The sequence below is a fragment of the Cyprinodon tularosa genome, unplaced genomic scaffold (assembly GCF_016077235.1).
Source record: "Cyprinodon tularosa strain WSP-4 unplaced genomic scaffold, ASM1607723v1 ctg198, whole genome shotgun sequence".
NCBI classification, from domain to species: domain Eukaryota; kingdom Metazoa; phylum Chordata; class Actinopteri; order Cyprinodontiformes; family Cyprinodontidae; genus Cyprinodon; species Cyprinodon tularosa.
In genome coordinates, this window is record NW_024038724.1 from 299,901 (window position 1) to 444,079 (window position 144,179).

Below are 144,179 nucleotides of genomic sequence, written 5' to 3' on the forward strand. Positions count from 1 at the left end.
GTTTCTGACAGTAATGTTACTGCCAGATCATCTTTCCCACCCTGGATGCGCAACTATTTTATTCATTTTTCTTTCTATTCCTTGAACAAAGATGGTGCTACATACAAGAGGTTTGCCAGCAGAAGTTCTCCAAAAACCAGTAATACGTCAAAACAAAAGACAAATCTTTTTATTTTATTTACAAATGTATTCTATTTATCAATAATCATTCCTAGGGTATATATAAAATAAGACACATGTCAAACAACATCAAGCAGAGTGTGCTTTGTCTGGCTCAGATGCAGGGACTTGAATATATGGTGTCGGAGAGTATATTTATTTGATGATAAAATATATTAATGCATTTTTACCACTGTTTAACTGATAGATATTTCCACTCCTCTGATGAAAAGAAACCTGTGGACATTCATCAGCACCTCAGTATGTTGCAGAATTAATTTCATTTTTTAAAAGAGACTTAGACAAGTCTCTTTAAAAAACAAACTTGCTGTGAGCCACTGTTTCACTTAAACGGACATACATGATTAAAGACATTAAAGGACAAGTGTGAAGTTGATCTAAATCTAAAGCCTCCATGGTCCCCAACTATAATTCTGTGCTGTTAGATGGCATGCCAGACAAGCAACTCTGAGAAATGCTTTTAGCATCATTTCAGTGTTGCAAGAGGTTTTCCCCAAAATGATCATTACCTACTAGACAGTATGTCTAGTGTTGCATTTCTGACTGTCCAATTTTTGATGACATGCTCAGAGTATTTTTTCTCTTTCCTGTCTGTCATTGACTATGAGTCCCTCTCACCAGAATGACTGCAGATATTTTTGCAAGAAACTTTCAAAGATAGACAAAAACCTCACAAAAAAAATCATTTTTTGCTTTGATAAATTGTGGATGGTTAGTGATTAAGTTCACATATCATCCTCCAATTATTTTGCATGTTTTGGTGAGCACCAGATGTTCTGCATACTCAGAAAAGGCAATCATGCTAAACAGCCTCTATTTCACTGATGTCACAGATGCAATTCTGAAGCAGATCAACTGACCTGCCAGCTGCAAAAGGTTAGTATATCACCTTTTAGCAAGTCAAAAAGTTCGCACACATATTTAAAAGCGCAAATATTCAGTAGATCAGGGCCTCAGTGTCTTTTCCTGCAGCAGCTTTAGAGATGTATTTTCGCTGCTTGTCTGCAGTTGCTGTAGCAGAATTCATACATGCGCCCAGATTGTGTGCTTAGACTAGAGACGTTCATTTCAAGCGGCTAAAATATTTAAGAGCTGCACCTTCACCGTCATCTCACATCCATGTAAAAATGTCAAAGCTCAATTTAGAACACGGTTTGTGTTTTAAAAGCACTTTCTGGAAGAGATAGCAGCCATGACGTGAAGGCCCTCTGTAACAAACCTTTCATTATACCCAATCATTTATCTTTTAGTCTGTGTCAAAAAAATTAGATGGAATAGATGAAGTTTATTAACCTTAATTCATCCCCTTTAGCTGACTTGGTTGAACCGATTTCATTTGGATTCCTGTCAACTTCCACCCTGCAGCGACGTGAAAAAAAATGTTTCTCACACAGCTGCCATGCTCTCAGGCTCCTCTGTGTCAGCGATTACTCCTGTAAGTCATTAATGAAATTAGGTTACCTCCGCCTGCAGACATTCTCTTTTCATTTAAAATGCACCAGTTCAGATCTTTATAAGACATCGTTATTGAAACTAGGGGACCTGAAATCAGATAATGCAAAAAACAATCTGAATGAAAATCAGAATTACTTTATTAATCCCTTTTGGGAATAATTTTCTTTCAGGGCACCAATTTACAAAATTTGGATATTACTGTTTTTGTTTAATTTAGTCATTAAATTGGTGTTTAAAAAATATATACTTTTGCAGTTTTTTCCTATAGATCTTGCATGTCACGTTACAGCCTGTCTTATATGGGCTTTTTCAAATGGATTATGTCTCCCAGGGATTCCATACCTAGTACTGAAATGTTGTACATTCCTCCTGGCAATCCAACTCACATTCTGTTGGATAATTTCCGAGGACATTAAGCCCTTTCCAAGTTTCTCAATTAGATTCAGGTTAGGGCATCTTACTTTCGAAGACAAATATATAGTTTGATCTGGACTATATAGGTGTAGCTCTCTGTGGCTGTTTTTTTGGGGTTGTTTTTATCTAGAATCTGAAGAACTGATGGTCTTTTGGCCTAAAAGTAGCAGAACCACTGCAAACAAATGCTGTGACAGAACTAAAGCTTCAAACTTCAAATCCATTTAGATGCAGGAATAACAAAGAGGATTGATTTTGCCTTAGAAAAAAATACCTAACCACTAATGATACAATATTTATGGTTATGTAGAGCTAATTCAATAAACAGCAAGTCACAGAGCAAAATAAATAAACCAGAAACTTCAGTAGCACAACATCAGGAAAGGTAGAGTTTTTTTTTTAAATGTTTTTCTTTTTAGTGTTTATATCAGCAATTAAGTACGCACCCTAGATTCTATCGCTGGAAACCAAGTAATGTAACAATATAATGAAGGTTTGCATCATAGTTTTATAGTCAAACAGGTTTAGCAAGGTCAATTACCATGGTTTCTTACTAGTATCCAGTCTCAGTACTTTTATCTTTAGTATGCATGTTCAAAAACATCACAGCTTTAGTAGTAAATTCATATTCAGGTACCCTGGGTCGCAGGGACAGAGATTCCCAGACTTCACTCTCCCCAGAAACCTCCTCCAGCTCTGAGACTGAGGCCAGCTGAGATAGTCCGCCACCATATTCCCTCCAGTGTGTCCTTGGTCGTCCCCTGGGCCTCCTCCCGGTGAAGACGTGCCTGGAACATTGCCAGGAGGCATCCGACAAAGATGTCCAAGCCACTAAAGCTGCCTCTTTTTAACGTGGAGGAAAAGCAGTTTCACTCCGAGCCTCTCCCGAATAACCGAGCTCATCACCTTATCTCTCAAGCTTATTTCAGCCCTATGTATCAGGATGTTGTTCTTTTGGTTATGATCCAGATTTCATGACTGATTTCATTGGTAAAGGTAGAAACATAGACCAACCTGTTAATTGAGAGCTTTGCCTTTTGGCTCAGCTCACTCTTCACTACAACAGCAGCATCTTTATTCTAGCAGCAGCACCGATCCGTCTATCTGTCTCCTGCTCCATTCTCCACTCACCTGTGAACAGGATTCCAAGATACTTAAACTACTCAACATGAGGCAGTGACTCGCATCCAACCTGAAGGGAACAAGCCACCTTGTTCCAGTCAAGAACCAGGGGCCTTGGAGGAGCTGATTCTTTTCATTCTCAATAGTAGTAAATTATCTTGTCAAATTGCAGCTGTTTGTTAAAGCTAAAATATGTATGTAAGACATATTATTAAAACATTGTTACTTTTTAGTTTTAGCCAATCAAACTCCTTTATTCCCGAACTGAAGAGTAATGGGGCCTCATTTGACAGATAGGTTATGTTACATTAAAAACATTTTTTTTGTAGAATCTGAAGCTTTACTGATCTTTACAAACTGTTAAAAAATGGCATTAAATAGTTTATAGGATTAAAAGGTCCCATATTATGTTACATTTAGTGAACAAGTGGATTTTGCATCTGGATGCATAGAAATTAATTTCAGATCTCTATATTCCTAATATTACAGGTCAGCATTTGTATATTTTTAACTATGAAAAAATGTTTTTCAGTTATAAATTTTCAGTTGAGCTGATAAATGTCAGAACGGCCACTTAAAATGTGTGAACATTTCTAGATATATAAAACTTAACTCTTACTAGTATAATTTCGTTAGTTTTTTACTTTATAAAATTCAGTTTCTGCTAAAAAAAATGCAAGTTAGAAAATATATTATTACAGTTAGTCTTGGATGGTGATTTTGATGAGGAACAATATTATTTTAGTGATCTACAAATGGAACAACAGAGAGGAATGATTTTAATAAATTTAAAAACGGCCTGCCATAACCCACTTCATATAAACTTATGCATTAACTCGAGCAACAATCCTCTCCTTCACCACCTTCCTCTCCTTTGTAGCTGTAGTGCTGTTTCTCTGTCTTTTAAACAAATTCGACTTTTATTTTTTGCATTTCTGCATTAAAATCTCTAGTTCCATTGGGGTGAAATAGACACTTCCTGTTGCCTGTTTTCATGGTGACTCGTTGAATCGGTGCTCCACTGATAATGGCTTTTCTTACTTGTTGTGCAACTAAAATTGGTTGAACTAACTGATAGCAACCGTTGTGAAACCAAACAATCGGAGTCCTCGACTTTAGATCAATTTAGAGTTGCAGATTTGAACCTGAATTTGTTACACCTTTCATACACATCAGCTTAATAGCAGGAAATTTCCATTACAGAATTGTCTTTGTTCCTCCATCATGTAAACAGATGATCCACCAGCAGCCCCATTTCTTTGCGGCGAACAGCTTACTTCCCCGGATGACATCACAAGGGGGAGGGTTTTCAAATAGAGCATTTTGAGCAAACATTAGCAAGAGTTGGATAAAGACAGTGATTTATTTTTTTCTCCACTTGTGAACCTCATACACAGGCTGAAGGACACACGAGTGTTACAAAATCTTTATAATGTTAATTTTGAATAATATTGTACATTTAATGAAACCAAGTTTACATACATTTTCAGACATCCTTAGGGCTCAGCAAACAAAGCATGAAATTTTCTCAGGCGACTGAGTTTTTTTTTGTATTAAATTAAAATTTTACAATCTAAGCAGATATGTGAGTTTAACTAAGCTACGTTGTCGCCTAAAAAGACATCTTAAAAGTTTAGATCATTTTAAATTACAGTTTTTGCCACAGTCTTCTGCAATCAGTGTTCAATTCATAAATCTTAAGAAATGGTGGGCCATGACGTATACATACTACATCCTTCAAATCTGGGGAAAAAAGGACAAATTCACTGAGCTCAGATGAAAAAGGCTTAGAAGAAATTGGGAAAGGGAAAACAAAAAAAGTTGGAAACTGGGGACAACTTTAGATACATAATGGTTATGTATTCAATCTACAAAACCAAACTAAACATTTAAGGTGTATTAGGAAAGAACGCAGTTTTGATAGACTCAAAAAAACTTCTTGGTTGGTCAAGAATTCACTTGTTTTGAAAAAAAAAAAAAAAAAGTTGTACGCTCTTTACCTGCAAACTAAAATTTAAGACCTGGTAATTTTTTTCCTGATACCTGAGAAATTCTAAAATATGAACTATGCTGCTGTCTAATGACTGTTTGATACATACCAAGGACATTACCAGTAATAGTTGCCCCCCACCTATTGTATGGAGAGCGAGTGACAGGTATGGAAAAGAGAGTAAACCCCAAATTTTCTGCAGTCATTGAGGTGAGTGCGAGTCCTAGACAATGACTGATAAACTGAAAAAAATCCAGTTTAAGGGAACCATCATTGTGTTACTGTGCAAAATTTTTGTCTAAATCCTAAATATACTAAGATATTTGGCACCATGTTATGCTGCCCTCTATGGGTTGAAAGGTTGCCACTGCAGCTGAATTCCTCTATTGTTTCTGACTGTACAGCTTGCTACATGTTTACATCACAGCCCAATTGTTCAGGTATGATGGTGATTTGATTTACATCATAAGTTTGAACTCCAAGATGATTGGGGAGTCTTGTACTCTCTAATGCTGCTCCATTACAGCCAGTTGCAGCAATAACACTAACAAATTACTGGACTAGGTGGTATTCTGAATTCTAAAGTACCAATGGTTTGCAGCATAAAACAATCTCACTCAGATCCTCCTCCACCCGATGAGTCAAGAGTTAGAACTGCGAGCATTGATATAAGAACCGAGATTATTTAGTCATCCTAAATTCACCTTCCCTCATTCTAATCATACCTCTACACGCGACCCCGTCTGCCGTGCCCCCAGCATTGTCCAGTTGGATGGCATTTTTCAACATTTCTTCAGGGGTAATGGAGCTAATGATCCATAATAGATTGTAGAGAAAAAGTTATGAAAAAAAATTTGAAATAAAAAACATGTTGGCAACGTTAGCATCAACATTAAATGAGCTACATTGCACAAATCCCTAAAGTCTAATATCAATACTCTGAATACTTGTACCAATATATACTTATATATACTAAATGTACTACATTCAAATTAACAAACTTAATTTACCATCTGCTTCTGAAAAAACAAACAAAAAACAAATGTATAATTGTGAATAAATTGACGCAGGAAATGAAGAGCCTATGCCAACTTTGTAGAGCTAGTCTGTCTTCTAGTTAAGAGGGCAGCACAGTTCCAGATGTGCAAAAGACACATTTAAATGGAGAGCAGTCCACCAAGTCTTCTTTCAGCCATAGCTATAGCAAAAGATGCTTTTTCTTAACACATCCAATTAATGCACATCATTGTGCTGTTCTATTAATACTACGGCAATAAAAACATGTTGTGGTTTAAGATAAAACCATGACAAAATGTTTTTTTTTTTTAAAGGCGCTGTTCTTTCTATAAAAGATCAAAACTTAAAATTCAGTCACACTCTAGTGCATGTCAGTAAGCACATTATGTGACCTTGTGCCCCTGTTCCTGGTTAAATTACACTACCACACACTGCCTTAAAAAAAAGTGAAATGTGTAAGAAATGAAAAGCTACTAGCGTCACACATTTTAAAACTCAAACTGATATGAATAATTTATTAATTCACATTTTACAGTTTACAATGAATTATCTCTCAAATCATTAAAAATAATCAAGATAAAAATCCTTCAGCCACCTTTTTAAACAACACAGTTTTAGCCTCTTTGCTCTTGGAAAAAAAGAACAGTTTGTTCTCAAACAAAACAAAAAGGGTCTAACTTGTAATTTTGGTCTCCGTTTCTCCGTGAGCAGAAAGAAAAGAACTGATCATCAGCCCAAAATCAGTCTCACTTTTAAAAGCAGGCTCAGTGGGAACTTGTTGGCAGCTAAAAGTCTCTCTGCTCCGGACCCTCAGGGATCCTCCGATCATGGAGCGTGGTCTCTGGGGGAGGAGGTGGGGGTTCATATGCTACAAGGAGCAGAAGAATCCTGCCTTGATGGAAGTCATCTGCCTGTAGGGTTAGTGGAAGGCATAAAGCAGGAGGAGAATGGTGCAGACGCCTATCACAGAGCCAAGGACCAGGGAGTCCCTTCTCTTCCGCAGATTGATTCGCTGGATGAGATTGTTGATAGTTGGGAAACGATCTGAGATTCAGAATGTTAAGGAAGATCAGTGATGAATACCCGCTTTATCACAAATGCATAATTAAAACTTCTGCCCTCCCTTCAAAACACTGGTTGTTAAAATGCAAGAGTAATTTTAGATGTAAAAATATTCTGCTTTGAAAAGTTACACTGAGTTGTTGTCCTGCACACACAGGGAAAGCAGGGAGGAGTTTAAAGGATACTGGCCAGGGTGTTCACCCTGCTGTGGATGGATTTCAGCATGCCCCTCTGTGAGGTCATGTTCTCCTTGGTCGACATTGCAATGCTAAAGAAAGAGACAAAGATAAGTGAGCAAGAGCCAATACTGCAACCTCTTACTAAAGTGTCTTTTTACTGCATGCAAGTAGAAATATGAGTGGAAATTCAATACCAATCTCAAAACTGTGGATGTGGAAAACATTTTTGTTAGAAAAAAAGGTAATGAAGAGTTTTTATGATCTCCATTTTTTTGGGCATCTTATACTTGCCAGATGGTACATCATCCTGATTTTCCATTTAGAACTACCATATCAAATATAACACCATTCAAAATATTTTCCTCATTCTTTCTCTATGAGGAGTCTGTTTACTCAGGGGGAGGTCAGCACATTACCCTCACTGGATAAGATCCAAATCTAGATAAGTCATTTTTTTTCTTAAGTGCATTTTTTCCTAGATTGAGGATGTAAAAGAGACATTCTGCCAATGGGACAAGACAATTTACATTTAAAATAAGAAAACACAATTGCATTGTCTTCTTTCAAGTGCATATTATCCCATATTATCTCATTTACCTACTCAAATTAAGAGTAAGTGCACCTAATTTAAGAACCGTTTTCTTATTTCTAGATAGTTAATTCAGTGCTGCACTTGAGTCATGAGGCAAAAATTTCAGCCATAAACAAAGTGTCTGTACAAGTTACCAAAAAAAGAGAAAAAAAAACATCTTAATTTTTGGTTTACTATTTCCATCAAAAATAAACCTTATTAGGCATTTATCAGTGGTTTAGGAAGCATCATTAGACTGGGATAAAGTTAAAATCATGTTTCTAAATCAATAATAAAACCTATTATAAATAGGTTTTAATATGATTATAAATGATTATTTTAAAAGGTAAACATTATTGAAGTTAAAGATATGCAAATATAAGAAAGTTTCTATAGTCTAGATGAATATAGTACAAATGTGGTTTCTTATATAATTATTTCTGATTAAAAAAAAATGCGTTTGATAATATCCTCTACATTTTAGCCTAATAAATGAAATAAATATTTTATTCCTGTTTTGAATACTGACTGTACAGCAGCCATTGCATCTCAATTTTATGCTCTGTGATATCCTCAGCTCAATTTTTATTGAGTATTGCTGTATCAAAATTAAATCCAACTTCCAGCAATTTATCATTTCACTGCACACCTAAAAAAAAAAGAAAAAAAAAACGTTTTGGCCTCGAAGAATGCCAAACATTTAGCTCTGGCTTTTAACTCCATAATAACATAAATATAGGTAGGCTATCAGCTAAACACACGCCTGACGCCTTGATGTGGGCTTAGTGACACCACTTCCTTCGTGAAGCTTTTCAAACATTCAGGACCTAATATCAGCTTTGTCCATCTACTCTGTGTGTAGATCCTAAAGAATCGAAATGCTCAAGAAAAACGTCCAAAGTCCAAAAAGCTATCAACGCAATCAATCAATTTTCTGTTATCTGCTTCCCTTCACTTAATAACACAATACTTTAAGTTTACTATGTGACAGAGCTTTTGTACAGTGCTTTAGGTTGACATAGTGGGAAGGATCCAGATTTTGATTTTCCACCTGACCAGTCACTGGTGAGGACTGAAGAAGCAGGAACTCCTCTGATTTTGGTTTCCATAGTGGACATGTTCTAGTACTAGTATGTTGCTCTGGCTCTTAAATCTCAAACATCAGCAAGTTTCAAAAGGACGAAAGTGCAACTGAGCAATTGGCAGGAAAAGTTTCTGCCAGTGTCTTTGGCATCTGTTACACACAGCAATCAATAAAAGACACCAAGCCCATCTCTGAATCGTTAACTAATGCTTTGGTGTTCAGGGAATTAGCTTCCACAAACAATATTTACAGTTTTATCCATCACCAACTGGTAATTAATTCAGATTAATATTGACCTGTCATGTAAATATTTTCAGAACAATTTGGAAATGAGACTTTAATCATGATAAAAAAAAAAACTGTAGAAGATTAAAATTCCTTCACACATAAGAAAATGGCTCCACAGAGGACGAGCCCAAACAATGAAATCACTGCAGTTGTTTATATGAATCATTGTTGTGAAGAAAAAAGAAACAGTCTGCAGAAATGATTTAGTGTGTAGAAGGTGATACGTGTATGAGTACGGGTGGGCGAGGTCCTGGCCCCCCTCCTGTGACTGCAGAGTGCTGAGGGTACAGTCTGCAGCATTGGCCTAGAGATGTGTTTTAGGGATCATGTTCCCCTCAGTCAGAGGGAAACGCTTTGCTGACTCCAGCAACCTCCACCCAGCCCTAATCACTGTGCAAACCAGCGCCTGAGAGTCAGAGGCTGGGGAGAAGGAGACACTGCACACAATCTGTTAGGAGAGCAGATCTCTGCCTCAGTTTTCCTTCAGGCCAAAGAAAAGGAAGAAAACAGCTTTTTGTTTAACCACGGTCATAGATAGACATCTTTCTAGCTGTACATTTTTATCTGCTATAAAGGTGTTTAAGCACTACTTCCAATAAAGAGGCCACATCTTACAAAAATTACATTTTTCTTCTTATTGGAAAAATTAATAAGGTACTAGTGGTGGACATTTATAGTATCTTTTATCTTTGTCATGATAAGTTTCTAGTCATGAAAAGAAATTTGACATATCTAAATGACACATTAAAAACAATGATTAAAAAATCCAGAAATTGAGTAAAACTTTTTACAGTTTTTGTTCTTTTTTTTTTTTTTAAGAAAATAATCAAACGCTATTACTACAAGCTGTTTAATAATATATTTCTTGATGTAAGTGGTGTCGATAAGAACCTACATTTTAATGTGTTCAATGTGAGAGAATTATTTGTGATCATGGGGGTATGATGGAAGTGGTAAGCAGTCACAGGTATAGATTTACCTGAGAAAAACCGCAAAGAATTAATCTTTTTTTTAATCATTACCTTTATCATTAATTAGACTCAAAAATGTGATAAGTTTGTATGTCCATATTGGCTATCTCTAAAATTGATCTAGTCTATTGCAGCTTTCAAACTGATCCTTTTAGCCGATGAGAGTTTGGTCGAGTCCTCGTTTGTTACCCTATTTGTGACGAGCTTAATAGTTTATTGTTGCAGAGTACGCTGACATCCAGGATGCTTTAGTTTGGTTTATTAATTAGCACTAGCACAAGTTATGACAGCACAGCAGGGATTAATATAGCCTACGACGAGAGATCAGTAGAATAAAATAGGAAACGAATGAATACTGAAAAAAAAAAAAAACGTGAAATGAAGCATGGAATCATGGGGGTCATGGGATTGAGTAGATGTCATGGTAAAACTTTTGATATGAGCGGGGACCAGTTAATGCCAAAAATAAATAAATATAGCTCATTTTATGGACTCCCTGTAGCCTGTTGTCTGTGTCCCTTCGTTAAAGTAGCCCTACTGTGTTGCTGTTACAACAAAATGAAAAAACTCCGGTACAGTATGTTGGATTGATCTACAGGAAAGGATCCAGCCTTTGAGTCTCTATCTAAACCGTCACAGTCAATCCATAACCCAACATAAATATCAGAAGTATCTAAAGTTTTACTTATTTACTCAAGTGTATTTCAAGAAAAGTGACAATGTGAAAATACTGGCTGATATCAGTATCTGATTATTTTGCAGTTATGGACGATAACAGATATTTATAGACATGGCATCCTAAATCTTTTTGACACCAGGAAGATAACAACCGCTTCTCTGCTTTACATACACGCCCACAATCCTTTGCTACATCACTATCACTGTCACATGACCAAAACGAAGACCACATGACCAATCTACATTATGTTCCACCATATAAATGAGACTTTCTGCACACTAAATCCCAGAAACAACATATGTTAACCAAGTATAATTAGTATACAAAGCTAAGACGGTAAGGCTTACCTTATTGTGTCATCCATCAGCCGGTCAGAGCTAAAGTTGGGAAGTAGAGCAAAGAACGTCACTTATTAGCAATAAATGAAACAATTTTAAAGCAAATAAAACTCAATAGTATAACAGCATAAACTGAAAACTCTCAGTTTATTTCTCACCACTTCACTCTGTATGAAAAATCTGAGTTAATATAAAGAGAAGGTGAAGTACTTAGTGGTGATATGACCCACAACTGATGAAGCTTTTCCCTGCAGATACAGAACAGGTGAAAAATTCTATGTTTTCTTCCCTTAACCATCCTTTTAGCCATTGTACTTTAGACTTTCTGTGGTTTTAGCTTTAAGTGATCTTCTTCCATTTTACCTCCCTAGTTGAGTTTTGCTGCAGTCATTAAAACTGCTCATTAGCTTCAAGCTAATTGCCTTTCCCAGCATGATGAACGAACCCACGCCAACCACATGCTTCCTTGTCTTTTTCTACACAAAAGCAAATGAGCCCAGAATTTAAAAAATAAAAGTCTGTTTCATGTTAGGCAAAGATTTTATTTTACAGGATTTTTTTTTATATAATAATATTAGAAGGGAAACTAATCAATAGAGACTTTACATTTAAATTTCTTAGAACAAGTTCTTTATACTTCCCTATCTAATAAACAGGGCATGGAAAGCAGCAACTCTCTAAAAACGGTGATCCACAGTCAATGTAAGTACTTGTATGTTGTATATCAACCAAGCTTTGTTGTTAGACAAAGCTCACATGAATTAACATATAACGGGCATTATCAAATAAAAATTCTATCTTCGGGACACTGACCCATCTGTAAAAACGCAATTTTACTTCTTTTAAAATCAATAATAAAGTGAAAAAAAAAACATTTTCTTGTTCAACTTTACAAGCTAAACCATGACCTGATTACTGCCTGGCCTGTAAAATAAAATAAAAAAACATGTACACATCTATGAGCTTTGAGATTCCAGCAAAAATGTGTCTCTTTAAGGACAAAAAAAGAAAACAATTGATCCTTGGTGAATTTCAAAAGAAGAGTTTATCAAATTGACTTCAAGAATGTAGAAAACAGGCATTGCTTATCACCAGGCCAATACCATCCCTACAGTGAAGCATGGTGGTGGCAGCATCATGCTCTGTGGATGTTTTTTTTTCAGCAACAGGAGATACAACAGACATGCAACAGCAACAGACTTGTCAGGATAAAGGGAATGATGAATACACCAATGAAAAGATATCATGGAGGAAAACCTGCTCCAGGCCTCAAAGGAGGGGGAATAGGACCACTGTCACTATGAATGTTGTGGAGAAAGAATCCAGACTTTATTGATATCCCATCAATCAAGCAGAGTTTCTCCCATTCAATCTAATGGAGCTTGAGAAGTTTTGCAAAGAGGAAAGAGCCCCACTGGCTAAAGATAGTTTTGTTATGCCTGTGGCATCTTATTCAAAACTTGAATAACTTGAGGCTGGAATTACTGCCAAATGTGGATCAACCAAGTGTTAACCAAAGGTTGTCAAACATTTTTGTCAATAGTTTCTTATATCTATGTATTTTAATACATTTGCAATTATTTTTGCCTTGTCATAATTCAGCATTGTGTGGAAATAAATTTATCCAAAATGATATTAAAAAAAGGTTTTACCATAAATAAAGTAGGAAAAAGTGCGCTGGTATGAATCCTTTCCAGATGTACTGTAATCTTGCCACCCAAATGATTTCTTGTTCCCCCATTTAATGTAATTTTTAGCTATAATAAAGTGAAAAGACACGGTCTGGTTAAAAAAATGGTTTCTGGAAAATTGAATGGGAGATAGGTTTAGAAAAAAACACTACAACTCATAGTTGGAACTGTAAAAATGTGCCATGGTTAGCACTACAAAACATAGTTTATGCTACAGAACAAATATCTTAAATATCCAAAATTTGATCAAATCTAGATAACCTGAGAGAAAGCAGTCATACTAACAATGACACAGCTTTATGTTGAAAACAAACAACAAACACTGAATTTGGGGTTTTCCACAGCTTCCAAATTGAAAGGATTTCAGTATTTCACTCTATGTGCAATAGGGATGGGACGATTTATGAAAACCGTCCGAACCGTTCGGTTCGACTGTCTCGGTTCGATTCGCGCGTGTTTCGTTCGGTTCATGCGCTGCTCCTTTTTCTCATAGGCAAAGCGTGTACACGTGGCAGTACTGCGACCAAAGCCAACCACCAGTAGTAAAAAAGAAGAAGCGAAGCAGCGTAGCAGAAAAAAAATCAGTTGTGGAGAATTGTGTGGGTTTGGCGAGTGGGAAAGAACAGGAGTTGGAAGACGCGCCAGCAGCACTTTATAGGTCTGCTGTATGGGACCACTTTGCATCTAGAGTGACCTACGATGACGGCGGAAAGAAAGTTGTGGATAAAAACAGTGTGCAAGCATTGTGCAACACGTTTTGTTTATGCCAACAGCAACACGACCAACATGTCAGGCTAACAATCAACATATACCGAACCGAACCCGAAAACCGTGACCACGAAACTGTGAACCGAACCAAACCGTGGATTTTGTGAACCGTTCCACCCCTAGTGCATTGATGACTGAAACACATCTTCTGCCTCCATTTATCTGTTTATTACAGTGTGTTGATTTTGTGTTAGGTTGTATTTAAAGACATTTCAATTATTGGAAAAAATTGCAGCAGGAAATATAAAATAAAAGTCTAATCAACCAAAATTTTCGCGACCCTCATGCAGTACCTCCAAGGACCCCCTAGGAGTCGCGGAAACCCTGTTGAAGACCTCTGGTCTAGAGTGTTTACTTAAATTGAAATACTGTTAGTTTTACACCGCATCCCATTCTTCACAGCATAGAATACTTTTTAGAAAGTCATAGGGTCTTCAACGTTTTTTTTTTTTTAAGTATTTGAGACAAGCCTTTGTGTTCAGCAGTGGTTTAGGCCTTAGGATACAACTTCTAACCAGTCTCTTATTTGATGTAAAAACGATGACAAAGGAAAGTCTACAGTACATATAGATAATGACATGATGTTCTAGCTTTTGTTCTTTTTAGTGGTTCAGAGTCCTGAAACTTTAACAATGGCTTAATAACCCTTTTAAAGATTTTGAGCTTCTTATCTGATCTTGAATGTTTTAAGAGCAGGTTTGTTAAATCTGAAGTTTTTTTTGTTTGTTTTTTTAATCCTACTTTATATCGTAAGTCTAGTTTTACTTTATTGATTTCTTGTTTACAGGTCAGGCAGTAATCGGGCCTGGGTGTGGCTTATAAAACGGAACTTCACTTTTTTCATGTTAACTCACAGGTAATTCATGATTTAACGAGTAAAAACATCAAGAAAATTCAAAAGATTGACAACTAATGGCATAATCTTCACCATCTTTTAATGTTTGATCTTCTGCCATGAAATGAAGGACAAAACAGTAACTTTCATGTTAATTACACTCAGTGTTCACTGGAAAGCTACTGAAACCCAAACAAACTCTGTAAGTCTAATTCTGCTAAGCTTTATACTGCTGAGAAATAAATGGGGGAGAAATAATCCATTTCAAAGGAAGTTCCTCTGATTGACTATGACCATTAGGGAGGTGCTGTCATAAGAACTTTTAATGGACCGATGTCTTCTGCCATCTGGTTTATTCATAAAGACTAACCACACACACATGGAGAAAAAGAGAACACTAAAGAAAAACACAGAGGAAAAATATGAGAAGCCATTTACATTACCCCTAATAACTAAGAGAGCAAGAGGCATTTAATAGCTCTACTGCATTATTTCCATCAGGAATTAGCAATTTTACAAAAGATTGGAGAGGACGTCCTCATACTAGTCATTCAATTTTACCTCCCTTGTTTCCATCCAAAATAAATACTATAAAATAATTTACAGGGATATAGACTAATGTTTAGTCCTGGTTGCACAATCCTGTTTTCCCTTGGTGGAATAACATAGTTGCAACGTAATCACACCTACTGCTGTTTCACAAGATCTAATAACAATCTGGTGAACATTAAACTCTTTAATTGAACCACAATTCTTCAAGAAGTTTGTGATAAACAGTTGGTGCTAAATCTGATTTATTGAGCTGAAATCTAAACTTAAAGCATCTCCAAATAAATATTAAAAAAAGATTAACAGACAAAATGAACACAAAATTAAAAGTAGAATGCTATAAGGGTGTCTAACTGATCAAACTAAACATTTGAGGATTCAGTGTCTTTCGGACTATCCTCCATCACAGTCATATGACCCTCAGATGCTCGATTCCAGCAGTTTGGCCTTCTTGCTCTAGCCTTTATTGAACTGGCTTGGCACACACCGTCTAGAATTAAAGTCTTAGTCGATTTCAACTGATTTTTTTATGTCCGAATGATTAATGCTCTAGTATTTGATTTGGTCTTCTAGTGTACAGAGATACAAAATATTCACATATGTTAATGTAATATATCTTTATCTCTAAACTGGACTAACAACAACATTCTGCTAAGTTCTCTTTATTCCTCCCCATACACACACATATACATATATATATATATATATATATATATATATATATATATATATATATATATATATATATATATATATGCATACACCAAACCTAAGGCTTAGAGGATTCGTGATTTAGTCATTTTTATAATACTTGACTGTAGACTACAATAGCTCAGCTGCCTCGGTCTATTAATAATCTGTACTCTGCCTTTGTAAACTCCTAATACTTAATCTAAGTTTTTTTTTTTTTCTCCAGTTGAATGTTTTCCTCCCATACAACATCCATAGAGGCTTAAATGTAAAACTTCACAATCAATATCTTAATGAGTCTGATGGGTTAACAAGAAAGGCTAAGTGCTGAGAATATGGAATGTGTTTAGAACTAAACAGGCTTAATGTCATAATGCATTACGATTTTCTCACTGCTAAATATAGCAATATTCCATTTTGGGTTTTAGATATCCATTTAACTTATATTGAATATTCTTAGGTAATTATACTCATTATAATTTATATAAACAACTTAAACGTGTTAATTATTATAGCATCAACATACAACAGTTAATACAGATTATTAAAAAGTAGAGAGGGGGGGGGGGGGGGGGGGGCAGTGGGATCATGAATAATTAGAATATTGGAATTTATTATTATTCCACCTATTGAAGAGGAACCAGTACACAATACAGATTAATTACATGGAAAATGATCAAATATTTTAGGCATGCTTTCCTGTACCAATAACATGGGAATTTAAAGAAATATAATTTTTTTTTAAAACAGGAAGTGAAACTTATATTTATTCATTTTTATCAGCTATGTTGTGAAAAGTAGTGGGTCGCTTCCATGGGTTAAAGGGTTGGTCCATCAACAGATTGGAGCCAATATATTAAGAAAAGGATTTTTATTTTAGGTCTGTCATTCAGTGTCTCAGAAAATTTTAAGGTCACATAAGATCAGCTGGGGGGGGGGGGAAAGGGAATTTAACAGCATAATCCAGATTCTGAATAGAATGTTCATTTGAACTTAATACGTGGTTGGGTCTCATTTTGCATCAGTCTGTGGCTGATGGTTGTAATGGAAAAACAGGTTATTTTAATAAAGGATATGGGTTAACCGCTTTGCTGTAATAATATTCCATAGATTATGTGTAGGGTTCAGGTCAGGCCAGTTTGCTGGCCAATCAGGAACAGTAACACCATTTTCAATTAGCATTAGAGTAATGCTGGTACAAGTTGGTTTTTGTTTATATGCTTTTGGTTGAACCCATGAGCACTGCAACATGCGCCCTGCTGATATTCAATTTTCCTTTCCACACAGGACACCTCTCACACCTCTCAAACTCAGAGACAGATTTCACAAAGCACATGCTGTCGACAGTTCTATGTAGTCTGCCAAATATTAGTAGGCAAACAGCAGTTTAAGATGTTATTTCACCTTCACCAGATCATGAAATATTATTAAGTATGATCTTAGCTGTCGTCCCAGTAAACCACTTGCTAGTCATACTGTAAAACCACCCCCACTTCCCCCCATTATTCAAATCAAATATCTGTAAACTCGCATCTCTAATCCAGTTGAACTCCAATTCTCCTATGATAGTAAGGCGACTCATTTTCACTGCGAATTTTGCATGTTTTATATTTTAGATTTTTGTCAAATATAACTTTACAAACTTTACAGTTCTTTTTAGGGCAGGTTTGCCTCTTATAAACTGGACTGAGCAGAGAAAAATGAGATTGTGGTCCAGTTTCCACAGGGCAAAGTCTTACTTAATAGACAGACGAGTCCTTTGCATAAACAACTTCTAATTTTTGTTTTCTTTGGTACAGCAGTCGACAAAAAGTTGGAACGTTAGCTATGTACCAGATAGTGGGCCCTGATTAAAATTACCAGCCATTGCCACAAATGCATTGGGCTGATGAGTCTATTACATGTGCCCGATGATACCATCAGCTGTTTGCATGCACCCCCCAACCCACCTTCCTTGAGTTTTCCAGTCTTGTTTAGATCTCTGTCTGCTCGTATGGTCAGAAAGTCTGCAAGATGGACAATGGACTCTGGTACAGGATCCCAGACTCTCAGGGGAGTGGAAGCCTAGCTGCTTGGGCATAGAGTTTGGAATCCTGAGGTTGCAAGTTTGAGTCCCACTCTGGGTCTGTAATCAAGACCCTTAACCCCTGATTGCTCTCCAGGTGCCCCACAATGGCAGCCCACTGCTCCCCAAGGGGATGGGTTAAATGCAGAGGTAAATTTCTCCAACGTAGGATCAATAAAAAAAGTTCAATCCTGCAGCTAAGTTTCAATAAAATTAAATATAAAATAAAAATAAATAAAACTGCATCACAGGTTTTATGGCTGGGTCCACACTCGGGCTTGGAATTCTAACTCACATTGCCCATATTGCGTGATGGAAGAGACGGCTTGAATTTCCTGCTCCTCTCTCTTCTACTAGCTCAATCACTGAATTCTCAGCACATACTTTCTACTCAGCTGGTACTGGTGATAGCAGAGGATTATTTGAGATAATATAAAAAACCAACAAAAAAAACTCGCTATGATAACACCTTATACAATTGTCCAAAAAGAAAAAAATACAATAAAAATACTTCCAGTTAAAAAGCATCCAAAACCAAAGGCAAAACACATTGGCCAAACAGGAAGGGTAAAAGGCTTCTCAAAAAATAAACCCTGGAGAAAATCTGAGAAGAACCGCTAAACGAGAAAAAAAAAAAAGATCCTTTAGGAAAGAGACTTAGGAAAATATTGAGGAGTATAGAGAAGCAACTTAAGGTCAAGATAAGAGAAGGCATGGAGGCATAGAAGACGACAGTGGAAAATAAGCTCTGGTGACAGAGGAACAGAAGTTCCTTAAAAAAACAACATTAGTATGAAGATAGCAAAACTACTCCAAGGTGCAGAAGCGCTATTCTATTATGAATATGGATAAGTAGTTTGAAATGCTTCTGTATCGCCTGAAACTGACTTCTCTTGTTTTCTTTGCATTCAAGACAATATGGTTATTTCTACATTATACAACAAAGGGCTTCATCAGCTCTTTGTGTTCAACTTGTTAGTCTTTGATACAAAAGCAGCTGCAAGAGTTTCTGGTGCATTTAATATCAGCAGCATCAGCAGAGATGAACATTGAGATTAAATGTTGAAGCAACATATCAAGATGACAGCTACAAAGTTCAAACTTGGGCACAAAATGTCTCGATGACAACAAGGTATTTTTTTTATTTTTTTTGATCAGCCATAAAAAATCTGTGTTTTTCATCCATCAAATTTTTTGTGGGAAGCTCTGTTAAGGTGTAGAACGGGCTGCTGCAAAAACAGACATAATTATAGCAGTTTTGTCTAGAGAAATGGGTAAAGTAAACCAGGGAGAAAAAGAAGGTTTTGTGTGGTTATGGTCAGTTTTATATTTGTTCTAAACTTCCCAAGATCAGTTTAAATATTACTGAGATGCACTTACTTTCTGAGATGCTCATGCTCCTTTAGAAACAGCTCTGTTCTTCTGTTGTTGACTCCTGAACCACTCTTATATGTTCTAAAATGACACAAGAAGAAATAAAAAACATTGATTGGAGCAATTTTTTTATTTACACATTGTGCCATGATATTTATATATAGTGCACTTGTGCAAGTAATATTTAAGTGTCTAAGATTCCAAAAAAAATCCAAAATAAAGATTTAACTTCCCATTCAGATAAGTAAATCCCTCAGTAAAGCTTTAATAGGTAAAGTATATGAAATATACATCATGCAATGACGTGAAACTGGAGAATTTGAGGCTCAGACAATTGAAGGTTTTTATTATTAAAAAAAATAAGACATCCTGATATAATATCCTCTGTCAGAAACTATGAGCTTGCAAAATGTCATAAAAAACTGAAGGCAGTAATAAGGAAGCAGAAACAATAAACTGTCCCTAAGTATTAAGCTTTACGTGACCAAACCAGGTGCATAAATGCATTAAACCCATTCTCTTGAGCCTGAAGTAGCTCTAGCTTACAGCGTCTCTAAACAGTTGAATACCCCACACTCTCTGTGTTTCTGTCCATTTAACACAGCCCCACCTCCCTGTTGGGAGAGAATAAGAGAAAGTGCACAAAGGGATGGAGGGAGACACATACCATCAACATCCTACCCCACCCATATAACAGAGAGAAGACCAAGAATAAATTAGCTTTCTTTATTACAAGCACATTTTTTAAAAGCCAGTGGCAAAGAAAAAAACATATTCATAGTGTCTTAAGTGTTGCCTTGAGATACGCTATCAGTAGGGCTTATGATTTTGCAGGGTCAGAACTGCCTGCACTGACAGGTTCCTTCATCTCTCTGGCAAGGCTTTTTAAAAGGCCAGCGATGTAAATCACAGATGAGTTGTCATTTTCCGCCGATGACATTTCGACTCAGAGCAGCAGCAGAGGAAATGTTACGACACTCAGCTCACACAACTGCTGCCGCTATTTTCAACACATAGCGGTGCAATGTGAGATTTAGTCTGTGAATTTAACGAGGACAATTGTTGGGCAAACACTGTTATATGGCCAAATGTGATTTTCTGGAAAGAATTGCACTATAATCATTTTTTATTGATGAATTGCACAATATAATTTTTTTCTATTTGCATAAATTCCATATTCAGTCATTATTCTTATGTTTCTGCAGCATAAACAATTCTGATCAAACCTAATACAACACCAAGATCTTTACTGCCCCCTACAGACAAGTTCAAACACTGTAGATTTTCTTTCTTAATAAAAAACGAACTATGCCTTTGGTCTGACTTATATACCAAACTCACAGTTAAAATATTTACACTATAGATAATGTAGTATCAATAAGTTTAGTTTGCTAAAAAGCCTTTTAAAAAGGAATCTAATTTTCTAACACCCTAAAAACATGTTTTTAAGTTGTTGTTATAGTGTAACATATGATTTATAGTATTTTTTTTTTATTATTTCCTGCATAACTTTATTAGCCCTAAACTAAATGGAAAAAAAAAACAGCGCTTGCTTTTTTTGTCCATTTATGTTTTTTTACATAAATAAACATACACAATTACTTGATTTGAAATATCACAATGAAATAAGCATCTCATTTCTGAAGTTTTTAGCTTCTTTTAAGGCTTACCAGCTAGTTGAGGTGGAACATAATTTTTCTTAATTACTGAACAGATAAAAAAAAAAAACATAAAAAAAAGAAATGTGTCAAAACAAAACACTATACTCTTTATTCCAGAGTCCTATGTTGTGGGACTTCTCGTATGTAAAGGTGCTTTTACTTTTTTTTTAAGTTAATAAGACTTAAAAAAAAGTTCTGTTACAGCTGTTTACCATTTCATGTTTTTTATTAAGATGAGATTAAAATGAAAAGATATTTTCAGAGAGCCAACTGCCCAAGCATTTAACTAAGAGACTCTATAGCAGCTGTCAACACTACTGGAAATCTAATGTTTGCAATTTATGTTGTACAAAAAGGCTAATCTAGCTAGAAAGAAAAAATTTACAACCAGCAAAATCAATTATTCTTAAATAAGTGAATTTCAAGAATAGATCATGGCAAGCATTTGCATACCCCAATCTGTTTCAACCACTTTAAATATAACAGTTGGTGTCCTAATGGTTTATCGTAGATGAGTGCCTGTATAAAACCTCCCAGATGTCTTGATCTTAAATGGAGTGGGATAATTAAAAATCCTGCAGTGCTCACTTTGACTTTAATGCTGCATCTCACAAATCAATATACCATTACCAAAAAAAAAAAAGCAGTAAGATTTACAGCCTGTAGGTTATTGTTTTAGTGTTCTCTCCCAGAAATTAGCCAATATGAAGAAAGGGAACACAATCTAAACGCAATGCTGAGGAGGCTATGAATCTTAAAGGCATCGATGCTAAACTAAAGAGTCTGGGTTTATCTTCCTATACGTTAAATAAACAAAAATATTGGACAAATTTTTCTCTCCATCGTTCACCCAGGTACAAACACAAGCACATTAAAGCACGTGATGAAAGAGACCCCAGGCAGAATAGCTCCTGTATCCAATCAGGAACTAATGAGGCTCTCAATGATATAGAATCAAATCTTATCACTTATAATTGCACCTACCATGGCTGCTTGGCCAAATTTAAGCAAAACTAAAAACAAAGATTGTGTTCTTACTCAATGTCTTTCCTGACAGATCCTAAAAGGTCCTCTCTTTCCCGGATGGCCAGAAAGTTGCCTTTGGTTTTGTGGAATTCATGTGTGTAATCCTAAACAACAAAAAGGAAAAAACAAAGTAAAAAAAAAACATAGCAAGAATTAAACACACACTCATACAGTGGGGTAAAAAAGTATTTAGTCAGCCACCAATAGTTCAAGTTCTCCCACTTAAAAAGATCAGAGAGGCCAGTAATTTTCATCATAGATATACCTCAACTATGAGAGACAAAATGAGAAAAAAAAAAATCCAGAAAATCACATTGTCTGATTTTTAAAGAATTTATTTGCAAAATATGGTGGAAAATAAGTATTTGGTCAATAACAAAAGTTCATCTCAATACTTTGTTATATACCCTTTGTTGGCAATGACAGAGATCAAACGTTTTCTGTAAGTCTTCACAAGGTTTTCACACACTGTTGCTGGTATTTTGGCCCATTCCTCCATGCAGATCTCCTCTAGAGCAGTGATGTTCTGGGGCTGTCGCTGGGCAACACGGACTTTCAACTCCCTCCAAAGATTTTCTATGGGGTTGAGATCTGGAGACTGGCTAGGCCACTCCAGGACCTGTAAATGCTTCTTACGAAGCCACTCCTTCGTTACCCGGGCGGTGTGTTTGGGATCATTGTCATGCTGAAAGACCCAGCCATGTTTCATCTTCAATGCCCTTGCTGATGGAAGGAGGTTTTCACTCAAAATTTGACGATACATGGCCCCATTCATTCTTTCCTTCACATGGATCAGTCGTCCTGGTCCCTTAGCAGAAAAACAGCCCCAAAGCATGATGTTTCCACCCCCATGCTTCACTGTAGGTATGGTGTTCTTTGGATGCAACTTGGCATTCTCTCTCCTCCAAACACAACGAGTAGAGTTTTTACCAAAAAGTTCTATTTTGGTTTCATCTGAACATATGATATTCTCCCAGTCATCGTCTGGATCATCCAAATGCTCTCTAGCAAATTTGAGACGGGCCTTGACATGTACTGGCTTAAGCAGGGGGACACGTCTGGCACTGCAGGATTTGAGTCCCTGGCGGCATAGTGTGTTACTGATGGTAGCCTTTGTTACTTTGGTCCCAGCTCTCTGCAGGTCATTCACTAGGTCCCCCCGTGTGGTTCTGGGATTTTTACTCACTGTTCTTGTGATCATTTTGACCCCACAGGGTGAGATCTTGCATGGAGCCCCATATCGAGGAAGATTATCAGTGGTCTTGTATGTTTTCCATTTTCTAATAATTGATCCCACAGTTGATTTCTTCACACCAAGCTGTTTACCTATTGCAGATTCAGACTTCCCAGCCTGGTGCAGGTCTATAATTTTGTTTCGGGTGTCCTTTGACAACTCTCTAGCTTTGGCCATGGTGGAGTCTAGAGTGTGACTGTTTGAGGTTGTGGACAGGTGTCTTTTATACTGATAACTGGTTCAAACAGGTGCCATTAATGAAGGTAACGAGTGGAGGACAGAGGAGCCTCTTACAGAAGAAGTTACAGGTCTGTGAGAGCCAGAAATCTTGCTTGTTTGTAACTGACCAAATACTTATTTTCCACCATATTTTGCAAATAAATTCTTTAAAAATCAGACAATGTGATTTTCTGGATTTTTTTTTCTCATTTTGTCTCTCATAGTTGAGGTATATCTATGATGAAAATTACCGGCCTCTCTCATCTTTTTAAGTGGGAGAACTTGCACTATTGGTGGCTGACTAAATACTTTTTTGCCCCACTGTATTTGTACAGCATAAAAATAACCTATAAGGGTACCTTTCAACTACTGAACTGAAATTCAGTTTTAATTTTTCTGGCTTTTTATATATATATATATATATATATATATATATATATATATATATATATTTCTCGCTACGGCAAGGAAAGCGCTCCCAAGGTGGACAAAAGAAGCGTTTCAAGGACATGCTCAAAGCCTCGTTGAAGGCCTTCAACATCGACCACAACACATGGGAGCAGGCAGCGCATGACAGAGGAATGTGGCGATCCGCTGTCCAAAAAAGTGCCAAAGCTTGCGAGGCAAACCGGATGTACGCTCTACAGCCGGATGTGGCTACAGCCAGGAAGATCAGAGCTGCCAATCCTGCACCAGATGCCAATATTCCCTGTCCGCATTGCCCAAGACTTTTCCGTGTACAGATTGGCCTGACCAGCCACCTGCGTACTCATAGACTAACTTCCCCAACCATAGGATGAATAGATGGTCCTCGTCATATCGACGGACGAACAGGAGTATATGTATATATATATATATATATATATATATATATATATATATATATATACATACAGCTGTTTGCAGTAAACAAATGCTAACATCTGTTCAGATCTGAATAGCTCCACATATACCAGGGTGGAACCACTTTGCCAAAATTCAAAATGACAGTTTTTCTTTTGGTTGTTCTTTTCCTACCAATATTGCTTTTGCGTAATATTCCTCAGCACTAACACAAGCTTATAGAGGTTCCACTGCAGGGTTTAATCATTATATGACCTTGAAAGCTTTACTATCCCATGTAATGACAACTTTAATCTTACCATTACATGGGAAAGTGCTCCCTTCCTTTCACATGCATGGATCTCCATGCTAGCTATTTATTTTCCCTTCTGTGTGGTGGCAAACTCACTTTGACCAAATAACACCTCAAGGGTTTGAGTGAGAAATTTAGTGTCTGACTTTATTAAATATGTGACCAAAATTCAGTACCTGTGCAATTTGCTCTGATAATTTGAATTGAAAATATAATTAATTTCCGAGCTATGAATGATACCATATTTATTTTCATACATCTCAGATTTTTTTTTCTCCAAAAATAGAAAACAACAGTTAACCAAAGCTTGAGATTAAGGTGGGGATATTGTCCTCTTAGAAGGATCACATTTCTCCTAGAATATCCTGGTAAAACTTAAATGTTTTTGTCACTCGTTTTAGAAAGTACATTTATCAGTCTGTAAATGTACCAAAGTCTTTATTTAATGTAATATTTGATGATTATGGCTAAGATGGTGTTTCTCATTAAGTTAGAATTTTGCATATCCATCACAAAGAATATTAAAAAAAGAAATGTTAGTTTTCTGAAAAGCAGACCGGTGAATGAACCCCAGGAGATCTGTCCTGGATTTGATCCAAGGCAGAGATGAGTTTGCGTTAGACAGGATGTGGATTGGCTGGTCCACTCCACCTGTCAGAACCACTTGGATTTATTTTAAACCACTCAGTACAAAGGAAATGATGGAGGACTTCCAGGGGGGCGTATTTCAGCTCTGCTGATCTGACCATCCTCAACAGAACTGCTCTGAATAACATAGATGTCTCCCTAATCAACACTGAAGACATTCCCTAGACCGATACAATGCACATGTGCACCATTTCAACCTATCCTTATTTGACTTCTTATACATTGGAAAATCTTCATTTAGAGTTAAGACAAAGTAAAGTCAAAAGCCTTTATGCAAAAACTTTGCAAACTTCTCTAGTTTTGAAGTTGGATCAGATCTGTAAAAAAAAATACTTGGCTTCTACTTGCATTAAAGCTGCAGTCTGTAACATTGAGAAGAGAGCAGACTTCGACTGAAAATTTGAAGAAAAACAGGTTTCACTCCACTCCCCCACCCTCTCTGCTTCACTCATGCCCCACCTCCAAGCTACACCCCTCTCACAGCATCTGCACGGCTACCGCATGCGACCAGAAGGGGGGGGGGGGGGGGCGGGATTCAGCGTGTGTGAGCTGTGATTGACACTCCATCAGACGCTCCTCTGGCTGTGATTGGTTGTTTTGACTCGTCCCGAATTATTCTTTCCAGATTGAAATACAGGCAGTATGCGGGACCAATTGAAGCAGTTTTTTTCACAGGTTACATATCACATGTACTGCTGTCTGGGCATAGGGACAGTTTTAGCCAATATGACAAAAAAGTGATTTTTAAAAACTTACAGACTTCAGCTTTAACCCCTAGAACCCTACGGACCCACCGGTGGGTCCAGCTGCTACGTGACCTCGTAATCTTAACAAACCCCCCAGTATTGATGTAAAAAACACATTTGGCACAGTTTGGTGACATTTTTGGATAAATGTGCCAAAATGGCCCCTCCGCCTAAGAAATTTCTCACTAATACCATTCTAAAATAAATATGATTCATCTGCTTGAGTCCTAATTTGGTATATTTTTACACAACATTTAGATTTAAAAGTCTGTACTACTTTTTTGTGCTATAAATAATATTTTGGTAGTGTTTTGCAATGTTTATTTCAAAGAAAATTTTGGCGAGGTTCAAAAAATGCAAAATATTTTGTATTTTGTCCCTAATATTTCAGGCAGGGTCAAAGCTACAATGGTGCGGACACCAGAAAACCATTCTATGACATCTTACCTTTACAGACGTACCAAAAGTTTCTTCTTAAATCTAATAGCTGTGAGGCTATAAGTGATTTACTTTTGTGTGTTTTTGTCAGGCAGAAATTTATTTATACCCCCTTAGGGTGTAAGAGGTTAAATTCACCAGGACACCATCAGCCTGTGGCTATGCTAATGTCTAACTAAAGTACAGGTTGTTTTGAAGCCGACCTTCAGGTCATCTGCGTTGTTGGATCTTATGTCTCTCATCTTCCTCTCTATAATAATTCATAGAGCTAAGGTCAAGTCAGTTTCCTGGCCAAGCCGCCATAGTAACACAATGGTTGTTTAACCAGCTTTTGGTGCCTTTGGCCATGTTACAGGCACATAGTTCTGTAAGAAAATGCATGTAGTATCTCCATAAAGCTTGGCAGCTAGTGTATCCATAAAGCTTGCCAGTAGAAGGAAACAAAGTGCTCTAGATTTATGAGTTTATGTTAGACATCAAAAACCTAATGGGCCGACATCAACCGAAGAAATGGCAGCAATCATAACTGACAGGAAGGTTCATAGAGGCTTTCTTTCTTTTCATTCCACTCTTTCTACAGAGCCTTATGGTGCATTCAGTCCTAACGTGGTAAACGCTGTGATTTCCGCGAGCCCCCTGGGAGTTGACTACTCTGCATTTCAGATGCAGTGTTTACACCCAGGACGGCGTAATCAAATAGGAGGAGCTTCAACTGCACAAAGCTGAGACCCCACCAACGTGGGGAAAAAACTCAGCAAATAGACTGAATGGTTATTGCTTCTTTAGTGCAGGTCTGTGCATTTAAAATGGTCATTTGTAAAATTGAAAACATAAATAAAACATAGTTTTTTGTGTATCATGTTTCAGAGATATTAAAGATTATTATTTTAGGTTCGATCCGGTCTGAACGAACCATTAAACATTCATGAAAACTTTACTTTTATCTGAAAAGAGAACTAATTAGTTTTTTTTTTTTTTTACTGAGCTCAGGAAACACAAATATATAACTCTATATGTTATGAAACTTTATATCAGTTTTAATTTCTAAAATGAGTGATGGGAAACTTAATAACCTGATTGAAATGTTTTAGATGTACCTCCTCATGCAGCAGGATTTTGTCAGGGGAAGCAATGCATGCATCACTGTCAACAGGCTCTCTTTTCCAGCATACAATTTGTTCCTCCTCCTACAGAAATACTGCTGCTGAATTGATCCAAACGTCTCCAGTTGTGATTTACTTCCCCAAAGAAAGGAATGCCAAAACCCATTGGCCTTACTCGTACAGTTTGGAGTAAACTAAAGCTGTCTTCTTTTCTGCCATCACCAAGTCTTACTGTGCATCTTTATAACTGAGAAGATGGATTTTGACCCCCTATCTGATAGTATTATGACTGCAGCCTTTGATAGTATCTTTATATTCAGGTGTCGACTCTATTTCTTTAACTTTAAGCTATTATTAGAAAGATTTAGGGCCTGTGAGATCATTATGTATTCTTTGCCTTGTAATTTTTACTTTACTTTGTGTCTAAAATAAAATAAAAGGTCACCATCAATAGTCCATTTTTTTAAGTTGTTAGATCTAAACCACACCTGTTGTATTTATTAAAGGCCTTGATTGGTTGAATAGTGCCAGATCCTGTTTGATTTAAAAATCTGTTCCTTTAAATAGACTTCTACTCAAAGGGTGAAAGACTTTGAGATCGTAGCATTTACAGTATTATACGTAGGACTATGTGTTACATTTAAAAAAAATCCTTTAGATATCAGTGTAAGTGTTCAAATACTTTATGTTTAATGCAAACAGCTTGACAAAGGTCTAAATTTGCAGTAAGGGTTAAATTCATCTGCAACTGTACCGCTTTGAAAGAAGAAAATAATCAAGAGAGAAACTTAGAACATAGAAAAAAACAAGGAGGGAAAAATAGACTGAAGTTAACCTGTAGAATATCTCTGTGTCTCTGGAGGGTGTGCATTAGTGCAGCATTAAGAGAAGCTGATCCGGGGGTGTTGGTGTATTCTGCCATTTTGTCGTTCACTCCCGTTAGCTGTAAAAAAAAAAAAAAAAAAAGGATGAAGTGAGTGGGGATAACTACGAGGCAAATTTAAAATTTTAGGACAGAAAACAGGGTATAACCAAAGCTGAACTTGTTATGTTTTGCTCTTTAAAGAGGGCTGACTTACTTTGGCCAGCAGCTGTTCAATCTCAACTGACATGGTGTCAAACATCCTGTCCTGGGTGGAGTTATTTAGCAATGGTGTGGTGTCCGAACTTCAGGGAAATAAGACATTGGGAGCAGTTAGAAAATCTTCTTATGGCATTTGTGCTTATAGTACATATTTTTAAATGTTAATTGTACTATATCGAACCTAAAATTTTCAGGTTTTCTCTAAAGGGATTTTCCTTCCCAACACTGATTTAAACTGTGGAAAAAACATACATCAAGAATGGATTGATGGAAATGAAACACTTACTGCCTGCATACACAAAACTAGAAGTCAACAATATCATTTTTAAACATTTAACTAATTAAAATACATCTCCAAACAAAACAAATCTAGATCATCCCACATCTACCAATGTGCTAAAGAGTTCCTATTAAGAAGTTGTGGTGATAGGCGGTAGCATCTTTATTTTAGGTGAGATCTGTCTAATGGACATAAATGTGTTTGACATGTATATGTGCCGTTATGTACTTTCATCACCGGAATGCTCTCTGATTAACCTTTTCGAGCAGGCCATGCAATTTAAGGCCTGATGCAAAGAAAGCCAACTGGCCTTGAAAGTTTTTGTGCCATTTCAGTACATATGTGTAATATGTGCACATGCACACACACATGCAACTATGTATAGTAAAAAAATAAATACAATAAAAATAAATTATATATATATATATATATATATATATATATATATATATATATATACACACACATTTATTTATATTAAGTTTCAAATAAACTTTTGGAATAGTTAAGAAAAAAATCTAACACTTTAGCAACATGAAACAAAATAAAACTGGACTGTGTAGATGTGAGGGGCACTGGGCTTACGTTTCTCCTCGGCGTCCATCTCTAGAGCTGCTGTAGCTGGTGCACAATTTACTAAAGGAGACCAACTTCAGGTCAAGTTCATTCTCCAACTGCCTGGCTTGCTTTCTCAGATCTGTAACACAATCAGCCAATCCAGTAAAGCATTCAATAAACCAATGTTTCATAGCAGCTGTTTACATTCGCTGCAGCAAGAAAAAAATAATTCAAATAATTCAAAGCCTTCCTTCATCATAGGTATCAACACTATCAGGTCAAGCATAACTAGATCATTTATATCAGCCGTGATAAGAATTATTATGGGCGATTGTCTTTTCATTATAGCCCCTTTAATGTCAACAGCTCGTTTTTTTTTTTTAAGAAACCCCATTCTTCCAGCTGGGTTTAGGTTTTCTTCTTCAAATGACCACATCAGACAACACGTGTCTTTGTGTCCACTTGATAAGCCGTTTTAAGCACCGTCCCAGTTTTAACAGCTTAGTAAGAGACATTAAGTTCAGTTACACGGAGCTGTGGGTTAGCTTGTTGAGGGCTAACTATTTGTTGAATGACACGGACACGTTTCAAAGTCAGAAATATTGGGCAGCAAAGCGGACACACTAACTCCTGACATTATGTGAACAGCTGCAGGGTTTGCAAGGTGTTACATTGGTTTTAAACTGGGTGAAAAACGCTGGTTTCTTACCCTCCCAGTAGTTGCTGCTTCCTATCCCAGCCATCTTTGTTTTCCTGTGACGTCACCAACTTCAAGTCAGCAGAGACGATGGGAGCGTGGGATTTTATCGCCCTCATTACGGACTGACAGGATCACTTTCTCCTTAAAGCTAAAAGCCGACAAAACGTCATTGCTAATCGCATTACACTTCTTTCAAATTGTTTTATTTGATGTATATTGTGATATATGTATCCTTGTCTTATATTATGATAATTTATTCCTATTATGACTGTGTGTTTTGGCTTCTTTTATAGCTGTCGAAACATGGACTGTTAGTAAACCCTTTTAATGCATTGCCATTATTTATAGCCACCTTAAGATTAAATAGGTTATAGTTTTAATGCTTAATAGTTCTTCTCCAAGGTACTGTAATAAAACTACTGGCTACTTGGTCTAACAGATTCTAAATAAAGCATTAGCTACAAAGAAGGTCTAAAGTAAACAAGATAAACAACATAAATCTGAACTCTTTTATACAGAAAATGGCCTTAAATTTCCCCCCCATTTTATTCAATTAGTGTTTGAGCTAGGAATTAATGTCAACATGTAAACCTGCTCTGAGGATATGAACAGGTTTTGTATGTGTCCAAAAAAAAAAATTATAACTAGGGTTCAATATAAAAGACAATTAGAAAAAAAAAATAGACCAACAAACCAGAACCCATTTAACTGAGTCTTATTATATATTGCTAGTGACCAAATATTTTATGCTGGCATACTTTTTTTCACACAAAAAACAAAACAAGCAGCCATCTCTGCTTGTGGTGTGCAGTCATTTAAATAGTTCTTAAAGTTATGTCCTGTCTTTTAATTACCTGCCTGACTATTCCTGCAATTTTCAAAATCAAGAGATTACTTAATCAAGACAAGGCAGGAAATAAGGATTTCGAATAGCCACAAAGGAGCACAAGGGAGCCTTCTTCCCAGCAGCTGTAAGACTTTGTACCCATCACTGTTCCCAATAATCTATACAAGCTGTTACATTCATGATGATTTTGCATTTTCTACCTTAGTTAGTTAAATTACATGCTGCTGTAATTTTGCACATCTCTGATGTTGCTATTTTTGAAATATCCATTACTGTAAAAATATCCATAACCATCGGCGTCGCCAGACCCCATTTACTGGGGCACGTGCCCCAGTATAAATGAGCTGTGCCCCAGTATAAATCTCATGAATATTTGCAACAGTGATACATTTTTTTAATGCATCAATTTAGATAATTCCAATGGAAGGAGACGTATATTTCTACTCAAATGCGCAGCAAGTGTGTTGGTAACTCCAAATTGAGGATGTAATAGCGCCCCCACGTCAGCGCATGTCACTGCATGAACTGCAGGAAAATTAACACGCTGCTCTCAACTGAGTTGGATGGGACACTGTGCGGCCGCGACGCATTTTTAGTTCTGGTAACGTTTCTTACCCGTCAATTTTATTATTTTCCCAGTGAAACCACATGATTATAGGCTACTAACTGAAAATTACTGCATTGGTTTGTAGATGGATATCAGGAAATTCCTCACATGAAGCAGAGACAGGGAAGCAGTAGAACAAAATGAGAGAGAGGGAGGTAAGGTCCCGTAATGAATTAGTGATTTAAGCTAAGCAGTTACATTAGGAACGTTATAAGCAATATGATAGATATTTACATAATTGTAAATTTACGTTTTTTAATGTTTGCTGTAGAGAATGAGAATGCAGGTGCTGGAGTAGGAAAGGGAGGAGGAGGCGAGACTGACAGGCAAGAGACAGATGAAGGACAGGAGAGACAGGACCATGAAGGTGATGAGGGAGCAACAACCAGCGTCCACAAACAAGAAGGGGACATTAGGGACTTAGGGGGAAAGCATGGTGGTCCTAAACAAGTGAAGTTGTCCCACTATCCCCAGGACAAATTTGGAGTAAAAAAACGTTCATTTAATTCAAAATGGTTTGAGCTTTTCCTGGTTAAAAAAGAAAGACTTGTCATCAAGGATATACAGTGTGTTTTTAACTTGCTTGATAACATCATGTTCCCAACACTAACGCAGGTCATCCAGATCTCCCTCACAATCCCAGTCTACAGATGGAGTTGTGAAAGATCATTCAGTGTGTTGAGAAAGATCCACACTTGGCTGAGGTGCACAATGGGAAAAGACAGGCTCCATCATCCTGCTATTTTATCAGTTGAAAAGGAAGAACTTTCTAAGCTGAGTCACAAGTGATTCACCACTTTGCAAAAATGCTAAATAGGAGGTACACTAAAATGCTCAAAAAATAAAAGGAAAACTTAGCTCAGGATGAGTTAAACTTTCCCCCGAACTAAAACTCTGAAACCTAGGAATTAATGATTACTTCAGAATGTGTATAAGGAAACTTTTTATTTGTCAAAGTTGTTGATGTCTTATTTTTTTTAGCTGCCATGTTGAAAATGTTCATGTTTGTTTAAACAAATATGCTCTTATTCTCATTAATATCTCAACCGGTAATTTTGGTAGGAATGTATCAGGGTTGGGCAGTGTGCTTGTCTGTATTTATGTATGGAAGGAGGGGCATATGCGGTAGGGGGCCAGTGCCCCAGTAAAGCTTTGTGCCTAGCAACGCCCCTGTCCATAACTGTATATATTTTTCTCTAGATACACAGTTTTTATATTATATTAGAATATTACAGTAGAGTATTTTATTTATTTTTAACTTTTCACTATTGTGTTATAGGGTCTACATTTGTGTGACAATTTTTTCTATAATCTTTTTGCTGCTGTAAATACCAGAATTTCCCAATTTTCCATTGTATTCTAAATCATAACCCAATGTAAATATAAAGAACAGATAAATATCTGTTTATTAGATAAGGGGCTAAATGACATGGCACCATGTGGCTTTTACCCCCCTATAAAAAACTTCTTAAATTGAGTTTTCAGCTTTTCCTCTCCTTCTAGGCCTAATAGTCTTCGGTAGCATTCTGCAGGAAAGGCATCTTTGAAAAAACAAAATAAAAATACAGCACCAAAGCATTTTGTAGACAGAACTTTTATTGTGTAGTTTTGTGAAGTTCTAGTGCACATTAGGGTAGTATGATCAGAGTTTCTGTTGAAATGTTCTGCTGCGTGTGAATTCACAGTAAACATGCATGGACCATTGGCAACCATTTACAGTTCCAGTTGTTTGTACAAATCTTCACACCAACACTGTGTGACACTTTCAAAAGATCACACATGAGGGGGCTTTACAGACATAGCGTAGGAGAAATAATTGACAAAACTGCATCTCCACACAGACGTAAAGAAATAATCTCTTGTGAAAATAGATGATCAGGATAGACTTTAAAGAGAACAAGTATGTGTTTTGTTTTGAAACAATGCACCCCCCCCCCCGTTCTGATGCGCCTTTAGTGATTTCATTACAATCCACAGTAGTTAGACCAAATGTGAGCAAATCAAGAACATTTTTGTGTGATTTATCATTTTGATTTGTAATTATTTTGGATTACATTTCTGAGATCAAAAAGTATACCAGGAAAAATAAATATATTACTATTTTAAAGCTTTCCATTTGACTCACCTTTGTTTAGAGAAACTTCCATTGCACACACACTCACCAAACCACTTTTAATTGCCTAAATGGAAAACTCTCCCTTGTGTGTTTCAATTAAATGGCAAACCAATCAAAACCAAAACATTTAGTCATTAAAAAGAACATTACTAAACAGAAGAAAATTTTGCTTTGTAAAGGAAAAATGGAGATGGTTACAATCAAAACAAAGACACAGCTCAAGGCCACCCGTAACTAACTAGAGAATGAAATTAAACATAAAGGCCGATCAATAAAAAAAGGGCATAATAAATACAATCATTACATATTCATAGCGTCTTAATCTAGCAGTCATATGCGATGGTTCCTTCTCTTGGAGTTTGTCCAACGTGGATCCAGTGGCTCAACAGAAGGACCGGTCGTGTTTTCCATTGCCACAGATCCAGCTTGCAACATAACTTAAACAGCAAATGCTTGATCTTGCTTTTTTATTTCAGACTCAAGTGAAAGATTGCAGAACAGGGAGATAGCTCAACTATACACATCCCATTAATAGAAAACGGATGCCCTGATATCTGGCAGCTTTTGTCCTCGATCCATTTAAAATGGAAATTAGGAAAACAAAGCAAGCTTGTCTTAATCCGCCGTTTTGAATTATTGGGTTATGTTTTATTCAATGTTTTTATCTTTTTTTTAATTAGTTAAAAATAAACTTATTTTTTTAAACATAGATATTACCACAGTTTGGTTGCTGTGTCCCAAGAACTGGGAGTTGGTGCCGAGTCAATGCTGGCTTATTGCTGCCAGAGACAATGTCTCAGGTGCTGGATACTACGAATTAGTGCCAAGCAAACAAGGTGAAACCAGTTTAGTGCTGAAATCGCTCAAGTTGGATTAAACCCCCTGTGTGCATTTTCCAGTCCAGGTTTTATTTAAGCTTGGCTTTGAAAAAACACAAAATGAAAAAAATCTGGTAAATCGTCTTAATCTTGCACAACTTATGAACAAAATTTTTCATCTGACCTGATCAGCTGACTAATGATAGCTCGATTCCCATCATAAATTTATGTTCTCATCTATTACAGCCTAGTTGGACTGGAAAATCTGGAGAAGCCAAGGCACAGATTTGTAAATGTCCCAAAGGTTCAGAAAGTTCAGTGCCACCACGCCACATTGGACCACATAAAAAATATATAATTTGATTTCCTACTTTGAGGCATTTTTACATTAATGCTCAGAAAAGAGACATTTCTAAAGGTAAACATGGGGTGATAAAGCACTTCCAACTAGATTCATTTGATAAGAGTTTGTTTGGACTTGGCGGCTTGAACTGTAAACTGGGCAGGACGGGATAGGCATCCTGGAATGGCCGAGAACTTTAGAAATCAAGGACAGGAAACAAGAACTTCTTCATTCACCCCTCTACCTCCAGCTCTCTCCCTCAATCATTCATGAAGATGAGCATGTGTCCAGCAGGATACCAGAGCGCTTAGACCTTAATGATGTAACAGAGAAAATGTTTACAGCACTCATTCACAGAAGAAAAGATGAAGCTGCGATGTCAAGAGTTCATTCAGCTCCTTGGACGTCAAGAATTTGACTCTGGAGGGATTTAAAATAAAAGCGAAAAAATACTTTAACGCAAGATTGATCAGATTTTGTTAGCATAAAGTGTCTCTTCATCACTTTCGCTTTCATCCTGAAACTCGTGGGCAAGCAGGGATTTCTTGGAACCCATGGAGTTAAGATGGACCTCGTCGTCATAGTCGTCACGGTGCTGCCGCAGCCGGTGGAATCCATCTTTCTGATGATCCGACTTTACTGAGCACACGCACCAAATGATGCAGGCTGTCAACACCAGCGCTGTCATGGAGGCAGCTGCAGATCAGGTAGAGTAAAGCACAATTAAACATTTCAATTAGGATTCACATGGAACCAAACTACCTTTTGTTTCAAGCCCAAAATTAACACTTCAATACAGTTGGTCGGAAATTTAAATACAATATTCTTTGCAAGAGAATCAGCTTAATTATGGTCTTTTAATGCCCATTTCTTCTTGTGTAATATTCATTTTCACTATTAGAATGTGCTGCAGACAAAGCATACAGTAAACCTTGGACAGGCTAATCTTTAACCTGAACATCATCATCTGAAATCCTCACCACTGCACAGGTAAATAACTGGTTTTGATGGGATGGAGCAGCCAGTGAAGTAAAACCAATCTAGAGACCGTCAAATTGCAGGAAGTCTCGGACTTAGTGACAGCAGCATAACTAATGCCAAAGATCTGCTGATGGATATAGGAAGACTGGTTTCTTTCCGACTTGCTATAGTTCGGTTGCAATTATGATTATAAATATAATTCAACATTCTGAACCCAGTTTTGTTTTTAAAATTCACAGGTTTATTATCAAAAACTGAACTAAAAAAAATGTTTTTCAACATGTTTGTTAAATTAAGGTAATCTCATGATTGCTAATGCCAGTCCTTTTTGTAAAGACACACACACACACATTCCTTTCTGGTTCCTACCTGCACAGGCAACAACAAACTCCCTTTGCAGTCCAAATATGCTTTTATCTAGTTCCAATACTATGAAGATGGTTGGAGCAGCTTCCTGAGGTTTCACTGTTACCTGGAAAACAACAATGAAATAAAAGTTAATTGGATCTTTTAATATCACTAAATCTTTCAATTATCACATATGATTCGAACTGGAGACAGATTTAAGGAAAAAACTATTGTTACATTGTTGAAACAGCTTTTTCTGATTTGGAACTCAAAGTTTAAATGGTAGATGAGTTAGTGTATTTGCAACTACTCAAGGGCTGAAGAATTCAGGTTAAATTAAAAGTAATCCCCCTTAGTAGTTTGGGGAGTTTTTTACATTCCTTTGCATCCTAACAGGATGCTTTTCTAATTAAGGTTTAAAAAAAGGCCCTTCTCTGTCTTTCAGAGCTCTGCTGAGAAAGCTGGTTAATTATCTAATCAGCATGTCTCTTTTACAGGTGTGTCTGTTTAGTCTAATCTGCAGCCCGTTATCTTGCAAATCCTGGCAAAAAAAAAAAAATCCTGGAGAGTTTAATAAATCCTACTATCTTCAGCTGAGAGGTAAATAACAAAATTCAAATCGAGAAGTTATTAGTTTTTGTGTTTTTAACAATACGGTAGATAAGTTTTAGTGAAGTGGTCTAAATCCAGACTGAGATGAGTTGCAAAGTTGTAGTTCTCCGTTTTTTCTTCTAGTAAACAGTCATTTTTGTACAACAAAGGAAGTCCAAATGAGTTCTCCAAAAAATTTTTTTCTTTTTTCCTTTTCAGGTGAATGAGATGCGCCCATATGAGTTGAGGCAGAGCATTAGATGCCCTAAAAAGTATGGGGAGACCATCAAGGAGAGGAACTTCTTGTTGGCTCCTTCGTGTGATTTGGAGCTAATGTTTGAGGATCGGAGTCCCCAGAAACCCCTGGATGAGCAGTACATCAGAAATGCTGCGGTTCTTCCAGATCTCTCAGATCCACCGCACAGCCCCAAAGCTATTCAGACAGAGGAGAGGACCTCCAGCAGTGCTCTAATGATCCATGGTTATTCAGTAGAAGACTTCCAGCAGACGTATCACTCTGTGGTGGATCCACTGCTCTACAGACCTAATGGGAAGCTCAGGCCTTACAGCCTTGAGTTGGGGTTCACCATCAAGGAACATCTGTTGGAAGAGCTGGCCTATCCGACGCTGCACATTTCAGAGGGTCCAGATGGAAAGGTGGAGGTGAAGGAGAGGTTCTGCGTGCTGCGCCCAACACCTTACATAGACATAGACTGTAAAAGGGATCCGTGGTAACATCCCTCCAAAGACTTTCTATGATAAATGTGGATTTTCTGTCTGTTTAACCTCTTTTTCTTAACACAGACTTTTCTTGTTGTATGAGGTAGACAAATATTTCATTTTTCAATCGAATCTGTACAATTTAAAGCATAGGAAAATAATCTCTAGATAAACGGAACAACGTGAATCTGTGCAATAGCTACAGCCCTTACTATGAACTTTTACTAGTCGGGAGCTCCTGAAGCTTCAGGTCTCAACTCTTAATTGTTCCTAAGCACAAATTCCTGAAATGGTGTTCTATGCTAAGATATTAATGAACATATTAAATGATGTAAAAACAACATCCAAACAATTCATTTTTAAAACAAATTGAGAGAGAATGTTTTCATGTTTCAGCTTTTTTTTTCCTAAAACATCTGGTGAGAAGGCATGTTAAGAAAATATAACCTTCAAAACTTCCTTCATAAAAGTCAATCTGGATCTAAATGTCAAAACTCATTTTAGATTCCTTTCATTCTTTATTTCTGTAACATGGAGGCTGGTTAAATCATGATTGTGCTAAGAAAACACTGTAATAAAAAATCCTAATTACTTTACAAGATTTAATTTTCAGAGAAACTGATTATATTAATTAGCTCTCAATAGCTGCAAGCCATAATCTTAAAATTCAAATGAACAATTAGAGAAACCACTGAAAAGCATCTTCTGTGTGTAATTAATACAAATGATTATAGCTTTTTAAACTTAACAAAATAAAGCTAATGTGCAATGATACTTTAATTTATGAGGATGCAGCTTAAATTGAAAAGCTAATACAGGTAGCCACCCGATGCTCATATTAGTGTTGTAGTGAACCAATTAGTATCAAGACAAGACCAAAACCTTACTGGGTCTTGGTCTTGTCTCGGTACTCCTTGGTCTCGGTTGGCGGGGTGTTGACTACAACACCAGCTCACATGCAAATAACTCTCAGTTTTCCTCATAGAAAACTAGAACAGTTCTATATATACTTCACAACAGCATGTAAAACACTGCGTACCACTTTATGTTGACTTTGATAGCCTTCAGCTATGATGTCAATACCAAAGCTGCCCGGTTTGACCAGGATGTGGAAGTAGCCGCCCTCAGAAGTGGAGACCTTTGGTGTTGTGTCCAGAAAAATGGTTGCTCCAACAATCGGTTTCCCACTTTTGTCCTTCACTACTCCTCGGACTCCTTTATGGACCTTAAAATTAGCAAAACACTCAAACTCAAAGCCTGTCTAACCATTAGTACTTCATTATAATCTATTAAACTGTGTGATTAAAACATCAACAATATTACAAGTCAAATGAATTTAAATTGATTTTATTATATCATGAATATTAAACATTTTAATACTGAGAAAAAATATTTACGTAAATTGCAAAAATCCTAAATACTGATAGTAAAGTCCTACCTCCACCAACATACTGAAGAGAGCCTTCTTGTTTTCCGCCCAGAGCGCGCTCAGCTGGTTAGCAGCCGGGAACAAACAGCAGCCAGTATACACAGTGATTTCAGGGCAGTGTCCAAAGTCCATACTGAAGTCCTGGAGGAACATGTGGAAGGAATGAGACATGACATGATGGCAAATAAAGGTTGGTTAATGAGTTCATTTCTCAGGTTAATAATTTTAAGGCTATGAAATGCGTAAAAGTCAAAAACATTCTGCTAAACTCTGAGCATTGCTCAGTGTGAAATGATACCAAGTGTTCAACCAGTTCACACATTAACTTTTTAAGGACTGTTATATTACCCTCAGGACTCGAATTAAATGAGTTTGGTGAAGGTAAATACATTTCGGGTTCATTCATCCAGAAGACCCTGGTATTCTCCATGGTTATCATGGCCACTGTTACAACCATAAAGACAAAAATATTGTTATACGCCGTATTTTGTGCATATATAGAGCACAAGTGGTTAAACTGGGAACATTTAACTACTGAGTAAAATCATGCAATCCTATGACCCTGACCTTCAGTTTATAGTGCTCTGAGTCTTAGTGCCATCTCCTTCTAGAGAAATGGTCAAAAGAAAGTCCCTAAATTACATTTTTGAACCCAACAGAAAACATTTCTAGGTAAGTAGAAACCATTAAACCTACAAAAGGCAAAATCATATTAAACCCACAACAAGCGCAATTCTAGCGATGTCACCGCAATTGGGTGCTGTCACTCACTTGACATGATGCCATTAATTCACGACAATCACCACTCCTGTATCTACACAGCAAAATCAAATAGGAGGAATCTCTGTCTCTTTCTTGATGGATTTAATTCAGGAAAAGCAGAACAGTGGTCCCGACTGCCTAGGTCCACCTGATCCACCAGAGATGCTCCAAGTTTGAGGAGCCCAGCAGCTACTGCTGGATCACAGTCGTACTTCTTTTTGACCAGGAAACAAAACTATCCTGCTTTGGGGAGGATTGAAGTTCTCAAACTCAGGTCTGAGCTGTAGGAGAACAGAGCAAGAGCTCGAATAGAGTGTGGCCCCCGCTCTGGAGGTAAGAAGGGACAGCAGGAGATCTAAGCAAGATGATGAGCAGAGGCAGCAGATGGCCTGGACCAGCAAATGATGAATGAATGTTTTAAAAGCCACCCACAAACCTCTTAAGAGCATCCTTTACATCGTCATATGAGAGCATTATTTTTTTTTTCATCCATTTTGACTGATAAAAGCTTAGTCTCTGCTGTGGTCCTTAAACCTACATAACAGAATAGAAATTTGCTACATTTTAAGAACTTATCGGTACTTGTATGGACTGATGGCTGGTTCCCCCAATGAGTAGAAGTTCTCTTCTTTAAGTGGGGTTAAGGCTGATTTATACATAAAAACTAGTTTGTCTGTGTAGGTGTCGCGGTGAAAACAGAGACGTCCCCGCCCCCTTTGCAGACGCTCTGCTGCACCTCTCCCAAATTGTAGTTGACCGCAGACAGTGCGGCAAACAGGAGGCCTCTGATTGGTCAAATCTACATCCGCTCTACACATGCACATTTCCTGTATGGTACCTTATTGAAGTGTTTTGTTTGTATGACCGCCCTTGCGGAATGACTGGTAAAGTTGGACCAGTTAGAAGAGCAAGGTGCGCAAGAACCCTTATTCCACCTGGATCCCCGCTCTTTTTAGCCCTCATGTCCCTCCGTTTTCACACAAACCTGGCCCCACTTCCTCACCGCCTCGGCCGTATCTAGACCCACAGCTAGTTCGTGATAGTCCCTCTTGCGGTGTGGCATGAAATAACATAACGCAGACCACGCTTCAAAATTCAGTATAATATAGGACTCAGGTGTGAACTGAGTACAGGTTAGATTTATGGTTAGGTATATGTTGTTATTGGTTAGAGTAAGGGTTTAGGTTAAGCTGCAGAAATGAATGCAATTTCAATGGAGGTCCCCACAAAGATAGTGTGGCATAATATGTATGTGTATGTGTGTGTAAGTAACTCATTACCTTTAAGTAATTTTTTTGTATGTCTTTTTTTTTTTCTAAAGAGCCTAGCTACTTTAAAAACTTGTACTGGCTTAATCAATATAACTAACTTGTCCACATTTTTCTGCAGTTGACTTGGCGCCTTTAAGATAAGGAAATACTTACCATCATGCTCCCCATGTGACTATGTAGCTCTGCTGCTTTCATCACTCCATCAGGGACGTTTCCCACTGAGTAAAATGAAAGTTGGTAGTTAACAAACAAAGTTACCTTCTATTACCATCTATTTATGCAGATGATTACAAGACGTACTTTGCCCATTGTTGTAACACAAAGTATCTCCAGGATGCATCCGTGGATGATTCTTAGCATACACCATTGCCAAGTACTTCAAATTGGCCTCATTATTCACTACAAAAACAAAGCCAACAATCACATCTAGTTTCCGATTTGCAAGCATGAAGAGGAAAAGCTTCTCAGTGCAGTGGGGATGTTTTCCTCTTAAAGTAATAAGTTCTAAAGGCATAATGAAATACAGAAGAGCTAGACTATGCAAAGTGGTATTACCGGTTTGAACAGGTTTGTTATAAGGGTAGGTGACAACCAGAGCGCCTCCATCCAAGGCGACAGACAGACTGAAGTCATTGCTTTGAATGAAATTCATCATCGCTACGGTTTCAGGCTGTGGCTCAGACAACTGCTGCGATGAGTTGCCTGTTCAAGTGGGAAAACAAAGACAAAAGAGATTCCAAATCAAGTCTATGGTAAATCAGCTGCACCGTCTCATTCCTAATCAGACGTTGACAGAAAAGTAGCTAAAGAATGCGTGTCATTAAAGCAGACCAAAAAAAGTTGTGTCAAGATCTTTGTGCTTAGAATTGGTGTGGCCCCGGTCAGATGAGCAGTCATTCTCAGTGGCCTCTTCACGTCCGTCGGGGTTGATGGAGGGCACAATGAAAATGTTGGTCTCGTTGATGAGCTGGAGAAAAGAAAACGTAGAGAGGCCATATTATACAACCATGTCAGCTTTTTTCTTTATTCAGAGCGTAACTGATATACCTTCACTAAGACTTGCAAAAATACAACATGGGGAAAAAATGTGAACATGATTTGGAGCAAAAGGAGTAATTCTGAAGCGTGATAGAGATTTATATTCTGCTCCCCTGAATCAACACCAACTTTCAGGATTGTCTCTATCAGATTGAAAGCAAACTTTTGCAGGCTACTGTATATTTAGGCTGATGCACACCTTGGTGATGGCGGGGTTCTTGCCGTAGTTGATGCAGAGGCAGGTAGCAAACTCCATGAGCAGCTCTGTTCCCACAGGAGCGTTGCCGTGGATCCCTGCCACAAAGCGGATCTTTGGTTTGGACGGCTCGGCCTCTTTCGGATTATTGGAGATTTTCAGAGCCAAAATGTTTCTGAAATCTACACTACGGCCAAGCCTAAACAAGAAAAACATGGTACCACATTATTTTAATGCCTCACTACACACAGCAGCTAACACTACGGTGATATCAACAACATTAAAGGGCTGACTATACTCCCCGCAGCAGTGTGTCGCAGTGAGCTTGACGCAGACATTTTTGATTTATGCTCAATTTTGAGTGTGGTCTGTGCTATACGTTGTTGGTCTAAATGCGGCCGAGGCGATGAGGAAGTGGGGGCAAGTTTGTCTGAAAACGGAGGGACATGGGCGAAAAAAGAGTGGGGATCCAGGTGGAAAAAGGGTCCCAGTATTCTCGCGCACCTCGCTCTTTAGCTGGTCAAACTTCACCAATTGTTTTCCGCAATTGCGGTCATAAAAACAAAACAAGTCGGGCTCCTGTCTGCGACACCGTCTGTGGTCACCTACAATTTGGGAGAGGTGCAGCAGAGTGTCTGCAGAGGGGGCAGGGACGTCTTTTTGTTCACTGTGACACCTACGCAGACAACCTAGTTTAGAAGTATAAATCAGCTTAACAGCTGCTATGTCAATAGTAGTCTTGGTAGTCAAAGGAATACCCACATCTGTAAATGTGTAATATGGGGGAAGTTAAGTTGGAGGCCTCTCAAGGAATCCTCCAGGTTTTTGGGACGTCGGTAGTGGAAGCTATTCACTGTGGCTGAGCTCTTGACCAGCTGCTCCAGGCCATGGTCCTCAGAAAGCTCCTTTATCAGGCTGTTGAGCTCCCGGTCAGATGGGCTCTGGACCAGCTGGGGAGTGGTGGCTGCGTGGTTGTTACTCTCCGAGTATAAACGGTTAAGTCTGAAGTCCACCAACTCTGGTCGATCCTTTGAGACTGTAGCGTAGATGGTCACGGGTTTATACCTTTAGAGATAAAAAACGAAAGTATTCTTAAGTTAGTGGCATTTTTTTAAAAATGAAGAGAATAAGGATTCTGGTGAAGTGCACTTTCTGAAACAATAATGTTACCCATCAGCAGAGGCGGTGACTGCATAAGTCCCAGGGACCAACAGTCTCCAGTAGTCTCCAGTATGAGCTGTTGTGACGTTGTGGTCTATTCCTTCCACGCTGATGGTGGCATTGGGAATTCCCATCTTATCTCTGTCATCGGAAACTGTGCCTTTTATTCCGGTGTGAACCTACGATGACAAGCAACCAAATGATCAGAAGGAAATGGTAATCAGTGACTGTGTGGCACAAGCTACCCTCAACAACTGTTCTTATTACCTGGTGTATGAACTGTATCAAAGCTCTCCAGTTTTGCTCCCAGTATTTTGGCAGCTCCTTAGCCAGAGGGTACTTGAAGCAGCCCAGCTCGATGGTCACCTCAAAGCAGTTTGTGTTCATGTAATTCCAGTCCTGCATTCCTCCTGCGCAAAAAAAAAAAAAATATTTGCTTAATATATTGTTTATTTATTCACTATATAATTTAATCAAAAGTTGGGATGTGGCTGATATCATGAGGAGTAAAAAGTATTTTCTCTATTGCAGACCAATCCTTGCCTTTTTGAGATATTGTACTTAAATTGGCTTGGTTATCAAAAAATATACATATTTTAGACAAATATAGATTCAGTTTAAGGGGAGAACATAATTTAAACCAACCGGAATCCCTTTAAGTCGCAGCGGAGGGATTTAGAACATCATATACAAGACCAGAATTTGACTGGCGACACCAGAAAACTTACTGTTGGAACCATTCAGAAGTTCTCATGCTAGTGTGATTTTGCTATGTTGTTCTGCTTATTTAAGTGCATCTGGATCTAAAGTAATAAAATTATGGTCTGGTATTCTACTACAGATATCTTACCCCAGATTGACCAGGTCACATATCTTACACAAAAATATATATATTTTTTTTTCTATCAGTACATAGAATATCTTCCCTTAGTCCTTTAGAACAACAAAAAGTGTTTTTGATGAACATGAGACTGGCCAAACTATGCTGCAGTTTTCATCTAGAAACTTTCACTCTGATACCATTTTTGCAGTTTCTTTATGTTTTTTTTTCTTGTTTTTTCAATGGAAACTGACCTCATCTAAATGGGAATGGCTGCTTCTGGACAGCTTTTTATCTCATTAATGACTAAAATCGACACTTTTAAACTGTATTTTATGTTTACTTATTCTATCATTGTTTGAAATTAAAACTAGTTTAATAATACTAAACATTCAGATGCTAAAAGCAAATATAGAAGGTGCAAATACCTGTGAAATATCTATCAATTATTCTAGTCAATTCTATTCACTGTTTCCCAGAGTGTGCAGAGCAGGTTGACATATTGTAGCTTCTAGACTCTGGTAATCATACATTTTCTATATCATTCCTGTTTATTAATTTTAGGATCTATGTTGAAATGTAAAGCTTCACAAGAGCCAGCTTTGCTCAATAAAAGAAGGTGTGTTTTTGTTTTTTTTTTAGTTGTCAAATTCCACAGTGCATCAGGCACATGATAGTTCAAAACATGGCAGCCATAAGCCACTGCACTGCAAAAACGATCTAGAAATAAGTAAAAAAAAATGTATTAAATTAAGTGTATATACCGTATTTTCACGACTATAAGGCGCACTTAAACGTCTTTTTTTCCCCTCAAAATGTGCGGTGCGCCCTATGGTGCGGTGCGCCTTATGTGTGTTGTAACTGCGACTTTTGAGACCACCTCATTGAGGAGATGATGAAAGAGTGGCTGAATGTAAGGAGACCAGGTGTTTTTTTTCCACCCCTCACCATCGCTGTTAATATGTAACTCCATGCGTGCCCATCTCACAGCTGATGTGAAAAACATGGGGAAACAAATTAACGCTGCTCGACATCGGTGTGAATCGGACCCAGCAGGTGCAGCAGAAGCAGCGAGTTTACATGCAAAGTCAATGGTTGACGCGCATATAGGTGCAGCAAAAGGTCCCGCAGCGCATTTTGGTGCAGCACGTCGGGAGCGTTTAAGCATCTGAAGCGCCGGCTTCTGCTGCTTGAGATGGAAAAATTGAAGTTTTGCTGCTGGACGCGCCGCATCAACCAATCAGAGAAGCTGATCTGGGAGCTGCCAGCGAGACAGACAGCGCTCTGATGACATATGATATTAACGCAAATGGAAAAGGCTGGATGGATGCGTGGCTGAGGCAGGTGTATGTGAGAAGACTAGGTGGTTTTTTCCACGCATCACCATCGATGCGTGCCCATCTCACAGCCGATGTGAAAAAAAGGTGAATCAAATGAACGCTGTGCTCGCCGTTATCCCGGGGGTCTGACAAAGGAGCTTCAACCGCTCGACATCGGTGTGAAGCAGCCGTTCGAAGTAAGGCTGCGAGCGGCGTGGGAGGGATGGATGACCGACGGAGACCACAGTTTCAGGATAAGAAGGCAGCGCCGGGCAGATTACGCCACAGTTTGCGGATGGATTGTAGATGCTTGGACTAAAGTGTCTGTTGGCTCTGTTGTTCAAGCTTTCGCAAAAGCCGGCATTATTTCTGAGGAGCCGCGCTGCACGGAAAGTGACTCTGACAGCGCAGATGGGGAAACTGGCATGTCTGATTTAGCGCAGCTGTTTTATTCAGAAACAGAGGATGATGACTTTGATGGGTTTGATTAATACTTTGTAATAAATACATGAATAAAGCACAGTCATACTCAGTTTTGCTCCCGCTGTATTTTTCTCCCTGAAAACTTAATTCAACAGCAGCCCCGGCGCGTCTCCTCCTCTTCATCGCGGTGGCTGGCAGGTGTTTTTTCATCTAAATAATCTAAATCTTGCAGCTATATTTGCTGTGATCAGTGGGAATAAAGTAGTTTTAATATGTTTTTAAGTGAGAAAGTCCACCTGAAAACGTAATAATTGCAGTCAGTTCATCCAGATTATCTATTTCTGTCGGAGGCGCTCAGACCCCCACATACCAGCGGTGCGCCGACAGGAGAAATCCTTTCGTTCACCGCGGCTGCTTGCAGGTGTTTTTCACCTAAATAATCTAAATCTTGCAGCTATATTTGCTGTGATCAGTGGGAATAAAGTAGTTTTAATATGTTTTTAAGTGAGAAAGTCCACCTGAAAACTTAATAATTGCAGTCAGTTCATCCAGATTATCTATTTCTGTCGGAGGCGCTCAGACCCCCACATACCAGCGGTGCGCTGACAGCAGAAATCTCTTCATCAGCAGCCTGTAGGCTGGGCAGCCTGGTGTTCACCGCGGCTGCTGGCAGGTGTTTTTCATCTAAATAATTTTAGCTGCAGACACCAGGATACCGGCAATAAAAGCGAACATATTCCGTCAGCAGGTTTCAGGATTTTAAGTTAATTTAGGAGTGACCACAGCGCTGTGTCATCTGCGATGTCTCTGTCTCACGGCCAGCTGCCAGGTTTGATTAATACTTTGTAATAAATACATGAATAAAGCACAGTCATACTCAGTTTTGCCCCCGCTATATTTTTAAATACGCAGTAGAGGTATTTAAAGGTAGTAGAGGACTTGTACCTGTATATAAAAAACGCGCCCTATAGTCCGGTGCGCCTTATGTGTGTGTTAAATACAGAAATGGGACACATAACTGAGAGTGCGCCTTTTAGTCCGGTGCGCCTTATGGTCGTGAAAATACGGTACCCTTAATTTGAGAAGATAAATAAGATGATTTGCCAATAGAAGGAGTATTTTTACTCTTAAAATAAGATAACTAGATAATGTGCACTTGAAATAAGACAATGCATTTGTTTTTTCTCATTTTAAATATAATTTGTCTTGTTCCACTGGCAAAGTGTCTCACTTACCTCCTTAATCAAAGAACAAACGCACTGGTTTTAAGAAAAAAAAGTGACCTATTAAGATTTCCATTTTTTGCAGTGTGAGGAAAGGATTAGACAACAAAAAATAGAACTTAAAAAGTGAAATCTAGAATCTTGAGAAGGAAATGCAAATGGTGTCAAACGGAAAGACCTTAAATGAGCTCTTAGACTTGAAGGCCTACCAGAAACAGAGTACCACCTGGCCCCATTAACGATGCCATCCTCAAAATGTTCCTCAGGGTACAGGTCCTCACAGGGATGTCCTTTGTGCATTAGAGCATTCTCCTGTAAGCACATTTAACACAAACAGCAACTAAACAATGGCTTCAATTGTAATTACGTTTTTAAAAAAAATCCCCTACAGATGCAAAAGAAATACATGGCTCTGCTTAAGAAATCATTCTTCCTTTAATGTTTAACATTTTTAGACGGGGTATCATCAAATAACACAGAGCTCTTAGCCAGGAGGGAAGATATGGGTTTTATAGAGTCTTTTCTTTTACATAAAATAAAAAGGTAGGCTTTCATATCTGGTCCCATGTAATATAACAGCCTTAGATATAATCAAACTTATTCTCTTGTAATTATTCTTAAAGAGATCTTGGGAAGCTTACAGATTTGAAGAAGAAAACTGCGATATGAAAACACCCGCAATGATTCTCTACAAGGGGGCTTGCATAGCTCTGACTGAGGTAGACCCCTGGTTAAACAGTCTGGTTTGCCCGACTTGGAATAACACAGAGAGCAGGCAGGACATACTCTTACATACAAACTAAATAAAACATTCCAGTAAACTCAATTACTCCATAACAGGAGTTCAGAAGGACAGAAAACTCATGAAGTACAATAGTCATCCTCCAGAAAAATTATAATTCAGCTCGCTCTCCGAGAATCACCTCTCACTGCCTCAACAGTTCCTGTATAAACCGCCCCACAGTCTTTGTTGGCTTGTTTTTATTATCTTCAAACAGAGTTGCCTTTATATTTTGTATATATTAAAATACTCCATCTGTTCTGGTTATAGAGATCCTGCGCAGGTTGGTCATGAAGTCGGGCTTTGCTTTGTAGCCGTGCCGCCTGTTTTTTTGTTGTTGTTCTTTTCACTTTTCATAACCCGTCCAGGTCAAACGTGGGACATTGTTTCAATTTCAGGGACATAGAGACAAAGGAAAAATCTGCTTCCCTAGGCATTGTAGGAGTCCCACTATATACACTGAAGTCAGTGTGACATGAGGAAAAGAAAATAACTAATCAATCGGATGAATCTTGGATTAAAAAGCCAGATGCTGTGTGAACCAGGCCAATTATCCTCTGACTTGTATCGATCCATCACATACAACCGTAGTTCAGTAGAATTAGTTTCTATTGCACAGGTTTATTCCAGAACAAGAAAATATAAACTTAAATAAAAGTAGAAGATATTATTTTAGCCAGAGATAGATTCAGTTACCTGTGAGTATGCTTTGGCCACCTGCCTGAAAACAGCGTCATCGGGTGACTTGCTATAATGACTCAGACCATCTTTGTCATCATCGAAGGGGTAGTTGACCACCAGGGAGCCTGGACGTCAGAAAAATAAAGTCAAACGAGAACTGTAAATATTTCAACTGTTAGAATAACCAACAATTAAAACTGTAGATCTAAACATTAAAACAAAGATAACAATGGGAAAAAAAAACAAAAAAACAAAAAACAGAAAAGTTGTGACTTAAAGGTTTTTACACCGGGAGACTTATTTACCTCCGTGGAGGTTTGCAGACAAAACAAAGGGGATGCTCTTCAACCAGTTCATGACAGCTATGGTCTCTGGCTGCCTGGGTTCTGTGATGGTGACGAACTGGTCTGGAAAGTTACGGTTCAGATCATAATCGTTGCTGTTGTTGCGGCCTCTGTAGCCCGTCCTGTCACCTGCGGGGAAGCAAACTCAGCTGATAAGTCACTGCAGCTTATCGGTCACAGAAAGCAAGTTCCTTCTTGAATGTACATCCTTCCCTTTTCCTTTCCTTCAGTATTTCTGCAGTAATTATTGAGTAAAGGATGTTGAGAAGCTAAAAAATAAATAAATAAATAAAAATGTGTATTTAAGAAAACATTAAGTCCCATCACCTCTATTAAGTATGGTTGTTGTTTATGGTTAAATTCATGTCATTCAGCATGACATCATAGGTTATGCATTTACTAGCATGCCTCTGTGTAAGAACAGTAGTCATTCTCTCCTCCCTGTCCATCCTTACCGTATTTTCACGACTATAAGGCGCACTTAAACGTCTTTTTTCCCCCTCAAAATGTGCCGTGCGCCCTATGGTGCGGTGCGCCCTATGTGTGTTGTAAATGCGACTTTTGAGACCACCTCATTGAGGAGATGATGAAAGAGTGGCTGAATGTAAGGAGACCAGCTGTTTTTTTTCCACTCATCACCATTAATATGTAACTCCATGCGTGCCCATCTCACAGCTGATGTGAAAAACATGGGGAAACAAATTAACCCTGTGCTCGCTGTTCAACCGCTCGACATCGGTGTGAACCGGACCCAGCAGGTGCAGCAGAAGCAGCGAGGAATAACGTGTCTGCTGGCTCTGTTCTTCAAGCTTTTGCAAAAGCAGGCATTATTTCTGAGGAGCCGCGCTGCACGGAAAGTGACTCTGACAGCGCAGAAGGGGAAACTGGCATGTCTGATTTAGCGCAGCTGTTTAATTCAGAAACAGAGGATGAGGACTTTGAGGGGTTTGATTAATACTTTGTAATAAATACATGAATAAAGCACAATCATACTCAGTTTTGCTCCCGCTCTATTTTTCTACCTGAAAACTTAATTCAACAGCTGCCTGTGGGCCGCGGCGCATCGGGACTCACCTCCGCAGGTGTTTTTTCATCTAAATAATCTAAATCTTTTTAAGTGAGAAAGCCCACCTGAAAATTTAATCATTGCAGTCAGCTCATCCAGATTATTATCCTGCCTATGTTTTAAGTTAATTTATGCGTCAATAAACGAAGAAGAAGGGGAAACCGGCATGTCGGATTTAGCGCAGCTGTTTAATTCAGAAACAGAGGATGAGGACTTTGAGGGGTTTGATTAATACTTTGTAATAAATACATGAATAAAGCACAATCATACTCAGTTTTGCTCCCGCTCTATTTTTCTACCTGAAAACTTAATTCAACAGCAGGCTCTGGTCCACGGCGCATACGGACTCACCTCCGCAGGTGTTTTTTCATCTAAATAATCTAAATCTTTTTAAGTGAGAAAGTCCACCTGAAAATTTAATCATTACAGTCAGTTCATCCAGATTATTATCCTGCCTATGTTTTAAGTTAATTTATGCGTCAATAAACGAAGAAGAAGGGGGAACTGGCATGTCGGATTTAGCGCAGCTGTTTAATTCAGAAACAGAGGATGAGGACTTTGAGGGGTTTGATTAATACTTTGTAATAAATACTTGAATAAAGCACAATCATACTCAGTTTTGCTCCTGCTCTATTTTTCTACCTGAAAACTTAATTCAACAGCTGCCTGTGGGCCGCGCGGCGCATCAGGACTCACCTCCGCAGGTGTTTTTTCATCTAAATAATCTAAATCTTTTTAAGTGAGAAAGCCCACCGGAAAATTTAATCATTGCAGTCAGTTCATCCAGATTATTATCCTGCCTATTTTTTAAGTTAATTTATGCGTCAATAAACTGTATCAGAGGAGTAATCACAGCCCTGTGTCATCAGCGATGTGTCTCTCACGGCAGGTTCCCAGGTTTTAATAATACTTTGTAATAAATACACCTTGCAGCTTTATTTGCTGTGATCAGTGGGAATAAAGTAGTTTTAATATGTTTTTAAGTGAGAAAATCCACCTGAGAGGACATGTACCTGTATATAAAAAACGCGCCCTATAGTCCGGTGCGCCTTATGTGTGTGTTAAATACAGAAATGGGACACATAACTGAGAGTGCGCCTTTTAGTCCGGTGCGCCTTATGGTCGTGAAGATACGGTAAATAACCACCTGACCATCTTGGGCTGAAGGTTTTATACTTCATACACATCATCCCCTGAGTTTCAGCCCTCATGTCACTGAATGTTTAGTTTCATCTTAGCTGGAGATCTAATGTTTGTATGCAACAGTATTGGATGGATCAGATATGTTATAATTGCTACACTTTGATATCTTATTGAAATGCAAGGCTGTAATGCAGTGCAAGTGTTCGAGGAATATTACTTACCTTTGACCATCTGAAAGCGATATATTTATCAAAGATGCATATAAAAAGTTCTTAAGTCACATAAAACATAGAGGTTTGGTCTCCAAAAGGTTTCGATTTTATGCTAGTCTCTACTTCTCTTACCTTCCACAGCGACCTCATAGCCATCAGGGTTCATGGAGGGCATGATGTGAATCCGAGTGTTGTTCACCAGCTGAGTGACCTCAGGGTCGGTACCATAGTTATGACACAGATATTCGATGAGATTGAGCAGCAGCTCTCTTCCCACCACCTCATTTCCATGCATGTTGCCCACATACTTGAACTCTGGTTCCCCTGAAAGAATCCAGGAGATAAAAAAAAAATTCTTGTATTAACAATAGAAATGAACCCTGTGTATCAATTATTGAAAATGAATAACTAAAAGCAGCCGTTCTCTGGACACTGCAGTTTGCCACTCACCATGCTCATGAACTGTCGGGTTGTCAGAGATGACCATCACGTACAGCTCTCGGTCTTGGACGGAGCGGCCGATTGAGTAAAGGTGGGTGATGGGGGAAAACTCGCTGTTGTATTTGCGTAAGAAGAGCTCCATGTCTGCATAGTTGTGGTGACGGAAATACTTAGGATGGATGGGCTCATGACCAGGTGGAAAGAACGGAGGGGTGCTGGCAACAGCCGAAGTCTGGGTGATATTGGAGGCCTTTGTAGCAGGAATGACGAGGTGACTGGTGGATGGAGCCGATGTTGTAGTTGTGGGGGTTCTGCCTGCAGCCTCATTGACAAAAGGCCGTAGTGTAAAGTTAACCTCAGTGGGTTTCCCATCAATGATCTGGACATCGTTGACTGTCATTGATAGGTACCTGCATACAGGGAGAAAGGCACAGGGAAATCATGCATTCATATCGACAGCAATTACAACCAAGTCAGGATAAAAACAGGGTGCTCCCTTTAGATTTACCAGGAAGTTCTGCACTGAATTCACCTACTTAACCAGTTACTCTGTAACTTTTAAAGGAAGTAAGATTTAATATGCTTGCAAAAGCCTTCACAGTAATTAAACCTAAAAAGTTATCCCATTAGAACTACAAAATATCAATATCTTCTCATTACAATCCAGAGGTCATGTAATAAGCTTTATTTAGCTATACATGGTTGACATCCCCTTTGCATTAAAAATTTGAAACAGAGTTTTTGTGTTTTCACTCATTAATGCACTTTTACTGAATAGTCTCAGTCTGCACCAACTGTGGAATGTGGAGAGCCTCACCCTGGAGCCACAGCCGTGATGTTGTACGTTCCCGGGAGCAGAAGGCGGTAGAAGTCTCCAAATTTTCCTGTGGTCAGGTTGTGTCGGATACCAGCGACCACAATGCTGACGTTGCTGAGGGCGCCACCACTGACTGCATCTTTCACAAAGCCACGGGCGCCCATGTGTACCTTTAAGAGAATAGCACAGGGTCTTAAAGATCAGAGATTTAGAAATAAATAAAAAAAGTGCTTTAATGTCCCCGTTTCAGACTAATTCCAGGCATAAACAAATTTTATTTGTGGTCCTAACCTTTTCCATGTAGGCCAGAAGAGACTCCCTGTTCAGATCCCATTCCTTGTGCAGCTCGGAAGCTTTAGGATATTTGCAGCAGCTCAGCTCCATAGTAACTTCCAGGCAGTTCCCATAGAGGTAGTTATAGTCCTGCATTCCTCCTGAACAACAAGACAGCAATGTAAACATAAACATGCTACAGTATAAAAACACTGTTATCACACTCTGAAACTGGGGGATTACAGAAAGTTCTGGTAAGGGCTGTTTTCCCAATGAGAAACCTGCAGTTTGCAGGTCTGGTGAAGTGAACAGCAAGAAACACCAGAGAACCGACTAAGGCCGACTATCTTTGCGGAAAAACCCCGGAGTAACGGAGGTATAGAGGGCGAAAGGTGGCCACAGAAACCGAGTCAAAGAATAACAAACTTATTAAACAATCTCATCAAACGGAGTCAAAGACTGAACATTAAGAAATTACAACTCACTTCTATCGTATGTACTGAGATGCAAACTAAAAGTTAAAGTTAAAACCCTTTTGTTTAGACTTATTACAGGGAAACATAACTTGGGTATCATTAGCTGAATTTCTGTTTCAACTTTTATTTAATTTACTACCTGCTTTATCTTTATGTTCCTTTATTTTCCTTTTATTTTATCGGGCAATTCATTTTTAGCACAATTTAAAGTCAACATATTCCTTTTTTTTATCTTTTTGACGGAAAACATATTTTGACATCATTCTAGTTTTAAAATCGGTGACTGGAAGAACAAAAGAGACCTTTAATTCTCAAAAAGCATAGGTATTATTGGAAAAAAATATCCTAAATTATGTTTAGGAGAATTTACTGTTGTAACAAAGATAATTAAAATAACCTGCTTGCTAACCCATCAGTTAAAGGAACCAGACAACAGCATGAGTAAACACAGCCTGGGTACTTATTTGAAGTAAGGGTGTACTACAGTTAACCTTCAGGACACCTTTGAGACTCTGAGGAAACAGACTGAGCAGGTTGTTACGGTAACCAATCCAAATATGGCATTTTAAATATCTCACCTATAACTGATGGGGTAATAACAGTGGATCTATGTTCAGTACTGACAGCAAAATGCAACTGTTGAACACAAAACTCTGAGCAGGAGACATTAACTTTTGTCTCTGGTTAGATTACACCAACTGCCACTGAAGCAAATCCCTAAAGTAAAAAACCTGCACAAACAAAGTTTAACAAACACAGGCTTAAGAGGCTCAGGTTTAAATATCCTGTTTAAATAGGCCCGCCCCAAACAGAGCAGGAAACTACCGATCAGACAATGAAGCCAAAACCTGAGCGACGCTGGGGTGCCGATTACAGCAGGATGTCGGCGGCGGTTTAGCACAAAAAAAAAATCAAAGCTGGCAGCCATTGACAGAATAAGAAAAACAACACAGATTAGACCAGATTTCCCTTGGGGTTCAAATTCAGTATAAACTATTGAATAAAAATAATTGTAAAGACATTTTACACTTAAAAACGTACGGTTTAAGGAAGTTAAATTAAAATCAACCCTTGCATTTAGTTTTAAATCCATGTACAGGTGAAGGGAATAAAGGTTCTTTGTAATTAGTCAACAGATTATGGGTTATAATAACATGAATCACTGTGAAAAATGGAGGTGGGTTATTCTATGAGGATCTGGCAGCCAAACAAAACCATCTTCTGTTCCTGTCTCTCCCCCAGGCCACTTTGCATGGGCTTCTCATGATCTCACTAGGCGCCGTCTTCACAAAGTTTAACTTACAGCTGCTGGGTCCAGATTTAGCTGGTATTTAGTTTCTAAATGATTGTATCTTTACTATGGTGCAGATGTCACTGAGTCACACTAACAGCAGGATTCCGAAAGTGACCGCAAAACAATCAACTCACTGCATAAATTCTGAATACATAGATATGTGAAAACAATATATATATATATATATATATATATATATAAAAATCTAGAATTTATCAAGAAAAAGTATATATTATCTAAATACATATTATCTTCACCACAGCTTTCATAATTAAGTTTTAAATGAATGGTTTATATACTGAATATTTAACTGTGAATTTAATTTTTTGACAGATTTCTATAATTAGCTGTACATTTTGATATAATTCAGTGTTTTAATTTAGCTTTGATCAAACACCATTCTTGTCTAGGTCTCTCTTGAAATAGATTTTTCATCCCAGTAAGATATACCTGGATAAATAAAGGTTTCATACATTCATACATTTCTATTTGATAAATAATCTGCTGGGTTATGCACCTCTTTCCTCCAGTAAGACACAATATATACAATGTTAAGGTATAATCTGCAAATTTCTTGCAAAGTTTTGTTTACAAAAAATGTAATTGTCAACTTAAGATTGAGATGGTGAAATAGTGTGAAATATAACAATGAAGAGCTGCAACATTGAAATGTGCCTTTTAAGGCAAAGTACATTAGTAAATTAAGTAAAAACAGATTAAATTTACAATTTCCAATCCAAAAATTCCTTGTACGTGAACTATAAAGACTACTTGGGGGAAAACAGGTGTTTATTTTAAATTTTATTTTGATAAATCAGGTATTATAGATGTATATTGATGATAACAAAAGGACAGAATGATTGGACATTAAGTAGTCAGGATTATTGATAAGATTTGGTAAATACAGGTAACCTAGCTAGAAAGGTGAGGGTAATATAGAGGCTGACAGATAAGCTGCTTCCAGAGAGCCATGTTTTTATGAAGGCAATTAAATCAGCTGATGCATAAGGAGTCACCTCCTGAACAGCTGTCGTTCTGAAAACTTATAACACAAGGCATCACAAGAGGAAACTGGAGACGCAACCTGAAACTGCAGACACTTACGACACTGCCCTGCAGAAGCCAACGACACAAAAGAGTAACACATGATTGTTGATCCAGTTTCAGGCCTCAAGCACACAGCTGTAACTGTATCCAAAATGTATGTATGTGTATATATATATATATACACTATATTGCCAAAAGTATTTGCTCACCTGCCTTGACTCACATATGAGCTTAAGTGACATCCCGTTCCTAATCCATAGGGTTCAATATGACGTCGGTCCACCCTTTGCAGCTAGAACAGCTTCAACTCTTCTGGGAAGGCTGTCCACAAGGTTTAGGAGTGTGTTTATGGGAATTTTTGACCATTCTTCCAGAAGCGCATTTGTGAGGTCGCACACTGATGTTGGACGAGAAGGCCTGGCTCTCAGTCTCCGCTCTAATTCATCCCAAAGGTGTTCTATCGGGTTGAGGTCAGGACTCTGTGCAGGCCAGTCAAGTTCATCCACACCAGACTCTGTCATCCATGTCTTTATGGACCTTGCTTTGTGCACTGGTGCACAGTCATGTTGGAAGAGGAAGGGGCCAGCTCCAAACTGTTCCCACAAAGTTGGGAGCATGGAATTGTCCAAAATGTCTTGGTATGCTGAAGCATTCAGAGTTTCTTTCACTGGAACTAAGGGGCCAAGCCCAGCTCCTGAAAAACAACCTCACACCATAATCCCCCCTCCACCAAACTTTACACTTGGCACAATGCAGTCAGACAAGTACCGTTCTCCTGGCAACCGCCAAACCCAGACCCGTCCATCAGATTGCCAGATGGAGAAGCGCGATTCGTCACTCCAGAGAACGCGTCTCCACTGCTCTAGAGTCCAGTGGCGGCGTGCTTTACACCACCGCATCCGACGCTTTGCATTGCACTTGGTGATGTATGGCTTGGATGCAGCTGCTCGACCATGGAAACCCATTCCATGAAGCTCTCTGCGCACTGTTCTTGAGCTAATCTGAAGGCCACATGAAGTTTGGAGGTCTGTAGTGATTGACTCTGCAGAAAGTTGGCGACCTCTTCGCACTATGCGCGTCAGCATCCGCTGACCCCGCTCCGTCAGTTTACGTGGCCTACCACTTCGTGGCTGAGTTGCTGTCGTTCCCAAACACTTCCATTTTCTTATAATACAGCTGACAGTTGACTGTGGAATATTTAGGAGCGAGGAAATTTCACGACTGGATTTGTTGCACAGGTGGCATCCTATCACAGTTCCACGCTGGAATTCACTGAGCTCCTGAGAGCGACCCATTCTTTCACAAATGTTTGTAAAAACAGTCTGCATGCCTAGGTGCTTGAATTTATACACCTGTGGCCATGGAAGTGATTGGAACACCTGATTCCAATAATTTGGATGGGTGAGCAAATACTTTTGGCAATATAGTGTATATATATATATATATATATATATATATATATATATATATATATATATATATATATATATATATATATATATATATATATATATATAAAACTGTCAGAAAAAAGGAAAAAAAGCAGGTTCCGCTGTAAAAGTCAGGTCTTCATATAACGAGTCCTCAACACACAATGAATAAAAGTGTGTGCAATATATCATTATTGCAAATGCAAAACTGGACATTCATTACATCCCAAGTGTTGGAGTGGTGAAGATGTTAAGGATTTATAGCCCCTTCTATAGGCATTACAGAATTCATGATAAAACCGTCTGATTTCCTAAAATCTAGGTTTAGGAAGAGGGATGAAATTTAATGTTAAATTCCTGGCAGTGAACTAGTTGGATTGGCCGGTCAATATTTAATCAGCTCAGAGGAACGCTGCCGTTATCATGTTTAGGAGTTACAAGTATGAAACATAAGAAAATCGGATCATAAATAATTTTTTTGCAGAGAAGATGAGTGTTCTTTAAAATACATATTCCTGTTGCCAAAAGCCGTCCGAGTCATGGCAAATACATCAAGAAGCACTTTTCTATAGCCGTCATCCAAGTGACCGGGCCGCCTTTTACAGCTGCTTTTTGTATCTCTGCTTCTATCTCTGAACCCCAGTCGGCCTCGGCAGATGGCCGCTCACACTGAGCCTGGTTCTGTTGGAGGTTTTTTCCTGTTAAAAGGGAGTTTTTCCTCTCCACTGTCGCTATAAGGATGCTTAGTGTGAGGGATTCCATTTGAGTCAATGAGTCGATGCAATCAACTGGTTTTCCTTAGATAGAAAACTTTGAATCAATTTGACTGTATGATCTGGTGAACTGTAAAGCGCTTTGAGATGACATGTGTTGTGATTTGGCGCTATATAAATAAACTGAATTGAATTTAAATGAGAATTTTAAGCAGGCTCATAAAAATAAAAAAAAAAATAAAATGAGAATTTGCAGCTCTTCCATTTGGTCTGAAGCAAATTAACCAAGTAACGCAGAGCATAATGTCGTAATAGTCGTTGTCCACATTGTATCGTCGAATATGGGTGTAATAAACAGGAAGTAGAGGCTGCAATCTAGCCTGGACAACAGATCAGTAAGGGTGGAACGTTTCAATGAATGAGTTTCTAGCAGGCGAATTGTTCTGACGTTAGTAATGGAGATGTTAGTCTGGCTATGTTTACATACATAATACAAACATCTGGGTAGTCGCAAACAGAGGGAACAGTTGACCAATCATGTGACGTAAAAGCTTGCTACTTCACAGCTGATTTGAAAAAACAGTTTCCATCTTCCATCCATTTTGCAAATATTTTCGCAAAAGCCGAAAACTAACTAAAGCGAGAGCGAAACCGTTCTAGTGAATGAGGGTTTCATTTTTTTAAAGATTTTGCAATATGCAGCAAGGTTTTCTGATGCGATGCTTCAAAATCCGTATAAGAAAAAAGCTAATGGAAAAGCACCTTATATTGCAATTTTCAATTTGCCTTTGTTGTACACTCACTGATTCTAATGGTACAAAGTTAAACAAATAAAAAATATATATATATTAATAACTTATGTTCTTTCTAAAGCTCTGTTTTCATTAAAAAAAATATCTGCTATTGTACTGACTGAGGCTATATTAGTATTTAGACCCAAGATCAATAATGCAAATTAACCACATGACATTGTCTACCTTAATGCACCTAGAATTGAAGCACCTCTGTGGTGAATAAGATGCATACTGGGTTTGTGACACGGTGCTTTTAAAGCCCTGGGAAGAATGTTGTTTTTTTTTAGGTTTGGAAGCTACTGCAATTAAAAATCATCGTCTTAAACATCACAACTTTAAACAAATAAATTATAACTTAACAAACCGGGATTCAAGCAGGAGAAATTGTTACTAATTCCGTCTTAACTAGCCTTCTATTATATGTCCCTATGCATTCTGGACTGCGTTTTGCTTCCTCCTTTTATTTTATGTTTCTTTATGCATTCCTTAAAACAGAATATGAGAATTAAAGTAAGTTGAGTTTGAAAATAAATAAGATGGAATATATAATACATTTGTCCTTTAAATATATAATAATACTGAGCATGACGGTATTTCAGAACCAAAACTGCTTAATACTAACTTTGACTCCTACAGATTAAAGCAGTGGGGTAAAACCTCCTGTCCTGTAATTTAGGAAATAACACGAAAGAAAGAAACCTACGAGACAAGACAAAATACTGTCTATATTGTAAGATATAACAACAAAAATCCTGAAAAAAACAAAAACTGAGTAGTACCTACAATGAAATAAAATGAACTAACGTTTGTCTAATTCATCCACAACATGTCACTGCTTGTGCAAACTGATGCAAACCTGAACATGCTGCAAACAGTCAAGATTAAGTGTAGTTTGCTGTCCACAAGAACAGGCTTACACAATCATCATCATCATCATCATCAACAGCAGGCTATCTGTGCTTGAAAAGTATGTACAGGTGCTGGTCATAAAATTAGAATATCATGAAAAAGTAGATTGATTTCAGTAATTCCATTTAAAAAGTGAAACTTGTATATTATATTCATACATTACATACAAACTCATATATTTCAGATGTTTATTTTGTTTAATTTTGATGATTACAAATAACAACAAATGAAAATCTCAAATTCATCATATCAGAAAATTAGAATATTACTGAAGACCAATAAAAACAAAGGATTTATAGAAATGTTGGCCAACTGAAAAGTATGAACATGAAAAGTATGAGCATGTACAGCACTCAGTATTTAGTTGGGCCTCCTTTGGCCTGTATTACTGCAGCAATGCGGCGTGGCATGGAGTCGATCAGTCTGTGGCACTGCTCAGGTGTTATGATAGCCCAGGTTGCTCTAATAGTGGCTTTTAGCTCTTCTGAATTGTTGGGTCTGGTGTATTGCATCTTTTTCTTCACAATACCCCATAGATTTTCTATGGGGTTAAGGTCAGGAGAGTTTGCTGGCCAATTAAGAACAGGGATACCATGGTCCTTCAACCAGGTACTGGTAGCTTTGGCACTGTGTGCAGGTGCCAAGTCCTGTTGGAAAATGAAATCTGCATCTCCAAAAAGTTGGTCAGCTGCAGGAAGCATGAAGTGCTCTAAAACTTCCTGGTATGTGGCTGCGTTGACCCTGGACCTCAGAAAACACAATGGACCAACACCAGCAGATGACATGGCACCCCAAACCATCACTGACTGTGGAAACTTTACACTGGACTTCAAGCAACGTGGATGAAGTGCCTCTCTTCTTTTCCTCCAGACTCTGGGACCTTGATTTCCAAAGGAAATGCAAAATTTACTTTCATCAGAGAACATGACTTTGGACCACTCACCAGCAGTCCAGTCCTGTTTCTCTTTAGCCCAGGCAAGACGCTTCTGACGCTGTCTGTGGTTCAAGAGTGGCTTGACACAAGGAATGCGACAGCAGAAACCCATGTCTTTCATACGTCTGTGTGTGGTGGTTCTTGAAGCACTCACTCCAGCTGCAGTCCACTCTTTGTGAATCTCCCCCACATTTTTGAATGGGTTTTGTTTCACAATCCTCTCCAGGGTGCGGTTATCTCTCTTGCTTGTACACTTTTTTCGACCACATCTTTTCCTTCCCTTCGCCTCTCTATTAATGTGCTTGGACACTGAGCTCTGTGAACAGCCAGCCTCTTTAGCGATGACCTTTTGTGTCTTGCCCTCCTTGTGCAAGGTGTCGATGGTCGTCTTTTGGACAACTGTCAAGTCAGCAGTCTTCCCCATGATTGTGTAGCCTATAGAACTAGACTGAAAGACCATTTAAAGGCTTTTGCAGGTGGTTTGAGTTAATTAGCTGATTAGAGTGTGGCACCAGGGGCCATCAATTTTGAACCTTTTCACAATATTCAAATTTTCTGATATGATGAATTTGAGATTTTCATTTGTTGTCATTTGTAATCATCAAAATTAAACAAAATAAACATCTGAAATATATGAGTTTGTATGTAATGTATGAATATAATATACAAGTTTCACTTTTTAAATGGAATTACTGAAATCAATCTACTTTTTCATGATATTCTAATTTTATGACCAGCACCTGTAGGACAGCAGAAAGAAAGTGATAAAAACATAAAAATGAACTCTGTGTAACTCAGATGATTACAGCTGTAAAAAAAAAAATGTGACTCCCCTACAGGAGATCGCTAAACAAAAGATGGCCTACATTTCATTTCATCACAACACACAGAGCAGAAGGCAGTAGACCTTAATCCAACATTCTACCCTTGAGCAGCGGTCCAGATTTATTTTACTCACCTGGAACATCATACCAGCTTGCTCCGTTGGTGATGCCGTCTTTGAAGGTTTCTTCTGGAGTGTCAGGACAGTTAGGCTGACCGGTTTTCATCACAGGGTGATTACGGGAATACACCAGGGCCAAGTAGCGAAACAGAGTGTCATCCTCTGACTGGCTGTAGTGGCCCTCACTCTGGTGGGAGGCAGAGTCGTCAAAAGGGTAGCTGGCGACCACAGTCCCGCCGTGCATGTTCCCTGACAGAACAAATCTGGCAGAAGACAACAGGTTTTAACCAACAGGGATAGTTTGAGTAGAGTTTGCTGTCATAAAACGTATACACTGGTACACGCACTAAGTCTAAAGCAGCAAACATGTTTGTACTAGTATCTTAACTACTTAACTGATTTCTTCTTCATTATTTTAAAATGTAGTGAAATATATTTAATATAAGCAGATTTTTTTTCAAGCTCTAAACAGATTTTTTAAGAAAATATTTTAAATGTAAATAATAAACGCACAAAAGATATTATACTTTCATCACATTTTTGATGAGCTGGTGTTTTATTACATGTTTGTCACTTATTTATTAACAAATGATAACTTAAGGTACTTTCTACACTGGCTTCATCTTGTTGACTGCTGTTTTTTTTTTTTTTTTTTTCAAGGTGTATTTCAATACACAAATGTGATTGTTGGGTTCCAACTACAGCAAAAAGATAAAGAGCTCCAGGACTGATGGATAATTATTTTAGAACAACCTTTAGATAGGTATGAGGAAAACCTTCCACTAAGCCATCAGCGTCAGGGAAGGGAAGATGCTGCCAGGTAACAATCTCTTTTCAGGTCACTGGCAAAGGCAACCTTTATCAAGCCAGCATTTTATTTATATTTATATATATATATATATATATATATATATATATATATATATATATATATATATATATATATATATATATATATATATATATATATATATATATACATATATATATACCAGGGTTACCTCTAAGGGCCCTGGATGGTACCTGCTGTGTTAGAGAAGAGAAAATCTCACTTTTGCTCTTTGATCCATTTGATCATCGCCATGACCTCTGGTATCTGATCTGCTGACACAGTTGTTCCGTCAAACTGATCGGGAAAACTTCTGTTAAGGTCCTTATTGTTGCCATTATTCCTTCCGTTGAAGTCTCCGTTGCAGTTCCCTTCCTCCGCTTTCTCAAAGCCGTCTGGATTCATACTGGGCATGATGTAAATGTCAGTGCTGTTCACCAGCTCCGTGATCCGGGCATCCTCTCCATATCTGCTGAGCAGGTACTCCACCAGGTAGATCAGCACCTGCCTGGACACGGTCTCGTCTCCGTGCATGTTCCCCACGTACTTAAATTTAGGTTTGCCCGGCGTGTCTTTGTCGGGCTCCACGGTGATCCGCATCACCCACAGCTCCCTGCCCTCCACAGACCGACCGATGCTCGACAGGTTCGCGATGTGGGAATAGTTCTGCGCCAAAGACTGTAGAAGCTTCGTTAGGTTAGCATAATTGTAGTATTTGTCATAAGTTTCTACCGTTTCTGAAGCAGCGACGCTTCGAGGCAGCTGCGTCTTCCCTTCACCCCGAGACACGGCGAGAAGAAACAAGGCGAAAAGCACCAGCAGCTGCTTCAACGGCTTCGGAATGAAAACCATGTTGACTTCACTAAGACTTCTACACCATTGGGTCTTCTCAGTTGAACTACGGAGAGAAGAAACTTGGGTTATTTTTCCGCCCCGTCTTTGCGAAACAGCTGTTCTTTTTCGATACCAGGACAACTATGGCCTGCTTTCTTTCACTTCCGTTCACCTCCCGGTAGGCGGGGCTAAACTGTGACGCAACTTTTTAAGGTGGATCGGTGGAGTTCATGGTGCTGGACAGCAAACCAGTGGCGGTTCTAAACGAAGTTTACCAAAGGAGCCAAGGAGCAGCCACTGTTTCTATTTGGTAGCGTTTTTCTATGGGGCACAAAACAAAAAAGTAACAACAGCAAAACAAACACAAAAAAAAAAAATCGAGGCAAAGGGCCCTTGATTCTAAAGGCCCTTGAGTGAGGGGGACAAAAGGAGAAGAAAAGATTTGTCCCTCTATATTTTTGTCCAGCAGTAAAATAAATAATCTTTATGTTCTCCCTCATTTTTCAGCAGTAAATAGTAAAACAAAGCATGAATATATTGACATCCACCCCTCTAGTGAAATTACAATACATTTTTGCTCCTCGCATTCTGGCTGCATCACATCAGGTGTCGCCGTCTTTCATCGGCAGTTCGCTCATGCCGGGGCTTAAATGCCACAGAAACATCATTGGACGTAGTGACAATGAAAGAAACAAATTAACAAGAAAATGTCTAAATAAGCAGCAGTTTGGTAAAAACTTATGTGGCTGAAAAATGCAGCGCCCCAAAGTCAGGGTTTCAAAAAGGAAGAGGAAGGAAGGAGAAAGAGGAGAGATGGCGAAGGCGTCAGATACGATGACCCAGTTTTCCTGCCCTCTCTTTTTTTTCTCAGAAAAGTTTCCTTAACTCAACAGTTCAAATTAATTCAATTCAGTTTATTTATATAGCCAGGCAGATGAGCCTGAGCCAGCTCCAATGTCAGAGGATGAAGAGAGCACATCCAGCCAGTCACATTCAGAGAAACAGGACTACACTGGAAAAACAGTGTATCATTTTAACTTTTTCCCCAATTGGAGTTATTTTTATTTTTATTAGATTATCATGATTACTCCTTTGGGAATCTGTGCTAATTTATTAGATTTTGGTCGTGGGCAAGACACTGTCTGGATGGAGTAATGAGTGGGTAACAGTAGAGAAGCTGCAGAGACGTGTGTTAAACTACGACTTAAATTAAATTAATGATAGATTATTAACCAGTTGAGTAAAATAAGACAGCTATCTGCTGGGTAAAACTGCGTAGTTATTCTTCCTCAATGTCGGAGGGGAATCACATTATTAATGATGCTGCTCAGCTGGGTGCAGTCTGAAACAGAGCATGATTGCAAGTTTTTTTTTTTTTTTTTTTTTTTTAGTTTAGTTATATTTTTATATTTAGATTAAATTACAACATTTAAAACACATCTATAAATCTTGATCATTCTCATGAGCAGCCTGAAGCAGCAATATAAAAAATATATATTCTGTCATTACACACAGATTAATGAAAAATAAGTTCTTAGGGCAAGCATAAAAGTTGAGGCCCCAATATCGATGTATTTCATGGGGCCCAAAATTCCTGGCGGCCCCCCTGTAAATGAGCCACGAAGCCAGATTTAAAAAAAAGTAATCCTACCTTAATACAGCTGGAGCTTAAAGCTAACTGTAATTTCTAATTAATTATGGAAGTAAATTGTAAGTATATTCAACTGAAGTGTAAGTAAATTGTAAAGGCTAAATTATAAATTGGTCAGCGCATAATATGCGCTGACCAATTTACTAAATCAGTTTGTTATGATCATATTATGATCATAACAAACTGATTTAGTATTTAACAGCAAAAACTGGTCTGAAAAAATAAATAAATCAATCTTGAAATAGGTGTATTGGTCCTTAATTTAAGCAGGCAAATACAGTGATCTACCAAATAAATTTGTACTTTACCCTTACAATAACAAAATTAGATATGATGCTCTTGAAATCATATAATGGAGTTGTGTTTCCCCCCTTATTTTGAAACATAGATATTTGTATTCTATTGGAAAATTGTCCTAGGCCTACTTACTCAAAAAAGGTAAGATTGATCAATTTTAAGAAAATAAGTCTGAAATTAGTTATGTATTTATTTTTTTACTTTATTTCTTTTTGCAGAATTTTGCAGTATAGGTTTTTTGTACAAAAGACAATAACAGTGGTGGCGACCATTTCTGCAAGGCCATTTGCCCCCATTGGCCCCTGTCTAGACCACCCATGCATCAACCCCATGAAGCCTCTTCAATATTTTGTACCATTGACACAGTTCTAGGTGTTTCGTACCCGAGTTACTCTCTATACAATATGTAACTGTTAGCCTACATTCTCTTTGAAACCAGAATTTTATGACATTTAATGTATTCTGCTACAAAAGCAGAGTTGTAATTTCACACTATTATGTTTTTGGAGAGGGCAGATTTCATTGAAGTAAATTGTTGTATTGCAGGTCTTTGATTCTATTTTTTCAAATCTTTTTCTCACAATGCCAACTTTTATTTTTATTGTTATAAAAACAACCTACTAATCTCCCCACTGTCTCTGCCATCTTTCTTTGACCTTTTAATTACATTTTTAACTCCTTCTCAACTAAAAGATGCTAACATTTGAGAGTTTTTTTCTCATGGATTTTGTTGCATATTTTTCCAACAATTCATTACCTTGTATTCCTACGTGTGAAGGTAGCAATATTAAAAAACAAAGCAGCAACGTTTTAATCCCATCACTTGAACTCTGTTCATTAAAAGTTACATTTCTAATAAAATGCCTGGTCTGGTGTCTGAATGTTTGTGTGTTAATGAATGTAACAAAATTACATTTGTTACTCGCGGACTTCCTCAGTCCAAGGCTTTAATTCAACTATTTTTCCTTTCTTTGCTGAAAGTTCATCTCTTTTTCTTTTACTTGTTTTAATAATTTAACATCCAGGTCAATGTTTTTATGCATTCATATAACTTGACTGTATCTGTAGCATTTGTTATCTAAATATACTTGTACCGAACATGCATCTAACTTTCTTTGTCTTTTTATTATCCAACAAGATCAGATCAGTGTCTGGTAATAGAGATGTAGGATTTTTATTTCAAACAATTTACTGTATTCTCAGCTAAGATTATTTATTTTCTATCTATCTATCTATCTATCTATCTATCTATCTATCTATCTATATATATATATATATATATATATATATATATATATATATATATATATATATATATATATATATATATATATATATATATATATATATATATATATATGCACAGGATACGTGCAGAGCTACTTTTGTCACAAAGTTATCTTCAATGTATGCCTATATGTGATATTATGCAAAGCAACATTTGGATTATACAGGTGCAAAAGCTTTAATGCCCAGGTGCAGTTCAACATTTTCGAAAATGAAGCCTGGCTTTACTGCTGGCTCCAAACCATATGAGAAAGGAATATGAAAACATTTAATCATTACAAGATGCATTTTCTTTACTTATTAAACTAGCTGGAGAAATGGTAACTCAAGTTAATAATAAACTTTTTGGGTGGAGATTAATGAATTTTATGAATCTCTGGCCAGTCCACATCTGACTTTTATTTTAATGCAAAAGCATTTTTATCCATAAACTTATTAGTAGCTCATTTCTATTCAAGGATTGTAAATCATCATTCATTTAAATATGTTTCAAAAACAGAATATTTCTATATAGCATGGATAATTATTCTTTTTTTCTATTGCATTTGATTGTCAATAAAAAATTTTTTTACTGATATCATAAAGTAATCATTAAAAAAGAGATTTTTCCACAGTTTGCAGTTTCACCCAAAAAAATCTGTCCTCCATATTTCTTCAGTACACAGCCTCGCAGGGAGATGTGCAATAAACAGAGTGATGTGTGTTATTAGGAGTTTTACAAGTTTATTCTGTTTTTACTATGTGCAATAATAGGAAAATTTAATTAATATCACCCTTCAAGTTAGTGGCGTTTATATCAATGAAACAATAGTATCTTGACCTTGATTTGGAAAAGCACTGCACCACAAGGGAATGAAGTAAATAAAGTATTGTTTTATGCTGAAAGTTGAGCTTAACAAACCGTTGGTTCAATTTGGTTATCTTTAGAAGCTTAGGCACATAATTACTGTATTAATTAAGAAAAGAGGGAAAATAGGGAAATCTTCATATATAATGCTTTCAACAACAAAGGGGGGAAAAAAATGGGATTTCCAGCTTCCAACTGAGACATTAGGGAAAAAACAACACAATTGATTTCAATTTTAGAAAGAAAATTTAAAAAATAAATAAGAACCAGATTATATGTTTTGTTTCTACTTAAGGAAAATTCAACATCAGCACTTGTTGCCTTGCACTGAGATCCAGTACAACTTGCTGGATTATTCTAATCTTAACTTGACTGATGATGACACGTTGCAGAAAATCAACAGTTCCCATAAACATTTCTGGAAGAATAAAATAAAAGAAAAACTCAATGCCCTCCAGGTTAGCAGCAGACTTATTGAGTTGGTGTTTATTTTAAGTAGCCCAGTCCTTCTTTGTTCCTCCCCTGCATCACCATAGTCACCCACAAACATTAGAAGTTACTCAGCAATGCCCAAGGGCCTCCACTGCTCTGCTGCCTCTGCCTTCTCACCTCATAAGCCATCAGTCTGGAGCTTTTCCTCATTGTCTCTTGGTTTTTTTGTTTGTTTGTTTTTCCTCTTCCCAGTCCCTTTTCCTCTCTCTTTATTTGGCAAGAAAACCAACTTTGTGTAAACATCTCATTTAGAAAGCTCCAGAGGGTCCTGGACTTATAGGTTAAATAGAGGAAAATTATGAAGAATAGAAGAAGGAGGAAGAGGTAAAGGGTGAGGTTGGGGGGGGGGCAGCTGCAGGCCTCATTGCTGGATTCGACGCAGTGACTGAACCTGGAAGGACTGAGCATGGGAACCCCACTCTCTGTAATGTTTGTATTCGCCGCCATGGCGGTCGCACTCCATGATGTATTGGTAACCACGGTAACCTGGAAACTGGTAGCACACCCAGCTGTGGGATAAAAGAAGAGGAGTTATCTATAAGTATCTGTTAAAGAGATAAACTAAGTATTAAAAATAAATTAAAAACTGTGGAAGATGCTGAAAATTCAAAACCTTAAGTGTTTTAATTAGACATGGACAACTTTTATTGTCATTTTGTATACACAGAGTGTATACAAAATATGATTTCGTTTGGTACAGCTTTCATGACATTTCCAATTCTTAAAGTGCAGCAGTGACCAAATGTACACAGTGTGGGAGAAAAAAAACATGCGTCAAAGCATTATCGAGAGCCGCCATGATGTCCCTTGTGGTAAATTGTGGTAAAATAAAAGAAAAAGACATATACAAGCAACAGTTAGATACATGCAACTTATCTGTCAGCTGTGGGGTGGACAGATTTCCTATTTATTCTTATTAATGTGCAGTATACTGCAGGGGGTTTGGCACATTGTGTGTTGCATAGTTGTCTCCTTACTGCTGCTGGGAATAGAAAGACTTGGTTGTATTTTATGTGGGTTTGCACTGTATTATAATGAACCCCAGAACCTCTGTAATTTCCATTAATTCTAAGTGGTTGCATGTTGTAAAGGAAAAGTATTCAACTCTTTGATTGTTTATTACCAAAAAAAAAAAAAAGCAAGGAAAAAAAATGTCAGACTGTAAAGTTAGCGGATGTAGTCTATCCAAATATACCTCATGAAATATTCTGTTTTAACTTACTAAATGGTTAAAAATTGGCTTAGGTTTCTATTATATCCCCTTTATCTACCACCTCTTCTCTGGCAATCATGTCGCTCTCAGCACTGCAGCCTGGTAGAGTAAAGATGCCTAAGTGCTCTTGGAGCGGTTCTCATTCATCAGGTTTGCATTCTGCATTTGAAAAACTTAGCAAGGTGGAACCTAAGAGGAAAAGAGGATTTTTTTGTTTTTATATAACTTGACTGTAGTTGTAGTATTTGTTATCTAAATATACTTGTACCGAACATGCATCTAACTTTCCTTGTCTGTTTATCCAACCAGATCAGATCAGTGTCTGGTAATATAGATGTGGGATTTTTATTTCTGTGACATTTGTGCAATGCTTTTGTGCAATGCAGTGGAAGTCCCAACATTTTCTTTTCTCCTCTTTTTTTTTCTGTATCACACCAACCTTTAGCAGAGGGGGGTTTTTTTCTCCCAGAAAACCTATTTTCTCTGGCTGTGATTTTGCACAAATATCCATAAATTAGGAAATTTCTCTTAAATGCATTCATGATGTCATATTCAAATGTTGACTTAAGTCTGAAAAGATGATATTTGCATGGTAGAACCAATTTAGGTGCACATCTAATTTTGCATCAATTTTCAAAACTAGAAGGACCCAAAAATATATTTACCTCCATTATTACTCAGAAATACCTTGTAAATATGTTCTTCTTGGATGCATTTTTAACCCTGTAATGCCAAATGTATCCTATTTGATACATACGGTTTCTGAAATGTTTTGCGTCTGACACCTTTTGCATAATTTAATGGTAAAAACTTTGCTCAAAATCCTATTGTACACAATCAGATATGCCTGATAACAGAGGGCAGAAGACTACACAAAAAATAATCTTGACTTATCGCATAGTAATAAATTGCTAATATCAAAAATTTATTTGTTTTTTCTTTTTATGTATTTTGTTAAAAGGCCAAATAAGGACTTCAAACCAAAAAGAAGTAATTTTCTGTTTTGTTTTATTCTTGGATCGGGCTTTAAAGGGTTAAAGATGCAGCCGATATCTTACCATGCAAGCAATATGAAGAGTTGCTAGATTTGTGAATTCATAGGCACAGTCCCAAACCAGCCCCTAAACACTAACACTAAGCTAAACCCTGCATCTGCTTGTTATCGCAGAGTTAAGGGCCATTAGGGGCCGTCCCAAACCACATAGTGGGTAGGGTGAGTGGACCGTTCAGCCAGCGGCGTAGGAAGCGGGGGGGACGGGGGGGACATGTCCCCCCCAATATAAAAGCCAGGTGGATATGTCCCCCCAAAAAATTGTACCGCAAAATATTAGATTTTGACAATTTTTTAACTATCGTGCTTTTATTTTGAAGGCGTAGCATAGCGTTACGTCACTGTACTCCCCCTCCCCTCTGTGAACTGTTGAGTGTTTGAGCACTGAGGGAAACAGCGATACAGAAAGTCAGAAACTTGTGAATGAGGTAAAATGGTCTGTCGGGAATGCTGCTATGAATATTGCTCATTTATAACGTCTTGTTGTCAGTTCACTTTCATATATAGAAACTGAATCTTTTTGGTTTAGTCATCTTAGTCTTGTAGGAAGAGGATTAGGGCCACTGAAAAAAGTTAACTGATTTTTAATTTTTTTTAGTTTAACATGGGGGAAAAAGTCAGAATTCTGACTTTTCTCAGAATTCTGACTTTAATCTCAGAATTCTGACTTTTTTCTCAGATTTCTGACTTTAATCTCAGAATTCTGACTTTTTTCTCAGAAATCTGACAGATGATTAATGTTTCTAATCAATTTACAGTTTTTTTTGGTGGTGGTGGTGGGGGGGGGGTACTATACAGATATATAAAAACAAGAAGGTCTAACTAAAAAATAACCAGAATATATGTTTAGAGTAAAGATTGACTACTTGTGTTTACACAAGCACACAATTTCAAATCTGCTGAGCTTGAGCTTGTGCAAGAAAATGTAAAATATACGTATAAAGACATATAACAGGAAGTACTGCTCAAACAAACTAAATGTTAAATAATGTAGATATTGGTTTAAAAAATTCTTCAGATTTGGAAATTTGGAAGGAATACATAATTCTGAAATTAATCAACAAATCTGATAAAAAAAAAAATAAATAAAAAATAAAAGTTGCACTTTTTTACTTGAGGAATTTGTTGAATAACTTCATAATTATGAGTTTAACTAGTTGGAGGTAATGCTACACTTCTCTGCTTCCTGTCCTGCTCATAAAAGGTAAACATTATAAACCACCATTAATTTTCTACACTATTTGGAAAACACAACACAAATGTAATATAACAAAAGTATGTTTAACAACAAACATGTTAGCATCAAGCCATAGCCATGTCTCTTTTAGAGACTAGATCTCTTGTTTTAATGACCTTCTGCTCCTCCATTAATGGAAAAGTTGCCTAATTCTGTCATTTTCCACCAATGTGTCACTGGCTCTCTCAAACAACTCACATCTTTGTCAGTGAAGCTGAGTGCTCCACATCTCTGCCTTCATGGTGCCCATCTACATTAAGATCCACAATTCTGAGAAAAAAAGTCAGAATTCTGAGGAAAAAAAAAGTCTTAATTCTGAAAATAAAAGTCAGAATTCTGACTTTTTCCCGTATTAAACTGAAATAAAATGTAAAAATCACTTAACTTTTTTTTTTCCAGTGGCCCTAATCCTCTTCCGTAGTCTTGGGCTGATCACTCATCCAATATTTAACTGCTAACTTTCTCTAGACGTTTGCCACGCTAGCCAAAATGTTTTTTTTATATATTTTTTTTTTTATATCTCATTTCAGTACAATGCCACCACCAACTAAAAGGCTGAAACAGCAGCAGGACTTACTCAGATTTTTTTAAAAGAGAAACGTCAGTGTGAGTAACAGTCACCTAACACAACTTGTGTTGAAATTAGCCCGGTCTGGGCGTGTGTTTTACGAGGATTTTTTTATTTTTTGCATGGTTTTGATTCGCCGAAATGGACAGATGTTATACCTGCCGCGCTCCTGATCGTTAGTTAACCACAGGGAGAATTAATTCTAATTCTTAGCAGCGGCGGCCGCATTGGTCGTGCAGTGGACTGCTGCACAACCACTAATTAACCAACTAATTAACTTCTGCATCTTTATTTCCTCAAATAAACTGCTGGCTCCTCTTTTTAGACTATAAACAGATTAACACAACATTGACAACTCTGTAGTTTTCTCTGTTCTGTACTGCAAATTGGAATTAAAGGCGTCATTTCTACCAAAGGTCTGGACAGACTGGCCACCTGTCTAGGGTGGACCCCGCACCAGCACCTCCCGACCCCACTAAGGGACAGGGTGTACAGAAAATGGAAGGATGGATGGATTTCTACCAAAGGTTGATAATGCGTTTTTGAACCAGATGCTTCAAAGCGCCCTGTCCATAATTCTTCAACACACTGTCAGCTCCCTCTGTCAGTCAACCTATATAAATTAATTTTTGACCATTATTGCAAGTTTGACAAAATAAAACATATCAAACTTTGCACTTGTATGGCCTACTGAATTGTTTTGATTTTCTAGTGCGTATGCGGACACTAAATATGCCAAGGGCTGAAGCCCTTGAAAGACATCTCCCTTTGCTTAATAAAAGACTCCAGTCATTTTGTTTGGTGATATGCTCACATCTTATGAACAAATGCATTATGTTAATTTTAAATGCATTATTTTTGCAAACACATTTATAAAGGAATAAAGTAAAAGATTAAATAGCCTTTTTTTAAGTAGCGTACTTAAGATATGTTTCTGTTGAATATTTACGAATCTCAGATTTCCGACATGTGTCCCCCCCAATTGTAAACATATTCCTACGCCCTTGCGTTCAGCCCTTAAATAGTGAGTCTGCATCATTGCTAGCTCGCTGGAATTTGACAGCGGGTGTAACGGCAAACTAATAGCAGAGGAAAAACATGCATTCAAATATAAGTTCTTCTGGATTGCTGCAGCTCCATCACAATGACAGTAAATAAGTTAGGGAGGGAAAAAAATGTCATTGATCCCAAAAGGGAAGGTTCTCTTTGAGGCCATATACTTTTTTTTTTTAAAGAATTTGGCAAAATGTTTGATGGCATATCAACCTGCGCTATAGCCAAGCACATGTGGCATCTCTGTGTTGCCATAGCAGCGACTGCTTTTCTTTTCTGTTGGAGGAAAGAGGCTGTCCCATTCTTATTTATTCCACCCACCATCACTTAAGCTGCCCTCCAAAGCTGTGAGTGTGACTTCCCTGGGAGTTAAGGGGTAGTTCATAGTGGGTGGTTTGGGATTGGGCAACGAACTTCTGAAAATCAATGTTGTTAGAAGCTAAAGAAGCATTAGCCTCAAATACAGAAATGTTTCGAACCAATGAGATGCGGTGATGTGTATGGCATCACCAGATGCATCAGACTGAAGCAAAACAAACATGGCTGTGCCAGTGGATGTACTTATAAACAATATGATCCGTGTTAGCTGGAATAATTTCTTTTTGGAAAAAAGAGCAAAAAGACACAACTTGTGCCTTTGTGGAAAGATGGGAAATGTTTGTGTGTTCCTACCGACTAGATTTGATTTACCAGTTAACTCCACTAAATGTGAAACAAATCAAGAATGTGATACGTCACAATATGCGATTGGCATGAGAGGCAAGTGCCACATGGTGATTTACCCAATCAGCTGGGAGAGTATTACTGAATGTTCCTCCACTTTTGGCAACACTGAAAAGGAGCCTTTCCAGATGGATACTGTGTAGAATTCAAATTGAACTACATGTATTAATCTGGTTTATGCTAGGCTATCTGATATCACCCTTTGTGTTTAGAGGTGCAATCCTTCCAACACAGGCAGGTATCAACTGTTTGAATGCTATGATCACATTGTATGCATTTAGAAGTTGAGACTTACGCTCCGCTCTGAACTTGCATGGATCCAATCTCATTTTTCCCCCAGCCCATAGCCTGCAGGGAGGGGTAGTCATCATTTATCTCCCACTGACGACCCATGAAGTTCTCCCTCTCAAACACCACAATCTTGGACTCCTTATGGTTCTGCTTTCACAAAGAAAAAACAACGGTTAGTGTAACCCAACTCAAGGTCAACCCTACTTCATTTTGCATTGCTCTTTACGTGTTTCTATGTTAATGGCTGCTTTGAATTGCTATTTTATTGATGTAAGTCAATTTTGGTTAGAGTGGAAGGGTGATTCTTAGATATTAATTTAATATTGTTTAAAGAGTGGGCAAAAGCTGACAATTTGGGTGAGAAACGCACAGCGCAGCAGATGGGCCGGAAGGACATCATCCTCTCGATGTGGTAGGCATTGCTGCCACTCCATGACTCCCAGTGAGGATACTCTCCTCTCTCCAGCACAAACTGCTGTCCACAGAAGCTGGAATGCTCATATCCTGCCCAGCTGTTCAGCAACAAGACACACAAACACCGCATGATGCATCATATTAGAATATTGGGAAAGGAGATATTTAATCTACTCCTTTTTTTACTTTCCACTTACGCCCCACATTCCACCTTGAGCGAGCGAATGTTGTTGATGCTGCACTCCATGATGTTCTGGCAGGCTGAGGTGAACTCCACACGCTTGCCCTGGAAGTTCTCCTGGTCATAAACTGTGATCTGGAGAGAACATGTCGCATGTATACTCACAACTGTATGTAATTTGCTTTTAGCAATACTCAGTAACAAATAATCCGACTCACCTTCCATGGTCCCAGAGGGTTGGGATTATTTAATGCCATCCTACTGTGTATTTGTATCTAAAGTCCCTTTAAAACAGATATAGAGATAAGTGCAAAGGGTCAGAATTATGTCATATTTCAAATTGGTTGTGTGTAGAATACATTGCATGTTTTAGGTTTGCTGAGAGCATCAGTCTAAATTTAAACCTGCCTGTTGGGTTTTACTCTTTACTCTCAACCCTGCAGGTTGGATGTAAATACTATGTCCAAATGCTCTGCCAGTGCTCAGTCCATGCATGTCCCTGTCTGACTTCTATGTGTTTGTATGACTCAGCAGAATGGCTGCTCAAAGAAAGCAAAAAAAATATAGCACATCTTTGACCTGCATATTTAGGACTGTGATAAAAGACTTACCAAACTTTCCTCCAAATAATAGTTGCTCAGCACTCACAGGAGCTTCCACAAAAAGACGTCCTAAACTCCAAAATGAACAGGGCCTTTTTATACATGTTGGTGCTGAAATGTAACCAGATAGGAATGGGTCGGGGCAGGAGTCAGCACATTATTGGTCCTCTTCATTGTTTGGTACTGAGCTATTGGGCTTTAGTGAGCTGCAGCTGGACTGAACGGAGGGCACTGTGCCCAGTGCAAATAAGCAGAAGTTTTAAAGGATTCGTGTCCAAGGGGCTGGGCCGAGTTCTGGCACAGCAGAGATCAGGAAAGAGGTCCCAGTTAGGTCATGACAAGTGAAACTAACCATCATCAACAACAATAAATAAATAGATAAAAACAATAAAAATCATTACAGATTTGATCTATTTTAGAGTGGAAAATAGAGTTGATAAAAGATCTTTCCAAAATAAAAATAAAAATCCAGTTTAACCATCTATCCCTTTGTAGTCATTGCTTATTACTATCATGCCCTTCATTTCCAGTCCTCATTCATCTCTGAATGTACATCAGTCACACTCTCTCGCCTAATGACTGGATTGAAACATACACATTCAATCAGGGTTCAGATATCTATACACAAAATATCCAGAAATGTTTACAGTCAGGCATGTATTAGTACAGACAGGTGGCCATTAACATGCCTGTGTGAAATGTGTAAAATCTCTAATGTAATCATTCTGTCCAGTGGCAAAATATATACATTAGATTCCGGGCAAAACACAACAGTTATGAAATGCCAGAGAATTGTTATTTTTTGTCTTGATTTGTGAGACTTTTAGTTAAGATTTATCTGTGTTCTGTCTTTGCTTTAGGTTTTTGACTCTTTACTTTTCTTTCAGCCTTCTTTAGTCCATCCTGTCCACAGTTGCAGCTCTTTCTATTGATTAGGCTTAGCTTGTCCTTTTTCCAGCAGTCTTCCACTTGTGTTAAAGTTCCATGCTGGTAATCTTTCTGCATCTGCCATTTTGCTAGTGTTTTGTTTTTTTTCTCTGATTAAATCAAAATTCAGTTTAAAAAAGTAGCCCATCTGACTTTTTTTGGAAACAAGCTGGAATGTTTATTTTTTTGTATCCAGCTGGGTAGTGATTATGTTAAAGTTGCCTCTTTTATTTCTGTTAAAATTTTCTGTTATACAGCTAACTAGAGGTGCAATTACAATAAATCAGCAACAAATGGATTTGGAATCAGTTTTAGGATTTCACAACGTATGCAAGTCAAACTCTTAGACGTCTAATGTATAAATCTAACTAACACAATAAACTTTTTGAATTTTTCAATACAGTTTTCTGATTGAATTTCATGTGTTTCTTTTTGGATTACCTTTTTAATTAACCATTCTTGTTTTGTTAAGTTTAATTTAGTTTTTATATTTTGTTTTAATAGATTGATATGTCTCATATGAACTCACACATGGCAAGTCGGTTTGGTTTTTTGATTTATTGATACATGAATTAAAATTGTAAATGGAGAAGTGTCTCTTATGTCTTTGTGATTAAAATTGCTTTGATAAAAAATATATATAAGTGTGAAAAACTATTTGATTGGGATTCAAACTGAATGAGATGCTAGTTAAGCATTTAACTGCAAATAACATATTTTTTTAACCTTTTTTTTCTGTGAGAGTTTTTCTGTCTCATCATTTTTAAATTACATAAGAGTTAACTCTGTACATAGATTGTTCCACAACAGGATGTATGGTAGTGATGTGAGATAGCCTGACTAAGTTTTGTTTATGCACTGCTTCAAACACAGTAGATGATGTACAGTGTAGATGTCTGGACCAAAGGGGTGTGTCATATGCAGAAAGAGTCCTACATTTAAAATAAGCACTTAAATCTGAACAGATCCTTTGTTATGACATAAAAAATGCATTTGTCCCAGTTTTTTGATTGTGCTAAAATTGACGGCTCCACCTGTTACAATGCCTTACTTAAACCATCCTAGATCTATTATGTTTCTTTAGTACTAATTTGCTGCAGTTATAGTAAAGAAGTTGTCAAAATGACTTCCAGGACTCTTGGTTAAAAAAACACATTAGACAAAGGTAAAAAAAAAAAAAAAAAAAAAAAAAAAAAAAAAAAAAAAACATGTTGTATTTGTTTCAACAGAAAGAAACCAGATATAGTAACATATGTGATATCTATTCCATTGGAAAATTCTATTCTTTTATTCTCACACTGGTACCACACTGCAAAAACGATCTAGAAATAAGTAAAAATGTCTTAAATTAAGTGTATTCGCCCTTAATTTGAGCAGCTAAATTAGATAGTTTGCCAGTGGAATGAGTAATTTTACTCTTAAAATAAGATAATTAGATAATATGCACTTGAAATAAGACAATGCAATTGTGTTTTCTTATTTTAAGTGTAAATTGTCTTGTTCCATTGGCAGAATGTCTCTTTTACCTCCTCAATTCAAGAACAAATGCACTTATTTTAAGAAAAAATTACTTATCTAGATTTAGATTTTTTGCAGTGCAGAAGGTTGAATTAAGACTTCATGGTGGTTGAGCCAATCTTGATTTATTTCAATTGTTTATTTTCAGGCAGTGATTGCTTCTGATAACCAGACGATAAATGCAAAACAGGTGGACTGCTGGCCTTAGTCAGTAAGTCAGTAAATTATACAAAATGCTGCTGCCAGAGTCCTGATTAGCACTGGGGAAATTACTCATAATACACTCTCCTTAAAATTATGCTCTGACTACTTGTTTCTAATAGGAATCATTATTCCAGCATTCAATTAATTTTTACGTTGAAAGTCAGGTATGAAATGCATCCAAGAGATCTGTTCCTTCAGTGCTTTTTGGGATGTGGCTCAAACCACAATCAGCAGTAGTTTTGTATGTTTCTTCTTCCCAAAAAAACCTGACATGTTTTCATTCTTCAATTAATTTTGATCATGTTTTTGCTTCTCATTTGTTTTTAATTAAGATTTAATCTCTTTAATCGTATTTAATGCTTAGATTTTTAACAGCTCTTCCAATATTGGACCTGCTTTTCATAAAGGCCATAAAGTTAAAGCGAGACTCCAGCACCACTGAAAAGTGTCAGCCATTCCCATGTCTGAACAAAAGAAACTCCGTCCCATTCCACAGTCAGCACATTTACCATCCCGGGGCTCAAAGGCTTAGCTGCAAATGTGAAAGTAAAAAACAAATGTGGGAAAAATAGAAAAAAATATCATCACAAAGTACATGTTGGAGATGACAGAAGAGTTAAATCAAAGATTTAAAAAAAGGTTGAAGATGTTGAAGAAGGTTGAAAGCCTAAGATTAGAGGTTTGAGTGTGAGTTCACATGTTCTATGAGCTTGCCACCAACTTTCTGCTGATGGCAGTGACTGTCCTTAGCCCCCAACAATGTGACCATACAATACCCCCCCCTGCCCCTGCTGACTGAGCACAGATCACCAATGGATTACTAAAATGACCTTTGGCCCACCACCGTGCTCCCAGCATTTCTGAGCCAATGAGATGCCTTGATAGATTCGCCCATGAGGTGAATGTATATATATATATGTGCAGTCAGAAGGCCTCCGTCCATCTCTGTCTTCAAGGTCGGTCCATCACAGCCTTCAGTTGTGACTGTAAGTGTCCACAGCAAATTCTTCTGACTCTTTCTAGTAAAAATGCTTGGAAATTAGAAAGGATACTGTGGTTTACTAATTGGGCAGACTAGAACAACCAAGCCAAAATGGACTTATTTCAAATTTATTCTTTACCTTTGGACTGAGTATGTGGATTACTTGCATAAATTGCAGTGTATTATTCAACACTGATTTGTTAATGCAACATAAAATCAGCAAGGATGATTACCTTAAAAACTGGATCCTGGACAAAACAATTCTGAATCTTCTGCAATGAGAAATTTTTGGAGCATAATACGAATCCAATGACAGGGAATTTGCTTTTGCTATGGGTTTTAGAAGTTTTTCTGCAAATGCAAGTAAAAAACATTCTCATTGAAGGTCTGGTTTTTTAAAGTAAATGATATTTGTTACTTTTTTCCTTAACTTCTCTTTTAGAGTGTGAGTCTTTCTGAAACACACTGGAAATTTTTCAGATGCAGAACTTATACAACTTTAGGCATATAAAAAAAAAAAGAAATGATCATGTGTAACACAGATCAGGAAGGCAGTAGCAACTTTTTCCGCTTTATTAATATTTTCTAGCTTGAAGAGAAGACAAGAGAAAAGGCACGAATCCTGTGTGTCAGTGGTCAGTATGTTTTATCTCTGTCAGGTGTTTATGCAGGGGCAGGAGAGCACCTTCAAAAGGCAATATCACAGGATAAAACACTATCTTTACCATTACTGTGCATGAATTTGTAGTAATTTTAGTATAAATGAAAACAAATATAACAGAAAGAAAAAATGTTTCTATAATGCTAGTTATTTGAAGTACTCTGATATGTGCATGTCCTACTCTATTTTCTTCAGTTTTCAGTTGTTTTGTAGGATGCATAAAGAAACCACATTGCAGCAAACTCTTACTCAACTTTATGCTTGTAAAAGACATTTTTTGTTTTGTGATTCCTTTCTCTTTAGATTGATCATGTCTCACTCAGGTGCTCAGGGCAGTATTGGCAGTCACCCTGCTATTGGCCTACGCAATCACAAGGTACTTCAAAAGCTAGAAAATAGTCTTAAAACCAAACAATTAAGGTATCATTTAATTTTTTTTTTTCATTTTTCTCTGTTCTGCTTTTTTTTTTTTTCAGATATACCTCTATGAATATGAAAACTTCCGAGGCCGTAGGATGGACCTGTTTGGAGAGTGCAATAACCTGTGTGAGAAAGGTTTCGACAGAATTGGCTCCATCAGGGTAGAGTGTGGCCCGTAAGTCTTCAAACTTGTCTAACTGACTATAATTTAATGTAATATAGAGGACACTTTGCTAGAGATATGTTTTATAGTTCCGGCTGGACCTTGCAAAGCTGTGGTTGAAATGGGGCTCAGTTGATACTAAGAGGTCCAAAGTGTGCAAATAATTGGTCCCAGCATGAACCAAAAAACATGCTTTTAATCATGTGTGTTCTAGCAGTAATCAAGATCCGTCTTTTTCCAAACTACTGTTGCTCAGTATTGGTGAGCCTGTGCGTATTGTTTCATCCATTTTCTGTCCTTAGCTGAGTTACATCAGGTGTATTCTTCTTCTTTCATTTCAAGGTTTGATGTGATGTGTGTTCAGGGGATGCTGTTCCACAAAACATACTTCTATCACTTTAAACAGGTCTGCTCATTCTTCTCTGACATACACAAGGCATTTTTTACATCCAGAAAACAGCTGCTTAATGGATGATTGTTGTTTCCTGGGCAATTATGTAAACCTGAAAATTTGCTGAGTGGGAGAATCCCAGTGGATCAGCATGCCACAGTCAACCACTGCCCTTTCTATCCCATTCTGATGCTCAGTTAAAAATGGAACAAGTCATCTCCACCACGTCTAAATGGCAAAATACATTGAGCTGGTGCTATGTGATTGACTGGTAACCTGTTTGTTTTAAAAAGATACTAAACAGACGCTTAAGTGCCTCTCTTTCTCACTATGCAGCTGGGTCGGCTATGAGCAGCAGAACATGACAGGTGAGATGTTCATGTTGGAGAAGGGCGAGTACCCCCGCTGGGATACCTGGTCCAACAGCTACCGCTGTGATCGCATGATGTCAGTCAGGCCAGTTCGAATGGTACGTTCACACCAGCCTATTTATACTCCTTTCTATTCCGTTCATCAGCCCCTCATCTAATCCACCACTTTTTGAACTGTCTATTTGATGCATTATGCTTTTGAAGAGATGCTTTTAAGAGTGTATTTTAAGACTCCTTTATTTGTGATTATTTTTGCTTAAATGTTTTTTTATGTAATCTTTCTAAATGTTGCTTGCTGAATCTATTTAAAACATCAAAAGCCTCTAAAATAAATGACCAGTATACTTTTTTTAGGATCCCCAAGATCACAAGATTTGTCTGTACGAAGGAGCAAACTTTGAGGGCCGTAAGATGGAAGTGTGTGATGAGGATATTCCAAGCCTGTGGTCCTACGGCTTCCAGGATCATGTCGGAAGCATTCAAGTTACCGGTGGAACGTAAGTCATCTCTCCTTTTCTTCTTCTTCTTCTACTTTTGTTTGTTTGTTTTACTTATATTAGTTATCTATGCCCCAGTATAGGCACCTGTTTGGTCACGTTTAGAAGAAGATTACAGAAAATTACTAATATTAAGGGAAAACTTTCCCATTTAGTGATATTAAAAACTAAACAGCATGAAGGTAGTTTGTTATACGTGGCTTCCTACAATCTTTACTGTTAGAGAAACTTAGATTGGGTCTTACTGAGCTTTTCTGTTTAGGTGGACTGCAATGTTTTTGTAGGTTTCCAGTTTTGCAATGTTCTCCCCATTTGAAATTATTCTTTTATGACCAAAATCTGATTTAAACTTCTTCACAATGTAATTCAGAACCTGCCTGCTGTGTGCCTTTGTCTGTAAGGTGGTGTTTGTTCAATAATGCTCTCTAACCTCTTTAAACCTCTGATGCCTTACCAGAAAATCTGGTTTAAACTGATATCAAATACATACAGACTCTATATCATAAAAAGTAGCCTTCTTAAGGAACACTTTGAATATTTTCAGTTAGGAAAACACAAGTTGAAGCCACGCTTTCCAGAATGTTATCTGAACATTTTAAAACCCATGCATCATTTGTGTTTCACTTCACTATTATGTACTTCATAATGTTGATCTACCACATAAAAGCCTGATAAAATAAACAGAAATTTTTATTTACAACGTGCACAATACTTTTACATTAGATAAAAACTTATCTTATAAAAATATAGATATAAGTAATATCTGTTTCTCCTCTTCACACAGCTGGGTGGGTTACCAATACCCTGGCTATCGTGGCTACCAGTATGTGTTAGAGTTCGGACCTTTTAAGCATTGGAATGAGTGGGGAGCCACTCACCCTCAGATCCAGTCCATCCGCAGGGTGAGAGACATGCAGACGCACCGCCGGGGCTGCTTTGAGCTGACACCATGAATAAGAGAAAAACAGACTGAAAGTCAACATTAGGGATGTCACCAGAGCTGAAATTTTCCGCAAGGACAGCTATAGTTGTTTATCTTATGTTTAATGAAAAGACTGGATGCTTTAAGGTCAATGAATGACTAAGTGTTATGTGATAAAAAAGAAACAACTTAAACAACACATGCCCATACTTCAAGACAAAAAAAAAAGATTATGTTCTATTTCCAAATGGGGGATAAAAGGGTATTGGTAGCATCTGTTCACAATGTTCTTTTTTGTTTTGTTTTGGGGTTTATTTGCATGCAACCTTTTTTCACCTACTTTCTTATGAGTTTCAAGCTTAAACAATGTCAATGAAGCAGACCTCCCCATCTTTCTAAAATTACATAGGTTTGTTTACCATATCACAGCTTAGAGGGCAGTACCATGGACAGTTCTCGGATTAATACTGCAGTAAGCTTGTAAGGCAGGGGGAGGCACTATCTCCTCGTCTCAAGATAACCCAGATATCTCACAGCCCCAGAGGGCTGCACAGAGCTATGGTTTACTGAATCTATATCCTTTTTCCAGCCTGTAGATGGGGCTGTCCTGAAGTTTTAAATTTTACATTTTCTCAGGGATGCTGGCATCTGAAAGCAATGTTCTTATGGAAATCAAATAAATGAAAATAAAACATCTGAATCTATTGCTTTATTATTGTTATTATTGTTGTTATTGAACTGTTCATATGTTATAGTCTATAAGGCCTTTTTCTAAGATTTTTCTTTCCAAATAGAACACATAGATTTAAAAATGCTAAAAAATGTAGAAAACCTATTGAGCTTGTTGAGAGTAATAATAGGGTAAGGTCTAACAGCTGAACAAAGCTCTATGACAGGGGTCACCAACATGGAGCCCGCAGGCACCAAGGGGCCCTCAGGGGCCTCATGGGGTGCCTACTGTATCTTCTCAAACAGCACAACTCACCAGTGGGCTAAGATTGACGTTTTTATTTTATTCTGTTGCCCTTCTTTTTTAATCATTAACATTTTATCATTAGCATTTCATCATTTTAATCACACAAAGTAGTAAGAGATTTTAAAATAACATTTCAAAAAAGTAAAAACAAAACAAAAAACAAAACAAAAAAACAACAATCCACTAGATTCTGTTTCTACGTTTGAATGCTTTTCGCTTCCCCTCCAGGAAGCTTTTTCGATGGGAAGCAAAACATCTTCGAAATTGGAAACAAAGTCCAGTGGATTGTTTTTTAACTTTTTTGGAATGACTATAACCTGGATGACTGAGAATCTTCAACAGCATATTTCAAAATATCAATATAATATAGAAAATACAGAGTTATAATAAACAAATATAAAAAAAAATATGTTTATTATGTATAAGTTAAGGTGAACGCTGATTCCTTCCTTCCTCCTATCCCTCCTTCTATCCTTCCTCCCTCCTTCCATCCTTCTTTCTTTTCATCATTCCTCCCTCCCTTTTTCCTTCTTTCCTCCCCTCCCTCCCTCATTCCTTCTTTTCTTTCTTCATTTCCTCCCTCCTTCCATCCCCCCCAATAAATATATGTACAATATGTATGAAGTTAAGATGAACACTGATCCCCCAGTTCATAGGTCAGTATTGGTAGCCGTTCCTATAAATTAGCCCTCTACATAAAAAAGGTTGATGACCCCTGCTCTACGATAACACTCCTTTATGCTGCTAGAATTCAGCAGAAGACTGTTCTCCTATACAGTTAATCAGTTTCATGTATGGGTTGGAAGACCCTGTGTAACAGCTGTTATTTTCTGCCTGACTTTTTCTGTCACCCAACATTTGCACTGGGCTGAGAGGGCATCTGAATGTGCCCTCTTGATGAGCTTATCTAATCATTTCCCCTTAGCTATTCTGTAAATTAAGCTTCGTCTGTGAGCTGCCAGCCCTTAGAACAGGGGTTCCAAAATTGGGGTTCGAGATCCCCGGGAGGTCCTGAGATACCAAGAGAGATATTTTTACAGTAACTGGTGTGTATATGGGGGGTCAAGATAAAACATTTAATGTGTAAATGTAGGGTTTCCAAAGCAATAAAAAGTATACTATAAAAAAAGTAGATGTAACTTTTTTGTGCATATAACTGATTCATGATATTCAATGCTTCATAGAATTATAAAACAAGTATTTGAAATGCATTTTAAAGGATCAGTTAAATAATGAAATACCTTTCAAAAAATAGAATTTTATTCTAAATGTTATAAGATTACTTCACTTTATAAATAGAGTGAAGTAATTGTATTTTAAAGCACAGTTATTTTTTGTGTCACAAGCTGAAATCTTGCCTGCTGCAGACTACAGGTGATGCTACCATGGATTCAAAATGGTATTTCCCCAAGAGATCTAAGTCTCCACAGCAGGAGACCCTTAGCAGTGTAACTCCAGTTCAGTTTATTGCTCAGGTGAACATCCACATAGTTAGAAGGGTCCATCAAGATAATTTCCACAGGCGTTGGTGTACTCATGCCTCCTCAGGTGCAAATCCACCTCAAGCCCCCACTGGACATGTCCTTTGTCCACTGTCTGTAGACTGAGTTATCAAGTGATACATGAACTATGACAGAGTTGTTGGAGAATTTCTGAAAATGACAGTCTGGAAAATGGATGGTTTGTAATGTAAATTGATGGAGTTTCTAATTCACTTTCTAATGTAGAAAGTGAACTTGAACAATGCCACAGATCAGTCTTTCTTAAAAACAGCCCTGTGTCCTCACATACTCGTCCAGTATCTACTGGGAGAGCTGAATGCACACTCCTGAGAGCTCCAGATTGTCCCTCAGAAGTCCCAGCTGGAAATGACAAAGCTTGGTGCAGGTGTATCATCCACCCCAATGCTTACCAGGGGGGCAAAGATGGTTAAGGATCATCCTTTAAAGCAGAGGTATTCAACACTGGGGATGCAGAGTTATTGCAGACACTAATGATTAATGACTGAGGCCTGAGAGGCTTGAAGTATTGGAGAGACAGGCAGATAGTTAGTCACAATTAGAAAGGTACTACTGCTACTGAAGGGCTGAGTGCCTGATCAAACCTGCTCTGCTTGCTGTTTGTCTTTTAATGAGAAAATGTTTGCAATTTTTTCCAAACCCCACTGATGTTATTTAGCTGCAACTTGCAAGACTGATCAGTTAGAGAAGAAAACACAAGTGTATGAGTACTTTAAATATGAACATAGAAAAAATTACAGATGATGATGCACAAGTAGAGCACATCAGCACAACAGACATGAGGAATTAGGAGCATAGATACTAAGGTAGATGTGGAATGACAAAAAAGTCAGATCCGGTATACTCAGAGCAGTTTTAGAACAGATTAGACAGAAGGAATGCATGACAGGTGAGGGCTGATTACTAATTAACAACAATGGCAATTAACTGACACAAAGAAGCCATTAAATAAGGGGAAAAGATAAATGATCACCTAAGGGGATAAACTAAATAGAACACAACAAGAAAGTGACAACCAAAAACTAAGGAATGAACTAGTAAGGAAGGGCCTCACAGAGCATAGATACAGGTGCTGGTCATAAAATTAGAATATCATGAAAAAGTAGATTGATTTCAGTAATTCCATTTAAAAAGTGAAACTTGTATATTATATTCATACATTACATACAAACTCATATATTTCAGATGTTTATTTTGTTTAATTTTGATGATTACAAATGACAACAAATGAAAATCTCAAATTCATCATATCAGAAAATTAGAATATTGTGAAAAGGTTCAAAATGGATGGCCCCTGGTGCCACACTCTAATCAGCTAATTAACTCAAACCACCTGCAAAAGCCTTTAAATGGTCTTTCAGTCTAGTTCTATAGGCTACACAATCATGGGGAAGACTGCTGACTTGACAGTTGTCCAAAAGACGACCATCGACACCTTGCACAAGGAGGGCAAGACACAAAAGGTCATCGCTAAAGAGGCTGGCTGTTCACAGAGCTCAGTGTCCAAGCACATTAATAGAGAGGCGAAGGGAAGGAAAATATGTGGTCGAAAAAAGTGTACAAGCAAGAGAGATAACCACACCCTGGAGAGGATTGTGAAACAAAACCCATTCAAAAATGTGGGGGAGATTCACAAAGAGTGGACTGCAGCTGGAGTGAGTGCTTCAAGAACCACCACACACAGACGTATGAAAGACATGGGTTTCTGCTGTCACATTCCTTGTGTCAAGCCACTCTTGAACCACAGACAGCGTCAGAAGCGTCTTGCCTGGGCTAAAGAGAAACAGGACTGGACTGCTGGTGAGTGGTCCAAAGTCATGTTCTCTGATGAAAGTAAATTTTGCATTTCCTTTGGAAATCAACAGGCGCGCTGGAAGCTGTTTCAAGCGAGGGGGGCTGATGGCTGGGTTGAAAAACACATGACGTCATTATGTTGAGGGCTGTGGCTGACGTTTTTAACATAATATTGTAGGCCTACATTTGTCGCCAAAAACTGCCATTTTAAATGCATCGGAACAAAGCATGAACATTTTAAACTTCATATCTTCTCTTTTAATCATTCAAAATTGATCGTCTGCCTGGCTGTGTGTTTCCTGGACGGGGCCGCCTTTTACAGCTGCTTTTTGTGTCTCTGCTTCTGTCTTCTTGAACCCCAGTGGGCCTCAGCAGATGGCCACTCACACTGAGCCTGGTTCTGCCGGAGGTTTCTTCCTGTTAAAAGGGAGTTTTTCCTCTCCACTGTCGCTACAAGCATGCTTAGTGTGAGGGATTGCTGAAGAGTCAATGAGTCGATGCAATCAGCTGGTTTTCCTTAGATAGAAAACTTTGTATCAATTTGACTGGATGATCTGGTTGAACTGTAAAGTGCCTTGAGATGACATGTGTTGTGAATTTGGTGCTATATAAATAAACTGAATTGAATTGAAAACAAACAACAGCTTGCAATCAACAGGAACAGGAATACTTGAATGAAACATGGCCTAAATATAGCCTAAACTGAGCATTGAACATCTTGAAAGTCAATTCGACTATGGATATGGGGAATGATTTCATATCTGAAACAAAAAACACACACACAAAAAAAATAATAATTTCATATTTTATCACTTAATAGCTTAATGCAGACATAATATTTAGTGATATGCAGCCTTATTCTAGCGTATAGGGGAATTAAAACCATTTCTCACCTCGAAATAGTCAGAAATACGTTTCTGCTGCCTATTGCTAGCCATGCCTAAACGAATGTAAGGTGGCGGAAGCACTTCAGGGGGAGTAGCCTAGTTTTTTATGAAATATTAAAATAATGAATCATTAGTTTATATCTTATACACAGCCCACCATTTTAATCCCATATCAAACACAGTCTTTTAAAAAATAAATACATAAATAATTTCATGTTTTTAAGTACAATATTATGTTACCCCACAGCCCCCCACCATGGGGGGCTGATGCTATGACGAGGGAGGCTGCAGCCCCCACAGCACCCCCCTTCCCGTGCCACTGGAAATCAAGGTCCCAGAGTCTGGAGGAAAAGAAGAGAGGCACTTCATCCACGTTGCTTGAAGTCCAGTGTAAAGTTTCCACAGTCAGTGATGGTTTGGGGTGCCATGTCATCTGCTGGTGTTGGTCCATTGTGTTTTCTGAGGTCCAGGGTCAACGCAGCCACATACCAGGAAGTTTTAGAGCACTTCATGCTTCCTGCAGCTGACCAACTTTTTGGAGATGCAGATTTCATTTTCCAACAGGACTTGGCACCTGCACACAGTGCCAAAGCTACCAGTACCTGGTTGAAGGACCATGGTATCCCTGTTCTTAATTGGCCAGCAAACTCTCCTGACCTTAACCCCATAGAAAATCTATGGGGTATTGTGAAGAAGAAGATGCAATACACCAGACCCAACAATTCAGAAGAGCTAAAAGCCACTATTAGAGCAACCTGGGCTATCATAACACCTGAGCAGTGCCACAGACTGATCGACTCCATGCCACGCCGCATTGCTGCAGTAATACAGGCCAAAGGAGGCCCAACTAAATACTGAGTGCTGTACATGCTCATACTTTTCATGTTCATACTTTTCAGTTGGCCAACATTTCTATAAATCCTTTGTTTTTATTGGTCTTCAGTAATATTCTAATTTTCTGATATGATGAATTTGAGATTTTCATTTGTTGTCATTTGTAATCATCAAAATTAAACAAAATAAACATCTGAAATATATGAGTTTGTATGTAATGTATGAATATAATATACAAGTTTCACTTTTTAAATGGAATTACTGAAATCAATCTACTTTTTCATGATATTCTAATTTTATGACCAGCACCTGTATTTAACAGGAAAAGGGTTCAAATATATAAAAACACAAAAGAAAACCCAAACCATAATACAATGGGTTTTTTTTATATACTGGACGCAACAAGATGGGAAGGAGGGCAGACATGTCATAGAAGAGCAACAGAAATGTAGTTGGGGCGCAACTTAAAAAAACATTTATATTATTTTCTTTATGGCATGAGGAGCTATATCTGCCATTAAAAAAAAAACCTGTGTAGGTATAGGCAGAGGCGTAGCCAGAAAATATTTGGGTGGCCGGGCAAAAACCAGTGTACACTGAGGGGTGGACGAAAATGGATAGGCAGCAGAGCCTCAGGGTCAATCTACACTGTTCCAACAGGAAAATCAACGAGCAAAACATCCATATTTTCTAAATAAAGACTAACTATAATTTCCAACAGCCTTTACTAATATGTGCATATTTTTAAACATCCATGCTTTTTAGATAAAAGATAAAGTGGATAAAAGTCTTTTCTGGGTGAACATCTGAGTTCTGGGGTGAACATCTTTTCCATTGTCATTACCCACCTACTTGTATCAATAATCATCCTGCATAAAATTGACATTTACAAGCACTAATATCTACATAAATTGATTATTTTTATAAAAGTTGTTATTTATCTATGATTTTACTAAAGACTAGATGAATGCAGAGACACATAATTTTCTCTTTACCCCATAAAATACAAAATCTAGTTCTGAAAAGAGCAGGAATTCTGATCTTACCATCTTTAATGTTAGTATATTCATGTGCATAATTGACCGCAGTGTTTTTGTTGTCAAATACTTATGAATATATAAAAAAAGTGAGTAATATATGAACATTTTGAATTTTTCGAATATTCCACTTGATTATGGGGTGGGGTGGGGCAATGATTGGCTAAGGTTGGCCATGGCCCCCATCTAGCTCCGCCCCTGGTTATAGGCTGTGGTTTCACAATATGATGATTGTCACAGATGGTGCTCTTAGTGCAGTTCATGTGCTAAATTACAGCAAATGATAATGTGATGTTTAGTGCCCTTTGTTTTGTGGAACAATGATGCGAAATCAAACGTTCATTGAGGCAGTGCTGGTACTGAAGAGGAGCACAGCACACCTAGCTCGATTTAAAGCGGGATTTGGATTAAATAGCTTCTGAAAGCCAATGAGCCTAACCTGCGAGAGGGAGGCAAACGGGGAGGGAGCGGAGCAGTGATTTTTATTTCCAACTGGATCGAAAAGGGGAGGAGGAGGCATGGAGAAGGAGTTATTTTGGTAGCAGCGTAGAGCTTGTTTGACATCTGAAGGCTTCCGGCGCAGTAAATCTGTTTGTGCGGCACGAAGAAGAAGAAGAAGAAGAGAGCCTCGGTCAATTCCCGGCTGCAACCCTCTTCGGCTGGACATGAAAGTGCAGCAGGGCTGCAATTCATCAGAAATGGGCATCCCCGTTAGAACCGAAGAAGAGCTGCGCAAAAACACCGTTATAACACCGGAGGATGTGCTGGGGCTGCAGAAGATCACAGAGAGTGAGTAACCTGCTGTGGTGGAAGGTACCATGGACAGCGACACCTTTAAATGTATTTTAACCAGTCGGTATCAGACTCCATGAGTAGGTCAATCTTTATCATTGTGGTTATGCTATACAACTTCTCCTGCTACCAATAATAGGTGTGAATTTTTTGTTTAAAAATATTTTCTTTTTAGTTTACCAACGTTTCACCTGCTAAACTGAACTCCAGCTCACCTTAAGACACCTGCAGCACTGAGGTAACAGGTGGCATGGGATGTGATCCACTTATTAGCTGATACTTCAGGCAGCTCCCAGCTGGGAGGGAAAAACAAGTGCTGTGTCCTGCAGCTTTGCTCTTTATTATATCATGGAAAACATGCCAAGTTGGATCTTTTAGAGCCTAGATGAAAAAGGATATTTAATCAGCTGGTGGTTAGAAGTTAGTTATTTTATTTATTAATTAATTGAGCTTTATTGACCCCACATTGGACAAATTTACATCTGCATTTAATCCATCTCCTTGGAGGGCAGTGGGCTGCTATCATAGGGCTCCCGGGAGCAATCGGGGGTTAAGGGTCTTGCTCAGAGAGCCAGAGTGGCAGTCTGTGGGAGTTGGTTTCAAACTCACAACCTCGGGATTTCAAGCTCTATGCCCTAACCAGTGGGCCACCACTCTACACTATTTTGCTAGAATATGTTAAATGTTCCAAAGAGGCCTCTTTCCATTCATCCAGTTTGACAGGTTTTACACAAGGATGTGGAAAATAAGAACTATGCAACTATATTCAGTTACATGCAGTTTTGTTGGATTTGAATTATAACACACTGAGGTCAAATTCAGTTTGTAATATACAATGGTAAATTCTAAAAACTGAGGACAAGCTTCTATCCTAAATAGACATTTGGCAAGAGCGGGAAGGAATAACTGTCAGTGGAAGAAACTCAGAGGTTACTCAGAGTTTGAGAGGACTGAGTACTGTAGACAGAAAAAACAACAACAATAGGTCTGGGATCAGATATATCTTAAGATTGAGGAAGGGAATACCAGTAAAATAATAAATAAAGCTGAGCAGTTTTCCAGAAGAGGTTTGGATTTGAAATAAGCAAGTAGACTGCATGGAAATATTGGACTCCAGTATTTGTAGCTCATTACTAAATTTAGTAAACTTATAATTAAACATTAATCCCATTAATTGATCATCCTCACTAAAGCTCTGTATAGTTTTATGATAATATTACATGATCACAGAACATTTTCAATAGACACATTTTTTATGCCATATTTTCAAATTCACCAACTACTTAAGAATTCAGTTACCTTCAGAGGTTTTATTAAATTTCCTGAAAAAGAAGTGTAAATATTTTAGAAAATGATGATGTGTATTCCTCCACACTGAAAGCAGGAAGTGACTCTGATGTTGGATCCAAAATCAAACTCATGAGTGTAGAAGTTTAACTCTAAAATAATCACCTCTCTCTGCACCTTGCCACCTCTGAGTGAAGAACAAACACCAGCGTCTCATCAGGGTGATCATTCCTAAATCATTTGTGATGGTGTGGTAATCTCTGCTCTCGGCTGACATGTAATCTGGATTATGTCAGAAGAGCTGAAACAAAGCATGGTAAAATGGAGTGATGCAAACAGGTAATTATTAACTCCAGTGACAAATTATAGAAGATGGTCAAATAAAGATAATGCTTTACTTCAATTCTTGTTTAAAGATCATTGTTTGTAATTTTTATCAAAAGTTATGATTTGAATTACTTTAGGGCGCTGTTTGGGTTGTTAAATAGATTATTATTTGTCCTGTTCGGACATCATTTAATATTTTAGGCCATTTTTGACCATAATCTAATAACAAGAAAAGCTGTGCTCAGGAAAAAAGAAACACATCAAATACAGAAAACAGATATGCAGAAAGCTTAAAGTACACACCACCATCAACCCACAGCTCTATGGGAAAACAAATATACCTTCTATAGTGGAATGGCAATATATGTATATTGATAATTACTCCTTGTATGGTGGGAAATGTTAGCTAAATATTTGAGGACCATGCATTCAGACTTGTTATGACAGAAGTAAATTTGAGACTATGGATTTGATTTGGGACTAGGAAAGTTTTCCTAGAAACAATTTTTTTTCCGAAAAAACTTGGTTAAAATTAAAACAAAGATTAGTGTTAATCAGTAACTGGATCAATTGTAGATTATCTGCTATCAGTGTTTGATATGAACTATAATTTAATGAATTCATAAATTCATCACCACTAGTCCTTATTGCGAAATTCACCAATATTATCACACATAATAACTCACTGTAACGTTTCATAGTAATATACAAAATTAACTACATGTTCATATAGTAGTACAGCTCATATTTTATTTTTATTTTTTTAGCTGATTTGGTCAAAATCAAACTTGCAGAAATAAAACAAAAATTTCAAACCTTCAGTATTTTACCCTGTTTCACCACATCATGTTTCTAGCTTGATTTATTAGGTCTTTGGCATTAAAATAGGTTTGACTTTGGTGTTGCACTCATTATTTTGCTCTTATGGCTTTTTATTTGTAAATCCACATGAAAACACACACCTCCTTTTTTGTTTTCATAGCCTAATTTAACAGAGGCTATGCACTTAGAACACAGAGTTTAGAAATGCATAAAAAATGTTGACTATGGATCAAAACAAAACAGTAAGACTGTTGAATGTTAGGTCTATAGCTGAAGAGCTCTAGCTCCACTGTCTGAGGAATGTGTTACTGTGTGAATAAGGAATATAATTGTTTGTAGTGGTGACTTTGGGTTCTGTTTCTGGTTTTTATTTTAGTGATGAGGGTTCACTTCTTACATCAGTCTAATTGAACATTACTGCCTCAGGTTTGTTTATTTTTTCTTTTACAAAATGTTTCACATTTTCCTTAAGCAGCTTTGGACATATTCATTGTAGAAATCATGGTAGTTTCAGTGATGGTGAGCTGGCAAAACCCTGCTGCAGCTAAGCATTCCCAAACTACTGTACTTCCTTCTCTATGCTTTGCAGTTGGCATTATATCGTATCATTTTTTGAAATGCGGCAGTTGTTTTGTACCCAACATAGTCCCTGTTATGGTCTTATAATTAATCATAGGAGGTGTAACCTTAAAGGGACCTTCCTGGTTTTCTTAGAACCCTTGAAACCCTCATAGAAGTTAAACCAACAGCTGCAGGAGTCTGATAAGATACTTCATTTGAAGCATCAAGAATTAAATTTTTCCTTTTTTAAGAATATTGCTGTATGCTTTCTAGGTGCACTTGTTTTAAGGCCTTGATCAGGGTATGTTGGTAGCTCTTTTTATCCTCCTCTACTTGCACGCTGTTTCATACAGCAGAGAGGTTTTTTCCTTTTAACTCTTATTAGACTTATTCAAATCCCTCACCAGATTCATATGCTGCTACAATTTTCTTTCTGAATACCTTAGACAGCTGTTTGGATGTTGCTAGTGTGTTTACAGTGGATGGTATGAAAGGAGAAAATATCCAGTGAGCATCAGCTGTATGAGATGATTGAAAGGAGCCAGGAGCTCTAATAACCCCTTATTTTAACTGTCTGAATGTACATGTTGAACCTTTAGTAAAGGAGCTACAGCAGAAGAAGAAAACAACAAGTTCCAGCTCCATCAGCCAAGAACAAGGAAGTGGGACTAGAGCTCCTTTAGACAAAACACATTTTGACAATAATAGACAAAGAATGGTTTCAATTAGCTTTAATTTCAATTCAGTTTAACACGATTGGGTCAAAATCTGGCACAAATATTGTTCGATTTGTAATCATATTAATCGATTTATGTATTTAAATTTGTATTTATATCAAAAATGAGGAAAAAATAGAATGATATATTTAGATATTTGGATTAGTCTTGAAGTTTTTTTTTTTAACCAAGTACAGGTGCTGGTCATAAAATTAGAATATCATGAAAAAGTAGATTGATTTCAGTAATTCCATTTAAAAAGTGAAACTTGTATATTATATTCATACATTACATACAAACTCATATATTTCAGATGTTTATTTTGTTTAATTTTGATGATTACAAATGACAACAAATGAAAATCGCAAATTCATCATATCAGAAAATTAGAATATTACTGAAGACCAATAAAAACAAAGGATTTATAGAAATGTTGGCCAACTGAAAAGTATGAACATGAAAAGTATGAGCATGTACAGCACTCAGTATTTAGTTGGGCCTCCTTTGGCCTGTATTACTGCAGCAATGCGGCGTGGCATGGAGTCGATCAGTCTGTGGCACTGCTCAGGTGTTATGATAGCCCAGGTTGCTCTAATAGTGGCTTTTAGCTCTTCTGAATTGTTGGGTCTGGTGTATTGCATCTTCTTCTTCACAATACCCCATAGATTTTCTATGGGGTTAAGGTCAGGAGAGTTTGCTGGACAATTAAGAACAGGGATACCATGGTCCTTCAACCAGGTACTGGTAGCTTTGGCACTGTGTGCAGGTGCCAAGTCCTGTTGGAAAATGAAATCTGCATCTCCAAAAAGTTGGTCAGCTGCAGGAAGCATGAAGTGCTCTAAAACTTCCTGGTATGTGGCTGCGTTGACCCTGGACCTCAGAAAACACAATGGACCAACACCAGCAGATGACATGGCACCCCAAACCATCACTGACTGTGGAAACTTTACACTGGACTTCAAGCAACGTGGATGAAGTGCCTCTCTTCTTTTCCTCCAGACTCTGGGACCTTGATTTCCAAAGGAAATGCAAAATTTACTTTCATCAGAGAACATGACTTTGGACCACTCACCAGCAGTCCAGTCCTGTTTCTCTTTAGCCCAGGCAAGACGCTTCTGACGCTGTCTGTGGTTCAAGAGTGGCTTGACACAAGGAATGCGACAGCAGAAACCCATGTCTTTCATACGTCTGTGTGTGGTGGTTCTTGAAGCACTCACTCCAGCTGCAGTCCACTCTTTGTGAATCTCCCCCACATTTTTGAATGGGTTTTGTTTCACAATCCTCTCCAGGGTGCGGTTATCTCTCTTGCTTGTACACTTTTTTCAACCACATCTTTTCCTTCCCTTCGCCTCTCTATTAATGTGCTTGGACACTGAGCTCTGTGAACAGCCAGCCTCTTTAGCGATGACCTTTTGTGTCTTGCCCTCCTTGTGCAAGGTGTCGATGGTCGTCTTTTGGACAACTGTCAAGTCAGCAGTCTTCCCCATGATTGTGTAGCCTATAGAACTAGACTGAAAGACCATTTAAAGGCTTTTGCAGGTGGTTTGAGTTAATTAGCTGATTAGAGTGTGGCACCAGGGGCCATCAATTTTGAACCTTTTCACAATATTCTAATTTTCTGATATGATGAATTTGAGATTTTCATTTGTTGTCATTTGTAATCATCAAAATTAAACAAAATAAACATCTGAAATATATGAGTTTGTATGTAATGTATGAATATAATATACAAGTTTCACTTTTTAAATGGAATTACTGAAATCAATCTACTTTTTCATGATATTCTAATTTTATGACCAGCACCTGTATAAGCTGCCACCAAAAAAAAGAAAAGAAAATCCCTAAAAAAAAAAGTGGAAAATGTAGAATATAAAACCATTGATTATTTATTTCTTGATTTATTGATGTCTTTGATTTCAAGATTTGGCATAAACAGTCCTATATGTTAACTTTCTCTCAAGTTTATATATATACCTATATATGTGTGTATATATATACATACATACATAATCCTTCATTCCACAGCTGGTGTCTGCTGCTGGGTTATCTTTCTCATGCTGTTCAGGACCAATACCGGTAATTAAACAGGTGCTCTGAGACCGAATGGTGAGTGGATGATAATTCAATAAAGGATGAATAAATAAAACAGACATCAGCCATGAAGACGCTTAATACAGAGGATCCTGATCAGACTAAAAGGAAATAAGAGCTTAAGACAAGAAAAGAGTTTAACAGAATCCACTAATGAACTGATGAGTTTGGCTAAAAAAGAAATGGGGAGAAGTGAAGAGGAAAATATAACACTAATAGAACCTTAACAAAAATGGAGAAAAAAAATGATGGAGAAAGAAGATTCAAACAGGAAAAATACTAAAAAAAATTGAAGAGAAATGTACACATAAATCACAAAGCAAAAGGATGCAAACATTAATAAACCAAAGCCAAACGACAAAATAACAGTATAAAGAAAGGTCAAAACACCAAATTCCTAAAGTAAAGGGTCTAAAGAAACAAAGAACAAAACTCTGAAGAAAAAAAATCAAAAAGCTAACCAAGCGCAATAACTAAAGATAATAAAGAAAAACAAAACAACTTAAATAATGACAGATGTAGATTATTTTCCAGAATCATTTCAACATTTATAATAAGAATAACCAAAATCAACTAAATCCAACCAATCAAAGCATTTCTTTGAAAGAATAAAATTCTAGAGCTAATTGAGAACAATATGGAAAGTAAAATACAACCAAAGTCAGATGCAATTTTCCCATTTAGGCCCTAGTTGGTTTGAAAATTGGTACAGCATAGATAGGTATGTCTTTTAGGAGTTTTATTGTTTTTATTCTGTACATGCTCTAAGATTCACCTGTTTGGAAAGTCAAGATGATTATAAGCTGCTGTGTAAACTACTGATAGATTGGTTCACAGCATTCGACTTAGCTAGAAGGGCATATATGAACATATTTTATTCATAAACACTGATTGATTGCGCAGAATCATTATTAAATATAAATAAACAGGGAATATATCAAAAAGACCTCCACAAGTCTGGTTTATCCTAAGGTAATATTTCTAGATCCCCTGAATGTGTTTCGTTAATTTGCTTAAATAATTATATGGAAGTCTAAGTATCATGGGAATGTTGAGAAATCATATTGTTCAGGAAAGGGATGGATTCTGTGTTGTGGAATAGAGCTTGTTTGGTGCAATGTGTGTTGTTCTGTGGGTATTCTGCAGGAGTCATAATTCACAAAATAAATAGCGTCATTAGGAAGCAACTAAAGTGGGAAGACTGAAGCAACATCACAAGACATTATTTATTTATTTCAATTTAAAATTTGGGCACATGTGGGTCCTCCAAATGGACAATCACCTGCAGTTTACTATCAAATTAGTACACAGTGGCTTTAGAAACACAAAGTCAAATTTTAGCGGATAATTTAAACATATTGTGGAAGATCTTTTTCCGTGTGCATCATCAAAATTAGTGGTCCTCCTAATTGTCAATCATTCTGGTGATATGTTTACGTAAGGACGTCCTACGTGCTCGTCCTCCTTTTTCACTTACCGTCGGTGAGTCTGACAAAGTGGAAAAATTGTAAATCTTCTTTTGGAAAGTAAGCTTGTAAGAACGAAGCAAACAGCAACTTTTAAACAGCATGCACGAGGAGAAATGGGCTCGTTCACGCTCTCACAAGTGGAGAAAAATTAGCATAAATCCTCCACAATACCTTTAAGATTAAAAAACAGACTTTAGGGCATCTGCGCTGCGTGAGCCTCGTCATGTTGCTGCTTTTTATGAAAGTGTTACCAGACAGGTTGTTTGTGCTACTGTTGCTCTTAATGAATCCACAACACCCCATACCTCAATAGCTTTTTTTCTCCACCTTAATAACAAAAGCAAAAGGTCCTGATTAATTTGTCGCTTTGCCATTTTGATCTTCGGATATTTTTGTCATCTTGTGTTTTGTGAAGTTGTGACTACAGAAAATAAAATCTAGAAGTTTCAAAGTTGTTATGGTTTAATCAGGCCTCGTGCTCTATCATACTTTTTAAAAATATCATACCGCAAATCAAAGCCACAATCAGTCCTTGACCCAGTACCATCCCAAAGAGCTACAAACAGAATCCAGCAATTTATTCCCATTTGATGAAAAACAAGCTGAAGGTTTTATAAAAGTAGGCACCAATTTAAAAAAATAAACCGTCCCTTAAGTTCCTTACTCATATATCCTAAAAACTAAAGCTTCCTGTAATTTTACTAAATACATGTTTACGCAATCTTTCAAAACTATTCATCAAAGATTTTGCAATGTTAAAAGCGCACAAAAAGTGATTTTTACATAAATCTTTTCAACATTTCTGCCTGTATCTGGTCATCAAGCACCACCAGATACACACACAAAATTAACACATAGCAACGCAGAAACACCCAAAATAACATCCCCAAGGGCAACTTAAGAGTTTCCAACCTTTCAATCATGTTTCTGACTGAAGGGGAAATGAATGCTGTCATTTCCTTTTGAGAGGAATACATTTTTTTTATTGAATTAGATTGAGTTGAACTCATGCATGCATAAGAACATGCAAACCTTTTGCAGAAATTCAACAGACCTAAATTCAAAGCCTGTCTTAGTGTAAGGCAGCATAGCTACCAGCAGACGCACATCACAGTCCAAACATTATACATGTTTTTTTTAACCTTTTTTTTCATTAACAAATAAAATACTTAAAAGTGTGGCACATTGTTCTATTTAGTTTTAGAATCTTTTGGTGAATGTCTTTCAAATTGGCATGAGTCTTATTTTAATCTCCTTCATTACAAGCATCTCATAGTCTGATTGCTTACCCTGACTTCTGAGCCAGATTCTTGATATGATTTAGGTTTATTTCAAACAGAAAAAAATGTCTAAAAACTAACCGTTGTGGCTGTTACTGTGTGTTTAGGGTCTTCACTCTACTGGGAGATGAAGCTTTTCACCAATGTCAAGTTTTTGTAGCAGGTTTTTCTGCTCTGTTTATCCTCTGTTTATTTCCATTCATACCAGATTGTTTCATCTCGTATTACTTTGTTAAACTTCACCAACATCTTTGGCATTGCAACCATTTGGTAAAAGCAATTATATGGACTAACTTTAGTCTTATTTTGTGAATATCTTAACAATTTGCTACCAAACATACGTAAATATTTTTTTCTTTCTCCTTAGTAACGTCATTTGGAAAGAGATAAGAAGAGAGAATCTTATTTGCATTCAGGTGTTCAGAGTGCAACCCCTCCATGAACCTCACCAGTTGCCAGTTTTGCCCACAGGTGATTTTATAGCTGAGAGACATGAAAGGGCCTGCCCCTCACAGCTGCATCATAAATGCTGATATGAACTACAGCTTCTCCCTGGATGCCCTGGCCATAGGTTGTTTTAAATATGAAGACACGTCGGCACATGTTTGGATTGTCGTACCCCGTGTTCTGAGGTGACTTCGCCACAAGGTCTCAGCATCAGTCAGAGGCCTCAGAGTCAGATGGAAAGAATAAGGCATGTGAAGTCAATCCCTGAGGCTGAAAGTCTGTTACTCAGGGCTTATCTGGCGGATTAAGGAGCTATAAGTGGCAGCTCGGCTGCTCTGTGAGACGGCCACTTTGGTCTCAGACAGACTCTGTTTCTGAGCACAGCATGACACAATAAGTGTTGCTACGTTTACTTCAATTCCCCAGGAATGAAAAAAAAAGTACTGATCTGCACTTATGAAAAGACAGCTCTAACAATAGCCTTGAATTTGTACTTTGTTCTGAGACATGATTATTATTATTAGACAACAAAATAATGCAAAGAAAAAGAAATAGGAAAAAGTGCCTTGCAAAAACATTCATACCTCTTGGCCTTGTTTGCATTTAGTCTAATCACACAAACTTTAACAGTGTTTTCTCAGGCAGGATAACAAAAAGTAAAGCTTAAATATCAAGAGAAAGAAAAACAGTTTTTGGTATCTTATCTATTTCAGAAGAAAAAATATTTAAAAACTTGCCTTTATTTGTATTCATCCCTCTTTTATTTGATTCCGATGGAATTACATGAATACTAGGGATGTCCCCATCAGCATTTTAAGCCTCCAATCCTGATTCGATCTTTTTACCTCAAATCAGATCCAATTTCGAGTCCAGATCCGATATTCTGCCTTTAGGATTTAAATTTCTGGTGATGGGAAGTAGTTCATAAAAAGTCAAAGGTCCCTGTGGCAACTCTGGAGGAGTTATTTAAAATAATTTATGTTAAACATGTGAAGGATGGTGCTCTGGTCAGATCCTTCCAAAGTGTTGTGAATGTCTACTGTGAATCATTATGGTGGCAGCAGCGTGCTTTGGGGCCTGTCTTAATGGAGGTCAGTGACTATGAGTTAAATGAAATATATATATATTGAGCTAATTACAGGGAACAAACAATTCACTTTTAGCAGTTTGATGGGCTAGACACACAGGAGGCAACATCGCTCCTGCTCCATTTAGTACCTTTGAAACCTGTGCCATGACTTGATAACGGTTTGCCCTCCTCCAGCCAAGCAACCAGTGATAATTAATTAACTATCTTTTTCTCACAGAGGAAGCTTTTTCCATTGAATTGAAAAAGCTTCTTGGGTGGGAAGCTCTATCAATTTTAAACATTTTATGTTACAACAGCCGTCTTTGATTGATCCTATTTGGAATATAGGACAGATAGCAACAAAAATGAGTGACTGGTTATTTAAGTAGCACTGCGTAACTTTAGCCACTAGGGTGCTAGAGTACAACCTTTGAGGTGGTGCCTAACAACTTTTGAGAGGAGCTCAGACTGATGTAAATTGGTGTTGACAAATTCAGGGATAGATCCGACCCTTTCAACTTACATAGGCAGGTTTTTGTGTAGGGCAGCCTGCACTGAGTACCTATGCTGCAGATTGACTTAAAAATGGATTTAATACATTAAATAAAGCTCATATTTGGATCAAAACTTACACACTCCTGTTGAAACAGAAGCAAATTATGCATGGCTTTTGTTTTATAAACAAGTGTGTAACACTAATGGGCACAACAGTCCAAATACATTAACACTACAGTCAAACCTGGTTCCAGTATCATGCCCTGGGGATGATTTTATTCAGCAGGGACAGAGAAGCTGGTCATATGTGATGGATGAATGGATAGAGCTAATTGCCGGGAAATTTCTTAAAGAAAACTGGTTACAGGCTGCGAAAGACTTGAGGCTGTTAGAGAGTTTCCCCTTCTGTCCTACTAGAAGGGGAAACTCTCCACCAACAACCCTAAAAACTTGCTGTTTAAGAGACACCCAAAAGAACTGCAGCTGTAAATGGTGAATAAACCATATTTAGTCAGAAGAACTGATTACAAATGGAATTCAAACTTCTTCAGGTTTTAGTTGTAATAAAATTATATTCATCTATCATTATGAATACCTTTGTCTTTGCATATTGGATACAACCCAAATATCTCAAGCTAAGGGTTCTGAGGCACTGTATCTATAAAACCTAAAGCCAAATGGTGGTAAAACCATAGCAGATCCCGTTTGCTAGGATTGAATGCCATGTCTCCGTGTTTAGTGTCCCCTCGGGGCTTTTCTGTAGAGAAATCAAAACACTGAACCTTTGATTTGCCGGAGCTAATTCCACACCTCAGTTATCCTGCTGTGATTTAGAGCTGTTTGTTCTTGTTAAACTGAAAGGTTAATGTTGGGACAGAATTACAGAAGAAAAACTTGAATCTGCTTCCAGGATACTTCAGTTCACATTATTGATTGTTTTGTGGGACATATTTTGTTACTATACACATGTTCACAAAAACATCTCTAGATTATATAGTTGAAAGAAGGACAGTGACTGATGTATAGTATGTAGTATGTATTATTTCTATCGTTTTCAATATATCTGCAGGAGTCTTTCCACTACACAGCAAAGCTGTTTCATTTAATCTTGCATATAGGCTGAAAATCGCCAGTCTGCTCTTACCAAGGAATTTACACAAAAGCATTATAATTACATTACAGAAATTCTGCTTGAGTTTAAATTACAAAATATCTGTTGTTTCCTTTTGTAAAAAAATTTTACATTGTTTATTTAACAACTTTAGAAGGCTATGGGCAGTTTTAGTGAACAATGCCGAAGATCTGAGATGTACTCTGAGATGTTCGAGGTTAGTCATAATTCCTAATTATTACCATCTAATATAGTTACTCCTCCTCTGGTCTAGCAAAGATCTTGTAACCATCACATAGGATTTTATAAGCAGTTCTTCAGGCTTTATAAAGAAATAGTTATATCCTCTTATCTCCCTGTAGAGACATGCCGAAAATAGCCGCAGACACATATAAGGTGATTCTCAGGTTCATCAGTCTAGTAACTGATTAGTGGAAAGCAGAAAAATCAGATGTTTTTTCCAGGTCCCTGAACGTACCTCAGTAAGGAGCCATTACTGACTAAAGAACAGTTTTACTGTGACGTCACATTAGCAGTAGTCATTAATATTTGACTAAAACCGTTTTTTTTTTTTTCATCATTATTTTATCATTTTAACCTACCAGATTAAGTCAACAACATTTGCTTGTCTAAGATAGGAAACGTTCTAAATTGTGTTTTCAATAAGCCAAATGCTTTACAACAAGGTGTAATATAGATCCTTGGGACAGAATTAAAGTTATATTTTCAATCAATGAACAGAAATGGCAGTGACAGTCACATGCTAGAACATAAGAGCAACAAACTGATAAAGGATGGATGATTAGTCAAAATCTCTGCTCTGGTAAACCTGGCAGTTTTCTTCCCAATAGAAAACACAACATTTCCTCAATATGTAGGATTTTAATTTAGTTCAGTAGCTTATCTAACAGGGACAATGTGCAAAGAAGCAACAAAAGATGCATACAGCTATTCTACATCTGTAGGGTGCCGCGCAGGTGAGTAATTTATATGATTAATGATTTCCTTTGACAAAAAACCTCGAACCAAACTCTGATCTGATTTAATTGTCTCTGTTAAGTGCCTTGAGCTTAACCTTGTGCTGCAAGCTGGATTATCGCGAGATCTGAGTTTTGAGTCTCACAAAAAAAATCCACTGTGAAAGACTCCCCCTAATACGTTCATCTTGTAACCTCTCCTAACCACGTGTCAGAACAATGACTTGCCAGCAGTGTTTTTTTGGGCAGGACATGTAGGAATGACAACATTCAGAAGGACCTTGCCGGGACATTACAAACATGGCTACACTGAAGGACTCATCTGTCAGTTCCGCAAATGACTGGGTTTTAGCAAAAACAGGAAACATTTCTTGTTTAAGGAAAGGAGCAAAGAAAGGCACTTTGTGCATTTGTAGATGGGAAAGATGTCCGTGCTTTTCTTCTGACAGGATTTAGAAAAAGTTTGATTTATCAGCTTACGAAACATTACAATTCGCTGCTACGATTGGCTGAAACCGTATTATGGAAGGCAGGTACTAGCTGGCACGTCACCCAATCAGCTGAAAGTATTGTACTTAACATCCCTCCTTTTCACTGACAGATTGAACGGCAGACATCCCAAATTGATAATGAGAACTCAGTTCTAGACTTATCAATCTGGCTACTGCCAGGTTACCTTGAGATGAAATGCGTTGTGAATTCATGCTATATAAATAAACTGAATTGAATCGAACTGAATCTATAATTATGCAACTCAGCTTCAAAATTTACAAACAATATCAGTTAAACATCAAGCACCACAGTAAACGGATACAGTACCAGTGTGGGTTCCCTCAGACTGGTTAAAAAGTTCCTTATTGTGCTCAGTAGTTCACACTATGACTGGTTCTGTTGTTTCTGGAAATATCTTCAAATGGCCAAATTATTGTTAGTTGTAGAGCAAGGAAAGTGTTCATTTTTAATAAGGAACATTGTTCAGCAGTGCTTGGGGAGGGAATGCCAAAACTTTCTCTGATATTTTTAGTTTTAATGACAGTGGGAAAAGATAAACTTTTCACAATGTCTGCTCCTGTCTCCTTGAACCCCAGTCAGCCTCAGAATCAGAATCAGAAATACTAGTGATAGTAACGTGCAAAAATAGTTGCTAAATGTCAATTACAGAGTGGGGGTGTCTGAATCACAGATGGCCACTCACACTGAGCCTGGTTCTGCTGGAGGTTTCTTCCTGTTCAAAGGGAGATTTTCCTCTCCACTGTCGCTACAAGCATGCTTAGTGTGAGGGATTGCTGAAGCATCAACGAGTCAATGCAATCAACTGGTTTTCCTTAGATAGAAAACTTTGAATCAATCTGACTGGATGATCTAGTGAACTGTAACATGCTTTGAGATGACATGCTATGACGAAAAAGTTTTAATATAAACAATCATAAAATAGTATTTATACCTCTTCATGATTTGTCTGGGGTTTTCTCTATACTAAAGAGTGTACCATGCTAAGGCTTACAGTAGCAAAGTAATATGGGTCTGCATGAGGATGTTTATGCCTGGGCTTTTATGACTGAGTTGAGTTTTGATTTTATTTTTGTGTGTTTTGAAAAATTCTTTGCAGCTTATTATGTTCTTTAGGTCTCACTATAGTTAGTTACTTTACCTATTCTTATTATTGTTTGTGTAAGACCGCGGTTCTCAAAGTGTGTGGCGCGACCCACTGGTGGGGAATTGAGACGTGACAGGTGGGGCGCGCCAAGTTCCGGTGTGTGTGTGTGTGTGTGTGTCTGTGTGTGTGTGTGTCGTGTGACTATAAATGTAGAACTTGTGAGAGCAAACTGTCCTTATAGCTGTATGTTGCCGCTTTTTAGACCAATCAAACCCACAAAGTAATCCTTACTAGCCTACATGCAGTCTAATTAAAAGAACATTAGATATGAGAAAAATTTCACCTGGAACTGAAGTGCCCAAATAATGATTGACGTGACGTCGGCATATTATTTGTAACGGAATAAACTTTCGCGCCCCAGTGTTGCCAACTTTGTCGCTATATTTCAGACCCCTCCAGCGACTCTTTTTCAAAAAAGCGACTAGCGACAAATCGAGGGACTTTTGGAGACTCTTACGTGAAAGCACGTATCGTTCCTTTTCTTGTCCTCCAGCGGCAGGTGCTGCCGTGGGGCGCCTCCTCCCTCCCCACCCCATTCTCCCCCGCTATCACAGGAGTCCCTCTCAGCGCTGCAGAGACACAGCATGTTTACCCTCAGCGTCCAGACTGCAAATAAAGCGCACGTGCGCCGGGATTGACGGCGCAGGTTGATCATAATTAACTGAATTTGAAATATTTTATCTTAAATAAATAGGACCAGTTTATTGTAATGACGTCTGACTCCACCCTGAGGCTCAGGTTTAATGCTCAGGCTAATAGTGAATTCTGGTTTGGAGTGGAGAGGGAGTATCCACTCATCGGGCAGAGAGCTGTGTGCATTCTTCTTCCCTTTGCCACATCATATCTCTGTGAGATGGACTTTTCAGCTGTTGCTTCACTGAAAACAAAATACAGATCTCAGCTGAACATTGAGCATGACTTGAGAGTGGCAGTATCAAGCCTGCAACCCCGTTTTGAGAAACTGTGCAATGCAAAACAGGCTCATTGCAGCCACTAATGCAGGGATAAATAGACCTGTCTTGCCAGATGGATTTCACTTCTTTTCTTTTATTAACAGATTGCAGAGTGGAACTTTAATTTTTTCTATCTTTGAGCTTGATACAAATTTTGACACAGCTGCATTTTTATTTTCTTTATTTTTGAGCTTGCTGGCTTTTGATGTAGATAGTTTGTATTTAGATACTATTTGTTCAATAAAATTGGAACATTTTAAGATTGTTGCATATTTCATTACCATTGTGTTGGGGCGATGGGGACAGGTGGGGCTTGAAAATTCCCCCTTGTCCAAAGTGGGGAATGACAGAAAAAGTTTGAGAACCACTGGTGTAAGACAAACACTTTAAAGATTGACACTTCTCAGACATTCCTCCTGGCTCTGGTTGGTTGGTTGAGCCAGGGCAGTGAGATTAGTTTTAGTTAGATTATCTGTCTCACTTCACCGTGTTTTCTACTGATGGTGGTCAGAGGGCCCGGTGGTACCTGTGTAAGGCAGCCTCACTTCTCTCAGTTTGTCATTTTGTCAGCGCACCCCAGTGGGTCTGTGGTTACAATGTAGTTTGCTACCATCAGTGTGGAATTTAGAGCCTGAAACTTTACAAACCCATTAAATCTGTATAGATCTCTTTTTGGATGAAAAACAGTCGGTAAACCAGGCTATATTAATCATTACATATTTTTTTAATCAGTCATTATTTAATAGTTGTATTTTGTCTGGAACTGTGCTACTTTTTGTAAAGAACAGCTTTGGTCTATGCTAAAATCTAAAAGTCATCCAGTACAGGCCATTGTTAGTAGTCAAGCTGCGGCGTGAGCTCAGACTGTGACATCAGTGGGATATTTGCAGAGCCTGTATGACTGTGGAAGGGACACAATGATGTGGAAGCTCTTGCAGCGTTCGCTTTGACAGGGACTTTACTGAATGTGCCGACGGATCAAACAGTCCATCTGGATTCCCCAGCAGGTTGCCATGTCTGATTCACAAAATATATCTGTGAACTATTTGAAAAAAAAAACTGGGAAAGCAAAGATGGTTGAGAGACAAATTTAGAATGTACTGACAGATTTTTGAATAATCAGGCTCTGATCACGAAGCATTTAACAATCAGTGGATCATTGATCTGCTTGGCAAAATGGACTGTACTAAAAAGCTAAAAAAGGCTGGACTCCTTCTCAGCCTTTGTAAGTAGGTGTAGTTGTTGAATAAGCCTTTTAATCATCGTATTTTTAAACTTGCATTTTTAAATCTAATCTTCAGCAGGTTTATTTCGATCTGAAAAAATTTCTTTTCTCACATTAAATGAAAAGAGACATAATTCATAATATATTTCAGAGGAATATAACTCAAATTTGACATATATATTAGTAATTTCTAGTTTTTACTGTTTTTTTTTGCTTTTCATGGAAAGAGAGAACTAGTCTTTTGTCATTTTCTCATTGTGATTGTAATTTTCTTTAATAGATAAGAAATAAAGCAGGAACTACACTTACAACAGTGATTAATAAAAAAACTTCATAAGCTTTTCCCTAATTTAAAATGTGTTAGAAGTTTTTAATAAACATTGGAGTTGCAAATAGATAGTTAAATTGGTATCTAAAAAATAAAAATAATAATACAAATGTAGAAAAATAAAACGTATGAATTTCATCATTTTAATAGAATGGCAGTGATCTTTGTGATAGATTGGGTACATTATTTTCTTTTAGCAAAGCATATAAATGTTGATTAGTTATGTAATTTTATGAGAGGGTCTAGATATCCACCCTTCTTATACCTACCATCTCATTACATCTCTGGCAGGGCTGTTTACAGACATATTTTTTTATGCATCATCTAGTGATACTTAAGTGCAACGAAATACTTTCTGTTTACAACTGTATCAGAATGTGTATAAATAACCTGTAGTGCAAAAACTAAATAAATAACGTGTAAATAATGTGAAATAGCCTTGAATTTTTCTAAAAGAACAAAATTTAAATTTTTCAAACACAGATGTAATTTAATTACATAGAAAATAAGATATCAAGCTTCTCTTTGTTCTATGTAGAAGAGCTTGTGTGGTCCTTCCTCTGGTGTGTTAATCTGCCCTAAAGACCAATATTGTTTTTTCATGTATAAGTAATGACTTCTATGTGGTTACAGATGCTTTTGTGTATGTAATGCGTCATTTTATCTTGAAATTGTGTGTTTCTTACGATATCTATATAGAAATCATTACACATGCAACAAAAAAAAAAAAAAAAACATTTTTCACTCACCTGCCTATCTCTGCCCAGTTTGTAAATGAGTTTTAGGAGTGCAGCAAAGCTAATGTATAAAAAAGGTTAACAAAGGAGCGGTTTCCAACTTTAATGACATATTGTTTTAAAATTCAGGCAAAAGGTATGCTGATTGTAAGACTGTTATAATGCAGCGCAATTAGAATTTAGCATTGTATTGATTTATAGCATTGGAGAGGCTTAGGATGTTGCTTTAATGCTGCTGAATCATACTATTAGTGACCATCATAAAGGTTTATCTGCTGAAAATATCCAAGTGAAAAGCCAGTTAAATAAACCATTCTTAAATGGTTTAAAAGATTGGTTGGTTTTTGGCAATGATTATGATCAAAATGTGCTCCCACTCATCATTTAAAATCCGATTTTATTTCTCAAAAGTATCTGAAAGTAAACAAGAACTTTCAGTTATGTGACCAGTAGAAGGAATTCCTATCCAAACAGATGCTTTTATTTAAATTCAGCATTGTAATTTGGTTTAATTTATGTTTTATATACATATAATTGCAGTGTGTGTGTGTGCTTGGGAGTAACTTCGCAGCTTGGGGAGCAGAAAACCCTAAAATATTGTAATTTTCACTGAGGAGGAAGTACATTTAGTCATAATGTGTAGAGATATAAGAGGTGCAAATAGTGAAGTTAATTGAAAACATGAAAAAAAATGTCAGCATCAGTTATAAACTTATACACAAAGGAGGGAGTTATGGTGTTCAGCAGTTGTTTAAGATGAAAATTATACTGTACATCCAGTGGACAATATTACTCTGTTTCTGAATGACTAAGTTAAGCTACTAGCTCTATTAATTTTTTAAGCTAAAGCGATTTGCACAGCTCCAGCTTTAATCAGTGAATCACCTCAGACTCATGCTAAGTGCATCCTGTCGGCTCGTAAATATTTTTCAGTGTTCGGTGTTCAGCCACGCTGCCCATTAAAGCAAACAGCAGGCTCTAAATACTCATGTTTCACAGGAAGGATATTTTCAGACAAGGTGTTGGCTGCTAAACACTGTACTTTATGAAAAAGGTTTATAAATATCTCTGAGCAGGTGGCTAAAGCCTGAGCTGCCCATCTGCTCCTTAACCCTTAGAAACACAAGAGGATGCTGAAGCACAGCTTTATGTGTGAGTTATTACCGGGAATAAAGGTACAGATGCTTCTAATGTTGGTTTACAGTAAACTCTAAAAGCTTTGCTTACAAACAGTTCTGCTGCATAGACTTCTATAGTTAGCATTCCTGTCTTTAAGAGAGACAGTGTGTGTTTGAGTGTGTGTGATTGCTTTGAAACCAGTCGGTCCATGTGATGATAAAGCACAATAAGCCTCTTAGGTCTAATCCTGCCCCGTTGGGTACGGAGCGTCTCACACATGACCACACAAACACACTCCTGCTATTCTTACGGAGACTTTGCATTGACTTCTTTCATTTCCATAGACTAACACAGACCCTAACCCTACCCATTAACCATATATCTAACCCTAGATTTAACCTAAAATAAATCCATAGATCAGTCCTAAACAGAACCCTCGACTCAACAAGTGAATTTCTTATCATGGAGACCAGATGACCCACAAGTACTTGAAGTCCCTACAAAGTAGCACATTCCTTGGAAATTGACCTAACAGTGTCCACACAGAGTAACTAATCAAATAGAAATACAGAAATATGTAGAGAGGTGAATGTGCGGATTTCCATTGAGTTACATTGATTTTCAGTGCTATTTTAACCATTTCTATGTCCTAAACCCTGACAATAACCCTAACAATTACCAGTACATACCAAACCTTAACCTAAACACAATTCATACCTTATTTCTAAATCTAACCTTTACCAAAATAAGAGAGGACCTGCAAAATATGCTTGCTCTGGTACCAACAGTATTCAGTTTTATGATGAAATCAGGAAAACGGTTCACACTCTGATACCAGAAGCACACAATTGCGAAGAAGAAGTAAAATGATTGATGGCTTTTCAGATTTTTGAAATTATTCCCCTGACTTGAAGTAGTATTAAAGATTTGGAACAGCCAAGGCAGAGTCACAACTTAAATAATAGCAAATGTGTTTGAGTGCTGATAAAAATTAGAGTAATGGCAAGGAGACCTTGTAATATTGCAAACTTGAACCTCATCACTAACTATATCATTAAAACAGAAGCTGAGTTTTCTTCCATTTGTCATTGCCATTGACAAGAGTAAGAATAGTTTTTGACATAATTCTGGGATTTTTAGGGGACATTAAATAATCAACAGCATCATAAAGATCAAGAAAAACACCAGACAAATCAGAAAGAATTAGATTGGGAAAAGGGATAGGTTAAAAAAAGCTCAAAATCGCCCTAAGACTGAAAGAGCAAAAAACTGCTGACTAAAAAAGACGTGTCTATCAACTTGCTCTACCTGGCAAAGAAAGTGTTATTTAGAGAGGAAGCAGCCAAGAGGAGAGTGGTAAGCTCCCCCGACTCCTCTAGACAATCCTGGCCGATGTCTGTATAATCTGTCAGCAGGAACCCACTGATTTAACCTTTACAGCATCTAAAAAAAATCCTGTTTAATAGTCTGACCCAAGCAAAATCAGGAACAGCAAACATGTGGAAAAATCTACTATCGTTAGAGAAGACCTAATTGTAGCTGTTCGTATAAATCCAATTCTGAACATTGCCCTGAACATATCATACCCATGGTGAAGTGTGGTGGTGGCAGCAGGATGCTATGGGGATACTCTCAGCTGAGACACGGAAACTGGGTAGGGTTGATATTAATATTGATGTTGATAAATATAGAAGAACCAAGGAGAAAAACTACCCAGCGGCTGCAATAGACTTTGGAATTTAGGGCAGATGTTCACCTACCAGGAGCACCACACCAATAAGCACACAGTAGTGAGAAACTAGATAATAATTCCTTTATATAGCTGTTCTTTATGTTCTGTCAACAGTTAGGTAGAGAAAAGCATTTCAGTTTATTCAAATGGCCTAGTGTATGTCCACATTTAATTATAAATCTGATGTATGTCAACAATTTGTGTGTGTTTCACTTTACTTAACTGAGTTTAAATTTACACTGATGTTCCCTTCTGTAAGTGTTGTTTCTTTAAATGGAGAAAGGTATTACGATAAAGATGAAATGTAAAACTCTTGTCATAATCACAGGAAAAAAAATGTTTACTGAATAAATTTTTTTTTTTTAGATTATCTTTGCTCTCCTGAGGAAAATGTCCACATGATTGACTTCACTCGGTTTAAAATCCGTGACATGGAAACAGGAACGGTCCTTTTTGAGATCACCAAACCTCCAACACCAGGTCAGACCCAGGCCTCTAGATCTAGACTTCCAATGTTATGCAAAGAAACCTACCTCAATGTTTTTCTTTCCCCCTCTTGCTGTTCAGCTGGTTTAAAGCAATGTGACCCCAACGCCGGCCGATTTGTCAGATACCAGTTCACCCCAGCTTTTCTTCAATTGCGGCAGGTTGGAGCCACGTAAGTCAAACTATTGAGTGTGTGTTTGATGACCGCTACTGTAACAGAGGAGCAGATGTAGGAGGCCTGCAGGGGCCAATAATGGAACAACAGGTTGATGATCAGTGAGAACAACTTGTCTGATTGAAGTCCTGCAACAGCAAGAGAGGTTAAAAAAAGGGTGTCCATCGTTTCCTGCCTGCTCTGTGACTGATTAAGGTTTTGAATACAATGAAGCAGATAATTCACATAGAGAACAGCTCATATTAAACTGAAAATGATTGTTATAGTCTTGGTTCTGTTATGTTTCCTTTTGTGTATTCTGTTTTACTTTGTACTATGTTTTCTAGTTTTAGTGCTTTCATTCTTATTTTGTTTTGTTTTCTGGTTATTTTCAGTTCTCAGGTTCTTATTTGTTGTCCTCTGCTGCCCTCTTATGTTCTCCTTTTTCCCTACCTCCTTTCCTTGTTTCTGCTCTGTTCACACCTGCTCCCAATCTGCTTGTTGGCCCTCTCTTTGTTTCAGTCTCCCATAAATACTCTCTCTGTGCAGTTCTTTAGTGCTGGTTCCTCATCTAACTTCCTCCAACTCCGTCTCTCTGAGCCTTCTTTCTGGTGTTAGTATCCCCCCCGATGTCTCCAGGGTTTCTGGTTTGTTTTGAATTTTTTTATATGTTTGATTTTTGGGTTCCTGGTTTCTGGTTTGCTTGGACTTTGTTTGTTTTTTTATGTTTGGATTTTTGGATTTCCTCTGTGTTCTCTAACCTTTCTTTAAACCCACAAGAAAATCACCTCTGCCTCCTTGCCTCTGCATTTGGGTCAACGAACCACAACCAAATCCTGACAATGATCTCCCACAGTGCTTGAATTAATAGTTTGTTTTTTGCAGTGTCATAAAAAAATATATTGCAGAGACTAGTAGTTTGAGGCTAAATTATATATAGTCTGTTATTTATCCGTTATGTATATATATATCACTGCTGCTTTTTTTATTACACTAAAGAAATATGGCCCAATAGTAGTAAACACACGGTGTTTCCCAAACAGGACATTAACTCACAGCATTAAAGCAAAAAATGATAAAGGTTTCCAGGGCTACAAACAAAAGCCTTAATGTAATTTATTTGGTTGTATCTCTACTACAGAAATCAGTGCTTTGATTTTTTTTTATCTAAAAATTTGACTTTAAATTTGATATTTGATAAGGATTTTATCATGAAAAAAATATCTGTGGACAAGACAGGCTTTTTTTCCAATATGTCCTTTCGCCATTTTTAAGCAGCTTCTTTTGTCTTATTAACCTGCAGTAGGTCATTAATGCATTATTATCTCAAGACTCAACTAATGCAATGCCCGCTATGGTGGTGTCTCCCATTGGAGCATAAATCCCCATTAGCCCCTCCAGAACTTGAACTTTTCTATTTATCCAAACTTTTAAGTATTTGTAGCAGGTACTTGAGGTCCTCCGGTCAGATTTTTTTAGTTGTTCCAGGGACTAATAGCTTAGAAGCGGGGCTGTTCCTTTAGATCTGGTTCCATCAGAGAGCCTTTTTAAGGCAAATTAATGATGCATTTGCTTAGAAAGATAATATATTTTAGCTCTTTGTAACAGAATTCTATTTTTTTTCTCTGGTTTTAAACCAGGGTTTTCTGTTTTTTGTTTTTATGCCCTTTGATCACTTACTTTGATATTGTATGTGCTTCATAATCCAATAAATAAACAAGGCTTTTGTGGCTGTAGAGCTTCCTCTTGTGGCCCTTAGTAAAATAGAAATGGAATGAAACAATATACTGTTTTTTAAAAACTCAATATGCCAACTGAAATGCTAGGGAGGGGGACAGAGGTAAAAATACTCAGTCAGCAGCAACTATATCTGCACTTCCTGTTTACATTAAAGCTGTAATTATCTCCTGTAGCAGTGCTAGCTGCTGTTTGAGGTCAGAAAAATAACAAAACCATCCATCAATGCATCTTCTGATGATTATCTGTCAGGGTTAAAGGGGGCTGGTGGCTATCTCCAGCAATATGATATCTCCAGCAAGAGAAGCGGCTGCACCCTGGACAGATCTCCAGTCCATTATGAGGAAATACAGAGACACATGACCATGCACACACACTCACAGCAGTTTAAAGACCTCAGTCAACCTAACAGTCATGTTTTTGGAGTGTGGGAGTTTTTGGAAATATGTTCAGTAATTTGTGCATTTTGCATCTAGCAGTGATGTCTTAGGTTTATCCAGAACAAAGGGAACACAAACTATGAGGGGAAAGCCTTTTTATCAGTTAACAGCTGCCAGCTGAACACCAAAAAACGCCCAGCTTGAACACTTTCTAAGCATCAAGCAGCAACGCATTCAGTGAGTCTATTCTTGTGTTGCTGCAGAGTGGAGTTCACAGTGGGAGATACCCCCATCAACAACTTCCGCATGATCGAGAAACACTATTTCCGCGACAAGCTGCTAAAGAGCTTCGACTTTGAGTTTGGCTTCTGCATGCCCAGCAGCAAGAACACCTGTGAGCACATTTACGAGTTCCCCACGCTCTCCGAGGAAATCAGTAAGTGTTTCATATAAAGGCTCATATCAAAGTGCAACAACACCAGAAAAGGCAACAAACCCCACACAGAGAGAAATCATTTACTGCAACAAAACCCTGATAATTCTATGGGTTTGTTTGTTTTTTCTGTCTTTCTCTAATTTAGTGCGTGAGATGATCCAACATCCTTATGAGACACAATCCGACAGCTTCTACTTTGTGGACAACAAGTTGGTGATGCACAACAAAGCAGATTATTCCTACTGCGGGGGACCGTAGAGAGGCATCCTACAATTCCTGTGATTCAAAACATTTTCAGGACCAGAGACAACATGAACTGACGGACAAATCACGTGCTTTAGATGCTCATTTATCATCCATCTTAGCGCAACACATTCCCACACAGGCACTCAACTGCCTGGACAATCAAATACCTCCTCCGGAAGAAGCGGAAAAGTCTGCCAATTTGCATCAGTGTGTGGGCAGCATACATATCAGTGTCCACATGCTGCTGATTTCAGTCTGCATACGATGGCTCATATTGGTCATAAAGGAGTTTGTGTTGCATTTATTGTGTTAGTTTGCCACCTAAAAACAAAAAGAAATCAGCTATGCAAGCCTGAGAAATAACATGGTTCCCTTTTTGAATATCTTTTATGGCATTTTACAATTATGAAAGATTCATGAGCAATAGTACCTTAAAGGGAGATGATGAGGGGGAAAAAATGTTTAAAAAAAAAACTAAAGCATTTGAGTGATTGCTGAGAAACCCTATTTCAGGTTTTTAATGTCTAATACTAAAATGTGACAGAAGCACCTTCACATATTTTAAGAAGGTCACTTTCCTACAGAACAAAACTACAATCCTTCTGACCACCCTGGAGCCACAATCCACAGTAATGATATTACAATCTGTGATGAATTTTTTTAACCGCTTTTTTCTAATACTTTTGCAGTTCAGGGCAACTCTTCACAGGGAACGGCATGTCATTGAATATACAGTCTAAAACAATTCAGTCTGACATGGTTTACAGAATGATCATCAGTCATTTAATCTGAAAAAAGCTGAATATTCTATTTACTTTTGGGGTTCAGGACAAATATTTTTTTTTTTCAATCAGATTGATACAGAGTACTTTTTTAAATCACATTACAAGCACAGACCTGTGCAAATTTACTAGAAATTTACGTGACAGAGCAGCATAAAAAAATTAACTTTTTTAACATATGCATTTTTGGTTATGTGAGAAATACATTTAAATTAGGGCTACCTGAGTGAAAACATAAAGACTGCATTTATAACTGCAACTATTTTAGAATGCTTCATCTTTCAATGTCTAGAGACTGATTTTTTAATTCTCTGATTGTTCTGAAAACCACCAGTGTTTGTCAAACACTCTCAAGTCTTAACTTTGACTTGGCTATTTAAATACATGAAAATGTTTTGATCTAAACTGTTTTTATTCTAGCCCTGGCATTATAATTTGGAGCTGTGAGGTTAACTTCTCCCTCAAACTAGTATTGGGTGCAGCCAGGATTGCTTTGTTTTAGCGCCCTCTATCTTCTCATCAACAAATTTTCCTGTTGCTGTTAAATAAAAGGCCACAGCTTTTTTCCACCACCATATACAAAATATGATTTTGATTTTATTGGGAAAACAAAAAACAATGTTTGTGACATATGAGGGGAGTGTGGGCCTAGTGGTTAGAGCAGTGCTCTTGTGCTCTGAGGCGGTTGTAAGTACCCGGTCCGATCCCCACAGCCTGCAGTCTGGGTCTCTGAGCAAGAGCGTTAACTGCCACACCACTCCCCGGGCGCCGCACAGTGGCAGCCAACTGCTCCCCATGGGGATGGGTTAAATGCAGAGGTACATTTCTCTAGTGTGAGATCAATAAACTCCAAATATTATTCAATTATTGTATATACTTTTCAAGCCACTTTACAATCATGCTCTACTGTGTGCTGCTATGTTACATGAATCCTAATGAAAATATGACGAAATATTTATGTGTAACTAAGGAAAAAATTAGAATATTCAATGGGTTTGAATTGTGAGACACTGCTCATGTCCTCCTAATATTCTGCCTTTAAATTATAAAGATAGATTTGTCCTAATAATATGACATCCACCTTGCATAAAGCATTTATTTTTAGTCTGAGTTTGGCAGTGGAGGTTCTGATATTTTCTGCCAGCGTTTAGATAAAATAGAATACTTTATTTGCAACTATTTAAAAATGCTTTGTGTGTTGTTGTTTTTTTGTTTGTTTGTTTTGTATTTCTTTTTCTTTTTTTGGTGAGGAGGGATGTTAAAACTGATTAGATGTAAGTAAAAAATAAACTACCATGAACATAGATATCTTTAATAAAATATTACATTTTATCACAACCAGAAACACATTTACAGTTTATAGATTGTATAGAATTCTTAGGGTATCTTTACTCCTAGGTTTTTTTAAGTTTTCATAGCAGACATATCTAAGCACGTCTCTCCTCTGCCTGTGTTCTGTTACTACCCAGGTGAATGTGTCCTTTGTCTTTGTGAACATTTGATTTGTTTCCTGTCTTCAGATTAACTTGTACCCCTGAGTATTTTCATGTAGTCCTTTTAAGAGGAAAATATCCACTTCCAGTCAGAGATCCACAAACAATCAACAGGTTTTGCAATGTCAGTGTCTTTTTCTATGGTTGAAATGTTATTCATAAAAAACTAAATTAAATTTTAAATATTAGAAGTATTTTTCTTATGTCCATTTCGGGAAACACAAAGACTCAAATATATTCCTACATTACCCTACATGTTTTAATGAGTGCTGCTGAAATTTCTTTAACTGGAAAAATTAAGTTTCACAGCAGGTTCCTATGTAATTTTCTGTTTAAAGGATAAAAAAGATTTTTTTCAGTAAGTCTAGGGAACTAAATTAAGATATAAAGAGAACTGTACACTTACACCAGCTGAGGAACTAATTTTAAATCCAACATTGATTTAAAGATGATAGTTTAAGATGCTTTGGATTCGAAAAGACTCAAACTGAGTTGGTTTGGTACCTTCAAGCTCAAAGGCATCGAAGGATGCCTCCTGGTGAAGGTTGCAGTATTGGGCACAATGACAAGAACCAAGACCAGAGGATAAGATACTGAATAGTCCTGCATGGTAGCAGCGTAGAGCTGCAGTACTTCCTTGTTGTCAGTGTTAGTGGTTCATTGCAGCAAGTGGATGAAATAATGAAGAAAGGTTCTAGTTTCCTTAGCTTTACCTCATATTAAGACTGGTCCAGACAGGATAAATCTGGTTTGTTTTGCCCAAGCAGCGGTCATATAGAGTCAGAGGGATGCTAAAATACATTTCACCAAATATTAGGGGGAGTTGTCTTTATATTTGGGCCTGTGTGTTTCAATTGGATTATGCCTAAATAAAAGAAAATTTACAAAAAGTTCTTATCAATGAACCCAATTGTTTCTTTTATTTGAGGGAAAGAAAAAAACTGTCTAAATAAATCACTAAAACCCCCAAAGTAATCTAGCAGTGATGCAAATTGCTCATATATGTAACCTTCTGACCACAATCACGTATTTGAAGCAGTTTTGATATGGTACTTTCTGTCTTAATGAACACTGTGTTAACCTTGATGCTGATAAATGTCTTCAACTGACCAAAAACAATTGTCAAAGTTTTGTCTTTAATTTCATTGAAGAAATAAAACTGAGATTTTCACAATATCTTGAAATGCCTTTATTCCACACTATTTTATTTTAAATGTTTTACTTGTGGATGAATGAAAATATAACTCCTGTAGTCTTACTACGCATAGAAAGAAAAGCAAGATGCAATCATATTTTGTTTAAGCTAATATCAACTGTTTAACAGAAGTGTAAAAAGGGACTGGGATCTTATTCAGTAAGTTTCCATAAGCAAGGCTTCATTTAGATCAATTACAGTTTTTCTTCATGTAGATATAAGTACTAATAAAAAATACTGACTAAATAAAATAACAGCAGAACAGGCAGAGTTTTTGCTGCCATCTCCTGTCATAAAAACATAACTACATTGTCTCGCGCAAGAGTGTATTTCCAAACCTGTTCAGCCACCCTTTTAAATGAATAAATCCAGGTTTTCTAACCACTTAAGAGGTAAAAGGTGTATATTAATAATAATAATAATAATAATACATTTTATTTAACAGTGCCTTTCTGGACATTCAAGGTCACTTTACAGAAAATACACAAAAATAAATAAAAAGAAAGATGAAAATACAATATAATATTATATAATATTATCCAATACCTTTGCATCCAGACTACTTCTTGAAAAGTTGGATTGCATTCAGGAGCTCTGCACAGTCAATGGACTCAAGAGCAGTAGAAACAAGTTCTTGTCATGATTCTGCCCGTTCTGGGCTTTTTGGTTCTGGTTAAGTTGTCTTTTTGAGTTTTCAGTTACACTTTGTTTTATGTCATTCTGTGTTTTCCAGGTAATTGGTTTAATTTCCAATTTGTGTGTTTCTAGTTGTTTTCCAGTTATATTTGCGTTCTTATGTATTTCTTGTTTACTCTATGTTGACCCCTGGTGCTAGTCTCCTTTCCCCCAGCTCCATTCCAGTTCCTTCCATCTACACCTGCTCCCAAATCAGTTGATTATTCCATTCTTTGTTCTGTTTTGCAAATATACTCCTCCTCTGCAGTTACTGGTTGCTGGATTCTCTTCATTCCTTCGCTAACTTACATGCATTGTTCTGGTTCCTGTGTTCCTTAATTTGTTATTTCATGGTTTATGCCTCTGTTTGCAGAGGTGCACAAAAAATAGAGCCTCCGTCCAGGTCAGACAAATTGTAGTAGCTCCTACTGTACCTCCTGTTTCTAGATCCATCTATTCACCATTCACATGGTAAACAGAAGGAACACTGTCCAGGGTAGGAAAGGAACTCAGAACAGCTGTGCTAAATTCCCAAAGCCTTCAGCCTTACGGACGTCAAAATAATTAAGACATCCAGAAGATGCTTGTCAAATTGGGACTACAGCTTTCCTGGAAAAGATCTAAACTTAAGATTAAGCACTCCATTATAAAAACCCCAAAAATACGCAGACGCATACCTTTGCATCCGTAAAAACACAGAACATCTCACAAAATAATATTTTTTTTGCTCAACTCCATGAGGTGGACTGTGCCTGTAAACGCAAAGGATTATAGCTCCTATGCAGCAGATAGGAACAGCTGCCACAAAGGGCTGTCTGCAAACCGAACTATCAGCCTCCTCTTCCTACCTCCTTCCTATTTACCAGCACTATTCAGATAGCACTTTTCATGGTAAACACTGACTTAATGATTTGCCAAATTCGGATAAAGCCTAAGAAACAAGGAAAGAATCCTAAAAACTGATGCTGCCAAATGTCAAAAACAGACACATTTTCATCTGGTGTAACATCCTCATGCTTGGCAGCCTTTGCAGCTTTCAGGTGGAGAACAACATTATCGGAAGGAGAAAGCTATGCAGGGAGAAATTATATATGACATTATTCTTCAGTTTTTTCAGGGTTAATTTCTTTTGTGCAGTATTAATAACATCTAATACCATATTCTTTTGTGTGAGTATTGAAACACTATATGAAGATTAATTTGTATCTCTGTATGTTTCTCAGTGTATTGTTCTATCATGTAAATTATTCTTTAGTCTTTTTACTTTATTTTGAAAAAGATAAGCTACATAAACAATAGTTGGAAGAGGATGTGATTTTCTTTTCTGAGTTACAATATGTTAATATTTGTGAGATTTTAGTGGTTATTGGCACCGTTCCTCTTCACCCTGTACACTGCAGAATGCTCCATCAACTCCATCTGTAGCTGAGAGAAAACGGCTGGATAAGCTGATCAGGAAGGCCAGCTCTGTGACTGGATGCCCTCTGGACTCAGTGCAGTAGGTGGAAAAAGACAAAAGGATCCTAAATAAATTAACATATCTGTTGGATAAAGTTTCCCACCCCATGCATGAAGCTGTTGCAGAACCGGAGAGCTCCTTCAGTGGCAGACTGCAGCACCCTTAATGCACCAGGGAGCATTATCACAGATCCTTCCTCCCAGCAGCTGTCAGACTCTATAACCACCACTGTTCCCAACAACCTCAATAGGTGTTACATTAATGCTGATTTTGCACAGTTTCTACCTTAGTTAATAACATGCTGCTGTCATTATGCACATCTCTGATATTGCTGCTATTTTCAAATATCCATCACTGTAAAATTATCCATAGCTGTATATTGATTATTTATTCTCCAGGTGAAGAGTTTTATATTTTTAAAAACACTTTACAGTACAGTATCTTATTGTTTATATTTTAAGTTAACTCCTCACTATTATATTTTTTATATACATTTTTCTAAGGTCCACATTTGTGTGCCCATGTTTTCTATCATCTTTTTGCAGCTGCAAACATCAGAATTCCCCCACTGAGGGACAATAAATGGATTTCCTATTCTATTATATTCTATTCTAAAACTAAATTTTCCGTAGGTGTATTGTTGATTTTAAAGCACCCTGTTCAATGGGAATACGCCAAAACTTTAACCTAACATCTTTCTTCATATTTCCTTCCAGGTTAGAGTAACCATATCCACCTGCTTCCCTCCATGGAAGTCTCAGAAAGGAAAGCAGCATATAAATACTTCAGTTCAATTTAGTGGGATTTGGGATATGAAATGTTTTTCTCATCTTTCTATAGGAGATGTCTAGTTGTAGTACTTCTACTTATCCCGATAAATTCTGCTAGCTCTGATAATGCTAGGTCTATTATACTAACATAACATAACTCTCCTAATTAACTCCTAATTATGGAAAATATATATTTTACTAATAGTTTAGTTTCATGATTTACTAAAGAAATACAAACAATATTAATAACTTATTTAGACTGAAGATGATCCAGCGAATGATAGTGAAAGCCAAGCCCAGGCAGTCTGCACCCTCTTTTTAAAAGCAGATACTTTTACAATATCCAAAACCAGAAGATTTTGTTTCTTGTGTCATCATCCTCAGCAGAGCAGAGAAGGTTGTTGAGTACCCTTTTCAGCAAAAAGAAAAATAACTTTAAAACAGTGAAGACACACAACCCCTTTTGTTTTCTTTGTACAGCCTTTGCTAAGGCTACAGAAAGCAGCTTCTTTCATCAGTAGGATGACAGACACAAAACACATTCATCACAGAGTAGGAGAAGATGAGAGGAGCAATCTATACAGTGGTTGTCAGAATCAGAATCAGACATACTTTAATAATCCCAGAGGGAAATTACAGTTGTGCAGAAGCGTATCACCATCAAAACGATCACCTCATGGGACATCAGTGTTTTTTCATTAAGTGTGGGTGGGAAGGAGGCGTTAAGTGATTGAGTGTATCATAGATGAGGTCAAGTTCATTGGAAAGAGACGCCTGATCTACAGTGGGTCACAGTCAGAGGCAGACATGCCTAAACATGACACAGTGGATCATGCCACAATCTTAGAAGTGATTTTTTTACCAGATACTTTCCACCTTCTCAGAGCCCAAGGGCACTGCTCTAACCGCTAGGCTAATTAAATGTGATTCATCCACTGCACATTAATTTGTCAATGCTGTGAGTGCTAGCAAATGTAAAAGTAGTGAATTTGAAAGCAAAATGAAGGGCCTTCGACATGCTGAACCAATATAAAGGCTTCTCCACACCTCTCTCTGAAAACTCCTCTCATCAAACCTATAACCTACCAAGCTAATTTGGGGTTTTGGAAAGCAAAATGGATCCCTGTATGTTGATGTCCTTCACAGGCCTCAGATAAAATGATACGTCATATCGTCAATAATATTTACATATATAATGGGTGTTGGGTTAAAAATTTAGGTTTGTAAAAGAAGAACTGAAATACGCAGTAAGGAATTTTAATACAGCTTCTACAGAAGAAGAGACAGTTGAACCCCAGACTCAAACACACTGTCACCCCCCGGACCTCCTCTGCAGAGCGTTTTATTAACAGAACATGACACATGGTTACAAAAAGAGTATTGTTCTGACAGGAAAGTTGATCAGGTCATAAGACAGGACGTTCCACGACTGAATCACAAGGCAGTGTGGTCTCTTGACTGAATCATGAGACAGAGTAAAGCATCTCATTTCTACAATGTTTCATATGAACACACATTAATTTTATAATCATTAAATAAACCTAACAACGGGTACCAGGGTTCCGTACCCCGTCAGCAGCAGATTAAGCTTATAAACAGCACGTAAATGAGCACACTGGAGACACAGTCTTTTTTACTCCAATTTCTCTCAACTTATTTATTGAACAAATCAGCTCATTTAACTGTCAATACAGCCCATTTAATAGTTCAGTAATTTACTTTACCTATCAGACATATTCCATCTTAGACATAAACATCAGCATTAGCTTTCCTTAAACCAGAAAGATAAAGACACAAAGAAACGAGGAGCAGAGCTGCATCTTTCATGACTGTCTTGGTGACAAAGCTATGAGGGAAGCCATAAGGAAGATGTAACATGTACCTTCAATTTAATGCCTTTTATGTGCATATTTAATCACACACAGTGACATATTTTATGGGCAAGTATTTTACAGTTGTTGTAAACTGGCAGAAATATCTTACAATCCAATCTACTTTAAGTGAATGCATTAAAACACTGTTTAACGTTCCTCAATTGTATTTAGAACACAAACAATGGAGCCTGATAACAGTTTATTACTCACCTACAATGGAATATATATATATATATATCCCAACCTCATTTATTTACAAGTGGTTACTGTTAGTGGTTGCACCTACCTAACCAAATGTTATCCGATGCTACAATGTGTTAACCAACTAGCATCAGTATGGAGCGATATTTGTGCCTTCTGTTTGAGCACGCAAGAACCAATCCGAGCACACAGTGAGACAACATGTGTGCGCTCAAAACCGGTCTGGCATGTGCTCAACTCTGAAAAAAAGTTCTCAAACCACTGTCCTTGCCCTTAGTTCCATCTCTGTGTGTGCTCGGCTCTGTCTCTGCGCGCGCTCGACTTGTTTTTTCCACGCTTCATACCTGTGCGCTCAGCTGTTTCTCCGCCGCTCGATAAACCATGTTGGCAGATAGAGTTGAGGTTTTTTAACCCAAACATCTGTTAAAAACCGTCACATCACACAACAACCCGGCCAATTAATATATTCTTATATTTACTTTGTGAACATGAACACACTTCATTACAACTAAATTAAAGACTAAATGTGAAAATGCTACAATTCAACAACTTCTGCCCAGAGTTGTTCTCGATAAACAACTCTGACCCAGCTACCACAGCCATGTCAGATCGAGTGAGTGTCATGTGACTCATCACATACCAGTACTAACATGTTTGCAGATGCATTCATTACCACGTAGACTACTCCTCTTTTTACATTTAGAAGACAAACTACGATCAGCGTGCACTGAGGGTCTAAATAATAATCGTTTTGTCAATCCAACAGCCTGCGATCCAATTTCATCAACACGTCTGCAAGAGTATTGATTCATGTTTTTTTTTCCTCCAGCCTATTTTTATCCATTTCTTCCTGGACGTAATTCTGACTCAGGTGCTAATGTGGCACTAAACCGATTTTGGCCTCCTGCCTCTCTTCCTTTAGCCACAACCCTCTTCCCGCTTGCTCACACACACTCGAATAAACAGTAGGCAAGACAGACATGGTGGAGATAGCGGAGGTCATTTGTGGGGAAATATTGCGTGTTCCGTAATGATGAAAGAAAACTGATGAAGGATATGGCTACATGTAGAGCTTGACGTTGCGAAATTCGCTACTGTGGCAACACATCCAATTTGTCTGCTCACCTGAGAAGACACTATGTTGTCCAAGGTGAAGAAAAAGCACAGCCCTCTACATCCCCACTGACAAAATTTTTCCCTCAGTAGTTTTCACACAGCTCTAAGAGGGCAAGGAATATATCCAAGGCAATCACGTTCTTCTTATGTACAGACATATGTCCCATGTGGAGAAATAAGGCTTCTGATACTTGCTCGACAATCTGGAGCCATGGTATTGTATTCCCCTGTGACAGCACTTCAGCGAATCACTGATTCCAAAGTTATATGCCAAAGTTCGTGATGGTGTCATTCAAGAGTTGTATGAGGCACAGCGCATAGCTGTAACATGTGACGGCTGAACTTCCTGCACTACAGAATATTTTTAATGCAAGGCTTTTCAGAATCTATAACACAGGGGCATTATTTTTCAGTGAATGAGGTTCTCATAAGCCTAGGTGGACAACTTTGCTACTTCTGTTATTTGTTTCTCAAAATAAAATGCATTACAGTATTATAGCTTTCACTGATTTATTTCAAATTTGAAACATTGTCTACGTGTATCTAGCCTGTAAGGTAAAAAAAAAAATTTACCAATTAATCGAATCGTATTGTGGTGGACCAGAAATTGGTACTGAACTTCCTCTAGCATCTTTACAGGATTCCGCTTTCAACCAGAACGCATCAATCGTCAGGGCAGGTTTAATCTCACCAGATCCACCCCCTGCTTAAACTAGCATACTTTGTGGCGCCACTACACTACAGCAGTAGCCATTTAAAATTTCCCCACTTTCCTTGATGGGCCCTTGGCTGGTTCATGGCTGGTCCTCTACAATTCTTTTTTAAACATCAATATTTGTTAGTAATATTCTTTCTGTCATGATCTGTGGATATTAGGATTTAAAGAGAAGCGTAATCTTCTGGTCCGACCACTGTAATTCAGTGAAAGGATACAGTCAGAGTAAAAAAAAAATATGGAAGAGGGGTTCACTCCAGTGGCTGGAAGTCGAAGGGATTTTGCTGGGAGTTGGAGGGAAGTGGGCTGCCATTCAGCTGGCATTTGACTGGGAAGGGTCGTTTTGAATGGTTGCTACTATAGTTCTCTGCGTAGTGGCGGGGAGTGTAGGGAGACATTGGTGGACATGTGTTTTGATAGGTTAATTAAAAAAACTCAGATCTGACTCCAAACCAGCATAAATTATCTCCAGTGCCGAAAGCAATTTTTACCCTCAAACGAAAATGAAAACTTCCCAGTTGGGCGGTAGAACACCCAATCTGGCAACACTGTCAACAGAGTCTCTGCAACTTCATAAATGTATGTAAATGAACCACACCATGAACAGCAAGTTTTAAGCAGAGCATGCGTTTTATAGGCATTCCCTCGTGGGAGCGGGTACAAGGTTGAAAAAATTCTAACATATCCATAATATTTTTTATCTAAATATCGTTGAACCATACTTAAATCTGAAATATCCTCCTTGTTTTTCTATTTAAACAGTTAAGGTGATTCCTTATCAAGAGCAGATCAGTTAATGATCTAATACCTATTCAAGATCACCACTAGAATTCAAGATCTTTTGTAGTACTATCTGCTGTCCATCAACTGGTTAGGAGTGTTGAACACATAACTGCGGTCAACACTCCTAACCATCTGCAACCGTCTGTATTTAGCAGATGCTTTTATCCAAAGCAACTTACAAAGTAGACAGTAGTGTGAAGCATCTTGCCTAAGTACCCACACTGGCAGCTCATTCCTAAAGAGCTACACTGACAGCTCATTACCCCCCAGCGGGGATACAAACACGGGCTTTCTATGTGCAGGAGGGGTGACTTACCACTTGAGCTAGTAGGTCAGTTTTTCATCAAACTGGATGTATTATTTAGAACAAATACTTTGATTGGATGAAAAAAAAAAAAAAAGTTCTCGTGACCATCCGCCGAAGTTCTCACGAGTTTTCGAATGGGCTCCCTCTAGCGCTTTGGTGGGAAACTGCTGTGCTTCCCTAGAAATTCCAGACCAATGGTGCAGAAGTATACCAGCAAAACTGGTTCGCTACCAGACCCAAGCGACATTTGATATGTGTGCGGTTGCAGAAGTAATCCACCCTAGATGGAACTGAGTGCTACGACAATGGTTTAAGTTGAGCGCGCGCCAGACCAGTTTTGAGCATGCGCATGTTGTCTCACTGTGCGCGCAGATTAGTTCCTGCATGCCTAAACAGAAGACAAAAATATCGCTCCATACATCACGGCAAGTTGGCTACTTCCTCTAGCCGCTGCTGGCTCCAAAACACAAAACTCTTCTGATATCTTTTACATTTGATGCATTTCCCGAAAAACAGTACCAAATAATAAAAAGCGGTTTGTTATAATAAACTTGAACTTTACATGTTGTTTACCTGAAAAACAACATGTAAATGAACACACGGGAGATGCAGTCTGTGTTACACCAATTTCTCTCAGCTTATGAGAAACACCAGAGCGTAAGGCAGCTCAGAGTCTCCTTGGGCCACCTACTGATGAAATACTCTATGCTCCTCATCATTAACCCCTGTTAACAGAAAATAAATAATAGCTACTTATCATAACCCCATAATATAATGCACACTCCTTTTCTTTTTCCTTGTCGGCACACAACAGATGGCATCAAACACTCCCGGCAAAAATAGAAAATAGCTGATATAAAAAAAACTTAAAAAAGATTCTCATTATCCAATCCCACTAACTAAGCCTAATCAACCTCACAGCATTCTGGATGGAATGCTCACAACTATAGTGTGTTATCTATGATGTTGTCATGAAACTTGAGTACATAAAAAATAATTTGAGTACAGCACACTCAGTGGTGGACTAGGTAAATATGAATATTGCAATGGATGGGCAAAAACTGCATTCAGATTTACATGTGCCTGTACTGATGGCTTCCCCAGTGAATCATATTTGAGGGAATGTCTTGGCCTCGTATTGCATGTTGACCTCCTGACCTCTGTCTGATCAGGTTCAGCAGGAGGGATGATGAATTGATTTTCAGTCTCTGTCCCTACGGAGAGGTTTATCTCATCAACTTCCACAGGTCTGGTCGAGACAGTTATGGTTTCACCCATGTTTTTCTCAGGTGCATCGTTTAGAGATTCCAAGATGGTTTCAGGTGAATAATTAGTCGGTGTCTGATTTTCATCCCCAGTTGTTTCAGGGGCCTTCTCAGAAGTTTGACAAAGTTGTCTGAGGTAAGGGAGGTTACCTCAGGAGGGAACATCAAGAGGAAAACGAGAGAGTGTATCAGCATCAATATTGGACTTCCCAGGCCGGTATTTAATGTTGAACTGAAAACTGGAGAGTTCAACGACCTACCCATGAGCAACTGCATTAGGCTTGGCATTTCTTAAAATGTAGGTCAGTGGGTTGGTGTCTGTATATACCCTAAAGTGAGGGGCATAGTACAGGTAATCACGGAACTTCTCACACACAGCCCATTTCAAAGCAAGAAACTTCAGCTTCCCACTGTGTAGATGGTAATTATGTTCAGCTGGTGTAAATGTCCCAATCACTCTCAGTTTCTCATTCTGGTGTTGGTACAAAGTGGCTCCCAACCCCTGGAAATATGCATCGTATGCAGAATAAATGGTTATACTAAAGTCTGGGTATGCCAGGACAGATGGATGTGTTAGGACACTATTTAGCTGTTCAAGAGCTTCCTGGTGTTTGATGGTCCAGCTCACCAGTGCTCTGGAAGATAGTAGGGGCTGTTTGGACTTCCCACTCAGGGCTGCAGTCTGAGTTGTACCTGATTTATTCTGGAGCAGCTCATAGATTAGCAATCTGGGAAAAATCCTGAATATATAAAACCTATAATAGCCTAAAAGTCCAGCCAGCCTCTTCACCTCTCCGACTGTCATTGGTTGCCTGAACTTGATAAATTTGCCTTTTTTAAGTCTCAGTTTTACTCCATGAGGTTGGAGAGCATGTAGGACCTTGCGGAGTGCTTCAACATGTTCCATAAACGACTTGGGATAGCACAGTACATCATCTGGATGTGGAATGCAGCACTCATCTCGAAGTGTTCCTAACTTTTCCCCCATACTCCATACTTTGAAATGCTGCAAGAGCATTTGAAAGCCCAAATGGGATTCAAACCCACTTATAGAGTCCCCACGGGGTGATAAAATCGATGAATAGGCGCGACTTCTCTGCAACAAAACCTTGGTAATTGGCTTTGCTTTGGTCTAGAATACTAAACCATGCATTTCCTCCATTGGTATAAGTCAAGTCCTTTATTCTGTGTAGTGGGTGTTGATCAGGCACCGTCTTTTTAAAAAAAAGCAATAATCAATGCATAGCCACAGGCTGCCGCCTTTTTTCAAACAGAAAATAAATCTAAAACACATATTCCATAAAAAGAATTCTCTCTTTTTTTTTTTTTTTTCAGTTTAACACTATGCTAAGGCTGAATAATATCATGTGAACCAAAGCTGCTTGCACCAATGAATGTGGAGTGCCATTTATATCAAGGAGACAGAAGTGGTACAGGAGGTCAGATATCCGGCCAAGCTCTCCAATCCTAAATAGCCATCAGGATACAGTCCATTCCAGCAGATTCCATCTGCATCTTCGTCCTCATATCCTGCTTTACAGTAAGGTCCAGCACTCCCCTCAAAACTTGGACTAAATGCAAGTGGGGCCTGATGACAGCTGGTCTGTAGGTGGTGGTTCTGCAGGGGAAAGGAGGTGAAGGTGGTTGCTTTGGGACCATGTAAATCTGATACCAGGCTGTCCTTTCTTAGCTCCTCCCATAAGTTACCTGCAGTAAAAAGAAAAATCACAGGTTTGCTAGATGTAGACATCCATGCTTATTACTTACATAAGTGAATTCACATAAAGTACTGCTTAGTCATTTATAAGAAGATAGACTAACTATTATTAGTTCAAAGAAGACAGTAATCGACTTGAAAGTTATTTTAGCTCCCAGGTTAAACTGTTAAAACAACCAAATTAGTTTTTAGTTTGCCGTAAGCCATGTAAGGGTCACTGCAAACACAAACAAAGGTGCTCTGGTTTAAAGTTTCTGCCCAACATACAAAAACTGTATCTTGAACGCATTATTCCCAGAGAAAAGAATGAAGGAAGAACAGAAGAATCTGTTTGAGCTTTAGCCATTTTGCAAAATCTGATTGTACCCTTACCTTGTAGCTGGAGGTCTGTCAGACTGGGGTTAAGTGTGTCTATGTCATGACTGGTGTCTCCATCTTGAAGAGACTCCTGCATACCCCTCAGGCCAACTTTGTACTCTCCCAGCGGTCCAACACTGTGAGCAGGTGGCATCTTCCCAGCTATGGCGGAGTTCGTACATCCAGAGAGTGATGGGATACCAGCTGCAGGCGGCTGGTCGCAGGTTGAGTACAGGCCAAATGAGTTGCTGGGATGAATCATTGAGTACCCACTCACCGAGCTCACCAGTTCTTTTTGGGACAGATTAGGCTGAATGTTACTGTACTCTGACTGTTGAATAGGTCTGGCGGGGCTGTACAATGGGGCCACTCTTTTTGATGTGGCTGTGTTTGAGTAAGCTGGCAGAGATCTTATTTTGTCTGGCTTCTCTCCCAGCAGACGATCGAAATCTTCTACAAAAAGTTTTTTCAAGTAAAGTATTAAATGAATAGTCTAAAAAGAATTTTAAAAACAAATCCCATAGGTGATTGGGTGTTTTAGTCATTGTTTGATGCTCACAATTTCATCTCTATAGACTCACCTGGCTTTGCCATACTCCTGCGGATAGTCTGGGGGTCTTTGCGACGCCATTTGTGCAACTCCTCCTGCATCTTCTCAACCTTGGCTGGATTCAGTGCCCAAAGGCAGCCTTTACGAGAAGTGTTCCCATTTTTGTTCTCAACCTTCTCAAAGCACTTGTTCAAGGAAAGGTTGTGCCTTACTGAGTTTTTCCAACCATCAGGGGCGGTCTGAACAGAGGCAAAAATCACAGAAAGACAGATTTGTTAAAAAAAACAATGATCTTATTTTTTATGATTAGACTGGAGGCCTGGATCAATAAAATTCAATTGTACTCTCAGAAATGTGTGTATAATTGAACAATTTTCTCTAAACGTAAAAGACTGAATGTTCAACTTTAAGTCAGACTGGTTCTCAGTAAGTCTTGAAAAGGACTACTGCTGCTTTTTGTCAATACATCTGTTTAGAACACTTGCAAAATGTTTTGGCTGAACCATTTTGGTAGAGGATTAGTGTGTTCTGACATTGCTGATATTTGGTGATAATACAAACCATTTTTTTCAGAGGAACTGTATGTTTAAGGCTCTGGTCCCCTAAAGTAAAATTAGGGATTCCCATCTTAAAAGATAAATATAAAGTTTCATGTTCATGTTTTCATGCAGAGTACATTAGCACTGCTGTAACTGTTGAGGATTAGAAAATGTCAGTGGCATAGTCCAGGGTTTACAGCATATACCCAATTATTTTTCAATCAGCACTGGGTATACCCACTTCTAAATCCCCATGATCCGCACTATTAAGCTGAATCTCCCAGACAAATTTCCTATTTTTTCCAAGGAAGGTGAAGCCATCACCTGTGCTAATCTGCTTCTAATTGACTAGTACTTATTGCCCTTACTGGTTCCATTGGTTAACTGTAGGCATGACAACCAGCGAGCTAATCGGAGGCAGTCAAGGGCGCTTTCTTGCTGGGATTAATATTGCTCACATATTAAATAACATTTAAAAGTTTACTTTAAATGGTGTGGCTTTAGGATTAGCAAAGAATCGGTAATATGAAGCGAGCTAGTCAAGCAACACTTTCATTTCCTAATTACAAATGTCCCTCATTAATTAACATTAGCAAGCATTGCAATGCCCACTCTGCCCCCCATCCACGTTGGACAAGATGCTTTCAGTGAATAACTAAGGGGCCTCTTTGCCCTTAGCAAAATATGTCGGTACAACTTTCAATGACTACATCTACTATGCTAGGTGGGCGTGGGCCATTTCTATTCATTGGACCTCGCAAATTATGTTAATAACATGTCAGGGCTCAACAGTGTTGGTTTAGGAAAATAAATCACTTTTGATGTGTTGCAAATGCATAAAATGCATAAAATGCATTTTATGTGAAATATTGTAATGTTACATATTGTCTTATTGAATAATTTGAATTATGAATTCCGATCATCATATGATATACGTCTACATATCTAATGAGTTACAATAAAATAGTCTTTAGTAAAAATTTTAAGAGTTTATCAAATTTTAAGTTTATCCGATTGGTTTTCATGCATTTGATTTTTGTTTTTAAATCTAAGCTGAAATATGAACAAGGATGTCAAAATCATATCTAAAAAATTTTATTTAGATAAATGTTTAAAAAATAATTGAAACAGCATGTATGCTCCTGATTAAGTTATGTTTTTTCAAATAGCGGCCACACTAACTGTTATAAATCAGCTATTCAAGGAGACAGTTTAAAACGAAATTACTAACTGACTTGCTAGGTTAGAGAATAGGTGTCATCCATGAGGATGGACTCAAGAATAAGGAATATTTCACTCAAAATCAATAATTGTTTCTCACTAGTCTATGGACCAGCATTGAGTTATTTCATAATCCTTCTTCGCTGAGATCAAATAGCAGACATTATATGACTTTAAGTAAATAATACAAAGGAATTTTGGGGTAAATGCCATACAGTGGTCCTACATATCATTGTTTCTGGGCTGCATTAAAAAAAAAGAGCGTGAGTATACCCCCTTCCCCAGGGACCACAACACTACTGCAAAAGTTTATTTTGAAGCTTACTATCAAACTATTAGCTTTCACTTGTTAATGTAGGTACATTATTTTCTTCCCTAAAGGGAAACATTATATTTTGATTAATATATGCCCACATCTGCTTTGGCTCTTATTTGAAATTGCATGCTATAACAAGTATCTATTGAGAAGAGCATAACAGACATACCTGGTGGGCTTTTTTTTTTTTTATATATCTCTAGTCTTCCTTGAAGTTTAACTTTTTCCCCCTCTAATGTACTTTCTGACCCTGCAGCTCAGGTTTTAGCCACCTGTTTGGAAATCAACCATCAGTGCACTGATTTTGATGGAAGGAAAACTGTTTCATCAGATCATAGCCGATGGGCTTCAAAATTATATATAAAGTTCCCTTTTAAAAATGTTTAAATATGTATTGAGGAAAAAACGTTTGATTTCTTTCCAGATCCAAATGTCAACTGAAGTCTGAACCCACAAGGGCCTCTTTGATTTACATTAATTCAACAGGCTGCAGATTTATAACACACTTCCTCACATACACTTCCTTCACAAAATAGCTTGTTCTAAAGTTCAACTTTCATACCTGGGCAAAGAATGAGAGCAAAATGAGGGCAAATCATGTACAAATGTTTCGTTCCACTTGAATTAATTTGGGTTATCACCTGTTGCTCTAAGTTACCAGTTACGTATGGGTACCAATTAAATAGGAGATTAACAACATCTTTGAGGCCAAGATTTACCCTTTAAATGACTCAAAGACTTTTTACCCTTGCATAAAGTTTTAGAAGAAAAGAGATGACAGGCTTCTTTGACTTTTCTGTTTAAAAAAAGAAAATAAATCTCTAATTTGTGCTTCAAGCTCTATTTCACTGCCATAAGAGTGAAATACAACATCATGTTGCCTCCCTATATACTCCACATTTATGGTGAAATGATTATAAAAATTGTTATATCTTGAAATATTCATAAGAACACTGCATGTTTGTTGCCTGAACTTAATTTGCAAAGACCAACTACTTTTCCCTGTCAAGAAATGATTAAAAAAAAGGATCTAAAGAAACTCTCAAGTTTCTTTGTTTAACTGTGTAGATTAAATTGTTTAGTTAAATTGTAATTTAACTGAAATCCCTTTACTAATCACAGTTTCCAAGGCTCAGTCATAAATAACATGATCACACCAATAGGGAGAGGAAAGCATACTTAAACAAAATAGACGCATTTCAGTCAACCAGAAATTAAAAAAGGTCAAATATCCATTAATAAAGACATCTGATCAAAATCCTTATTTTGGGTTAAAACAAGATCTAGTGGGTGTGTGACGTTCAGCGTGTGCAATACCTTAAAATAGGGGAAGTGTTCAGTCATGAAGCTGTAAATCTCGCTGACCGGCAGACTTCCGGTTTTGCTGTTCTTCAAAGCCATGAAAATCAAGATGCTACAGTAATTTAAAAAACAGGTACTAAGCTCATAATCATATTTGACATAACAAACAACCAGAAGGATGTAATTCAGTTTTACCTGTACGAGTAAATGGGTTTGGGGAAGAGAGCATCTGTAGAGCTCTCCTGATGGGGCTGAATGGAGAGACTCTGAGGAGTATACTTCGAGCTGTCGGGCTGATCGGCATCAGGATACAGTTTAGCTGAAACCTTTGGAGCAGAATCACAACAAAGGGGAAAATTATTCCATCACCTAATTTTGTGCAACGTTCTTTCCAAGTGTCCTTAAATTGTACCACGCAGCTTTAGAACAACAACTTACCTGTTCCATGGGGGAGCTGTAGTATGCCTGACTGTGCGATAGAAAACTGTATGGTTCTACTGGTACAGCTGGTGGCTCCGAGTATAGACCCTGAAAGCATGCAAAAAAAAAAAAAAAAAAAAAGGTACTAGTAAATGAAGAAGAAAAGGTTAGGCCTATTGATGTAATGGGAAGATTTTGATCAATCTTTTGTTAAATGTGAGACTGAGCAACCTGAATGCTGCCACTGTATTTGCCCCAGATTGTTTGAGGGTCACCGCTGCATGAACAAGTGCCCGGACTGTTGACCTCCAGCAGGCTGCTAAAGGAAGACGTGTGTTGGAGGCAATCTGCAGCATCCACTGCTCCATCGCTGAACTGCCGACGGTACGGGTGGAAACGGCCAGAGGCAACTCCATCTGGTCTAGAACTTGAGCTAATGATCCCATCAGAACTGTGCCTCCTGTTCAGAGCGGTGGTACTCAAAGTGAGATTGTTGCTCTCTTGTTGCGGAAAACAGTTTTCTTTAACCAGTTGGACCTGTAGTGTCAAAGAAGAAATGCAAAACTTAACATACTTTAAGTTGCACCAACATCTCAGGGACTGCTCTCCACTGTTTTTCTAAGCCAAACAGCAAGAACAGTTCCAGGAAACCTTCTGGGAATTCCCTTAACACCACCTGGGCATTTTCTTCTCTATATGCACATACCTCTGAGAGGACAAGTTCAGCATACCTCAGTAAATCATTATACTCTCTCCACAAGACAAAACGTCAGTTTGAAAAGTCAGGTAGAAAAGGTGAGAATGATGAGAAGCTAACAGATAGTTAGAGGAAAGAATTATATAAGGAACAATATAGCCCTCTCCATGAAGTTCCTAAAGATTGTGGCGTTCTACATGATGCATTTTATACTAGGCATTTAACAAATTGTCGGATATTTATGTGATATATCTTTTTATAATAGTTGTAATTTTAGAAACTGTTGTTACTTTACAACTGTCACTACATACCTACATAGCTGGAAGCAGGCAGCCATTGGCTGAGTTTTGCACAACACGTACAACCACTGTCAGTTATATGTTGTCAAGAAAATGCAATTAAAAAGCTGTTAAGTTCTAGAAATTTTTTATTAAACATTTAACATCCATTAATCTAGTACAACAAAAGCATGCTATATGTATACCACCTTCAATTAAATAATTTTCTCCTAATGACAGAAGAACAAATATCAGATAGCGACCAGCAGCGTCTGGTTACGTCCGACATGGTCTAATACGAAAGGAGTCTTTAGCCAAAGGGTAACCACTGTGCGTCACCTTTCATTACGATAAGTGGCATCTGAAAAGTGCTGGAAGTGAGGCAGGAGGTAGGAAAAGGATGATGGACGTTTCCTGTCATAGTTCCTTTAGCATGGGGAGATTGCCTGGGTTCCTTACAGGAATTCCACTGTCCTTTGCATGATATGACTTACTAACACATTCACCAACAAAGACATTAATAATAATGTCCAGAGATACGAATACCTGCACAACTACTATTTAGATTTGATTATTGCTTCATTTATATTGTGTATGACACATTAAAATGTTTGCACATTAATTTGTTTTGCCTTGTGTAATGGAGAGCTTCAGCTACTTCATGCATTTGTGTAACTTGCATTGTATTGTAGTTCTTTTTCAGAACTGTAGTCCCAGATTTCACAAGCATTCATCTGTATTTCCATCACACAATGATGTGAGAGTCAAACCTAGAGTCACCCTCCTAAAATTGCCTAATCTGGGAAGACCTTCATGTTACACTCCTTATGTAAGCCTTCCTTCTCAGGCCCCCACCTTCCACATTGTTTGGGTGTTTTTTGTTTATGGACTCTAGCTCTCCAAGGTCCTCTCACCCCAACATATGAGCATGGATTTATTTTTTTGTTTATTTTTTTTTTTGGACTTCAACAGTATGTGGTATCTGCTTTGAGCAGTGATGTCAGAAACTGGGATGTTTGGGTTATTTCGGAGGTTAGATTCTAGTTATGATTTTGCTGTCCTTTGTTTCCTTAGAATCTATTTTAATTAGATCATCCTCATTTCTGCTTTACTTTAGTTCAGTCTTGTCGTAGTTTTTCTTGTCAATTTATCCTTCTGTCTATGTGCTCCACCCACCCTCATCCCTTGATGCCATTCACTCTCTCTCCTCAGTTTACTGTCTATCCCTGCTCTTTGTTGGTTCTTGCTTGTTCATCTCTGGCTCCCTGCATTTCCTGTGATTATATAAAGTTTTGCTCATCATTTGTATTTAACATTCAAAGACCACTCGCTGCCTCTCTGCATTTGCTTCTCTACACTACTACTACATCCTAACATACTATGTGTGTAACAGATTTATTCTGATAGAGGGCATCAGATTAGCTTTCTGCTGCTGTTGCTATGCTCTACAAGTGCAGCAGCTATATTGGATGTGAGAGTTGGAATTACAATGGAACCTTTAACAATTGGCATCAGATTTCACAGGGAATTCTGGTTTGCTAAATTTGATGTTCCAACTTTACCATCGTGCTTTAAATTGCCAAGTTCATTATCACATTATTTTTCTTTTCTTTTTTAGATTCCTGTCCACAAGCAGAGAAAAAAAAGTGTGTGTGTGGTTGATTTAGAATATATTGAGATATGTGCAAAAGCACAAAACAAGTTTGATACACAATTTAGTATATTTAAGATGTCTAACATTTGGTGTTTTATTGTGTAATGATAACAATGACATAAGCAGTGTGTGCTGCAGTAATGGTGTCTGTTTCCATGACACAAAGGCATATTAGGTCACTCATGTATATGAGGAGTGAATGAGAGCTAATATCTGTGTCATAAAGGAGTGTCCTATTTCTAAGGGGGATATTTTAACCATGACCTAAATGAAGTGCCAACAGATGTGGTAGGTGCTGAAGGGTGGGTGGCAGTGTTATGAGCACCATGGGTGTGCCCCTCCTTCTACACATCCATTTACCTTGGTAGAGCACACCAACCATCTCCACTGATAAAAAAACAAGATTGATGGTTCTTTCATTACAGTATTTTTCAATAGCTAAAAAACAGAGACAAAGTCATAGAAAATAACAATGTCTTTTTTGTTCATTGTAATCTACAGGTAAAATGTCTTTAGAATAAGAAATTGGATAAATCAATTTAAATCAATTTTGACTGCATAGCTACAGATACATCTATAAATTAAACCATATAAATAGGCAAAATATAAGAAATTGAAATGAAAAATCTGATTTTGCTTTTAGACTCTCTGCTTGGAAAGAATAACCCATTTAAATTTGATCAGTTTAATATTTTGAACCAGAGAAATTAACCAGAACTTTGACAAAGCCCATTGATTTAGTCAAATCAGAAAATTTGATTCACGTTCCAACTTTAACGTCATTAGCTAATGATGCAAAAGTAACAATATTTTCTTATATGGCTTATATTGTACAGAATAGAGCTGTGTCACCACTTCTATTGACTGGATGGGTCAAAAGAACTCACAGAAACAGATACAGTGAGTGGGAAAAAAAAAAATAAGACCATGGTAACAGTAAAAGTACCGTCTGAACTCCTTTACTTAAGTAAAATAAAAAGTACAGGCTCTTTACTGTACTTAAGTAAAAAAGTTAATTTAGGGGTTTGCCTTAAACGATAAAAAATGAATTATAAAAACTATTCAAATAAACATAGATTAATATTTCTCTTTTGCCCTCTGTGCTGGTAGAAAAATTATAAATATCGAGTCTAGTTTTGTTTGAAAAAATAGTTTGAGACTGTATTATAAATCGAACTGAAAGGAGGTCCTGTAAAAACAGCTTAATACTTTAATAGTCAGAAGTTGCGAACAGCATTAAAAAAAACTAAAGTAGAACTTGAAACATAATCAGCAACTAATTAAGTGGGAATGTATGGGGAATGTGTTGCATCTCAGAATCTGATGTATCATCCGCATTGTTTTCCAGCCCGTCTATCTATGTTACTATCAGTATTTTTCTGTAGATAAAATATTCTCCAAATGAACTGATTCTGTTCGCACTCTTGATTTTCCTCAGTTTTGTTGCAGGTGAAATATCAAGCCATTATCAATAGAAATAAAAGTAACCAGGTTTGATGAAATCAGCAGCAGAAAGGACAGATATTTGCATTAAATGTAGTAAAAGAAAAAAGTCCTCAGAAAAATAGATGTTAGTACAAGTATTTTCACTTGACACCCGAACTATTAAATGGATATCCTGTGAAATGCATAAGACACATTATCTTTTTTTCTAATTGGCTCCACCATCGATATGCAAAAATTACTCATTGTTTTAAGTGCTGTCAACCAATGGCAGCATGAGAGAATTTATAAGCAACAACTATTTTTTTTTATTTTACATTAGAGACAGGCCAGATTTGTCTGAACACAGAGTCAGCGATAACTTTTTTGCACAACAATTTTGCACAACTGAAGATGTTATAGAAGAGAACTCCGCTTCAAACCTGAGAGTTTGCCATTTGCTGGCAGGTTGTCCTAAATGGCTCGCAGGTGTGTAGATCGACCTGAGTGGTTGATCCCTGAGACCTGATGCTGTGGTGGAAGGAGAACTTTGGGGAGGTGGACATTCTGCAGCTAAAGATGCTTCTGTGAAGACAAAATAAGATAAAAGTTAAAGTTGGATTTTTATTATTGCTCCACATCTTTTTGCTGTTGTTTGTTTGAATGAATTTTACAGGAAAACAAGTGGTAATGTCGTACTGTGAAAAATGAAATCCCCCGTTTAAAATTTTTTCTCTTTTTGTGTTTTTCTCATGCTTGAAAGTAATATCATCATCAAAAAATTTTCTACTCATTAAGTTTGATAAGCAAAAAGTAATACGAACTAACCAGGCACACTGGGAAAAGTAATTATCTAAAAAAAACTAACAATTGGTTGTGCCACCCTTGTTAGAAACAAAAACCCAACATCAGTTTTTTGCAGTCTTAACTTGCTGTGGAGGATTTTGCAGAATGGATTTAAATGTACCCTACAAACAGCCCATTTAAGATCATGCCACAACACCTGTACTGGAAAGAAAGAAGTCCCTATGATTGGACTGGGAGAGCTTTTTTTGTCATTCAGAATCAAACCTGGTGATATGTAAACAAAGGTTCTTTAAGCTTAATGTCAGATGCTCACAATTCTCCATAACGTTCTTCATTTTAGGAAAAAATCTTCTTTGTGAAATTATAAATTGTGTCTTCTTTATCAGCTTGTTCAGCTTCTTTAAGTCATTTGCTCTGATGCTGTTACCCAAGTAGGTGATGGCAGAAGAGATCACACACTCTACAAACTCATAGAAGACATGCGGCATCTTGCTGGAAGCACTGAAGGACCAATGTTTCCTTAATACGTTCAGTCTGCTCTGTCCCTTCTTGAAGACAGCTTCACAGTTGTTGCTCCAGTTCAGTCTGTAGTCCAGGTGAACATAGAGGTATTTATACTTATCCACCACCTCCACTTCTTTTCCTGTGAATTTGACTTTTTCCTGTTTCTTCTGAAATATACAGTCATCTTGCTTGTTTTGATCACATTTAGAATAAGATTATTGTTTCCACACCATTTCACAAAGCGATCCACCAGCTCCCTGTACTCAGCTTGTCCATCTCTAATGCACCCAATGATTCCAGTGCATTAAAACAATTAAGCCTGACTTGCTTTGTGAGGTATTACAGAAAATTCAGGTTGAGGGATCAACAATTGCATTCAGGTTGACACCATCAGGACATGGTGACTGATTGTGAATCGCTCTCAGCAGTTGCCTCTTCATTTGACTCGTTGAGACACACAGGTAGATACATTTCAAGTGTGAGAGGGAAGCTTCGGGTCAGAGGAGGGAAGGATGTCTGTTTGACTGTGGGCAGCAGAAAGGGATGCTGCTGAGCTTGTTCCTAAACTGAACCTATTGAATAATGTGTTCAGTTCAATATCTCTGTCCAGACTTTCATCTGCCTGATCCTCATTCTGCTTAAAGTCTTCAATTTTCTTTATCCCTTACTATTGGGGAAGTTGCCCAGTTAAGGCAGTGAAACACAGCCAGACCCTCATTCTACCACTAACATGTTATCTTGTAGGTATGGTATCTCTTTTCTGAAATACTGGATTGGTTTTATATCAAATATAACAGTGTTTCAAAAAGTTGTTCTCAGCAATCCACACACTATATTCTCAAAGGGTTTTAGGAAAAATACAGATGTTTTCTAGCATATGTCTGAAGGTTCTTTGTGTAGTGCACTTTATGGCTTGATCTTCAAAAAAGGTTTGCATATATAAAACCATGTGTAATCTTTTTAGTACTCACAAAGCTGATTTTCATACAAGGTGCAAATTCTATTTGTAAAATGAGCAGTAAAGAGGGTGCCAGAGGTTTTTGCATGTATGGCTTTTTGGATATTAAGATCATGTGATCTTCATGACCAAACCGTGCAAAAAAACTGGGAGGAGGAAATGCAAATATAATAAATGAACACTGTCAAAGCAGTTCAGAAAAGTTGAAATATGTGAAGACGACAGTTTTTAAACCTAGATTCAGCCTGTTTGAAAGTCAGATAAAAATGTTGTGGTTATTTTGGTCACAAAGGAGGACTGGACTGGGTTTCCACTAAAGCAAGATCAACTGTCACAAGTTTGTGGATTCACAACACCCCTGAAAATACTTCTTGCCAGAGTCAGCGGATGCATTAGCCTCAAATACAGAGATGTTTTGAATCAATGAAATGCTGTAACATGTATGATGTCACCAGTAGCTGAAGCAAAGTAAACAATAGCTGCACCGGTGGATGTAGATTCTGCTATTCAGTCCATTTTATTTGCAATACTCTTTATTTTTTCTTGAAAAACTTGCAAAAGGACACTATTTTTATCTTTGTGGACAGAAAATATGTTTGCACGTTCCCCCCTACCGGATTTGGCAAGAGTTTGATTCATCAGTTAACCAGTTGTAAAGCAAATCAACAAGCTGAAGAAGGATCCTATTGTTAGAATTGTGTCTCCTTCACTTACTCTCATGAAAAGCTTGGCATTACTGCGGCAAAAAATGGCAACTCTCTGGCGACTATGTTGCTTTATAGTTTTTTCTATTATTTAGGATAGTGAATCTCACCTCTCTGGGGGATTTGCTGCATTTTCCAGTGTTCAAGATTTTGTTTCTCATGCATTTTTTTCTTCTTACTGATCTTCAAAGTGTCAAACAGGTTTTATTTTAGTAATTCCTAATTCTACAGGTTTAGTAATCAGGCTGGTGTTATGCTTGTGCAATCTCACTCAGCCTTTTCTTCAAAAATATGTTTAATCAAAGTATAAAATGATTTAGCAAGGGCAGCAAATACCCTTTTCACTGTATTATTTACTAATATTACATCTAAGCACTTTGCAGAAAGTGACTGCGGTGTTTTCAAAAGGTCAAGGAGTTTACTTCCTCCTGAGATCATTTCTCCTGAGTCGTTAATCAGTTGTAAATCAGATACAAACCTGCGTTCAACATGACCACAGAAGTGGCTAAGCTCATTTCCAGAGACAATACATCAAACAGTTGACACACATGTGTCAGCGATTCAGAGGGCGAAGAGGTGTCATATGATCCTAACAGAAAAGATCGACACGTGGGCCCCTATTCCAGTAAAGGAAACCTTAAACCAGTCCCAGACCAAGCTCATTAAAACTGCCAGCAAACCATGATGACTGTTTGGTCATGTAAAGCTGCACAGTGCTGATGCAGACAAAGTGGACTAATGTATTGAGAGGAAAGTAGCAAATAGCAGCTCCCACTGTTTGACTCAATGGAGGCTTAAGTGTCGAGGAGAAAGTTGAGCGACAGTCTCTTTCATCGCCTTGGCAACAAATCCTCTCATCTGTTTGACAGATAGCTGCCAGCCGGAACCAATATGCTCGCTGATTTGGGGAACTTGGTAATATGCTTATATGTTCCAGAAAAATTAAGAACATGTTACTCATTAATGTGAATGGAAACAATATCATAATTTTTCAAACATGCAAATGAAGGATGACTGCTGGAGCAGCATGTTTCCTGTCATGATATGAGGTAAAGGCAGGCCATTGCCAGAAGTTAAAAAATATTCAGAACAATAAAAACTTTGCACCCTCTACATGTAATCTGATGAGGTGCTAGGAAAGGTGAATAGGTGCACTCATTTACCTGCCAAAACTCTAGGTAGATGTGAATTTTCTGTAACTTCTCGCTAATTTAGATGTTGTAAACACATTTACTAAGTATACACAAAGCATCGCTTTCAGAATACAGAATACATAGACTTCCTGCACTTTAGTTTAAACTGACTGTATTTAATCACATTTTTTTATTTCCATTCACCTGTCTCACCTGATAGCCAATAAATCTGTGAAACAGAACCATTGTGGCAACACATTAATGACAAATGAGTCCTATGAGTTGCCCCCAGGGACATAAGTCAGAATTAACTTGCATATACACATATTAAGTTAAACTCTTCCATATAATATACTGAAAAACGTGCATAAACACTAGTGAAAAGCTCACACATAAACTAGTGAAAACATTTTACTCTCATATAACCTACTCAAAAGCTCTCATACAAAGTAGTGAGAATTGTTCATATAAACTGGTGAAAAACTTAACCTTTCATACACACTACTAGAAAGCTTTCATACACACTACTAGAAAGCTTTCATACAAACTGCTAGAAAGCTTTCATAAACACTACTAGAAAGCTTTCATAAACACTACTAGAAAGCTTTCATAAACACTACTAGAAAGCTTTCATACACACTGCTAGAAAGCTTTCATAAACACTACTAGAAAGCTTTCATAAACACTACTAGAAAGCTTTCATAAACACTACTAGAAAGCTTTCATACACACTGCTAGAAAGCTTTCATACACACTGCTAGAAAGCTTTCATAAACACTACTAGAAAGCTTTCATAAACACTACTAGAAAGCTTTCATACACACTACTAGAAAGCTTTCATACACACTACTAGAAAGCTAGTAGTGTATATGAAAGCTTTCTAGTAGTGCGTATGAAAGGTAAAGCTTTTCACCAGTTTATATGAACAGTTCTCACTACTTTGTATGAGAGCTTTTGAGTAGGTTTTATGAGAGGTAAATGTTTTCACTAGTTTATGTGAGAGCTTTTCACTAGTGTTTATGCACGTTTTCCAGTATATTATACAGAGTTTAATTTAATATGTGTATATGCAAGTTAATTCGGATTTATGTCCCTGGTGGCACCTCATAGATTCCAGTCTTAACATGATGACTTGATGAGATGAATGGAGTCTGGTGTGCTACTGCTTGGTTGGAAAGAAAACCTGCAGCCACACGGCCTGGGCTTGGGTTTCTGGAACCAGCTAGACATCCCTGCTCTAAAGTGTAAGTAAAGTTAGAATAACCAAACTGTTTAATCAAAACAATGTTACGTGTGTAAATATATTCTTTAATTTAACTGAATAGTTTAAATGAAATTTTCCCCAAAAAATCAGTTGAAATATCTTTTAACTCATCATTTTATTTTACGTCATTTATGCTCTAAATGTTCTATGAAACTGGTTTGATTATAACTGGTTTGATTAAAAATGGCTGATGTAAAATTAGATATTAAAATGCTTATTTTTACAAGCATTTATCCTGTACACCAGGGGGCTCTTGCTCCTCTCTAGTGTTCATCAGGCGAGAGGTGGGAAAATTCTGGACAGGCCTACGGTCCATCATAGGGAAACAGAGAGACACGCAGTCAAAATTACCATGCATACACAACTTCATTCCAATTTCACAAGAGACTATGAAACCCTACAGTCATGTGTTTGGACTATGGGAGGAAACGGGGGTATCTGCAGAAAACTCAAGCATCCACAGGGAGAATGTCCCAAACTGGGATTCAAAACTGGGCTCTTCTTGTAATAAGCGAACACAATAATAAAAACTGCACCCCTCCATCAGCTTTTTTAAATTCAATTTAGATCATACAGTTAAATTGATTCAAAGTTTTCTATCTATGGAAAACCAATTGATTGCATTGACCCGAAAGCAATCCCTCACACCATGTATGCTTGTTGCGACAGTTGATAGGAAAAACTCCCTTTTAACAGGAATTAACCTCCAGCAGAACCAGGCTCAGTGTGAGCGGACATCTGCCGAGGCTGACTGGGGTTCAAGGAGACAGAAGCAGAGATCAAAAAGAAGCAGACATGCAAAAGGCAACTGTCAACCAGCTCTCCCCGTCCAGGAAACACACAACCAGGCAGACGAGCTCCACTTTTCTCCCTCTAAGTTAACTTTAGGCTCCAAGGATCAGAAGGTGATGTGAGCTTGACATTTGAAATGAATCCAAATTGATGTTTCTCTCTTGCAAACTCTTGGAATTTTACCCAATGATGGTTAAGCTCCATCAAACCATTATCTGTACCCGCTTCACCTTCCAGGGTCACTGGCAGTCACTGGACAGTGGGCTACTCCTTGGACAGGTTTCCAGTCCTCCTCAGACAGTTAAGGCCGTATTCTTTTGTCAATTTCTGAAATTGAGATTTCCAACTCAGGTGTTTGAAACCTGCTGTGCTAAATGAATATGTGACTAAATCAGGAATTAATCAACAAAGTAGCTGTTTCATTTTAAGCCGTATCTATGGGGTCTGAAATAATCTGAATCACATTAAAATAAAAAATATTTTTAATTTAAATCACAGATGGCAGGGATTATCTTCTGAGGCCGGGGTCACTGTATACAGAAAACAACCAAAAAAAACAAGATATACCGGTACAAGCCCTTTTAAGACTTCTGCTGAGGGAAATAGCGGAGTGTATAGATCAGCTGCTTGAGTTGAATATAAAAAACAAGAATAACCAAAAAAAATCACACCGATCACAACAAATTATGAGAGCTGACTAAAAAATAGTTAGAATCTAACTCAGGATTGTATTTCTGCATGTTGATGAAAGATGTAAGCAAATTCTGCAAAAGTGGAAAGACTGCATGAGCAAACACATCATCAGCTAACACATCTTAAGTAAACACATTACCACTATGCCGTCAGAATAAGTTGAGGCGTCAGCAGATTTCCTCTGTCTCTCCACAACTACCTTTACGCAAACATCTATCTGAAAACAATGTTCTAATGTGTGCTATCATTAGACAACAGGTATTGCTGTACCTTCAACACAGGCCAAAAAAGTGAACATGAATTTGTCGACATAAAGCTGCCATATAAGTGTAAGTGTGAAATATTAATTTCATGCAAAAGTACCAGCAGCAGTACTACAGTTTAGTATTGGAAAAACTAAGAAAAGATGTCTTAAAAAAAACGCTTTAAAGCCCATAAGACAG

General features: G+C 37.7%; 6 protein-coding genes across 8 annotated transcripts in view; 2 read left to right on the forward strand and 4 right to left on the reverse strand.

Moving 5' to 3' along the window:
- Window positions 1-4,606: 4,606 nt before the first annotated feature.
- Window positions 4,607-30,223, reverse strand: gosr1 (golgi SNAP receptor complex member 1). The gene is made up of 9 exons (XM_038284021.1): window positions 30,164-30,223; window positions 29,482-29,593; window positions 28,612-28,699; window positions 28,368-28,475; window positions 22,022-22,113; window positions 19,329-19,403; window positions 11,360-11,389; window positions 7,426-7,508; window positions 4,607-7,222 (listed from the first exon to the last, which is right to left on the reverse strand). The coding sequence occupies exons 1-9, from the start codon at window positions 30,195-30,197 to the stop codon at window positions 7,098-7,100; spliced, it is 747 nt and encodes a 248-aa protein (XP_038139949.1). The 5' UTR covers window positions 30,198-30,223; the 3' UTR covers window positions 4,607-7,097.
- Window positions 30,224-33,186: 2,963 nt separating this feature from the next.
- On the reverse strand, window positions 33,187-63,310 carry cpda (carboxypeptidase D, a). Its single transcript, XM_038283963.1, has 21 exons — window positions 62,518-63,310; window positions 61,481-61,728; window positions 52,944-53,086; window positions 52,653-52,822; window positions 51,845-52,245; window positions 51,527-51,718; window positions 48,935-49,102; window positions 48,645-48,754; window positions 47,377-47,479; window positions 43,650-43,792; window positions 43,392-43,561; window positions 42,984-43,286; window positions 42,225-42,420; window positions 41,819-41,954; window positions 41,543-41,689; window positions 41,288-41,386; window positions 41,141-41,205; window positions 38,964-39,095; window positions 38,565-38,750; window positions 36,236-36,338; window positions 33,187-35,581 (listed from the first exon to the last, which is right to left on the reverse strand). The coding sequence occupies exons 1-21, from the start codon at window positions 63,144-63,146 to the stop codon at window positions 35,355-35,357; spliced, it is 4,071 nt and encodes a 1,356-aa protein (XP_038139891.1). The 5' UTR covers window positions 63,147-63,310; the 3' UTR covers window positions 33,187-35,354.
- A 4,359-nt stretch (window positions 63,311-67,669) lies between these two features.
- Window positions 67,670-75,261, reverse strand: cryba1a (crystallin, beta A1a). Its single transcript, XM_038284027.1, has 6 exons — window positions 75,045-75,261; window positions 74,652-74,717; window positions 74,450-74,568; window positions 74,209-74,350; window positions 73,843-73,985; window positions 67,670-68,211 (listed from the first exon to the last, which is right to left on the reverse strand). Exons 2-6 carry the CDS (start codon window positions 74,688-74,690, stop codon window positions 68,064-68,066), a joined length of 591 nt encoding a protein of 196 aa, XP_038139955.1. The 5' UTR covers window positions 74,691-74,717; window positions 75,045-75,261; the 3' UTR covers window positions 67,670-68,063.
- A 3,261-nt stretch (window positions 75,262-78,522) lies between these two features.
- crybb1l3 (crystallin, beta B1, like 3) lies at window positions 78,523-82,795 on the forward strand. 2 transcript variants are annotated; one of them, XM_038284026.1, is made up of 7 exons: window positions 78,652-78,670; window positions 79,256-79,301; window positions 79,631-79,703; window positions 79,804-79,922; window positions 80,638-80,770; window positions 81,027-81,169; window positions 81,954-82,795. In XM_038284026.1, exons 3-7 carry the CDS (start codon window positions 79,638-79,640, stop codon window positions 82,120-82,122), a joined length of 630 nt encoding a protein of 209 aa, XP_038139954.1. In that variant the 5' UTR covers window positions 78,652-78,670; window positions 79,256-79,301; window positions 79,631-79,637; the 3' UTR covers window positions 82,123-82,795. The 2 variants fall into 2 exon arrangements, with proteins under 2 accessions (XP_038139953.1, XP_038139954.1); XM_038284025.1 differs by lacking the exon at window positions 79,256-79,301 and having other exon boundaries at window positions 78,523-78,670.
- A 6,573-nt stretch (window positions 82,796-89,368) lies between these two features.
- unc119a (unc-119 homolog a (C. elegans)) lies at window positions 89,369-114,294 on the forward strand. Its single transcript, XM_038284017.1, has 5 exons — window positions 89,369-89,928; window positions 110,701-110,814; window positions 110,902-110,992; window positions 113,355-113,527; window positions 113,673-114,294. Exons 1-5 carry the CDS (start codon window positions 89,805-89,807, stop codon window positions 113,783-113,785), a joined length of 615 nt encoding a protein of 204 aa, XP_038139945.1. The 5' UTR covers window positions 89,369-89,804; the 3' UTR covers window positions 113,786-114,294.
- A 13,425-nt stretch (window positions 114,295-127,719) lies between these two features.
- foxn1 (forkhead box N1) overlaps window positions 127,720-144,179 on the reverse strand; it is a 25,968-nt gene continuing 9,508 nt past the window's right edge. Inside the window, exons 2-9 of one of the 2 annotated variants that reach the window (XM_038283969.1) lie at window positions 137,325-137,466; window positions 133,062-133,367; window positions 132,849-132,938; window positions 132,606-132,736; window positions 132,426-132,522; window positions 129,064-129,271; window positions 128,498-128,935; window positions 127,720-128,115 (exon numbers count right to left, since the gene is read on the reverse strand). In XM_038283969.1, the coding sequence (XP_038139897.1) occupies window positions 127,817-128,115; window positions 128,498-128,935; window positions 129,064-129,271; window positions 132,426-132,522; window positions 132,606-132,736; window positions 132,849-132,938; window positions 133,062-133,367; window positions 137,325-137,466 (1,711 nt within the window). In that variant the 3' untranslated portion in view covers window positions 127,720-127,816. The remainder of the gene's footprint in view (window positions 128,116-128,497; window positions 128,936-129,063; window positions 129,272-132,425; window positions 132,523-132,605; window positions 132,737-132,848; window positions 132,939-133,061; window positions 133,368-137,324; window positions 137,467-144,179) is intronic. The other variant, XM_038283970.1, reaches the window with a different exon arrangement.

What these genes read in the sequence shown, in the direction of transcription:
- gosr1 (XM_038284021.1), bottom strand. Translation starts at nt 30,197, where the DNA reads ATGGCTGGGATAGGAAGCAGCAACTACTGGGAGG. An exon ending in AAGCAGCAACTACTGGGAGG is followed by an intron (nt 29,594 to 30,163) that starts GTAAGAAACCAG and finishes ATTGTGTTACAG; the next exon opens with ATCTGAGAAAGCAAGCCAGG. An exon ending in CAGGGTGAACACCCTGGCCA is followed by an intron (nt 7,223 to 7,425) that starts GTATCCTTTAAA and finishes TCTGAATCTCAG; the next exon opens with ATCGTTTCCCAACTATCAAC.
- cpda (XM_038283963.1), bottom strand. Translation starts at nt 63,146, where the DNA reads ATGGTTTTCATTCCGAAGCCGTTGAAGCAGCTGCTGGTGCTTTTCGCC. An exon ending in CTATGAGGTCGCTGTGGAAG is followed by an intron (nt 49,103 to 51,526) that starts GTAAGAGAAGTA and finishes GCTTCCCCGCAG; the next exon opens with GTGACAGGACGGGCTACAGA. An exon ending in AGAACCCCGCCATCACCAAG is followed by an intron (nt 41,955 to 42,224) that starts GTGTGCATCAGC and finishes TCTTTTCTCCAG; the next exon opens with CTCATCAACGAGACCAACAT.
- cryba1a (XM_038284027.1), bottom strand. Translation starts at nt 74,690, where the DNA reads ATGGCATTAAATAATCCCAACCCTCTGGGACCATGGAAG. An exon ending in ACCCTCTGGGACCATGGAAG is followed by an intron (nt 74,569 to 74,651) that starts GTGAGTCGGATT and finishes TGTTCTCTCCAG; the next exon opens with ATCACAGTTTATGACCAGGA. An exon ending in ATGCAAGTTCAGAGCGGAGC is followed by an intron (nt 68,212 to 73,842) that starts GTAAGTCTCAAC and finishes TTTATCCCACAG; the next exon opens with CTGGGTGTGCTACCAGTTTC.
- crybb1l3 (XM_038284025.1), top strand. Translation starts at nt 79,638, where the DNA reads ATGTCTCACTCAGGTGCTCAGGGCAGTATTGGCAGTCACCCTGCTATT. An exon ending in TTGGCCTACGCAATCACAAG is followed by an intron (nt 79,704 to 79,803) that starts GTACTTCAAAAG and finishes TTTTTTTTTCAG; the next exon opens with ATATACCTCTATGAATATGA. An exon ending in CAGTCAGGCCAGTTCGAATG is followed by an intron (nt 80,771 to 81,026) that starts GTACGTTCACAC and finishes TACTTTTTTTAG; the next exon opens with GATCCCCAAGATCACAAGAT.
- unc119a (XM_038284017.1), top strand. Translation starts at nt 89,805, where the DNA reads ATGAAAGTGCAGCAGGGCTGCAATTCATCAGAAATGGGCATCCCCGTT. An exon ending in TTGCGGCAGGTTGGAGCCAC is followed by an intron (nt 110,993 to 113,354) that starts GTAAGTCAAACT and finishes GTGTTGCTGCAG; the next exon opens with AGTGGAGTTCACAGTGGGAG. An exon ending in CACGCTCTCCGAGGAAATCA is followed by an intron (nt 113,528 to 113,672) that starts GTAAGTGTTTCA and finishes TCTCTAATTTAG; the next exon opens with TGCGTGAGATGATCCAACAT.